Source organism: Rhipicephalus microplus, chromosome 8, assembly GCF_043290135.1.
Source record: "Rhipicephalus microplus isolate Deutch F79 chromosome 8, USDA_Rmic, whole genome shotgun sequence".
Taxonomy (NCBI): Eukaryota; Metazoa; Arthropoda; class Arachnida; order Ixodida; family Ixodidae; genus Rhipicephalus; species Rhipicephalus microplus.
In genome coordinates this window covers 71945584-72074712 of record NC_134707.1, presented here as the reverse complement: position 1 = coordinate 72074712, position 129129 = coordinate 71945584, and the positions used below count along the sequence as shown (strand labels likewise).

At 44.7% G+C, this 129129-nt stretch overlaps 1 protein-coding gene and 2 long non-coding RNA genes across 7 annotated transcripts; 2 read left to right on the top strand and 1 right to left on the bottom strand.

The window, feature by feature from the left end:
• Positions 1-7632: 7632 nt before the first annotated feature.
• LOC119165875 (uncharacterized) lies at positions 7633-104983 on the top strand. 5 transcript variants are annotated; one of them, XR_012885683.1, is made up of 13 exons: positions 7646-7755; positions 7837-7863; positions 31936-32027; positions 37487-37543; positions 38836-38856; positions 45239-45295; positions 49338-49394; positions 50932-50994; positions 95597-95708; positions 95810-95872; positions 98090-98146; positions 101031-101098; positions 104599-104983. XR_012885683.1 is itself a non-coding variant. In XM_075872108.1 (12 exons), the coding sequence occupies exons 7-12, from the start codon at positions 49383-49385 to the stop codon at positions 104610-104612; spliced, it is 318 nt and encodes a 105-aa protein (XP_075728223.1). In that variant the 5' UTR covers positions 7646-7755; positions 7837-7863; positions 31936-32027; positions 37487-37543; positions 38836-38856; positions 45239-45295; positions 49338-49382; the 3' UTR covers positions 104613-104983. The 5 variants fall into 5 exon arrangements, 3 of the variants coding, with proteins under 3 accessions (XP_075728222.1, XP_075728223.1, XP_075728221.1); XR_012885684.1 differs by lacking the exon at positions 95810-95872; XM_075872108.1 differs by lacking the exon at positions 95810-95872 and having other exon boundaries at positions 101031-101090.
• LOC142769152 (uncharacterized) lies at positions 36300-66125 on the bottom strand. The gene is made up of 3 exons (XR_012885686.1): positions 65968-66125; positions 40036-40186; positions 36300-37564 (listed from the first exon to the last, which is right to left on the bottom strand). It is a non-coding gene; the product is annotated as an uncharacterized LOC142769152 (long non-coding RNA).
• Positions 87825-90858, top strand: LOC142769153 (uncharacterized). Its single transcript, XR_012885687.1, has 2 exons — positions 87825-87929; positions 90742-90858. It is a non-coding gene; the product is annotated as an uncharacterized LOC142769153 (long non-coding RNA).
• Positions 104984-129129: the final 24146 nt, after the last annotated feature.

Sequence of the window (129129 nt, the reverse complement as noted above, 5' to 3'; positions counted from 1 at the left end):
GTTTAATCAATATTGATGGACGTTAGTCATCGGACTACGAGTGAGCGTCAACGCGGATGCATCCAAGTTAAGTGGTGCTATAGCTGTCAAACGGCAATAGAGTTTGCGCAAGCACTCTTATATCCACCTAACATTAAACTTAAACTACTGCCATTCGACATTGCTTACACCAAACATTGAACTACTTTTGAGATGACTCGTTTTGTTTTTGTGCTTTACTCATTCCTATGACGCAGGAATCAAATATGTTTTTTGTGTCCAAACTGTTTTAAATAGCAGTCAGTTTTGGAGCGACTTGGCGTTCTTCGCCTGAAACTGCCTTTGTTTCTGTAGCATTCAATATTTCACACTTGCGCGAAAACAAGGCACCATAAACGCCCAACTTCCTCTGTGAAGACATGTTTCACTCGCCAGTTATTAGCCTGTTATCCCTAGGCACACATGTCAGGCCTTTTTTTTCCCCATCTTTCTGTGCTTAATGAACACTACTAACACGATGATGGGCTAGCGGCTTGAACGCAGCTTACGTTGCCTTACCTTTTCATGTAGAAGTAAACACACCAACGAACACGGCACGCGTGAGTGCCGACGTTCGTTTTGTCGCGTCACGCCGGCGTTGCCACGCCAGTCGCGGGTCCTGCCATATACACGCAGGCGGGCGCCGCGCTACGTTGCTTTTACGCATGCACCTTTCAGCGCATCCGGCGTCCCTCTATTACGAAAAGAGGCAGAGGCAGATGCAGTGCTGTCTGGGTAACGTAGTGGGCTTGAAATGCAGCATGTCGTATTTCCCGCTGTTTAGCATTGGGGCGCGCCGACGGACGCGGATCGCGCTGGTTGTGACTGGCGTCAAACTATTGAGTTCTCTCTTTTTGCTCACGTATAGCATCGCTGTGCCCAGCGTGCGCGCGCGTAAACGTTACGTTGGAGTATATTGGGCCCTTCATGATGCACTCGCGGTCGTTTCGCTAGCTCCACATATACCAAATTTGGTGTTACAGGACGTCAATGGATGACTAGGTGCATGACTGGCGCAAACGTGAGAATCATGACGCGCGTGTCATGTAAGAACTTGACCGCATACCACGTTCATAGAGTCCCCACGGCCATTTCTCTAGGTTCACATATACTAAATTTGGCATCACGTGAGGTGAATAGATGACAAAAGTAAAAGACATACCCGAACAGGATAATCATAACGCAGAAGCCATGTACGGCATTATTTACCTCAACCTTGTAACATTGTGCTGATTTTAAATTGACATACCAACCTTTCTCATTCGTACTTTGCATATCATATAATCTCGCTGAACGTGGGATCTGCCAACTTTTCCGCGTTTATGGCGCGTTTTTGTTTTGTTCTCGAAAACAGCAACTAAGCAAATATGAAAACAAAATAAATGCTTCATTCTGGAGTTACTTGAGGCGAGTTACGAGATGAAGTCAATGTTTTATCGATTCATGCATGTATTAAAAAAACTTGGATTCATAAGGTTAAGTGATTAGCGCTTAGTGATGAAAAACGTTCATGTAGTAAGTACACACGATTAGCGCTAATATTCCAGATAAAGATTTTTTTCACCGCATGTGTTTTCAAAGTCTTGGTCCATGTTAGCTGGGACGCTATGTATATAGGCGGACTCGCATGTTAATCTTTTATTGGACAGTGGTACAAATATGTATAAGTTGCTAAATGGGAATAATTACTCTAACACCTAAGTGGTCTCAACAGGCTTGGTTCTTTCTGACTGTAGCATTTAACGAGAAGAATGTTGTGAGTTATTTTTTACTCTGTTTACACATTTGGCGCGGAGAGCAAATCGAATTCACCCGTGCATTCGTCACTGTTCGAAATCTACTTTAGCCTATATGAGTGCCTTGACAACATTGCTTCAACTAACTTGGGATGTGTCCTCGTTTACCCGTTTACTAAGTAGAGCCCGTTGGCTCAATTGCGTCAAGGGAAATAGATTTTCGTTGCACCTGTGTAGTTTTTTTTCAGGAAACCGTTTTTGGGCATGAATTTGGCTAGTGGTACTAGCCCTTACAAGACAGACATCGCTACGATACGCCAGTCCATATGCAATATTTATGTTTAACCTAGAGCACGTTCTATTTCGAAAAGGGGCGTCGATTGCTCTTCACATATGGTGTACTCATTACTGCCGCCGCAAACTCCATTTGGCTGATTTATGCCTGTCACAAATGGCCTTTGACTACTCCAGGCTTGATATCATAAAAATTAGCTGTGCCGCAAAAAGTAAGTTTCTTTGTGCATTGAACACTTTACACATTTATAAAGTAAACAACCCCCTTAAATGCTTAAGTAATATTTATTGTCAGTTTTTTTTTCAATTGATAGCACCTGAGGACAGTTGGGTACCACTATCTACATGTGTACCACTGTGTTTCACTTTCTTCTTAGAATGTATTCTGCAGAAATTCTCAAACATAGCGTGCAACGTATCCTAAAGCCGCCTGAATTGTTATTCGTATTTTTGGGAAAATTTCATTTCAGTATATATACACAGGCTGACTAGAACAGCATGTCTTACGAACGGAAGTTTTGTCTGCCTCGCCCAATAAAAAAACGCAACCGCTCAACGAACCTCTGCGCGACGACCTGCATGTAGCAATCATGCGACGGCGCAGATGAACACTCTAGCATCTAGCTACTTCTTCTGCTACTACCATCACAAATTTTCGACAGGGCTCTGCAGCCATCATTACAAGCCCACATGAAACAACTCTGACACGGCTTCAAAAACAGCTTCCTTGCCCGGGAATGCTGTACACGATCCCTTGGGCTTCGCCTCCAGTACAATTATTGAAGCAAAGTCAGTACCATTGTCGAAAGATGGACGTAATCGCTCGCCTTTGGCCATCAGTGACCTCTGCGTGGTCCTGCCAGCAATCGCTACTTGGAGCAAGCGTTTTGAAGGCGCCACTGCAATCTTCTCAGCAACCTTTGCAAGTACAGTGTATCTTCTCTGTCTAGAACTGAAGTTTTTTTTAATTTACTGGTGTTAATGAAGAACCAGCCTTCTAGCTCCTCGAGATCAATTCGTTGGTCCATCGACATGTTTTGACTGATGACGTGATGCTACCGCTAGCTGAAAGCCGACTGCATGGTTCCTCCAAGGCATAACATCAATACGATGGCAGCAAGTAGAACTCCTGGCGCGACTAGACTACAACCTTCGTCACTGCCATTCAACTGCTTCTATCCGCAAAAGACAGCCATTTAACACACACGCTATCACGTCAGAAGGCTCCCTCTTAAAACGTTCGTAAATACGTTCACAATAAGAAGAGGCTTCTCGACAAACGTAGCAATACATGCTCCCTCCAACTGCGCGCAAGTACGTAGTTGATGGGCTGGTTGACCCTAATTATGCTACCATGTTATCTGGCCATTCACCTGAAGCGTCATCCCACGTCTTCGCTCGAAAAGCAGCCGAACTTCAGCTGAACTGTCGCCGTCAGCTGAGCTTCGACACATTACCAACTGACCATTGGACGATCCCCGCCACTTGACATGAATGCTTCAAATGCGGTCGCATCAGCCGCAACGCTAAGCACTGCCGCCACCGTTACAGATCAAACTGCATTACCGAGCGACTCAATGCCAGTTTATGGTGAAGCAATAGGTGACTTGGTAGATACTCGTGCGCAAGAGATGTCGCTACACCAACGTCATGACCCCGACAGTATCCGGCCATGTACGCAACCTGTCCCCTACGAACTTGGAAGAAAGGCTATGCCAGTCGACATGCTGAACATTTCAGCCTGGACGTCAGTGGACAGTGAAGTTCTTCAATGTATTCCCGTACTTGAAAAGCTTCCTGCCGACATAAGCCTTGGAGCAGATTTCTTGGTGTCTGATTATGTAAGGCTTCCCATATACCACCACCACGTCAAGCTCCAGCCTTCACCAGCTGGGACTACTAATACAACACTGCAACCAATGACATGTGAGCAAACGCTGCAACCAACGACAAGTGAGCAGTCAACACTGCCTACCTTATCTTCTGTACTGCCTTGCAGGAACTAATTTCATTTTTTTCTCACAGGAATTATCTTTTCTGACACAAATTTGTTGCCCATAGCAAAGATAATAGCAAACATTTTTTCAAAGCAGACACTCAAGCATAAACTTGCCTGTGGATAATAAGGCTGCAAGAATGTGATTTCCAGGTGTCCCACCACGATGGGGCTGATGGTACTCTCACGGAACCCCCTTGCATACGCATGAGGCAAAATTACATTTTTTTCGCCAGATCAATGTTTTGTGAGCCCAACCGAAGGATAAATAATTGACCACTATTTTTCAGTCTATCACTGACAAGGTTAACAACAGTATTTTCGTGATGCCCAATGCTGCAATATACCAGCGTCACTGGCAAGAGGGCGGACCTGAAGAACTTTATTTGCTGGTGATTCCCAAATTACAAGCCATTCATGACTACCCAGAAGGTGGACAAACTGGCCAACGAGCTATGCCCCGGAAAATAAGCAAACGCTTTTGGTAGCGGAGCATGTGAAGTAGCTTCCTTTTCTATGTCGCCAGGTGCAAAATCTGTCAGCACCTTCAGCGACTGCCTGTGTATCAATCTGTATTACTCATACCTATTTAGATACTAAAACAAACAAGAGCAATATGCATAATTTTTGGATTCTTGTACGGCTTCTGGTGTTGGCATATCTCATGTTAGTGTCAGTGCTAATTGACTGAGTTGCAATGGTAAGTGAACGCTGGAGTCAGCAATGGCATGTGTAGAGCACAAATGAGTGAATTTAAGGCGACACTCGTTCGTGGCACGTGACATGTACAGTGACACTCTGAACATGTCGCTGGAAATTACTTCATGCATTGGCTATGTGGTTACCTGCGAACTGACTGATTCTTCAGTGTTCGAAGCTGGTAGAATTGAGCTACTTCAGTCGGCCACTTTGGGCGTCAAGGTTTATACAGCACTAGGTTATAAAGTAACTGTTAGCGCGGCAGGGAGCAAGTAACGTGGCACTACCGGTTGCTGTATGGCTAGCACGAAGCCTCGGAGTCATATGCCTGCGGCCCAGGAGGTGGTACGACGCCTTGCAGAACAGGAGGAAGCATCATTTCCGCAATGCCGTACTTCTGCTGCGAGTCAATGTCACACAGGTAGAAACAAGCCTCCATTTAGAGGAGCCAGATCGCTGGCTTTCTCGGTCAAAATCAGGAAATTTCTGGTAGTAGCAGGATGCTGGGCGCCGTGGTGGTCGTGTAAAGCTGTCGCGCTATGGCGACAGACGCGTCAGAAGTTGGGTACCTGGGTGCGGGCGTCCGGTGGCAGCTTCTAGAATATTATTTAAGAAGGTAGTCTTTCTTGGGGACCTTCGACCAAAAACTTTTGTTTTGTCTGTCTGTACAATTATCTGTTTGTCTTCTCTAACGATACCTCAAATGGCACTAAACGGCCAACCTCATCCGCAGCGCCCACCAATATTGCTCAAAGTTTAGCGTTCATAGATGTGCGATTGTCAATTAAAAAAGCAAATATTGCGCATATCTGAGGTGCCATAACAACATGTCTATGTTTAGTATGTCTGCCTTTATACTAGAAGAGGCACACACATGTAACTTTGAGGACTGCAGCGGTTAATGCGCTGCGCTGACAGTGCAACGCGATGCTCAAGAAGGTGTTTCCAACGCTTTGCTACGACGGCACGGTGGTGGCACCTGCCCGTCGCTTTGCATTCTACACCTGATCACCTCCGAGACTGGCAGGCATCTTTCTCCGCAGTCGCGCAAGCCTTCGTTTTTAAAGATAACTGCCAGATGGCAGTCGTGTCTAACGTGCCTAGATGCGCTTGTTCACCTCCGTTACACACTCAAGGCACTCTAACGCAGCACCTTCAGAATACCATTCACCGATTTTCTTGCGCAGAACATCAACTGAACGTTTTGTTTACTCTCTCCAGACGCAAAACTATCGTCATTCGACGAAATTTACAGTGTAACGTGTAGATTCGGGCCAATTTGTTGTTGGTCCAGTGTCAGCACTGTAGTGAAGAGACAGAGGAAAGAGATTGCTGCAACGACCAAAGTGCACCCGCTTCCTCGCTACTACGTCCACTTTGGTGTCGCCGCTGCGTAGGCGCGGCAGTACGAGAAAAGTGTATACTCAATCACAATTATAACGTTTCATCTTTATACCGATAGGCATTGCAGCTTTTCTCCCATCAACATCAGGCACTTTTTGGAGATTGCGAGATCTTTTTCACTCAGTGACTGCCTACCCGTCACCCAAGAAGGAGTCTTCTTCGTGGAGACCACTTGAAGTGGCCGCTTTGTGTTCTGCAGATCCATCGACTGTAAAACGATCTTATAGTTCCTGTTCATCAAAAACTAATATGACTCTCAGGGACTTATTTCTTTTTCACAATACCTGCAGAAAGATCCTGTAGGGCTCCCATGAAGCGTTTTTCTTAAAAACCGGCAGCACTTCTAGGGTGTGCGTAGCGGTATCCTACTTAGCACGCAATCGTGGCGCATATAATAAAGGACGACTTAGGTGCAGGTTTTATCCGCGTCCGACCGAGGGCGACAAGCGATGCTGGTGCTAATAGCTAAGGTAGCGGCATTGAATTACTTCAGTTTACGGCTACAACAATGAGACCCTACAATGCTGATTAAGAGCACTTCAAGGGGGAATATACAAGGTGCGTTTGTAAAGCCCCTTGAGTCTGTGGCCTTGGCACAATGCACATCGTGCTTGGCACCTGTCGCTGTGAAAAGATAGCTCTGTAGTTCAATGCCCGTTGACGAAATGTACATATGCTGATTTTGTACATTTGTAAACGTCATTTCAGTGACAGAAATGCGTCACTGAAGTCTAGAGTTACCTTGGCAGAAAACACCTTTGTGTTAAAAACAACATATTTGCATACCCGTGATCCGTAAACAGTAAATGACAGGCAAAATAACTTCTAAGAACAGATTGTGTACACATACCTCGTATTAACATAAGTTGGTTAATTCAAGGCGCTACTGTAATGCTTAAGCACTACGCAGCTGTGACAAGTAAACATTTTAGGACCATCTCTTGTCAGAAACCAGGCGTAGTTCTGGCACAATTTTGCGCTTTTGGAATTACTGAACCAAATGCCGTAATTTTGATTGCGATGGACATTAGGGCGTACTGCTTGGGCGTATTTTACAGAATAAAATGGAGGGCAGTAAAACGTCACGTAAAGAATCGTGCAGTATTGTTGCACTGCTTCATTATATGAATGCTACATTTATGGTCGTGTTCTTGTAAGGCATTAGCTTTAGGCATATGTGTTTCTCAAAGGCGTAGATAATACGTAACGTATGCAGCAATGAAATAGGAGTGAGAAGACTTGGTTAGTCAGCAGTTAACTTAAGATGATACAACATTTATCAAGAAATATGTGTCACTTTACTTATTGTGCTCAATCAAAGAATCGTAACTCTTTGGCATTGTAACAAAAAAAAGGAGGCCAAGAATACAGCGACCAAAGAGGCAGACACATGAGTGCTGCCTCACAATAGATTTTTTATTATCGCTGTGCGGAAAATTGATAGAATTTGTGAGTCAGCGCTCGTGCATGTGCCTTTTCCACCTTGTCTTGTAACTCTGCTTGTCCTTACAATACTAACGGAAATGAGCCCACGGAGCAGCATTTATTATAACTTGGCTCGTTGATTGACGCACCCGTTCCCTCGAACGTGGGCCCGCGCACAATAACGTACGTATATTACCACTCTGCCTATAGTATTATACAGTTGCCGTAAAGCTGAATAAATTGTTGCATCTGTTGAATTTACAGCACTTCTTGAGAGTGGTCTATCAAGCAGTAAGTAACAGTAGGGTTCTCTGAATTGAAGCTTTTCAAGGGAGCTACAAATGTTTTTTTAACAGCGGAACTGTTTCAAGCTGCGTTTACAGGAAGAGCTACGAACAAACATATATAACCATTGTAAACTATCACACGCTCTGTTTCAATATGTTTTCTTCGTGTTTTGTTTCGCTCACACAAACCATGCACCAATTGCTCCGGCGTAGCATGCCATGACTCTAACTGCCGAAGCAACTTATTGGTAAAAAAGAAAAAGAGAAAATATTACAAAAAAAGTTAGACTGAAGTAGATGTACTGAAGAGAACAATTTCAGTCGAAACACTTCTCCTCTCATGATACAAGGGTGCACACCCACATTCAAAAGGCACGCCCCGTAACAATGAAATATTTAGGTAATTATTTCCTTGATTGCTATGCAATTGTTGGCTGCAGGGTATCTCCAACACTTTGCATTGTAATTCGTTATATTACTCTGTTATTCACGCTAGCAAGCAGAGCGTGTCTTAAGCTGGTGTAGAGGACAGCCAAGAAGTGGGAAATGAAACTGTCGAGGAAGAAGACAGATGGGAGGGTTTAAAAGAAGGGCAGACAGTACAGCGACGCACCTGCTTTTTTGAGGCAAAAAAGGCACCTTTTGAACTGGTCACTGTTCGCTCAGTATGCCATAATGAAAATGAATTGCCAGGAAGGGAGCTCGGGCTTAGTGTTCCTCCACCTGTCTACATCACTGTGTACAGTTTAATAATAAAAACAACAACAGGTAAACGCAGGTAGCCTATCACTGCGAATAGGCGGCCCACTTTTGTTATTTGAATAATCTGTCATTTTTGTTTGCCTCATTTACCTGCAACAGTCTTTTCGTATGGCGAAAATAATACAAACATCAGCCAAGGTGAAATACACAAAAATAAACAGACGTTTTGACTTCCCTACACGGAGGCCTTGTTCCCAATTACCGCAAACGAAGTGCCCTCTTTCAATACACATGTCATCACATCTTGCAAACATCGCACATACATGGATAGTGGTGTAGTGTCCTGATATTTACGTCTAGTATATGCTCAGCAGTCTGAATGGCGGAAAATTTCATTTTGGTAGTAATGGCAATAATGCAGGTTTTTACTGCAGGCCGTGGCCATAATGCAGGCTTCATTGCAGTCAATAGCGTATCCACTGGAAGCAACTTGATGTGCGATGGCGTTAGAAGCCGCTTTCTTGTTCTTGACGTCATTGAAACGTTCATGAAAGCTTCTTTTGTAAGTACCTGTCTCACTAATATAAACATGTTCGCAGTCTTCGCAAGGAATTTTTTACACTACACCAGGAAAACTGTGTCTGTCCTACTTGCCCTCGACACTTGTGAGACTGCCTCAGAGCTTTTATGTCAGAACGCGAGCCGCTTGGACATAGTGCCCGCGCAAAACCAGAGCGAAATCTTCACTGAAGGCTGGGCCGCAAGGAACCGATGCCCGGTTTCTTCTACAAATTCTGTTATATTGAGCTGGGTGCTGCAGTTGTCGCTGCACTGCAAGCAGCCAGCCTCCGTCGAACAAGTTCCACATTGACTGTGCCTTATTGCTCAGAGCAAGTTCACCGAGCGCGCTCCACAAGCATAGACACTACAGAACGTATATGTAGAAGTGCAGCAGCTTGGGCTAGTTGGTATTACATGACGATAATGACGACATAGAGAAAAGAAGGACACAAAGGACACGACATGATCGGTTGTCTCCGCGTCATCGTTCTGTTCTCGCGCTATAACTATCGTTATTGTTAGAATGTATATGGCAGGAGGGGTGCCTAGAGTAGAGGCATAGTTTCAATAAAATTTAGTTGTTTCAACAACCATAGCAGGTATTCTGTTGCAAAACATTATCAAAATATCGGACAAAATGTTTCGCCAGGGCAGCAAATGAAGCGAGGGCATGCTTTTGCTTAGCTTCCAGGGCAAAGATTTGCGACAGTGACGGGCGCAGAAGAGCCGACTGCAGTGCCGTGCACCTGCTTGCAGCTCTAGCGACGCGGCCACCACCGCGCACCCCACGGTCACAAAAAGCAAAGCAACATTCTTTAGTAACGTGCTGCTCTCCTCTACGTTTCACCTTCGTCCCTTCAACTCTTGTCACTTCCTGTGAACTGCGTGCTTCTGCTCCATTTTCGACTATCCAGTTGTCAGAATAAAATAGACGGTGTTACTGAAAGATGTTTCCGTCTCGTACAACCTGGATCTACAAAGTGAAGACCCGTAGTCCTTCGCGGCACTGCCGTAGTATTGTAGAGTCATGCAGAGCAAGGAGGCGCTCCTTAATACGGAAGCTACTGGCACAACCAATCATGACGTCTGTGCGATCTCCCTCCGACTGCCAGCTTACTAGGACCAAAGCCCTTCGATATGGTTCATTCAAGCTGAGTCACAATGCGTGCTTTCTGGCGCGCCCAATGAACAACGCAAGTACCATATCGTTGTTTCGGTGCTGTCGCCAGGTGCTGCCGAAGAAGTATCTGACCTGCTTTCCGCTGCTCGGCTGGAGCTAACGATGGCATCACAGCTTTTCCGCATACATCAGTTGCTCTCCGCGAAGGAATTAGGCAACCACCGGCCCAGCCAGCTTCTTCCTCATAACGCCAACTCATGAGCGGCTACACCACCACTACTGACGAAAACTTCTTGTGAGAACTGTTTCTGCAGCGCCTTCCTGGCAACGTGCAAATGGTACGAGCCACTGCGTCCATGTTTGATCTCAAGGGTTTTGCCAGCCTGGCGGACAAAGTCTTGAAGGTGGCCACGCTGTCTGTATGCAAAATCAAGCCGTCATTCAACAACGTGAGTGCCGCTCCACAAACACCATCTGACTCTGCTTCTCCCATCGACGCACTTTGCGATCGCCTAAAGCAACTGATTTGCGCCGCGCCGCGTCAATAACCCACTCCACGTCACCGAAACCCCAGCCGAAGCTCCCCGCGTTAGGGACGCGCACAATGCTCTCGGTCCCCCACACCACCTGGGGTATGCTACTACCATCACCGTTTTGGGCATGATAAGCGTCACTGCCTCCAACCTTGCTTGTGACAGGGAAACAGGCAAACTGACCATTCACGGCGATGACTGGTCAAGGCCAACCCAAACGTCGCCTCTTTAACGCCATGGACCAAATCACAGGCCAGCAGTACCTGGTGGACACTGGTGCACAGGTCAGCATTATTCAGTCCCAAAAATCTGAACGAACAATACCCCCGATCTCTTACCTGCAAACTGTCAGCGGTAGCGAGATCCCCGTATACAAATCACGGTCACTCGCTCTAAATCTAGGCTTACGCCACGTGTTTCGTTGTGTTTTCCTCGTCGCTGACGTACGACTTGCCTTAATTGGTCCAACTTCTGAAACCACCATGGACTGCTGGTCGACATGAACCAGCAACGCCTGCTTGACACTAGTACGCTGCTTTCTGTTTATGGTGTTTCCCATTACTCGAACATAATCACCCTGCCTACAGCAGTAGACAATGACAGTTTCGCAAGACTTCCTCGCGAATTTCTGAACATCAGGCAACCGCCTGACTGGACAAAACCCGCACGACAAAATGCTAGCCCCCATATCATCACCACTATTCCCGACCGGTATTCCCTGCCTAACATTCAGGATTTAACATCAGCTCTACATGGCACAACAGTGTTCTCTAAAATCGACTAGGTGAAAGCCTTTCACCAAACTCCTGTTGCTGTCGCAGATGTTTCCAAAACGGCAATGATCCTCCACCCCATTTGGCCTTTTTGATTTCTTAAGAATGCCATTCGGCCTCCGCAATGCTGCACAAACGTCGCATCGGTTCATTGACATGGTCATACGCGGTCAGCAATTTGTGTTCGCTTACGTCGACGGCCTGCTGGCAGCAAGGTCATCCCACGAGGAGCACTTGCAATATCTCCGCCAACTTTTCGAGCGTCTGTCAGCCAACGAAATCGATGTGAACACTGCAAAAAGTGAGTTTAAAGTGTCATCTCTTAATTTTCTGGGTCATCGCTTGGACAGCAGTGTAATTAGCCTCCTTCCTGACAAAGTGCGAGCAATAGTAGAGTTTCCCAAGCCTACGTCAATAACCAAGCTGCGCCACTTTCTAGGGCTTGTCAGTGTTTACCACCAAGTTATTAGAAACTGTGCTACGCTGTTGGAGCCCCTCGACAATTTGCTATTTGGCAATCCTTCGGAAACTGTGCTACAATTGAACACTGATGTGGAAGAAGCTTTCAACTCCATCAAGAACGCTTTGATTGAAGCCACGCTGCGGACGCACCACAATCCCAGTTGCCCCCTGGCGCTCATGACGAATGCATTCTGTTCTGAACTTGAGGCCGTACTCAACCAAAAAGTAAGTGATCAGTGGATGCCCCTTGCCTTTTTCTCCAAGCGTATGACATCTGCCCGAAGAAACTAAAGCGTTATCAGCCGTGAGTTGCTCGTCATCTTTCTCGCCGTGCGCATTTTCAGGACCTGCTTGACGGTCGCTCTTTCAACTGAAATATACCAACTGATACTGATATGTGCCACATCATCGGTGTTGACAATGCTCCAGGTGACGCTCTCAGTAGCATGGGTGATACCACCCGCCGTCGCTCCAAAACCTCCACGTCAACATTCTTTCTATTTGAAAATCAGGATTTGGCTGCAGCGCAATAAAAAAAACTGAGCTGGAACAAATACGCGAAGCATCCACATCCCTTCCGCTCGAACCCATCACCTTGGAAGATCTGCCAATTATTTGTGACACCTTCATAGGCATACCCACACTATTTGTAACCAAACCTTTCCGTAAGAAAATCTTTGACGCCTATCACAGCCTTTCTCACTCCGGAATTCGCGCTTCCGAAAACCTACTTCTTCATGGTTTGTCTGGCCCGGCGTTAACGCCACCATCAGGAATGGGGCTCGTGAGTGTGCATCATGTCAGCGCACCAGAGTTCAACGGTACCGCGTTCATCCATCAAAGCCCTTCTTGCAACCCGATGAATGTTTCACTGTTGTGCATATTGCCGCGAGGCGTATTGCGGATAGTGTTGCGCATGTCGATACCACCGGCACGCGGCCTTATCGTGGTCCAGGATGCACCGCGACTCATCTGCGAAGATCATGGCCCGCACGTCGACCATTCGTTGATAACGAGATGGCGCCAGACGCTACGGCGACTGTATCTCGGATGGTGAACGCGCCTTGCGTTCCAGTGGGACATTTCTGTTACCCGACGGCCGTCGAACGCGCCTTGCGTTCCAGTGGGACATTTCTGTTACCCGACGGCCGTCGAACGCGCCTTGCGTTCCAGTGGCACATTTCTGTTACCCGACGGCCGCCGAGCACGCTGTTCGCCTCCCGCTAAGCCGGTGTGTCTGTTTTCTTTCAGCGGGCGCAAGTCCGCCAAATAAACGGATCTCCTTCTATTTCTACTAACCTCTCGGTCTCCTGTCTTCGGGCTGCCCTCATTCTTACGCGACATCTGGTGGAGGTGCGGGGTATGCACAAAAACGACCTTAAAACAGCCACTGCAGAGGACGAGGACGCTGAAGACACAGATACTCGAAGCAGTCGCCGCCTCCGAAACCTGCCACCTGAGCTGGGACCGCTACCGGACCCCACGCGACCACGAAAGGACGCTTCCACAGCCACCATGAGCACCCCGCAATCACCTGCCCCTGTCATGCTGTAGCAGCCGCGGGTGCCCCCAACTTTCCATGGTTATGCCGCTGAAGACCCAGAAGAATGGCTCGACCAATTCGAGCGCGTGGCTACCATAAACAGGTGGGATGAAGAAATGAAGCTGCGATACGTTTACTTTTCCGTGGACGGCCCCGCCAAAACGTGGTATGAAAACCATGAGACCACACTGACCACCTGGGAATTTCTGAAGAATGACTTGCTCAGGACCTTCACCAGCATCATGCGAAAAGAAAGGGCCCATCTGCTGCTGGAATCGAGGACCCAACAACCCAATGAGACCCTAAACATGTACGTCGAAGAAATGAAACGTCTTTTTAGGTGAGCGGACCAAGGCATGACCGAAGACAAAAAGGTCGGATACCTAATGCGAGGGGTGAAGGAGTCGCTTTTCGCCGGTCTCATAAGGAACCCTTCTAAAACAGTCGCCGAATTTACTGAAGAAGCGCACACCATAGAAAGGACCCTGGACGCCCGGACTCGGCAATACAACCGCCCGTTTCAGCTCAGCTCGCTCTACTCGGAACCGATTAAGGTGGGCTAACCGCCAACGATCTGCGGGAAGCTATTCGAGAAGTGGTTAAGGAAGAACTACGCCGATTGCGACCTCCTACCCCCCCAGCCCCCCCCAAGGAGCATCTCTCTTGGACACAGTGCGTGATGAAGTCCAGCAGGCGCTTGGCTCTTCATCAGCGACGACTCGAACAGAGGCCGAAGCAATGACTTACGCCGCTGCAGTGAACACTAGGCCACCCCGACGAAACGAACCCAGTCCTCGACGGTACGCTGCAGCCCCAAGTAGCCGTCCGCCCTTACCCGCCCACCCTACATATGAGAGACGGCCGAGCCAAAGAAAATGCGACAGCTGGAGAACTCCCGACGACCGTCCCCTATCTTTCACTGCGGTGGGGCCGGCCACATTCTTCGACACTGCCCCTACAGGCGGATGGGACTGCATGGCTTCTCATCTCAGGCACCACGGCCACGCCCTGAACAACGAACTCCGGCAATCGAAGACTACTTGCGCCATACAGAGTACTTGTCCAGCCGTTCTCCATCACCGCCATCCCCACGCTTCACGTCACCGAACCGCAGCAACAACGAATGAAGAAGGTCCCCAAGCCCCCGTATGAGAAAATAAAACCAGCAACCTTTGGAGGTGAGGATGCTTCAAGAGGAAAAGCTGAAGACCCTCCACCGACGATCATATATGACGACAGCACATCATCTACGACGACGACAACGCACAACAACCCAAGCCGCGAGACGAAGCAAAACGAAGCAACAAGACGAAGCCGTGACCCGAACCCAAAACCAACACGCAACTCCAGCCCACGTGCCACCGATTTTGAAGTATTTATTGACGGCCACCCGGTAACTGCCTTGATTGACACAGGAGCTGACTACTCGGTCATCAGCGGGCCATTGACAGCACAACTGAAGAAGGTTAAGACGGCTTGGGACGGCCCGCAGATCCGCACAGCGGGAGGCAACCTCCTCACCCCATCGGGGCGATGTACTGCAAGGGTGACATTCGATGGTCACACATACCTTGCCCCTTTATTAGTGCTCCCACAGTGCTCCCGTGACGTCATTCTCGGCATGGACTTCTTGACTCAACATCACGCGGTTATTGACCTGGCGTCCAGATCCATCAAACTTTCGTCGGATGAAGCCATAAATTCATACTCGGCACCACATAGTCGCGCAGCCCTCCGTGTGCTCGAGGATGACGTGAGCGTCCCACCCCGATCAACGACCCTAATCCCCGTAACCACTGGTACTGCCAAAAATGCTCATGGCGTCGTCGAAGGTAACATACAGCTTTTGCTTGGCCGTGATATCGCAATCGGAAGAGGCATTGCGGACTTCCGGAATGGACAGGGCCCAGTGCTGCTAACAAATTTCAGCCAAGAACACCGTCACCTGGCCAAAGGCACGACCATTGCCTTTCTCGATGAAATCGCGAAAGTCAGTGACACCCTCGCCCTCTCGAATCCAGCGACCATCACCCCACAGACCCACAACTCGAAGCTGTCATTCGACATTAACCCTTCCTTGCCTCAATGCAAGCAGCAACTGCTCCAGAACCTCCTTCGACGTTATGACGACTGTTTCGCCACTTCTTCACAGGTCCGACACACTTCTCTGGCAAAGCATAGCATCAAAACACAAGAAGGCATCCGCCCTCTCCATCAAAGCCCTTATTGTGTTTCGGGACTTGAACGTCAAGCCATCCGAGAGCAAGTTGAGGAAATGTTACACGATGATGTAATTCAGCCATCGAAAAGCCCATGGGCGGCACCAGTCGTCCTTGTCAAAAAGAAAGACGGAAGTCTTCGGTTTCGCGTCGATTACCGACGGTTAAATAGTGTAATCAAGAAGGACGTGTACCCTTTACCAAGGATCGACGATACCCTAGATCGTCTTAGTGATGCAAGGTACTTCTCGTCCATTGATCTGAAGACAGGGTATTGGCAAATTCAGGTTGATGAAAGAGACCGAGAAAAGACCGCCTTCATCACGCCGGATGGATTGTATGAGTTCAAAGTGATGCCATTTGGATTTTTTTCCGCTCCAGCAACCTTCCAGCGTCTAATGGACACAGCACTGGCAGGTCTCAAGTGGCAAATATGTCTTGTATACCTGGACGATGTGGTCGTCTTCGCCTCCAACTTTAGCGACCACCTGAAAAGGCTCCGGACGGTACTGAACGCAATTAAGTCATCAGGGCTGACACTGAAGCAAGAAAAATGCCATTTTGCCTATGAAGAACTACAGTTCCTTGGCCATGTTATAAGCAAAGATGGGGTAAGACCAGATCCCAAGAAGACAGCCGCTATCACACAGTTTCCTCAACCGCAAAATAAGAGAGCAGTGCGCCGATTCTTAGGACACAGACAGACAGACAAAGAACTTTATTCAGGTCCTGAGGAACTGCGTTATAACGGCCCCGTTTAGGGGGAATCCGTAGCAGTCGCGGGCCACTCCCACGTAGGGACCGGAAGACCGTGGCCCTCCGCCCTCTCGCAGGCCCTCTGGACAGCCCGAAGTTGAACCAGGAGGTCGCCGCTGTGAAGGGCTTCCTCCCAGTCATCTTCTTTGTTGAACTCTGCGTCACGTAACGCAGGACATTGCCAGAGCATATGAGGTAATGAGCAATACGCCTCACCGCAGTCTGAACAATGCGGCTCGATGTTGGGCGAAAAATGGCTGAACCTGCCACGCGAAGGGAAATACCCCGTTTGGAGCATCCTGTAGGCCGATGATTGCGGTCGCGTAAGTTTAGGATGAGGAAGTGGAAAAGTCCTCCGAGATAGATGATAATGAGTCATGATCTCGTGGAAAGTGAGTAGCGAGTCCCTGTATCTTCCGGCGTCCCCGCCTGCGAATCCGCCGGGACCGCCGCGGTGAGCGATACCTCGCGCACGGTCATGGGCAAACTCATTGGCGTTGGGGACATCAGGATGTACGTTGGCCCCCATGTGGGCCGGGAACCATGTTATGGTGTGAAACCCGGCAGCCCCCTCACAGCCGAGGATGGCCGCTGCCTCACGCGAGATCGAGCCCGAGGCGAAAGCCCTAGCTGCGGAACGCGAATCTGTAAAGACATTAGGACGCGATGGGTCCTTCATTGCTATGGCGATGGCGATTTGCTCAGCCACCATTGCCGAAACTTTTCTAACCGAGGCAGAGCATAGGAGTGTGCCACTATGATCGACCGAGACCACTGCGAAGCGATCCGAACGCCCGTACTGGGCTGCATCGACAAAGGTCCCGAGATGCGGTCTGTTTGCAACTGATTTTAATAAGGAACGGGCCCGAGCTATGCGGCGCCCAACATTGTATTGTGGGTGGACATTTCTTGGAAGTGAAGCTACCGAAAACGTGCCTCTGATCGAGGGTGGTAGTGTTACATTACGCTGGTTAGTCACCGTAGGACCGCAGCCTATGGATTCCAGGATGCGCCTACCAGCCCTCGAGGACGATAGTCGCACGACCTGAGCCATCTGCTGGGCCTCTATCACCTCCGAGAGGGAGTTATGCATGCCCAATTGTAGGAGATTCTCGGTGCTATTGTGGATAGGCTAGCCTAGAACTCGCTTTATGCTTTTGCGCAGTAGTGTATTAATTCTGGCCTCTTCTCTTTTGGACCAGCGCAATGCCGAAGCGACATAATTAATGTGGCTCATGAGAAATGCATGATAGAGCCGAAGGAGATTGCTCTCGCTCAGCCCACCCCTGCGGTTCGAGACCCTGAGTATGAGCCTAAGCATGTTCTCCGTCTTGGAGGTGATGCGGGCTATAGTTCGTGAGTTGCCCCCCTTGGACTCTAGCAGGAGTCCGAGGACCCTGATGGAGTCCACCCTGGGTATTCTCTGCCCATCCCGTGTGTATAAAGCTATGGGAATCTGTTCTAAAGGAGTGGGGGTTCCTCAGTCCTTGTCGGGTGGGTCTGTATAGTAGTAACTCAGACTTTGCCGATGACAGGCTCAGGCCCGAACCGACTAGAAAGTTCTCTGTGATGTCTAATGTCTCTTGGAGCGCCTGCTCTACCCCGGCGTCGGACCCTCCCATGCACCACACGGTGATATCGTCCGCGTAGAGAGCATGGTTAACCCCGCGCACCGTAGCGAGTCGCCCCGAGAGGCCCTTCATGGCAATATTGAAGAGTAGAGGAGAGATAACTGCCCCCTGTGGGGTGCCTCTCGCTCCCAAGGTAAATTCCGTGGATTGGATTTGACCGATCCTAATGGTAGCCCTGCGATCCCTGAGAAAAGACCTAACGTATGCGTGGAACCGTTGCCCTAGACCCATAACCGAAATTGCCTCAAGCACAAACTTGTGCGAGATATTATCGAAAGCTTTAGCTAGGTCTAGCGCTAGTATGCCTCTAGTATCCCTGGTGTTGTTGTCAATGATTTGTCTTTTGATAAGGAGCATCACGTCCTGTGTGGATAGTGCAGATCTGAATCCTACTATATTGTGTGGAAATAGCTCTCTGCTTTCTATGTACTCGGATACCCGATGGTGAATCGCATGTTCGGCCACCTTGCCTACGCAGGACGTGAGCGAGATGGGTCGCATGTTCTCCAAAGCCAGAGGTTTGCCTGGCTTTGGGATAAGCGCTACCGAAGCTGTCTTCCAGGATTCGGAGACGTGCCCCGTCTCCCAGATCTTGTTGACTTCCTCGGTAAGCTTCTCGATGGATTTGCCATCCAAGTTACGTAAGAGCTTATTTGAGATTCCATCCGGGCCCAGTGCAGAGCATCCGTTGAGCTCGTGGAGGACCTTACAGATTTCTGGTTCAGTGAAAGGTGCGTCCAGCTCCGCCACCATTCCACCCCTGTAATGCGGATAGTCCGCATCGCCGGAAGGGCCCAGTGGAAGATAGCTGTCCGCTAACCTCTTCAGGAGGGCCCTTTCGGAGACTCCCTTCGCTTTTTGGTTGTGAACAATCGCTGATTTCCCTTCGACTGTGACTCATCAAGTAATTGTTTGAGGAGGTTCCATTTGGCCCCCACTCTCATCTGTCCGTCAACCGAAGAACATACTTCATTCCACTGCTGTTTGGAGAGCTTAATAGAGTAGGCTTCGATCTCGCGATTGAGTTGCGCAATTTTCTTTCGAAGTCGGCGATTGAGCGTTTGCGTCCTCCACCGGGACAGGATGGAATTCTTAGCCTCTAAGAGATGCGCGAGGTGTGCATTCATCCGATCAACCTTCAGGTTCGTTTTGACAACCTTGGTCGCAGCATTAGCATCCGCCTTGAGCTTTGCAAAGAGGCTGTCTAAGCTGTCGTATTCATCCCGGTCCTCCTTTCGCAATTTACGAAAGGCATCCCAGTTCGTTACTTTAAATTCCCTGGGGGGAGCTGCATTGACTGCTAGGGTAATAGCCACTATGAAGTGGTCACTACCTAGATTCTCTTGCAAATTTTGTCACCCTGCTCCGGCGACGTTCTTGATGAACGCCAAGTCTGGAGTTTTGTCTCGAACCACCGATGTGCCAATTCTTGTCGGGTATGGCGGGTCCGTAATCAATTCAAGAGAACAGCTAGATACGGCCTTAAGGAGGTTGTTGCCTTTGGGGGACTGCCTGGCGTATCCCCAAGCGTCGTGCGGATCATTAAAGTCTTCCGCTACCACGATGGGGGCCCCCCTGGCCAGAGCCTCCGCTTTTGCCATGATCGAAGCGAACCCCTGCCGCTTGTCCGACGGCGAGCTGTACACATTCAGGAGGAATACGCTGTTCTTGAGCCAGCTGTTGGGGATTAATTCGAGGATAATGACCTCAGCCTTGCTGTTGCCAAGCTGTAGTTTGTGTTCTTGAAAGGAGCACTTTTTTGCGACCAAGGTTGCCAAACCGCGCTTCCCTTGCTCGCGCACCGAGACGACTCGATAGCCCGGGAAAGTTAGCGCATCACCGAGAGTTTCCTGTAACATAATTACGTGCGGTTTGACCGCCTGAGAAGCAATAAAGTGCAGCAGTGGTGCCCTGCGCCTTTTGAAACTGGCACAGTTCCACTGCCACACGACCAGTTCATTAGTGTTGCCCGCCATAATTACTGTTCTGAGACAGCCAATCTCCTGTCGGGTTGACTGTTACCGCGCCTGCAGGCGACTGTGCCCTGTTCGGGCCTATCGGAGGCGAGCTACCCGTAGCTAGCGCTGCCTGTGTACCTTCAAGAGACGAAACCCTTTTCAGTAGGGTAGTCATGCTAACAGCCAGTTGTTTAATCGATTGCTGCATGCTTTCGAGAGCCTTGCTGTTGGATTCTGTCTCCATAGCATCCCACTCCCCTTGGGGGGGTGAGGCCCTACGTTTTCCCGAGCGCGCCTGCACGTCCCTTGGTGGGGGAATCTGTTGTCTCTCACCCTGCGAGGAGTAATGTTTGCGGAACGACTCAAGGTCAGCCCTCAGCTGTTGAATCTCTGCCTTAAGGCAAGCATTCTCTTGGATCAACTTAGCTACCCTGGGATCTTCCCTATGCTCTGGCAATGGTACCCGCGTTACCTCTGGTGGCGGCGCCGCTGGCTTCGCCTTGGCTCGATCCGCCCAGGTAGGTACTTCCTGGATTCGTGCCCGGGAGCAAGAGCGCCCTTTGGTGCGAGCGCGGCCCCTGGAGCGGTAGCGCCCGCGGCCAGCCGGCGTGACGGAACGCCCCTGCCTGGGAGCGCTTGCCACGCTGGAATCCCTTGACCGGTCCTCTTCGACCAGCTGTTTCTGAGACTTTTTGACGCGCTTTCGGCGCCGTCGTCTTCTCCGTCGCACGACGTAAGGAACTTGAAAGCGTTCTTTGCACGCTCTGTCCGCCGTCGGATGTGGGCCTCCGCAAAGGGCACATTTCGGCGAGCACTGGTGATCGTCGGGTGGAGACACGAGCCCACAGCCCCTGCACACCCTCTTGTTGGGGTTGGGGCAAACATCGGCCCTGTGACCAAGTCCTCCACACGCGTAGTACACGTCGGTTTGGCGCTTGTAGAGCGTGCAGCGCAGCATGCTGACGCCGCATATGACATAGTTTGGTACCTTCATGCCGTCGAAAAGCACTACCACAGTGGTGGTGTTCTTGATCCTTTTGGCTTCTAGGGCCTTCGGATTTCGCTGGTTGACGATCATCGTTTGGAGCTGGGTCTCGCTGATGTCAGTGTCCACTCCTCGTATGACTCCTTTACAGGTGTTATCGGGGGCCGCGACATATGCCGCCACATGGTACATTCCTTCGCTTATCCGAATCTGTTGGATCGCGGCGTAGGCGTTTGCGTTCTTCTGCTCCGGTGTGGAGACTACGAGAATGTTCTGGGCGATGTTTGGGCAAACGATGTCCCTTTGCGTCTCTGCCGGGGAAAGCGCAGCCGCCATGGCAATAGCCTGTGCGAGCCTAATTTGGCTTACTTTTCTGACGTCAAGTCCGTCCCTCGGCCTGACGATAATTCGTATGTGGTCCCTCGGCAGCCGGGGGAGCCTCGATGCAGCTGCGAGGCGCTTCATTGCGCCTTGCGGGGCTGCCGTGCGGCGGCCTCCCTTCGAGCCCACATGTGATGCGTTGCCCGCGGAAACTGGCGTTTCTACACGAGCTTTCTTGTTCCTGCCCAGCGCTGTCGTCCAACCCGGGCGATTGGCTTCTTCGTGAGAGATTTCCTCTCCTTCCACCATCGCTACTTTGGGCATGTTGCCCCTTTTCTCCCGCCTCTTGCCGTCGATGCTAGGCTGAGCCCGGTAGGGTTAGCCGAGTCGCGGCGCGTTCCACAAGAAAAGTTTTAATAATTCAGCAAAAGGACCACTCACCGAAAAAAGTCTGGTGTCGACGTGATCCTCAGAAGAAACTGCGTCGAATGAAACGCAGTTCGAGCACAGGCACCACAAAAATCCTAACGAAAACATTAACAGAAACGGGAGCCGATCTTCTAGCGTCCGCACTGGTCGGCACCCCCGATTCTTAGGACTGTGCGCCTATTACCGACGCTTCGTCAAGAACTTCTCACACATTGCTGCCCCTTTGACGCAGCTCACCAAGTCGGACGCCCCTTTCAAATGGGAAGCTGAGCAACGTGAGGCATTCAAAGAACTTCAACAACGTTTACAGTCGCCGCCTGTGCTGGGTCACTTTGATGAAAACGCCGAAACTGAGATACATACAGACGCCAGCAGCATCGGCTTAGGTGCCGTTCTCGTTCAGAAGCACAAGGGCTGCGAGCGCGTCATCGCGTATGCAAGCCGCTCACTGTCGAAAGCGGAAGTGAACTATTCCACGTCTGAGAAGGAGTGTCTTGCGATAGTATGAGCCACCTTGAAATTCCGCCCATACTTATATAGCAGACCCTTCAAGGTCGTAACGGACCATCATGCGTTGTGCTGGTTGGCCAGTTTGAAAGACCCTTCTGGCCGCCTCGCTCGATGGAGCCTACGACTTCAGGAGTTTGACGTGAAGGTAGTCTACACATCTGCTCGTAAGCACTCCGACGCAGACTGCCTTTCAAGCGCCCCTGTCGGCGCACCACCAAGCCATGAAGACGACGATGCCTTTCTTGAGCCTATCAGCAGCAGCACCTTTGCATTACAGCAACGCTCAGACCCGATCCTATAACAGTTGATCAACTACATCGAAGGAAAGACCTCCATACCGCCTGCACTGTTCAAGCGTGGCATATCCTCCTTCTGTGTACAAAATGGGGTTGTAGTTAAAAAGAACTTCGCACCGAATAAGGCAGTTTACCTTCTTGTCGTCCCAAGCAATCTCAGAGAAGAAATTTTACAAGCGTTACATGACGAACCCACTGCAGGCCACCTCGGTTTTACACGCACACTCCACAGAATTCAAGAACGATACTACTGGCCCCGCCTCTCCTCAGATGTTGCGCGGTACGTCAAGAGTTGCCGCGAATGTCAGCGCCGGAAGAGACCTCCAACAAAACCAGCTGGATTCTTCATGCCAATTGAACCCCCGTTGAGACCATTCCAACAGATTGGTATGAACCTGCTTGGACCTTTCCCCACGTGAACATCCGGTAACAAGTGGATCATAGTGGCCACTGATTACCTTACCCGATACGCTGAAGCTAAGGCCCTCCCGAACGGCACAGCCGTAGAAGTTGCCAAATTTTTTGTCGAATCAATTCTCCTCCGTCATGGTGCACCTGAGGTACTAATAATAGATAGGGGAACAGCGTTTACGGCTGATCTTACTCAGGCAATCTTACATTACAGTCATACAGATCACCGAAGAACAACTGCGTACCATCCGCAGACAAATGGTCTCACGGAACGCTTGAACGATATGCTCGCTATGTACGTGGACACAGAACACAAGACCTGGGACTTAATTCTGCCTTACGTGGTCTTCGCCTACAACACCGCGGTGCAAGAGACCACTAAAATGACACCATTTAATCTCGTCCATGGGAGGGATGCCGTTACAACCCTGGACGCCATGCTGCCTAATGTCACCGATGAAAACAACCTAGACGTGGCCGCCTACCTTCAGCGCGCAAAAGAAGCCTGACAGCTTGCTCGTCTGCGCATAAAAGACCAACAGCGAAACGACGCAAGACGCTACAACCTGCGGAGACGGGATTTAACATACAGGCCAGGTGACAAAGTCTGGGTTTGGACGCCCGTTCGCCGCCGAGGATTAAGCGAAAAACTCATGCACCGTTATTTCGGCCCACACAAAGTCATCCGTCAAGTGGGTGAAGTGGACTATGAAGTGGTCCCTGATGAGGCTAGCTCATCCCAACGACGCCGCGCACGACAAGAAGTGGTACACGTCGCCCGTTTGAAGCGCTATTATGCGCGCTAAAGGAGGCTCCCTGTTTGCATCTCTTGTTTTGTTTATGTGTGCGTGATTCGTGCTTATTTGCCATTTACTTTCGCACAGGCTGCCATTTTGTTTTGGTTTTATTTTAAACAAAGCATCGGGTCGATGCATACGTTGAGGAGGGGAGCAATGCCGCGAGGCGTATTGCGGATAGTGTTGCGCATGCCGATACCGCCGACACGCGGCCTTATCGTGGTCCAGGATGCACCGCGACTCATCTGCGAAGATCATGGCCTGCACGTCGACCATTCGTTGATAATGAGTTGGCGCCAGACGCTACGGCGACTGTATCTCGGATGGTGAACGCGCCTTGCGTTCCAGTGGGACATTTCTGTTACCCGACGGCCGTCGAACGCGCCTTGCGTTCCAGTGGGTATTTTTCCGTTACCCGACGGCCGTCGAGCACGCTGTTCGCCTCCCGCTAAGCCGGTGTGTCTGTTTTCCTTCAGTGGGCGCAAGTCCGCCAAATAAACGGATCTCCTATTTCTACTAACCTCCCGGTCTCCTGTCTTCGCGCTGCCCTCACTCTTACGCGACCCGTTACCCCAATGTCAACGCTAACGCTACCTTGTGACCCCATGTGTAGATCGGTTCACCCAATGGCCCGAAAAGACTCATATGCCCAACATGTCTGCAGCTACTGCCGCACAGCATTTGATTCAACATGGATATCCCTGTTTGGCTGTCCGACAACAATTGTATCGAACGGGGGTCGCCAGTTAGAATCTCCTCCGTTTTCAGAGCTCCCAAAACTTTTTGGTATTTCACGCCTCCATACAGCGTCATACCATCCGCAAACAAACGTCCTAGTTGCGAAATTTCTCCGGCACCTCAAAGCAGCGCTCACAGCACACAATTTCCCCGGCAGGTGCGTTGACCACTTCCCGTTCACGCTACTCTGAATTCGATCTCCTTTCAAACGAGGAACTCTCCTGCTCCACTTCCAAACTTGTTTATGGCACCTCAATTCGCCTGCATATTTATTCGAATAAAGTGGCAGTGCCACCCAGCTAAAAGGAACAGAGTACGTTGACCAGCTGCGCAAAGTCATTCGACGAATTCGTTCGCATCCTGCAGGCAGCGAACTACGTGCAGCGTACGTCGCTCAGGACTAAAAAACAGTGACCCACGTGTTTGTGCGGTACGGCCCTGTGTGCGCCCTGCTTCAACCGCACTACCTCGGCCCCTTCCGTGTGTTAGAGCGGTGACCTGCTAACTTTGTCGTCGACATTATTAAGACATGCGATACCATCGCACTCGAGCGGCTCAAGCCAGCGTTCAGTAAAGCGCCCTATCCTAATTACCTCACCATACCTCCCTTCACTGAACAAGAAAGCCCCTTCTCGCCAGTGTTCCTCCTGTCACGCCATCTGCATCGCGTTCACTGGGATCACACTAAACTGCACTAGCTTTCTCTCTAAAGTGGGAGCAATCTGTAGCAACGTGGCCGCCACTACGCACCCCGCAGTCATAAAAACCTGCCGAGGAGCATTGCAAGCAACGCTTTGCTCTCCTCTCTGTTTCTCCTTCGTCTCTCTCACTCTTAAAACTTTCGGTACACTGCGTGCACCTGCTCTATTTTCGACTCTCTGGCTGTCAGAATAAAGTAGGCGTTGTTGCTGAAAAGACGTGTTCATCTCGTACAACCTGGTTCAACACAGTACTTCCTCTTCAATGTGAAGTAGGTGTTCTCTAAACAGAACTGCAGCAACCTTAACACACCGGGAACATCCATTGTCGTCCTCTCCGAAAATGATTGGTCTGACTTAGAGGCTGCCATACGAAAATTGTGCTCACACTTCTTTTGTTACCCCGCTGAAGACTTTTCTTGGATATGGGAAGAATGTTGCTGTGTTTTGCAGAATGCCACATTAAGAAATATTTTCAGAAATGCTAACTGCTGCCATAATTTCATTTGTTTTGCCCGAGTGAGCGTGCATACGGGAGCCTGTGAATTCGTTTCCACCATCGTCTCCCATTAAAAAATGAAGCCTACTTGGTGATTTTTAGATTCTTAGCAGCTTTATTTAGTCTTTTGCGTCAAAAAAGGCGATGGTTGAGGTAACACATAACGCTTGAACGCGCTTGGAGGTCTATCTCTGTGTCATTTCTTTTAGAAAATGTCAAAGTCTGGGCACTATCTAACGTCGGGTCTATACATAGGAGCTAATTTGCTGGACCAACAAAGTGACGAAATAAATAAGGTATTTTGTATTCCATATTTACTTATTCTCACAAACACGCATGCACACAGTATCCTGAATACGCTGAAAAATGTCGTGATTTCGACAAAACGGTGAGAAACGAAAGTGATAGCCAGATATTTGAATGTTTTACGAAGCAAGGCTATAATTTTTCTGAGCAAATAAGTTGAAATAAACTTGTGCTGGCTAAGTAACTAAGTTTTCTGCCACGCGGCCACAGTAGGCGACCACAACAAGGCTAGTGCGTAGTGACGACGTTGATATCTGAAGGGAGGCTGGCAGCCAACTCTATTTGATCCGATCTTACGTAACTCTACAAAACGCTGGTGCAAGAGAACAGTGCCGCTCCAGGTATACTTTTGGCACTGTTTTTAGGGGCAAAGTTTTTAGGCCAAGGCTCAGTCCCTCCTCTGTAGTACGAGCAGTAGTAGTAGTAGTAGTACGTAGCCACCTCTTGTTTATTAGTTGGTCAATAGATAGCGTTGTGTGTATATGTCCTTGGGAATATTATAAGTAGATAGCGTTAGTGGTTTTCACAGATCCACGGATGAATGATGGGGGGTGGGGCGAAGCGTCCGTCCATTGTCAATCAATACGTGCGTCCGCGCTTCTGTCCGTGCGCCTGTCAGTCTGTCTGTACATGCTCTCGTTCGTCCATGCGTCTGTGCGTGCGACCATCCGCTCATCTGTCCGTGCTTCTGTCCATGCTTTCGTCCGTCTGCCCTACACACCAAAAAAGAGATGAATGGACATGTGGACAGACCCTTTGCCGCACTCATCATCTTTCACTCCGTGAATATGCTGTGTTTTTTTGTGTTCACAGCCCTGACCACAAATGCTCCCGCCTTCTGTGGGGACACAAACGTCACTGATCGTTGCCCCGATAGCGTGGGAACTATGAGTGCCCCCCCCCCCCCGCGCACTCCTTGTTCGCTCACAAGATCAGCGCTCTCGCAGACGACCCCAGCCGGAAAGGTGATGTTCGCTCCTCAGTAAGAGGAGGCTCGCGCGTTCTTCCAAGTATATAGTTGTGAAAGTAGATGTGCTTTCACTTAACAACTATTTATTTAGCCGACGTTTAGACGGGAGCGACGTCTTTTTCAAGGCAAATATATATATATATATATATATATATATATATATATATATATATATATATGGAAATGACGACGGCAGAAACCAGCCGAGACTACCCGTATAATTGTTCTCGCTGTGGAACTGTTCCTACTCTTTGCAAAGTTTTTCAGTTTTATTTGTACTCTTTTCAGCATCTGTCTTCATAAAAACGTAGTTATTGTGGAGACTGTGTACTGCCACAAGTATTTTACTCAGTACAATATCAGGGCGTTGAAGATTTCAACAGAAAACAAAATCTTTTGTTTTACAAAAATCTCTTGTAACGGACACAAGAGCGGCATTTCCTCTTTTTCTCAGACCCCTCTCGCACTGGTGCGTAGGTGCTCATATAACTTACGATGTGTACAATACTGTTAGTACTGAGTTTTGACCAAAGGCACCGTGGGCACTTCTACTGCACTGGCGGTTCTTTCATCGATATGTTTGGTGGTGACTCTCAAATATTATATCTTGAAGAAGAGCTCACTCCCGCCAACTATTTGGGAGAGCGCATTGGTGTGAATGTCTACGCGAATATAACTTTCAATGAAACATATAAGGCTAAGGTTCTGGAGGCTGATGGAAAGGTATAATACCGCAATAAAGTGATAGGAAAACCCCGAAAATATCACGCACAGAAACACTGCATCAGGCAATACAACAGCGTTCGTTCCGCTTTTCTTAACCAATTAAACAGATCCTATACAAGAATTCCGCGACAATAATTACCAATAGCAAAAGGTTTACCGAATCTCAAAAAAACATCTGTTTGGACAACGTACTGCCACGCACGTTCAATATTTCAATTCCAGGGCTTACGCAACAAGTCAGAAGCACACATGATATCTCTAGTTTAGAGCAAGAACAGAACATGGTGGAGAGGGTGCCATTGAAGCGACCTAATAATATGCAGTACGGAAGCACCCACCTTTGGGTCACGAAAACAACGAATGTCGACGTCATCTTGACGAACAACATGCGCTCATTCCGTTCTTCGCTCTTCCTTAGGAAACGTCAGCACTCGCGAATTCATTCCCTTTGTCGCGATGACTTGCCTCGCAGCATCGAACAACCATGCAGATTTGCAGACGTACCTATTGCGATTACCTTGTGCACAAAGCGGATCACATATGCACGCTGCAGTTCATGAACACAGAAAAACACCGTCTTTTCGAGACGCTAACAGGCACAGCAGCACGCCACGAAACGTTCGTCAAGCTTGGCAATCCATGTCTGTCGAGAGACGAGAGTAAGCGTAGGCACGTCTTTGCAGCGAAATACACTGGTATAAACAGAGTGACGTTAAAGCCCACGGCAGAAAGAACGAACAGGCCTGAAATTATCTAGTTGACATTGGTTTGGCAACAGGATGCCATGCCATGGTTCTTGGAATAGATAAATTCTGCCGATGTCGCGATAGAGTTTACCGTAAATTAACAATCAGGTTGCTGCCTTCCGTTTCTCAACGTGCTAGTCAAACGAAATGGTAAGCGTCTGACTTTCAGCGTTTACAGAAAATATACACATATGATTCGTTCGCTGAGCTTTAATTCTGTGCACCCCTCCCGCGGCGCACGCTGTGATGTGTCAACTCTTAAGAATCGCGCTCAGCGAGTGGGCTCTAAGCAAGAAGACACACAAAGAAATGTGAAGACCATTCAACGGGAGCTGGCTGCTTGCGGATGCCCACCTTCATTTATGAACTCGGTGCAGCGACAACTGCAGTACCCAGCTCATTCTAACACGGTTTCTAGAAGAAAACGCCCATCGGTTTACGAACCAAGCTTCATTAAAACTCTCGCTGGGGTATTGCACCGGTACGACGTCCAAATGGCTCATGTTCTAGCACAAAAGCTCAGAGGTCCTCTCGAAAATGCGAAGGTTGAGGTGGACAGACACATTTTCCTGGTGTAGTGTACAAACTTCTTCGCGAAGACTGCGAAAATGTACATGTTGGTGAGGCAAGCCACTACAAAAAAAAAAAAAAAGCTCCGGAAACATTTCAATGCCGTCAAGACAGAGGAGGTGGCTTGTAATGCCCTCGCAGAGCATGTTGCGTCTACTCGACACGATATCAACTTAGATAAAAGCTGCATCATTGTCACGAAAAGAAAATTATTTCCGCGATTGCACATGGAACCTTTAGGCATGGAGACTACTGCGCATACACTTAACAGAAATACCGGAACACTGAACCCTTCCCCCATCTCCGCTCCGTTTATGCGCAATGTGTGCAACACGTGATGACAGGAGCAATAAAAGAGTACATTAGGCTTTTTCCTTCCATTATTAACAAGGCTCCCTGATGGAAGCCGCTGCAAATATTAAGTGTGAATACACTTTATAAGCGACCCCAAACCATCCACTGCCGTCGGCGGCGTCCGCAGTCTTCTCTCTATCTTTAAACGAAAGAGGACTTGGCGGGCCGCAGCGCGGCGCTCTACTGAATAAGCCACGGACGCGACGCTGAAATCGGTGTCAGTAACGCGCCTTATACCCCTCTCCCTTCGCTCGCTCTTCCACTCTCCTCGCTCGCTGCAGCTGCGCGCGCACCCCTCTCTCGCGCGCGCCTGCCTTCTCTCTCAGTCTCCCGTCGAGAGCGGGTCGTGAGGGGGAGTAAAGTTAAAATCTGTTGGCATTCGCCAGTGAGTTAACGTAAACTCCCCCGTGTGATCAAATTGCGATTCCCGGGAACCATTACACAATAAAGGCACCATAGTGTGTATAATAAATATAATAGTGCGAATGAATAAATACCCCTCATAGCTTCACCCCATGTATTCGCACTTAACCATGTTCACCCTCGGGGAAATGCTTGGGAGTTTCTTTTTAAATTTTCGTTTTACCTTGGTCGCCTTTTCTGGTATTTAGCGCTATTTTTGTCCACGACCAGACGACACATCATCGGAATCTTGACTATAACGTTTCTTTGTATTTTTTCACGCAAATTGGCCCACCACGTTAGTCTAGTGGCTAAAGTATTCAACTGCTGACCCGCAGGTTGTGTGATCGAATACCAAACGAGGCGGCACCATTTTTTATCAAGGCGAGAATGATTTAGGTCTGCGTGCTCAGATTTGGGTGCACTTTAAACAACCCAAGGTGGTCAAAGTTTACGGAGTCCTTCAGTACGGCGTCTCTCAACATGATATGGTGGTTTTTGCGAAGTTGAACTCCTCATATCAACCAATCATTCACGTAAGGTACTGCCTTGACACACCAAATCAGCGGCATTGCTTACGACTTGAAGCGCTCAGGTTGAGTAGCACCTCGATCAGGGCCACAAGTTTCGATAATAATGTCTGATATTAGCCGTGTGTATTTATTTCTAAAAAAGGCAAGCCATATTTCACTATTCATCCACTTGCTGTAGCAGTACTAAAGAGATATCTACATTAAATTGCAGACTTACCTCTTTCTTCTGCAAATTCTTTTCAAGAACAATGAGACTACAACAGATAAATTGACAGCTTAGTGACTGTTACAAATTATGAATATTTTTTCTTCTATGAAATCGTTCTTGATGTATGTGCTACGTGTATAGAATGTGTATTTTCATGTGTACTTATTTACTGATAGTGTTGCGGTGATTTTCATATATTTGTTTACCCTGGCGGTAGGCTTTTTTGTTCTGGTTTTGTTTTGTCTTCTTCTTCTACGCAATGCATATATGACTATTTATGTAATCTGTAAATAAATGAATACATAAATAAATTATCACGTGGCACTCCTTTAAATACGAAGACCTCCCGTCAATATGTTTGCACCGGTCAGTGCAATTCTGTTTAGCAATACTAGAACAGCAGTTTAAGCAAAAACGTTGTGTCAAGCGTGACGAAGTATTTTTTGCCTTGACGTACGGTTCGTGTGCCTATACGCGGCAATAGGCTTTGCACTGTAACGCTTCATAATATGTTTTTAATAACGCTATAGAAGTAAAGAGATTCATTCGTGGAAGTTCGGGTGCCACAACGTCGGTAGTTGTAGCGAAAAATTATCACACTTGCCTAACCAAAAAATTTAGGAGGTTGCAAATAGTATGATAACAATTTCTGAGTTTTGACGGGGATCGAAACTGCGTCATTTGGATGGCATGCAGTTGTTCTACCACACAGCCAACGTTCTGCTTGTGAACACATTGTGAAAATAACTTTCTCAGATTGGAAATGCGATGAAAGTAATCTTCATGCTGTACAAACGCACGCGTGCTGCATACATGCTTCACTATCAAACATAGAATATTGCAGCTTTAATGCTTGATGCAACTATTCATTACTGTCGAGCGTCAAAACATGGGACTATCATAATGAATTTATACCTAAAGCCAGTTACACCCTAAAAAAGAAACAGAAACTACTGCACCCTTAAGGCCACGTAGTCGGTGCATTGCAATTTCAGAAATATATTATACACAAAACAGTTTAAAGTACGCGCTAATAACAGATTGATGCTATGACGCTCAAATCCGAAGGCAAAGCCTAATTGTCCCCAAAGTTTTGTTTACAGAAATGCGCCTTCCCGCGTACCGCATGTTATTCAGGAATCTAAACTGAGGCTAAGTTTAGCAAGAAAACTGAAGAATACGGTCAGGAAACTTCTTATTCTTCTCTGGCGTCGTTGCGTAGATAAGTATAATTCCAAACTCACATTGAAGTCTAGTCCATCTCTCTATTTGAGCGGTATGCGAGCTCTAATGTAGGCATGTGCTGGTTGATATTCCAGAGAACGAATTATGATGAGGTCCTTCAATAAAGGTATTCTACGGTTCGTGGGAGCGCTTGTCATTCTCTTCATGTTAGAAGATACAACTGTAGGTATGTATTTTTAGTCGTTTTAATATGCAGTGTATAGCGAAACTGGGGATGTATGTATACTCGAACTAAAAAAAGAAACTGTGTAGATCGCAGCACTTCTCGGAACACCCACCACAACTCAGCTATGTACCACTCATGCACATTGAAAACAGCGGGATCCTATGTCTTGCAGTAAAAGCAATGAGTGAGACCTTGCACTTATAATTGATTTTGCTTGATTTTCTATTGCGGTACTGTTTCAGAACGACGTTGTTTGTTTGGATGCACATGTAGATGCATCTATAAACTTCTGCAATACACATCGTTTGTGAGGCAGTGGTTTTATGACATGTTCAGGCTTCTCATCGCATAGGTCCTTTGTTATGGTTCTACACGCAAGATTACAAAACTTTGGCAGCTTCGTTTTAGATAGAGACCAAAATGTTTTGAGGACCCTGTACTTATATGTGGCGCATATAAAAGAACCACAACGGGTCGAAATTTTCAGAGTCCTGCACTACGGCATCTCTCATAGCCACGTTTTGATTTTGGGACGTGAATCTCTAGCTAATAGTACTAGATTAAACAAAACTGTGTATTCCTGCAAATCACAACTCAGAAACCACAGTTGTAGTATGTATGTCTGTAACGCGTAAGTTTCAACAATTCAGCCATCCAATATTGTGGTGGGCATAAGAAGTGCGTCCTGGATGCCGAATAAGGCTGACCCTTTAGAGCATTTGTAATTCTAGTGACACTGCTTCTTCGCACTGTAAAAATTTTAACCATATTGCAACAATTCACATTAATTGAACATTAAATATACTTCGCACAGATTGAACCCGAAATTTACCTCCACGTCTGATAAAAAAAGGAATAGAAAACGTTGACAGGACACGGCAGAATTCACAAGACTTCGTCCATGCTGTCGAGTTTTTCTCTTTGTGTTAAGTCTCACCCACCGTTTTATTACAGTTTCAATGACGCGCCAACCAGCCCCACAACGCAAAACACTTCGTACGGTGCTTTATTGTTGCCTCTAAAATTATGCCATATAGACAAAGTGATTGATGATGAGTGGTAGAATATTCGGAAGTAAATCTGGAAAACCATAGATCACTGACACATTGCGCCTCCAGATATTCATGTAAAGATGTCGCAAACACGGGCTCCATAGTATATCAAATGAATGAATGAAAATGAGTGGGCAAAGTAGAGAGCTAGTTCGGTGTTACCGTAAATAACCAATGAAATTGGATAGCCACTCATGCCTATGAGGGCCCTGGTGTGTACAGTTGTACACAGTGTATATTGGTCGTAAATTATAATTTGTGTTGATTTGTGACTTTTGTTTTGCCTCTATTAAAACAACATTGTGCTACTTAATATACTTGGGCGTACCTCAGCATATCACAGATATGCTTAGTTTTGCCTCGTTAAATGACTGGACACCAACCGACGTCGTTAAACAATACGAACAGGGAGATCCGCCAGACCTACCGCCATCGAGTCTGCCCTGCTTCCTATCACACTGGAGACCACGTGAGAGTTGCGCGAGTGCAACCGAGCCATTTAGTTGGTCGTAGAGTCCTAGCGGCCGGCTACGACGTGACAACGAACAAGCCTCAACCTCAAAAAACTTTTCCCCTATAGTGAGACAAACTGAGAGACAGAAATATATCTATAAACTGAGTTGCATAAAATGAAAGTCGATGCATGTGTGTGAAACTCCAAGCAAGGCTAAAGTAACGTGTAAACAGCAAACCAAAAATCACTAAAGGAAATGAATATCTGAACAATACTGTTATTCTGAGCATGATGACAGGAAGCACTTTAGAACTTTACTAACTGAAGAAAATGCAACCAGCTCCACCTATGCGTGACCGATTGAACAGTGCAGCTCGTAGCGTTCCTTCGGTAAGGCTAACGCGTTTTTTCTTCAAGTTTTGTTTTAGCTATCTGGCATCGTTCTTCTTTTTTAAGCTTTGAATTGGTACTATATTTGTAAAATTTATAACCACAAAACCTTTTTTGCAGTAGTGGGACAGGTAGTGAGTGCGCCATTTGTAGGTATAAACTTTCGCTTCATTATACTGGAAGTGGCGTTTACTGCGACTAATTCAATATTTGTCACGTAAGGTCATTTATAATGATATTATTTTTATGACAGGCCACACAGTGTTTTGTGGCACGTTTTGCTTCGGGGCAAACTGTTACCTTCATTTGAGTGGATCAGTGGTGAGTAGTTCCCCGCAGACTATGCATAAATGACCCAGTGTTTGGGATGAACACCCTTTCATGTTGCCCTAAAGTGTTACTATGTGTCCCGAGCATGGAGGGCTGGACCAAGAAGAGCTTCGGTCTTAGGGGAGATATGAAACCACAACTTTTGTGAGAAGACATTACCGCCCAAGCACTCCATACAAACCAATACCTAGTGAAAGCTGAAGCGAGTTGCCCTGTTGTTTAGCAATGGGTTCAACCGGATGCTGTGCTGAAGCCTTTCACAATTATTGGTGACAAGTTCGTGCATCTTTAGGAGGTTAGACATAAGTATCGCTTGGTTTTACCACAGTGTCTATTTCACATGTCACTCATTCCGCTTCACGTGATCACGGTCATGGAGGAACGTAATGATCGGTTAAATGCGTATTGTAATGCGTCAATCACAGTTGGTGTTCTCGAGCCACAGGCGCTCACAGATGTGGCAGCTGAGGCCAAAGTGCGGCATGACGAGCTCCCAACGAAAGCGGGCGTTCAACCCAGAAAACGTGCTTCCGTTATGATCAGAGTAATGGTGTTATGCCCGCAACACCGCTTTTTCGGCGAGCCGTTGTTGCGTTTGACGTCGTGAGCTTAATCAGCTGCGCGGCTGGCAGAATCCACCTCCCACATGCGCCTCTATTACCGTTCAGGATTCAGTGATCCTTTGAAAGCCGCCAGATGATTGATACGTTGTTGCTGCCGCCACTCAGCTCTCGGCCTTGTCTTTGTGCCAAGACTGCAGCATTGGCCCGGCGAATGCGAGGTCCTCCACGTTTACACTGTCAGTGCTCTCCTAAAGTTCACCCTGCCACACCCATGTCTAAGGTTTCACTTGAAACTGATGTGCGCGTGCTCGGTGGCACTGCAGCGACGTGATCATCGATTTCACTCAGGGCACCTTAGAGTAGCAAAATAAAGTGGAACTCACTTAGACTCACTAAGTAAATATATTTTGCTCTTTGAACTGACTTAGACTTCGACTCGGAAAACTTTTCCAGCGCCGAACTCACTCAGACTCGCACCCACGAAAACTTTCTTCAACTGGACTAAGACATGACTCGAAAAAATATTACTCACCTGAGCACATCCGTACTCTGATTCACGGCTCTCTTAGACTCGGATGGAGCCGTGAGTTTGAGTCTCAGTGAGTCAATGTGAGTCGACTCATTCGTGAGCACGGTGACCTATGCACAGTACATCCAACGTTCTTGGGCACTACACGTGTTATTGGGTATGACGCTGAGAGCGACGTAAATGATAGTTTATCGAATGAGAACCGCTCGTGACACAGATGGTGAATGGAACACAGATGGTGAATGGATTGGTGAATGGATGCCAATATCAGGTTAATCTCCCGGCCTTGCTTCTTTTTTTTCTCTCTCTAGATGAGGAAGTGAAAATTCACTTACGCGATAGATTTTTATAAAGATACCAGCATTTAGTTTCGTCTACGTGAGCCTAAAATCATGAGCGCTGGGCACCACTAAAGTAAGAAAAAATAGATCATCAGTATAGACGCAGGATGACAGCAGTTACTGCGGCATAATCGTGTAAGTTAAGAAAACCTTCAAGATATTGACAGCTCTCGCACAGCACTCGTAAGCATTACAAGCGCAAAATATTCCGCAAAATGTAGACTTAAGCCATTAGGGCTTGCATAAATAATTTTCAGGGAGCTGGCTTCGAGTTCGGGTGGTGAATATTTCTACCTCTGTGATCGTTTTTGCTACCCATGTTGAGATTGTTACCACACCAACAATCTTTAAATAGAGCTTTAGCGAGCCACAACTTGGAGAAGACATGACCCTATCTTAAGCTGTTCTGGGCGAAGAACGCCTATCCTGTGCTTTCTTCTCGAAGCAAGACGCTCCTTAAAATATTTACATTAGGCTGAAGGTGGCCAAGGTGAAAAGTACAGAGCACTTGAAGCCACACCTTCACATAGAAGAATCTGAGGGTGTGCTTGAATAGGAGGAATAAAAAAACGAAAAGTTTATTTCCATCAAGAGATGAAAATAAATTGTCCTACAGTGCACGTTGCTGGACTCAGTGCTATGAACAGTATGTTCTTTAAATCAATCGCCACTAAGTGATGAAGCATTGACTATGCCTACTAGACGACATATATTTGGTATCTAAAAGAAATTTATTACAATGTACTAAACCGTGGCTGACAACTAAAGCAGGAATTTTGGCGAGCATTTGAAAGAAGGCTTGCTACAAAAGCACCTAAGGTGGTTATGACCATTCATTTACGAAGCACAGTGTTTTTGAACAATTGAAGAATATGTACTTATACATGTAATGAAGTTGGAAGTGTTGGTAATACATGTATGGCGTTTAATATACCCACATTCTAACGACATACGTGCTCTGTGTTACGCCTCACATGCACCCTTGGAAACATGTGCAAGAGGTTCAAGCTTGCTGTTGAACGGGTGTGCCCCACGGCAGGTGAACGTGAATTCGAGTAATTTGTTTTGTACCACTTTTGTTAACTTGTCCACAATCACTCTAGAAATATTTAAAGCGAAACTTTCTGCTATCGTCCAACATCGTTCAACAAGATCCTTCTTAGGATGAGGTCAGGGGTTGCCTCAGCGGAGTGTCCTGTCGTACCTTAAGGTTTATTGTGTTTTGTTTATGGCTCGTTTCGCCTAAGTCATGCCACAATTCTCCCATGTTATTTTGTAGGCAAATGCCCTCTGTTCATAATCACAGGGCTTTAAGTTTTTTTAAAAAAACTGCAATCGTGCATTGGTGTCTCAAAACGTTTCGTATGCCCAGACGACGCCCCGGCGCGTATAGCGGCTGCCTCACATTCAGCACAGCCAGCGTATTAAACAAATAATTTCGTCTTTGCCTGTGACCCTCTCCGCCACCCCCCCTGGAGTCATCTGTGGATATATTTATTGAAGTCCTTGCATAGTAGCATGGTTAGAATTCATGAATCAACTCTTATAGATCTTGCAGCCACAGCTGCATTACAGACGCTTTAGCAAAATTAACTTATTTTTGTAGCTACACTGTAGTAAAAAACACATTCTGCTGTACGGTTCTAATGTATTATCTCGACCTCATCTGTGTCTTTGCTGTGTAGTTTGTTAAGTGTGTACAATCCGATAAAGATCTTGCTGCACACTATTGTATCTCTGCAATATATGTTCATATGTAAAATTTGTTATGCCTACTTTTTTAAATGCAACATCCTGCAGCTATCAATCCGGTGTCTAAAGGGCCTTTTGGACAGGGACGTCGATTTTCACTGCCTGGTGTGTATTCCATTTCTTCTTCTGCAAAACAAACAAGCAAACAAATAAGGAGAGCTACAAAGACAGTGATAGAAGCGCTACTTTAGCGTGCTCAGAGTTGGTCGAAGTCAATGAATAACTAGTAGAAAGAAGATAAAAATAGATATAAAAGTGCAATTAGCTTTGCGTGACGAAGGACGAGGCGATGTCTCAGAATGTAAACCGAAATCATAAAAGCACCATGTCTTACCGCATAGGCACACATCGAAAGGCGTTAACTGTGCAGGCACGCGGGTGGCTTCGGAGATTTGTTTCGTGCGGCTATCGTGTGACAAGTCTGCGACTCTCCGTAGAAGCGATCTTTATAGGCGTAGGCGGCAATATACCACCACTACAAATAAAGCTGCTGGCGATTCTATATGGTGGCACTTGAATTAGGCTTATTGGCCCACGACCCGTTTGCACTTGAGCCTAGATGAAAAATGTTGTCAATAAGAATAAATCTTTTGTGCATAAATGAAATGGACGATTATATTATTTCTGCGGCATGCGCTTCATTTCAACGTGAACTTTGAGTAAAGGGAGAGGCAAAAAAGTTTAGTTATCATTCCTGCTACACTTAAACCCCCTACAATACAGAAATATACATTTTACCAAGAGAAAAAATCAGCAATCGCGCATTGTTGTGGAGACATACAATAAGCCGCCAATCACTTTCTAGGTGGAAATAACTACGCGCTGTACCATATTATTCCAGTATTTGCAGTAATATCAGCTTTTTTTCTTGCTCTTAGTGTTGGTCTCAAAGTATTATGAATTATAATTCACGCATATTTTCAGCTATGGCTAAATGTCAATCATTTAACCATGATAAAGATGCTGGAGAAAAGTCTCAAGAAGCATGATGACTTGGACCAGTTCATTGTAGAGCAGCAAAGTGCGACAAAACACAATCACTTGGTGGTGCTTTTTTTTCTAATGTGATGCTGCGTTCTATTTGGCACCGCACTACAACGAAACAACTGCGGTGTTGGAGAATGTTAAGGAAGGTACTTCGACTGGTTTGTGGTGAGCATAAAGAAAAATGACAAGCACAGAGATGCCAATGTGTAGAATGGGGCTTTGTTGCTTCGTATTCCTGTTTTGTTCTCGCTAGTAATTGGGTTCACCTAAACATCAGTATATTAGGTTTCCTTCGTTTGCATATCTTGTTAATTTCATGTGTTATTACTCAAAATTCTATTTTAAACCTTACGATCACGTGACTAACTGGATGAAGTGAAATATCTAATATTGAAGTTCTTGTCTCACAGGAAGGTTGCCAGGACCGAAAAGTAAGTGATCAATTCAATTTTTGAAATTACGTCTTGTCACGTGTACGCATACATGCAAACTTTGGAATACGCTATGTTTCTTTGCAAACAATATTCACTTAAGCCGCTGAATATTCTTAGGGAGCTCTATTAGGTTCACTACTTCTTAGTCTTGTTTCGCATAAAAATCCACTTTTTTCAATGTTAGGCTGTGTGAGGTCACTACAACAGGTGATTTTGTTCCAGTTATGGTGAAGCCTGTCTCATGACGTCGTAGTCAGAGGGAATGCCAATTTATTTGGAGATGAATATTTATATAGCCGAGAAGATAACCAGGCTTTTTATGAATTTTTAACATTCGGAAACAAAAACTGTATAGTGATATGGCAATCTTTTTGTGCACTAGTTTTATACTGGCAGAAACCAAACACTTTTAGTAAATATATTTTTACGTTAAACCACAGCAGCTCTTTCGATAACGTGAGTTTGAGAGGTGGCGTGAATGCTGATTTCGCCTATTTTTAAACTGCTCACCTACCTACTGAAACGATGTGCAAATACTACAAAACATTGGACGTTATTTTTAGCATTACGTCAGTTTCTTTAGTTGGCTGCATGTTCCCTTCCCGTATACTGCCAGAGTGCCACAAATAACGCCTGCAGAAAAAAACATTTGCATAATGGAAGACTGCCTTCAAACTCATGGGATAGAAAGAGGTGCAGTTTTTTTCATGAAACCTATAAATATTTAAATCATTTTGCTTTTACCCGTGTAAAGACTGGCGCACAAAAGGGACAAGACATTACTGCAAAGCCTGTCTTGCCGAATGTCTAAAGCTGCACGAATATTCCAGAGATTTTGTCGACCGTATAAAGTTTGATCTACAAACCAATTCGCATTATCTTCCAATACGACTTGATGATATATTCTTCACGACTACTGCACGAAGATTATCTGTTGTAATGAACTCACAGCAGCGTAACGCTGTAGAAAGTAGAGTGTTGCGTGAAACAAGACGGAAAGATTCCTTGTTTACAAGCTGTTGTGACTGACACAAAATATATGGCATGAAGAAAGCGTGAACGCACACATACAGGATAGTGGCTGTCACAGAGCAAAGCTACCTCACTGTCAATCACATTGTTACAAACATTTTGGTAAGGACACAAAACGTTCGAAAGTGTAAGTAGTAATTTTACCATATTACAAAGACGGGACACGCAACTCTGGGCGACTCCATGAGACAGGAGAATGTACGCACTGCTACAGGGGGCACGCATTCGTTCTCCTGCACATTCCATGCCCCTTGCACGAGATAAGTAGGGCCAACACCATTGCTTTCTGCTAGATCTAGAGGAGGAGGAGGATTGAAAGAGGAACGACAGGGAGGTTAGCCAGTTCATCTATTTATTTATTTATTTGTAAATACTGCTAATCCCAAAGGGATCATAGCAGGAGGACATATACAATAGTTAAATACAACATAACACAAATTGTGATACAATGGAAACACCAACCAATTATAAAAAAAAGTGCAACACAAGAGCGATTAGTGACACAATAATATAAAGAAAACAGGCTCGCATAAAAACCGTAGGTGATGGAAGATAAAAAAAGGAGAAAAAGAAAAAAAGAAAAAGCATTGTGAGACTATGGTGTAAGCATTTTTATACAGTGGTGCTTTTAGAGCGAGGCGACAAATGCATACTGTGGGGTTTCTGGTATTTAAAAAGAAAAAAAGGTAAGAGAGACAAAGGATGAAGAACTGTGACAGGTGTAGTTTCATACATAAAAAAAACTGTCTGTCAGGGTTCAAGGTACGCTTTCAAGTGCACTTAATAACTGTGTTAGTGATGCGCTTTCTATGATATGTAAGGGAAGGTTATTCCATTCTGTTATGGTCAATGGAAAAAATGAATTATTGTAACAGTCGGTAGGGAAGGTGTATTCAGTGAGCATCTGCGTATGGTTATGTCTGGTAGGGCGTGTTTGTAAACTTGTTATGAAGTTTGTGGCATCAATATTTACTTTGTTATGAACTATTAAGTACATAAATTTCAGTCTAGCTGTTCTGCCTCGGCGCTGCAGAGTATCTATACCAGCCATTTTCATTAACACCGTAGGTGATTCATGTGGCCCATACTTGTTAAAAATGAACCGTATTGCCTTTCTTGTACACCTTCAAGTTTAGCGATGTCTTGTTTATTGAAAAGAAACCGTACTATGTTTCCGTACTCTAGTATCGGTCGGACAAATGTATTATAAGCCAACAGTTTGGTATCTATGGGGGCTAAACGGAGGCGGCGTCTCATGAAAAAGAGTCGTTTGAGCGCGGTCGCTGTTATGTGGCTTATGTGACTACTCCATATAAGGTCCTCAGTTATTGGTCATTCCAAGTATTTATGTTCAGTAATGGCGCTTAATTGCGTGTCATTATTTTATACGGGAATAATGATTTATTCCTCTTTCTCAACATTATCAGTAGGGTTGATTTTTTTGCATTTAATGTCATTTGCCAATCGGAGCACCATTTCGTTACTGTTTGTAAAGGGCGGTCAAGGGCAACATGATCTTCATGCGTGTTGATTATATTATAGATAATGCAGTCATCTGCAAACAGTCTGATGTTGACATGTATATTAGCGGGTAGGTCGTTGATGAATATTAAAAAAAGAACCGGAGCCAAGACACAACCCTGTGGTACACCGGATATCACTTGGGCAGTATCAGACGACTTGCCATCAATTTCAACAAACTGTAAACGATCTCCTAAATAATAAGTTATCCAAATAATTATGGGGCCGTTACCTAGCGTTAACTTAAGCTTATAAATTAGTTTCTGGTGAGTCACTCCGTCGAAGGCCTTTGAAAAATCTAGTAGTATAAGGTCAATTTGTTTTCTGGAATCGATGCCCAGGGACAGGTCGTGAACAAGTTCCAAAAGTTGTGTCACCGTAGACAATCCACGGCGAAAGCTATGTTGGAAGGGCGTTAGGATAGACTCAGCGTCAAGGAACAATGTTACGTGTTTGAGAATAACGTGTTCAAGTATTTTAGATGCTGCGCACGTTATTGAGATAGGCCTGAAATTAGCTGGGTCATGCCTGTTTCCGGATTTGTGTACAGGAGTGATTCGAGCGGTCTTCCATTCTTTTGGAAGCTTACCAGTTGTTAGCGATTTGTCAAAGATTAAACATAGATACTTTGCGACCCATGCTGCGTACTTCTTCAGAAATGTGTTGGGAATATTATCAGGCCCAGAGCTTTTCTTGGCATCTAAATTAAGCAAAATATTTAGGATGCCTCACTCAGTGATTGTAATAGGTTCTATATGTCTCTTAGCACATGCCTCCATATGAGGTGTACTGTTATCATCGCGTGTGAAGACTGATTGAAAATAATTATTAAGAGCGTTCGCAGTAGCTAGGATTTCGCTGAGGGAAGCTGTTTTTTCATCGGATGACTTGGGGTTGAGGTAGTTCCAGAATTTTGTAGGTGATGTTTTTATGAAGATATTTAGTTTGTGACTAAAGAAATTTTCTCTTGCGGCCTTTGAAGTTACTTTTAGCCTAATGATGGCATCGTCAAATTTGCTTTTTGTTGACGTAGTAAACTTTTTCTTAAGTAATTTTCTTAGTCGCTTCACTTTACGTTTTGCATGAATGACGTCACGCGTGATCCATGGGTTATGTTTCTTTATCTTTTTTGCTTTTAAGGGTACGAACTTTTGAATGCAATGTGAGACAATATCTTTGAACGTATGCCATAATATTTCAATATCAGTTGAAGCCTGGCAGAAAATTTCGGTGAATGATGATAGTTCGTGTGAAAAGTGGTCGATAATGCTAGTATTGTCAGCATTGTGAAAGTCGGGAAAGGATTTAAGCACCGATTTGGAGCCTTTGTTGTTGACTGGTATACTACACATTACCATCTTGTGGTCCGATATTCCGTCTGTTATCTCTATTTTTATTTCTTCCAAGGGAAAGTGACTGCTCAAGAAAATCAGATCTAGTATGTTCCCACCAAACCCATGATTGCGAGTAGGCGTATTAACTGCTTGGTGTAAGTTGAAGTCTAACATAATATCTAAAATAACATCTGAATGGGCGAAATGGTGCGCCATTGTTAACCAGTTGATATCAGGTAGATTGAAATCCCCGAGAAGGATTAATCGGCCCTGTCGAAGGTGATTATGCGTGTATTTGTACAACAAAAGCATGATGTCAGTGTGTCAGCAGCAGGACTTCGATAAACACAACCGACAATCATTGAATAGCAGCTGAGTAAAAGCTTGCAGAATATTGCCTCTACTCCTTCAACATGAGGTAATGGCGTTAAATTTCATTTTTTGCTTATTATTAACGCAACTCCAATCCCATGTGTCTCTCTATCCTTGCGTAGAATCGCGTAATTTGGAGGAGTTACCTCCATATCTAGGGTACCAGGGGATAGCCATGATTCAGTGATACCTACGAATTCTGGTTCTAGCGAAATGAGCAGATCTTCCAGGCAGTCTTTTTTGTTTAAGATACTACGCGCATTGATGTTTAGAAACGTTACTTCTGATTAGTATTTTGGCGGCGCGGGCACAATGTCCGTGCATCGTCTTGACTGTTTTTTGGCTGATCATCGGCATTATAGCTAGATACCGCAGGAGCAATGTCATCTTTTTTGCTGTCCCAAATAAACAGCTCTCCGTATATGCGCAGTTTGTCGTAGTTCATTATGACTTTATCTCCCGGATGTTTGAATTTCTTCGCACAGCTCCATAATTTCCTACTTACATCACGAACTCGACTTGAGAAGTCTTCGCTGATGGCAAATCTAGAGCCTTTTAATTTGAAGCAGTTTTTAAGCACTCTGTTTTTGTCTCTGTGATCAAGCAGCTTGAGTATAACTGGTCTAACCTTCTTTGTAGCTGGTTTGCCTAATCTATGAATTCTTTCTATAGCGACAGGTTCTGTTTTTAGGATGTCACTTATTATTTTCCCGTTAACAATGGTATCAAGCGAACTCGGGTCTTCATTTTTTTCTTCGGGGATGCCATGTATAATGAGGTTATTTCTTCTAGACCGATTTTCTAAATCGTCTATTTTCATCTCTAGTTCAGATACGAGATTTCGTAATGATGTGATTTCCCTCATGCACAATGATATCTCATTTTCAAGAGTGGGTAGGCTTTCTAACTTTGTGTCAATGGATGCCAATGTTAGCTCTTTCATTCCTTTAACATCTTTTGCTATCTGCTGGAGCTGTTTGGAAAATTGCGTAATATTAGGTCCAGGGTTAGTCTCTACGTCACCAGCAAGAAGCAATAATTTCACAAGAAACAATCCCAAATCACAAAATATAGAACAAATCAGCCATGGGCACGGCAGCACAACTATGTAAGGGTAGCTGGTTCGGGAGCACATGCCATAATTTTTCATCACCTGCACGAGATAGATGAAAGGATTAGCGAGACACATCCCAGCCATGCTGCCGTGCCCATGAGCTGTTCGAGGGTCGTGTGGCATTCTTATAGCTTTGTGGGTCCATTGCGTCATCGTGGTGGCGCCGTTCCCTGAAGTAATCAGTGACGACAAGCGCATGTGGGGTAGCGTCCAGATCACCGGGTTGAATGGCGCCTTCACCTCATGTAAGTCGATGTCGTTGATTAGCTTGGTCGAGGCAGGATGTGTCCGAACACATGATCCATTGTGCACCGCTGACGAAGTCAACAGTGCCGCAAAAAGCTGCACGAGATAGATGAAAGGATTAGCGAGACGCATCGCAGCCATGCTGCCGTGCCCATGACAAGTGGGTACGGCACAATAAGTAGTGCTCGAGCGCTTTCGTTCGCATATGAAACACTAAACTTTGTCAGATATTTACCAGGACTATCCACGCAATAATAATTGAAATATTAGGTAACTCACTGTCATACATTTTCTATTTAGCCCCTTGAACGGCACATTTCCAATAATGTCCACAGAAAATACTCGTGCCTGCTCTCCCTTACGTGCCTCGACCTGATAGCGTTCAAGCGCTCAGATATATCATTGCAACAAAAATAATTTATTTGGACTTAATGAGTAATTAAACCTGCTCTAGCCTTGGCGAAGACAAGTCCGCGTGCCGAAACGTAGGCTTGAAAAAACCGCTGTTTATAGATTTATCGCCACAAGCTTCCATGTTCTTCTTTCTACAGCTTTTCTTGCAATTTTATTGCCACAGTTTCGAAATGCATTTTAAAAACTAAGGTATCCGATGTACAAACTGCTTTTAAGACGATGCATTGTTTTTTTAGTGCCACGTATATTGAAAACCATTCCGATTTACGTCAACATAAATGGTAGTGATGTTAACATTATGCCTGGGTTTCTTATGATAAATATCTTGTCCCTAATTCATTTCCAGGACGTCCAATATATACTGGACCTGCTCCTGAAAACCAGAGACAAGTTTCAAAGATGAGTGCGTATTTGCTTGATCCTCTCACCACTAACTCAACATAAAGCTTAATAAGCAAGCAGACTATTCTAGATTTATCAAACTGCGTCAAACGAGAAATTGCAAATGTGCTTTCAATGTTCGTATAGATTTAGCATTTTAGAAAGTCTTTCTTTTAAAGACTGCCTACCTATACGCTATTGCTAAAACTGGACTCTGATGCTTTTGTATACTTGTGATTATTAAGTGTGCCACAAGCAGCAACGCAACGCACTCAATATTTTCAAAATATTATTTCAGGTGTACTGTTAATAGAAGCAATGAGGTTGTTGGCCTTCGTGAAACTGGGCAGATTCACGACAACTTCATTTATATCATATCTTGTCACTTAACCACAAAGTAGAAAAGTGTGCTGTTCAATAAGCCTGCAATAACTGCGTATGGTTCTATATAGTGTAAATGCCAGACTGAGCATTCAGCCGATGGGCTCTCCTTAATCAATTCATTATAAGAGCGAAGTCATTGATGTTTAAAGTACACAAATTTAATTTAACTCAAAAGCTCACATTGAATGACTGCATAAAGCGTGATTTTAAATTAAGTCAACTACAATATTCTTCAGCAGCTCTACGAGATTATGCTGTGTGGCGAAACGGTTTAGAGAGAAATATTGACAATTGCCCTTTTCGAGTAGCAAAACACGTGGAAATCAATAGGAATTGATTATTTGATATGTGAAGTTTAACGTCCCAAAACCACCATATGAATATGAGAGACGCCGTAGTGGAGGGCGCCGGACATTTTGAGCAACTGGGGTTTTTTAACGTGCACCAAAATCTCAGCACACAGGCCTACAGCATTTCCGCCTCCATCCGAAACGCAGCCGCCACAGCCGGGATTTGATACCATCACCTGCGGGTCAGCAGCTGAGTACCTTAGCCACTAGACCACCACGGCGGGGCCAAAAACAATACGGATTTCTCAAAAAGAATTTCTCTTAGTCTGAAAAGTTTATCCTTCTCTCAGTATCGTACCCAGGGCCAATGCCATCATGAATTTTTTCTGCATTGCTTCTCGCTACATAAGGGTTACTGCTAACATCTTTTTGCACGCTATTATAAAAATAAAGGCTTTCAAAGACCCCGAAATTGGAACACTAAGATCTGTCTTTGATCACTCTTAACCTTAGCGAAGGTGTGTCGAGGAGTATTGGTTGGGACATGACACTTTATAAAAATGGCACCGCAAAAAATGGGACTAATAAATGTTACACGGAGCACAACCAATGGTATTGTGGGTCACCTCTACTTAGTTCTGTGTTTTGGGCTGTTTTCACGCTGTCATCGTAGTGAAAACAAAACATGTCTTCATTCTCGATTAAGCCAACAAGAAAGGGTTGTTTTCGGTTCATTTGAGTCTTTCGTAAGTGGCGAGCACATAGCGCTCTTAATGAAGGGTCATTCATAAAATTATTCACTTGTGTGTGGATGGTGCTTCTCTTGCGTTCCTCTGTTGCACTGCATCTCAAAACGCTCGAGCTTTTCTGAGACCCACCCATCTCGACACATTTTGATACTCTATCAAGAAGGCTGATACCCCAGTCGCACTTCCTTTGACTATGATGTGGAAATCACACGTTATCACAAGTTATCAGTGAGTGAAATGTCGGAGGGCCTACCATGAATAAATATTGAAAGTAACAGATGGGTTTTTATGGGCAAAGTCAGACACCTCATGCTTTTCTCACGGTAATGGAACGCCGTAAGAAGATGAACGGTGACGAAATGCAAAAAAGATATAGATGGCGCCAGATTCAACATAAAGCGAGAATTCTGGTACGAGCGTACATTGCGAACCAATTCGACCAAGGTCGCGGTTGGTAAAACACTTGGGACAGTGCCGCGAGCCCAATGAGAAGCTTGTAGATGTGGACTAGTGAGAAGTGTATCTTTACGAGACCTTTCTAAGCTGAATAGCGGTAACCAACGCCTACATACTTAAAACAAACGTTGACCTCTGCTTGAAAGTCAACCAGTGAACCTTGTTGCTCTGCGTAGCTGCGCCCATTTCAGGTGAAGTATCTAGCACTTGCTGCTACTGATTTAATCTTCTCAACTTGCAATGAAAATTTGAGACGGGCGTGAGCCAAGCAGTTGTCAAAATATTATTTCAATTTGGGCTCATACTTCCCTGGTATTTTTTAGTTCCTAGTTTCATATTCCACCACTTAAGTTGACCTGAACTGTTCTCAATTATCCAGCTCAAACAAGACATTGTGGTTACTTTTCATTGACCATTATCACCTGTAGACATAAACAAGAAAAGTGTCATAACGTATTGCAGTTTCTTCTGCTTCGTCCAAACATAACTTACTGCTAAAGAAGCTGTGTTTTGTATTTTGTGGTAACCTGTAGTCCTACGGTGCTTGACAAGAGCCTATTTCTGTTTAGACCTGTTCCCTCAAACAAAAAAGAACATGTGACGCTCGCCCGCAAGGTGTTATTTACTCATTCAAACTGCATCTTTTCGCAGTAAAAGTGGTTTTGCAATTTAATCGAAGGTTTTATTATGGCAGCGCTGTAGGCGTTGTCTTTCAATGTGGCCGATGAAACAGGTATATTTATCCGGGTCAGCGGGCTCAAGGAATATTTTTACGAGAGTTGTCATCTGTGCACTCGGCATAACACAATTCTTGGAGAAGGTGTTGTTGAAAATGAAAGGTGAAGACGGCTTCGCATCCTGCGCCAACAATCATCGTTACGAGCAGTATAGCATTAGAGTGGAAGAAAAAAGCAGGAATTCTTTCGGTCTCTGTTCTTTATATTTAGTACCAAAAGCTACGGCTACGACTGTGGATCTAAGACTGATACCAAAATGGTGACTGATCAATTAAAGAAGCAGCGTTGGTTGCCTGAAGTATTTGCGAGGCCAGGATGACGAACTATCGTAGCGATGGCACCTGTCCTGAAGGCCCCCCTCGAAGCTACAGACTGTTCACCACTCGACCATCTGTGTTTGCGTGGCGATAGTCAATTCAACGATCCCGAAATTGAGACGCTGAAGCCTTTGAGTGAGAGAACTTTCGAAGCCCTACCTTTGGATAAGATGGAATCACACTAACAATGCCGATTTTTGAACGTACTACAGATGTGCTGTGAGTGCAAAGGAGATGGACTCAATGTTTGACAAGAATATGAAGTGAATTTGAGATGTTGGGATATTTTCGGGTGTCAGTACACGTTTGAGAACACCACAATTTCCAACTTTTCAAAACCTTAGCGAGGTTTTGCGTCGTAAAACCAAAGGCGTTAATTATGTGTTATACTGTATACATAATAAATTGTTACGGTATTGGGGAACAAAAGTCAACAGAAACAATCATTCATATGTGGAATCTTATCTGAATCATAGCAAATTGGCCTACATAATTTGCTTGTAACCGTTCAAAACTCTCGAACAAACGCCTCTGAAGTGCGGTGGAGTTCACCACGAGGCAGTGAATTCATCGTGTCTCTCTCTTTTCCCTTTTCTTCTCTTGCCTCTTTCTCGTTTTTCTTGTCCACTTCCCCAATCTCCCAGTGTTGGATAGCCAACCAGATGTATTTGTGCTTAACCTTGCCGTCTTCTTCTTTTGTCTGCTTCCTTTATTTCTAAGCTCTTGAATATGAGTGCATCTTACCGCTGTTTTCAAGAGAGAAAAACTTTTGCGACAATTTTATGTGGCTGCAAAGCAACAACTTTTTTCTGATATACGAATCTTTGTTATATTGCAAATTAAAATGTGCTGCTACACTCTATAGCAGATGTTTACTATTGTAAAAAGCAAAATTACAACAACTTCGATGACTCAAAGCTCTTCTAAGGCCTCCTAGCAGACGCGTTCATGTGATTCTCTTTCCTGAGAGAGAGTAAATAGTACAGGAACTCCGGAGAGAACGCGTGACTTACTTTTGTGTTGTCTTTGTTCTCAGCTAATTCTTGTTTCATCGGTCACATTTTGTATGTGGCACTGAATGAATAACGGCAATAATTTATAGTCCTTTATGTAAAAATACTTTTTTTTCAGATGAAAAGTTTGCGATGCTAGCAAAACTTCCCAAGATGTTTCCGCATGGTGTTCCGAGTGCGTATTGTTTTGGCTTGCAAGTTCGAAAATAGTTATATATTTAAACAGAATAAATTATCTAACAAAAAGACGTCCAGAAGCTCTAGTTTGATGAAGCACAATTTATCGGGCCCTGAATAGTGTTGTTTTGTGTTACATTTTTTGGCATTTACGTTGTATTCTTCTACTGTATGCATGCGGACAGAAACAAATTCTACAGCATAACCGTGCGTGAACAAATAATAACCTTCTTTCACAATGCGTGCAACAGAAACGTGCTACCAAGTATGATAGCATACGAAGACATGTTAACTAGAATTTCTCAGCTCACTATCACGCATTGTATCAGCACAGCAGGGATTCAACTATTACATCTACTTCTTTGCTCCCCAGACATCTCGCACCGAACTCGTCGTAAACTTTGTCAGGATACAAAGACAATATTATGACGTATCTACAAGTCGCTTCGTCTGCATTGGATGTTCAGTGTGTTACTTTACGATAACGCATCAAGAGACCTTCTTTTATCTAAACGCAATTGCCAACTTGAAGCGGCCCTATATTTGTGAATTCGGTGTCGCTAATTTCGAATGACAAATCCGAGGCATCGGCATCCATTTGAGGTGGAAAGCCCAGCTGCATGACGGCGATAAGAGAAAGCCCGCATGGCGGTTTTAAAGAGCTGGGGTATAGGCGGTGAGGTCCTCTTCAAGCAAAGAGAACATCATTCGGGGAATCAGCAATAAATATATACAAATGTGGAATCGTGGTGTTTTCGTTGTGCATCACGTATCGAAGTTGTAATTCAAAAGAATTGGTTATAAATAGAACATAAAATGAAAAAAAGCAGGAGATCTCGCGTGCCGTTGGAATCAGCGTTATCCGGAGACTGTGGAGGGAATGTAGCCAAGTGAAATTATAGCCTGCACATAATCAGGAATCTAGTATAACCATTCTGCTTAGATATAGTCATTAAATGTGTGAAACATATTTTTTGTCAATTGTTTTCTAACTCAGGCGCATTTTATTCTAACAACCTTAATTTTGCGTCGTTTTTACTTCACCGTGAGTCGAGGCAGCGCGTGATACCTGCAGGCACGAATTCTTCATACAAAATTGACTGAAGCGGCTAGTCACAAGCTTAAGGCACCTCACTATAATAACAATCCCTGTATTAGGAAAGTTTCTAGACGGGTTCTTGCTGCCACGTCGATATTTCTTTGAGTGTACAGTGTAAGAAATAGAAGGTGTTATATCAGGAAACAAATTGGCAACACCGAAAACAAGAGCCGAAAAAAAGCGACCCGCCAGCACAAGCACTGACTATGAGTGTCTGACCCTGATTTTGGTGCAGTGAATATATTTTACAACGCCATACAAACTCGCTCAAGCAACCGTGCTCCTATGGTAGTACATATTTCAGGCTCATTTTTGATCGGAACGGTTGGTGTTTTCGTAGCCTATTGTCTTTAGCATATTTACCTTGAGCATTTCATAGAGAAGTAAAATGAAGAAAACCCAGTTCATCTTTTTTTTCTAAACTTCAATCTTACAGACGGACCGATCCGACTCCCACAAAGAATGCAAGCAATGTTTTCCAAGAAACCTTCACGTGGGTGTACGTATCTTACTCTCATACAGATATTGAGATGGACTAGCTTCTTCCAGCCTGTTTACTTTGCTTGAAAGATGAAACTCAAAAACTAGAATGCAGGTAACTTCTTCTAAGACATAGATAATTGCCTGAAAATTCCCAAGCTCTCTTACGCTTCTAGTGAGAATATTTACCTGCATGTGGCGTTTGTCTCTTCTACGAATTTCCGATTTATGTATCGAGAAATAATAAGGCAGATCTCATGCTTACCAGACGTGCCAAAATGATCGACGCACAGTGAAAGTGTTTATATCGGCTCACACTATTTTACCTAGAGCATCTGATTTCGTCAGGGAACACTACAGTTATAGGCAATCCCTAAAGGCGATAATATTCCCTGAAGGCCGACCACCCTTCGTAAACGCACAAACAGAATATATATATATATATATATATATATATATATATATATATATATATATATATATATATATATATATATATATATATATATATATATATATATATATATATATATATATATACATATATATATCAAAATAATTAACACAAAATAATGAACCGAAAATTATCGGGCAAGTTATCACACTTGATTGTAAAATAAACATGAAGAAAGAAAAATAGATAAAAATATAACTTGCCGATGGGCAGGAACCAAACCTGCGATGTTCGAATAACGCATACTGGGCGCCTTTAGGTACTATACGATGGATTCTTCGTCAGCTGCCAGCTCGTAATATGTTCGCGTGCTACGTAGTGCCAAACAGGCTCATATAGAGTGTACCACACTCGCCGCCATGGCTACTGGTGGTGCTCACTGACACTGCTACGTTTAATTCTCATATATACCCAATAAAGTGGCTTGGGTGATAGCCGCCATGGTATCTCAGTTGGTAGAGCATTGAACGCCCTATTCGGAAGTCGCAGGTTTGGATCTCGCCCACGGCAGGTTATCTTTGTTTCCACTTTTCTTTCTTCATGTTTACGCTACAATTAGTCCTAATACATTCCCCTATAATTCTTTGGCATTATAGTTGATTAGTTATCCGATCTATATATATATATATATATATATATATATATATATATATATATATATATATATGCAACAAGAAAAGAAAAAGAAAAAGGTAGATAGATGTGCGAGTAGCCAAGTGGCCTTAGAGGCGTTGCTTCGCATGGCGAGCCACACCTATCGGTTTCAAAATTGTCATCAACACTTTAGAGTTGACAGCGTTCTCGTGCTGTGCAAAAAAGAAGTGAAAGTGTTTATAATGTGCCATTTGGTGTTTTCCTAAATACTTGGTTGCTCACGTCATTTCGATTACGTGATCAAGCGCAATTTTTTCGGAAACAAGCCTGCTCTCTAGCTTAGTCTGTGTATGTTCCTCTTGGCAACTTTTAAGCCACCGGGGTAATTTTTAGTACCGAGAATACCTTCTCAGGTGTTGAGTTCTTGAAGATTTTGACCTATTTTCACATGGACAACTGTATTTTCATTTTTTTGCAGATTTTGACGACTTTTAATCTTTTGTAAGAGGAACAATGAGCTGAAACTTCGCATTGCCGCGGAGTAGATGGCGAATTATTGCCTGGTCGTCATGTTGTCAGCATCGGCACCGTAATCTCTGAGTTAATCACAGATTTGGCTGTAGTCAAGAGATTAGCGTACATGTCTTTATTTTTTATTTAGGTATAATAAACTTACATCTCACTTTTTAAGATTTTTAATATTGGTGTTTCAGCTTGTTTCTTAAAATAGATTTCATAATCCTTCCGTGATGATAGCATTCCACATTATTCCGATCATGTTTGGAACTTCATACGGAGACTAGAAACCTAAACTTTAGGCTGTGTGTCTCTAATAACAAACAAGCCACTACATCAATGGTTTGTCATATTCCAACAAACTGTACAATTTAAAGTAGCGAGATGGTCAATTTAGGAAAAGACAGTGATATCTGGTCTTATACAAATCGACAGGCATAAAAAAAAGCCATATAAGAAGTCATCAACAAATATTGAAAGCACGTAGTCATCCGTATGTTGAACGTACTCTTTCGGCAAGATAAGAGCCGCTGCAATGAAAGTGACTTTCCAAAAACCTGAAAACTCATCCAGTTCGCCTTTCTAATGAAGCCATATATACCGATCTTCAGTGAAGTTATCTGTCCTGTATTCCATATTCCGTACGCCAGGAAATATTTTAAATACCTGGTTGATGAGGGAACACTACCGCCATTACCTAAAATAATTGCCACATGGACAGCATTGTTACTTCCGTGAGATTTTCTCCACAAAAGAGAATATCCTTCTACATTGTAGTGAACTCAGCTAGCCATTCCATCCAGCGCTGTACCTTTTAGGCAACAGTACTTCAACAACAGGAGTTATGCAACCCTTCTTACTACAGAAGAAGATTTAGGCTGTGGTGACAAGATAAAAGGCAACATCTCGATTTCCTGAGAAGCTGTACAAATACGGTGTGCTGTGCCATTCTTCTGAGAAAAGCGGTGTGCTGGTTCAACTATTGCCGGCTCCGGCGCGCTTCTTTTTGCACTTCTGGAGGCGGCGCTGTGCGAGGGGGTTAGTAGGTAAAGAAATGGGTCCCTTGAATTTTCAAAAAAAAAAAGGCTGCTTTCCAGAACAAGTGATGAAATGAGCATGACGGAAGTAATGTGATTTCAGAAAGAACTGAGGAATGGAAGCTAAGTTTTTTCACCTGATCTCGCGAAAGTGAAAAATGCTGGTGTATGGGATTACGACTATTTTCAAGAAAAAAGCAGTTTTCATTCAGTATTTCATGGCAGAAGTGACAGCCGGAAGCCGCAAGAGTATAGTTTTAGAAAGGGTATATAAAAGCTGTTGGCTAATGCCTGATAAGATACCGCGCGTGCGAGGGCTTGCAACCACGCTCCTATTGCCTCATATCCCAGTTGCGGCTTGAACCACGCTCTCTCTTCGTGTACCTGCGTCCAGTGAAAGACCGACAAGGCGCGTTCTTCCTTCTTCAAGATCACTGGAATCCAGGACTCACACGTGAAGTGACGTTATCGCGTGAATCCTCTGTGTGACGGAGATAGGCAGTTTCTTTCATCTATGTTTCAGCCGTGTTCCTCACTAGCACTCGGGAGCTATTACTAGTGAATACAAGAGACAATGCGTGCACAAAAGTTACTGATTTGAATTTTATACGCGACGTGACATAGATGATGAAAATCTCTACTGAGTGTCTATATATTTGCTAAAACAATAACATTACAAACGAATCCCGGAAGTGAACTGGTATACATTTTAAAGAGCTGCACCATCTTGGCTGTACAGAGTTCATTGGTTGGAAGAATTAAATATTTCAGCGTCGCTTCTAATGATTTTTCAGTCATTTTTTCCACAATTATCAGTCGGTTTAGGTAGTACCTATGGACGTGTTCCTGAAACACTGACGGGTGAAATCTTTATGTTAGAATGCTGTCATGCAGCAATATTCCTCTTGCAAAACACCATCTGGGTGGGAGGCGAAAAGTTCTGAAAGCTGGTGGGGTTTGTGTCGCGTCAACAAGTGAAGATTCACGCGATGTGCCTCGCAGTGCATATAAACAACGATGGGACAAGCCCGAGCTTCAGGACTAGTTAAGTTCGTTGACGTGGAGCGTGAGAGGCCCAAGTATATCTAGAATGCTTTAACTTGAATGCTTTCATGTGTGTCCGCAGAGCTTGGTCTCACGTTGGAAAGCACCAGCACGCTGTATCGTGAATATCCTATAAAAAAGCGTTCTATAACTCAAGAAGTCACCTTATGATTTCTGAGATAGCGAAGAAGTTGCCAGTTTCATCAAGTGGCCTCAAACGCGTGACCCTACATCACATTTATATAGCGTACGGGGATCCACTGCTATTGTACGCTTAAGGATTCACCACGTTTTATATCACCGCTGCGGCCTTTGTCATTGTACAAATGATTATCGCTCGACGGTTCCAGGTATATCGCAAGACCACTTCAACTGCCGCCGACCTTGTTGCTTTCCGGGATGCAATAGGATTCACTTTGGGAAAGTATCCTTGCACATGAACAGTATTTTGCAATGAAGAATTTGCTTTGCAAATTATTAACCAGTAACTGCGTCCTGAAACAAGGTTATCTTCCAGAAATATCCTGCATATGGCACAATAACGTGAAATAAAGATGTGCGTGCTGTAGCTAAATGAGGCTCAACTAGTGGCGCTGAATCGTGCATTTTGTTTTCACGGCCATACATGAAACCAGTGCTTCGATGCGTAATGCGCAACTACACGCTTGACACTGGAGTAAACTGGAGTGACGACGCCGGCGATTACATTAGTCAGACATGGTAAAGAGGTTCCGCGTGTCTCATAAAGCAAAATTACACATCGCAAATCTGATTTGGCGCATTCGTGTAAGTGTAGCCTTCACAAATTGTTATTCCCATACAATCGGCTGTACTGACATCGGTCCTCTTTGTTAACCCTGGCAAGTACCAGAAACTCGAGATCACATATTTTGTACATCGTCAGCAAATACACGTGAATGACAGAAATATACATCTTTGATTGAACGCTACGGAATCAGCCACTAAATGTTGATATTGTGTTGGATCATTGGAATGACGACAATTGTGCAACACTGGCCACAAGATTGCTTATAGCTTTTCAAATAGGCACTGGACTGCAGGCACGTTCCTTGAAATGCTTCAACCTTACGGGACAGTACAGACTCACCTCTTCACCTTCCCATAGTCTTGCGTTACACTTTCTCTTCCCCGTTCATTTTCCCCATCGTAGAGTAGCAGGCTAAAGTATACTAACGCCGATGCCGACCCCTTTACTTTCCTGTGAATAAACCTCTGTCTCTCTCTTTTACTACAGTTATTACTGGCAATATCTCAACGAAACCCATTTATTCATAAATCTCGTGTAAAATGTGCGCGGTAAACTGTGAGTATATTGGGATTTAGAGCATGTCAGCAACACTGCTCTTCTTTTTTTGGGCTGTCGAAAGCTCCATCTCCTGCTTTCAAGGACACCAACTGATCAGCACTCCTAGTGGCCACAGCTGGATACTTTCATGTCTTAAATGAGACGTGCAATTTTTTTGGACGAATAATAATTGTATAGAAGGGAATTCCAAAGCTTCCTAATCAGACATGCTCTGGGAGCTGTACTGCAAATAACAAATGGAACATCGTTAATGTCAGAGATTCTGATTTTGTTTGCACGATGGGTAAAATTTACACAAAAGGAATTTGAAAAAGCTACCAAAAAACACCTTCTTTTTCGAAAAAAAAAGGCCATCCAAGGCAAATAGACGTAAACCTGCAAATTTCTCAAATATTTAGCTAGTATGAAGACTAAGGTTGGATTTGAGTCCGTAATCAGGTTTCTGCATGACAAAAATTCCTTCTAAAATGCAGCGTGCTGTTTCTACAATCTCTAACTCACGCCAAACGATTTATATCAGGCTAAACTGATGGACACCGCAATCAGTCGGCCATTTGGGCACACTGTATCTTGCAATATAAATCAAGAAATTCAGCGCTAACGAGCAGCAAGCAACATACACAGAACCTAAATATCCCAAGCAATGCCCGCATGATAGACTGCAGCTGCCAAGTTTTCGCCCAGGTGGACTAAGTAGTCTAGGTAAGACGGTTCTCCCAATTTGAGATGCCCTAATCTTGTGTAAACTGCCACTACCAGATAAATATGTATTCCCCCACTCTCTATCCGCCCCATGCTGAAACAAACGCAGTTTTAAGGACCATTACAATACATTATAGTCAGTGTTAGGCGTGCTATATGAAGCACATTTGCCAGACTTTTACAGCGGAGCATTACAGGTGCCTTAACCAGTGAAGAGGGTGCGACGGAGCTCTTTGCGTCACCTCGTCATAGGTGGTGCCGATTGCCAGAGATACCAGAAAATAAAACCCTCGCTGAACACTATGAAATGCTGAAGTGCCAGTGCCCTTTATGACATGTTTTCAAAGAATGTTTCCTGGGTGCTTCTGTGATCACCCGTGACCTCCCTACCCACCACTGAAAAAGAAAAAGAATTGTGCCCTGGCAAGCCTGGTTTTGTTGCTCTTAAACGCTAAGCCCTGTGTTCTGCCGCTACCATCACATCTCGTAAGCTGCACTGCCGGGTGCCCATTAGATACGGAGCATCTCTTTGACTCACGTGTGCAACACCGTACGTACGAGCGCCCATACAAACGCGCCGCAACGCACTTCCCTCGCCACAGTTGCTTGACCAGTGCCAAGCAGGTCGCACCGCAGCGCCGCTTTAACGTCACTCTTAACCCGCGCGCTTTCTTCCCAGGTGAATGCTGAATAACTCTCTTTCTCACCCGCAGAACGCTCGCCGCAGCGTCCGCAGCTGCCGGCTCCTCTGCTCGCTTGCAACACACTTCTCTCTCACTTCACCTTCTGCACCACTCGCAACGCTCATAAAAACGTCAAGTGAAAACATTTTTTTGGCTCATATATTTGATGTCAAAGTTTTATAAAATGGAACCCGCCTCCTGTGTCTTTGCGTTTTAAAGAAATGGTTACAGGAGTTTTAGTTCAAATTGTTCGTCCAGCACCGATGCCGACGCCCGTTTGAACCCGACCAACGCCGTGCGCACCACTGCTGCTTCGCAACCCATCAGGGTTTTCTTCGGGGAGATGGTCCACAATTTTTTTATACCGAGAGAGTTGTTCTTCCTTCTGTCGGCTTGAAAAAGCGCCTAGTTCTCTCACAGAGTGGTGGAAGAAGCGACCTTAATAATTCAGTTCATCACTTCTAGAGGGTGAAGTAATACTGCCACTTTAATTCCTAGAATGTGCATGTGAAGAAACGCACCTACTGAAGCCTTGTCGGGTGGTATTTGAAAAGAAGTTGAAAAACATGCATTCTGTGCCCCCTATTTGGCTTTCCATTCTCAGTAAAATTATCTTGATGGTGTCCAAGGGACTATAGATCGCACAACGATATTGAATGGATAAATAGACATAGCAGGTTTACATTATACGGGTTCTTTTGTTCAGTGCAGTTCACGTTGCAATTGTCAGGTTAGAAGATTTTAATATATTATCGATATAAAATATAGTGGTTTGAATTTTATGCACTGCTTTGTCCTAGTGCATCACGCTAAGAAATTTTAAGTTTACTAGCCACACTAAACAACTAGAGACAATACAAAAATTTTATCTAAAAGAGTGGTGGTCCCTAAATTCCTAATAGGCATACCTTAGGCAATATTTTTGTAAGAGTTCACGGCGAGATCAACTTTTAGACCAAAATGAAAATTGAAAATTTTCGGTCAGACTGAATTAAGCATCGCTGTAAGAATCAAGAATCGCAAAACGTATTTGGGTACCTCACAAGAATGGAGGTCAGTAATCCTCGCCCTGTCGTAGTCACAGCTTTATCAATTTATTTACAAAATAGTGGAAGAGAGTTTTCGTATAGGATTTATTCAAGTTACTGAACGAGACGACAAAAATATGGCAAATGTCAGTTAGAATTGTGAAAGAGACTTTTTATTTAGAATTTTGTCAAGCTACTGAACAAGAAGACAGATATACCAAATGTCTGTCTGAGTTTATGGTGGTGGTTACTTTCACGTAATCGCCGAGTCGGGAGACTGTAATAAGCAGACTATATACACGTGTTTAATTAAAATAGCGATCGCAGCGGCGACCAGTAAAGCTAAGAGCGTGACCAGAAAGAGATGTTTCTTCGCAGCTTCTGGTGCGCGCGCGCATACTTCGAGAGACTCGAATTATACATGTAGCATTATTCACGCCACCACTACCACCGTCTCGGTGCATCTACATCTCAACATCACGGGCTGCATGCGTAATATATGCACGGTATCGCTGACGATGAAGCAACAGAAGTGATCTCAACAGTTGTATAATAAACACACGAACAACCTAATTTTAAACTATGTATCGGAACAGAAGTTCGTCTGACATCTCAACATGATGGGTCGGAGACAATTGCAGGACCCAAAAAACCCGAATGAGAAGTGCAAGACGCGGGATCTTTGATTGTACACACGCCGTTGGTTTTCTTGAAAGGCCTGAAGGCGAGTGCGGGCTGTTTCACGCGTATGGGCAGTGTTGGTGCTAGCGTCAACAACATGTTCGCTGGTCGGTATTGCGGAAAACTATATATTAGTGTCCATGGCAACGTTGATTGGTACCAAACAACAGAAAAATGGAAAGTGACTGCTAGTGTCAGGGCATAGAAAATTGTACGCAGATGTGATGTACGACTTGGCATCCCAGGCAGAGTGGCAGGAGGAAACATACTTCGAAAGCACTTCTGTTAGTGTTCGATTCAAACGCTCTGTGAGGCCTTCTGTCTCTTTATGAGACAACATGACAAGCTGGCGCATTGTTTCACATGACTGCAATGTAACGGCTATTAGCTTCAAGACAAACGTGTGACCATGGTCCTTAAGCAGCGAGCGAGGAGCTCTTTATCGCGAAATGACATCGTGCCGGACGGAACAAGCCAGCGAAATTTGTTAAACAGCTTGTTAGCAGATCTTGTGCAACGATGTAGCGCGTGGCGTATTCAGTAGCCACAGCTATCCACTGTTGCCAGATGTCGAAGGCGACAGAGGAAATGGACCAAGTAGATCTAAGCCAAAACTAAATAATATTGAAGACAGCTGCGGAAAGCGCTGATCACGAATTGTGGCACTGATGCATCTTCCACGCCTCATTGTATCTTCTCTCAGAGCAAGGAGGCTGTGGCCAGAAGCGTTGGTGTATCTAGTTGTGAGTGCACCATACCCCAAACAGACTGGCCTCTAGAAGTTATTTATTACGTCAAGAACAGCCTAGAGGAGGTGCTGCGGAATGACAAGCAGCAGGGCTCGTTGGGCTGGATGAAACTTGTCGTGCTAGAGTGCACCATCTTGAAGGTAGAACGAGCGATGGCATTAGTCGGTAAACGATTCTTTTAGGCGCTCCATGATATTACAGAAGGAGACATCCCTGCATTGTTTGTCATCCACGGTTCTCAGCCGTGAAACCTAGAATACGCAACTGTTCATGTCACTGTCAGCGATCGTGTCCGGTTCATTGACCGGTAGCGATACGGCAGTCTGCGTTCTACTGGAAGCATCCCGACTTGTACGTAAATTTGGTTACGATAGCCAAAAAAGCGCTTGTTATCTCAATATTACGTAGAAATGCACGCCTTTTAAATATGGCAGGCACTTCAAGACTGACCAGAGAAGATCAATGCGTTTATTGATTGATATGTGATTGGGGTTAACGCCACAAAACCACCATATGATTAGGACAGACGCCGTATTAGAGAGCTTCAGAAATTTCGACCACCTGGGAATATTTAATGTGTTCCCAAATCGAAACGCATGGGCCTTAAACACTTTCGGCTCCATGTAAAATGCAGCTGCCGCAGACGGCATTCGACAACGCGATCTGCGGGTCGGCAGCCGCGTACCTTAGCCACTATACCACTGCAGCGGGACGAGAGCATTGCATTCATGCTCTGCAATGCAGTAGTTGTGCTTGGCAGGTGTAAGAAGGCGAGCAGCATGGGCAATAACGTGGTCGTGTCCCTGCTGGCCTTTGGCGAGGACTTTCGCGCTCCCGTGACCACGAGCACCTTTTCCGGTTTCTGCCGGAGTGGTTCGGTAAAAATTAGCCAATATAAGTGGCAATGTCAACAGTGTGACTAGACAATTAAACGTGTCAGTTTTACCGTAACCTCCTTAAAAAGCCCGTCTGACACCTGAAGGCAAGGGAGTGGTCGAGCAACTGTTGAGAAACCTTTCACGAACTTCGAGAAATTGTAACAGGGTTCAACAAAAATCAGGGTGTCTTTGACTGTGGTGTAAAAAATCTTTAAACTGCATAAACTTCCTGTGTATTTGACAGCACACTTAAAGCTTGAACGAAGTCGCCCTAAACTCCAGAATACTTTTTGACAGCAACCTAAATGGAAATTGAACGAGTTTTACCGGGAGGCCACTTCGCAGAAATCGCCGAAAATCGCTGACCGCATCGAGAACACTGAAGGCGATTCTATAATGTAGGTTAATGTACGAGGACATCGTCGAGGTCACAAAGTCATGATGTTCAATTGAATCCTTCCAGCATAAAATCGATCATACGTTAGAACGTGGCTAGGTCAATGCATTGAGCGAACTGCATATCCTTGAATTGATAGAAGCCAGAGTAAATGCAAACGCAGTCTTTTCTCGATGTTTCGTATCCATAGCGATGTAAACGCAGCGTAGTTCTATTGAAAGAAAGTATCGTCTATCGTGTAAGCAATCAAAGTCATCGTCAATAAAGGGCATAGGGTAGTGCCCCTTTTGCGTATTTTCATTCATATGGCGGTCGATTGATTGATATGTGAAATTTAACGTCTCAAAACTACCATATGATTATGAGAGATGCTGTAGTGGAGGGCTCCGGAAATTTCAACCACGTGGGGTTCTTTAACGTGCACCCAAATCAGATCACATGGGCCTAAACATCCCCGCCTCCATCGGAAATGCAGCCGCTGCAGCTGAAAGTTGAACTCGAGACCTGCGGGTCAGCAGCCGACTACCTTAGCAACTAGACCACCGCCGCGGGGCAATTCATATATAGCGGTAATAAATACAGTAGCACCACATGTATTTCTTTTCAACAAGTTTATTGGGTAACGCTTGTTCAATGATTACACGCACTGTCGCTTGACCTGGGGGGTCCAGTACACGATGAAGCAGCAACTCCACCAGATATCGCGGGGTTATAACGTGTATGAAGGAAGCTGTGACGAAAGGACTCACAAGTCATGGTTCATTGGTAATGCGTAAGCATAAAGGACATGAAATGGCAATCCGGAACTGAAACTCAAGAGCGGAGGGTAGGTGGCGCGGGGTGCGAGTGAAGAAGTAAGAACTAGCTTCAACGCAATGCACCAAACAAAAAAAAAAAGGTCGCGACGTCAAGACGACGAAGCTACGAGGGCATCTGGTGCACGATTTCAGACGACGAGCGTCAGCCAGGGTTCCTGAGGCGAGCGTGCGACCAGGTCGAGTCTGTCCAAGGTCAAGCCCCAGTGGCCTGCTTCGAGTTGCAAGGACCTGCCTTATGGCGTGGCTCCTGCCTGTGTGCAGCAGCCGGAAGCAAGTTCGTGGAAGAGGCTTGTCTGGTGCTGCCTTCGTGGACCGTTGCTTGATCATGGTCCTCGTGAGTCGCTGCCCGCCGTGCAGAGTTGGCCGCCGAGTGTTCGACAACGATGCTGCACACGGTAACACATTCATGTGTGGCGACCATGCACCTACCGTGCCACCTCTGCCCTGCCAGACGACGGACACGCCAACGCGGGAAGACAGTGCTCCGAACTATGAGATGGTGTTTTTTTTTTTCATTTCCACTTACCAGTTCGGAATTCTACTCGCGCGCCAGGGTCATGCAATAACGAAGCCGAACTTTAAACAGTTTAGAAGTGCCTGCTGCGCATGCTTACCATTGCCCTGTACATATAGCTTGTCTGTTTATTGCTTTTCTATCTCCTCTTCATTAGTGTGCTACGCAAAGTTTTTCTTTTCTTCTCTAACTCTAAAGTGGTCCTACAAATCTTTTCTCATCCGGCAGCAGCAACCGACGTGACGAACGTCCATAATCATCACATATTTATGGCGTCTGCGAGACAGGACTAAGCTCTTTCATTACAAGAGCCTCACGCTGTTTGTGTGTGTCGGACGAGAATAACGAGAAGAGAAAGCTAGTTGAGCTAGGGAAGGAAATGGGGCTGAGTGTCGAGGCGTTATTGGCATGGGTGAGCCCGGAGTAAAAAGAAATGAAGGTGCAGAGAGCAATAGATTGAGAGGAAGCCCAACTAGCAGCGCAGGAAGAACATGAGCGTGAGTTAGCTCCTATGGAAGCTGAGAAGCTACTCCTTGAGGGGTGATGTAGTGTCGCAGAGGCGTGGCTCCTGCCTAAATGCCGCGGCCGGAAGCGGGTTCGTGGATGAGGCCTGCCTAGTGCAGCCTTCGTGGACCGTTGGCTGATCATGGTGCTCAGGAGTCACGGCCCGCCGTACGGAGTTCACCGCCGAGTGTTCTACAACAGTGCTGCACAGGTTAACACATTCCTGTGTGAAGACCATGCCTTACGGAGCGATCGTGCGCCCACCGTGCCACTTCTGCCCTTCTTCAAGGTGACTGACACGTCACAACAGAAGGACAGTGCTCTGATCCCCAAAAGAGGCTGTATTTTTTCTTATTTCCGCTGCCCAGCCCAGAACTTTACGCGCACGACAGGGTAATACAGTGACGAAGCCGAACTACGGACAGTTTAGAAGTGCCTTCTTCGCATGCTTACCAGTGACCTCTACATATAGTTTGTTCACCGTTCGCTTTCGCATTTTCTCTACACTAGTGTGCTTCCTGAAGTTTTGTTTTTCCTTTTCTTCAACTCTAAAGCGGTCCTACGAATTCTTTCTCGTCCGGCAGCAGAAAATCATGGGAAAACGTTCATAATCATCACAGAAGCATACTGTAATTACAAGATGAAACTGCTTATTCGGCGAAACCTGTGACCCGTAAACTGAAGATGAGACACCAGCGATCCCCACTGACACTGATGCGGTGAAGAGAACGTCAGCCGCCGATCAACTGACAAGCGGTGAAGTGCGTCGAAATTTAATAATTTGACCTAGAATATTCTAACTTTATCGTTAGGAGTGACATAGGCTCCAGAATAATCTGTAATGTTTACGAAGTGGGCGCTTATAAAAAAACGATCAATTGCAGTTCCTGAGTATTCCTGACAGTGAAATAGGGCGATAACAAAACTTGAGGAGGGTGTGTGGCATTATCATCTGCGAAAATGGAGGAGAAAATTACAAGCATTTGTGTCGTGCTTTCAAGAGATATGTTGCCTAATGGCCCATTGCCGACGTCGTTGAGGTCACGGTCGCAAAACAAATAGCAGCTTAGAGTGACCGATTGCTTCGGTTTGAGGTGTATGGTGGTCAGGGTGTAATACCATGTCGAGGCAGGTTGTATACGATGGGTAACAAGAAAAATCTGAGTGCACATATGCCGCAAAAGTCACGTGAAAGATTATGGTTAGGTGAAAGAATATTTTTCACCCACAATCATTGGCGCCTTAACCGAGGCCAGGATTTTTGTCGTGCAAGAATACGCTTTGCTTTGACAGAATATCAGACTGACAAATCGAGCTGCAGTGCTTTTTTTTTCGCATGAGCCACAGCGCAGCAAGATGGCATTTGTGAACCATATCCTGAAGCAATAGTTAATTTGGTGTTGATGTTTTAGGAACGTACAAAAGGCTGTCTTTTACTACCGCACTTTTCAACACTATTAAAAGAATGTTGACTGCAATAAGGAAAGATATTGTTCAAAATGCTAATGAGATTTTCGTTAGATGAGAGTCTAGACTGCGAAGTGTCATCAAGTGTCGCCCCTTGTTAATGAATGTCTCGAGAAATGCAGAAAGTGCCCTCAAAGCGGTAAGGAGTGCAAAGCAGGCAACCACAAGAATAGCAATTTCTGGTTTCTATCGTTATGACGCATGCATATCATTTTAGATTATTACAATGTCACCGATGCACATACTTGTACCATACATATTGCTACTTGAAAATACATATTTAGAATGACACATTAGATTGCGAATCACCTCCATAAAAGTGCATTTAAAAAGCAAATACTTCTTATGAAATATTTGTGATACTAGTTTCTAGCGCCTACGTGGTGAAAATTTTAGATTACTGCAAGTATAATTATTACTCTTCTCTATTGAACGTATATCAAAAAAAGTCGAAGGAAGCAATGCGGCGTTCTACTTCGCATTCAAAACACAAAGTTTTTGTTAGATTAATAAAACATCTAGCACACAGCAACCTATATAAAAAACATCTACATCAAACATCAAAGGTATCTTCATCAGTTCTGGTTTATTATCCAAACTACAGGCAATGCTATTCACCTTAATAAAACTTCAAGTAATCTTGAGAATCTGCATCAAACGTAAAATGCAAAAGCATAATCGCGCCACAAGCATGCCGCTTTCTCGGCTGCTAGCCTGACTTTGGTTCTGGGCATGCATGTCTCAACCTAGCACGAGTGGTTGCGTGCCTTATTCTGGTTGTTTCAAACAATCGCTGAATATACAGTCAAAATACAAGGGTTAGGTGCCTATTACGCCATATTTGTTCATTTTGCGAATGAACAAATGATTGGTACCGTAACGCAATATGTGAAAATAAGTGCTCCTTGATAAAGACCCGCTCGTTGCGTATTTCACGTTTTGGAACATAGCGTGAGTATATGCTATGGCGAAGCAATATTAAGTTCCTTAAGATTACTCCTTCAATACACACAATTATTACTATCTTTTTATCCATTTTGTTTCGAGCAGAAGCGTGGCTCTGTCGTAAAACACCTGCTCGGCACGCAGAAACCAGGGTTAAACTCTTGCTGAAATCTGAATATTAATAGTATGACTTTAATTTCACTCTATCTTGAATGTTATAGGTCACGAGTTTGATGCTTTTTTTGCTGACAGCCAAGGATGCTGATACCGATGTCGCAGTTAGTGCAAAGTGAGCTTTTAACGCTATCGCGTTTAAAAAACGTGATTACTTTTTTTCACAATAAAAACATACTTTGAACACAATACATTTGCAATTACCAAGCTGCTACAACGAACATAAGTTTAAAAAACCCGATGAAAATACTTCTAAAAGTTTTCACGCTCACAACAGTTTCCTAACCGAAAACCCGTGGGTTCAACGCCAGTACCGGTGGGTACATTTTAACGCAAGCAAAGCACTCGAGGTTTTTCTATAGCCTTACGGAAGTACGTATACAAGAGTGCCACGTAGTAGAATAATGAAAATTCTTGCACTAAGGCCGTACTTCTACTGTGGTTTTAGAGCGCAAAGCGTGCGACAATATTTTTTGTCACCTGGATCAGTCATGTCCGTAATTAGCTTCAGGAAAACTTGATGATGCTTAGCCGCGACAGCTGCCATTTCCTGGCCAAAATTCTGCACGTGGACATGGCACCATAGCACTTCAGACACTAAGCGTAACGAGATTAGTTTTTCAATTGGCCTCTGGCACTATTTTCGGAAGATAAAATCCTGTACTTCAGAGTCGGCACTGTTCAGAACCTCCAAATGGAGTTCATCAGGCTTTCCATGACGTCATCACTCATGTATCATGCTCGTTGATGCGTTGACGTCATGCTGATTTTGAAGCTGTCTCTCAATCTGTTTTACCCTTGGCTTTTTATTTCAACACTTCCATATTTCAATTGGCCTGCGCCGTCTTACTTCTCCTATAATTTAGCCCCGCCGCGGTGGTCTAGTGGCTAAGGTACTCGGCTGCTGACCCGCAGGTCGCGGGTTCGATTCCCGGCTGCGGCGGCTGCATTTCCGATGGAGGCGGAAATGGTGTAGGCCCGTGTACTCAGATTTGGGTGCACGTTAAAGAACCCCAGGTGGTCAAAATTTCCGGAGTCCTCCACTACGGCGTCTCTCATAATCAAATGGTGGTTTTGGGACGTTAAACCCCACAAATCAATCTCATATAATTTATTTCATTTCGTACATTTGCTTTTCTGCTTTTTACTACCTTTCTTTCTTTTTATATTCCACTTTTTCAAAGGCATAGACGGGCACCATGCAGCACTAGGTGGTAGTTGTGAGCTTTTGTGAACAATACTTCCCAGTGTCGTTTTGTGCTAGTAAGTCCAAACTAAAATTGCACAACAACAACAACAACAATAATAATAATAATAATAATATAATAATAATAATAATAATAATAATAATAATAATAATAATAATAATAATAATAATAATAATAATAATAATAATAATAATAATAATAATAATAATAATAATAATAATAATAATAATAATAATATTATTATTATTATTAATAATAATAATAATAATATTGTTATATTATTATTATTATAATTATTATTAATATTATTATTAATAAATATGATGATAATAGGACTACTTGTTTTTGTAACAACGTTAACTTCGCCTTGGGCACCGTTGAAGGTAACTACGTTTTTTCTGAAAGCCTCCTAACCTTGTAATTTACTTCGAGCCGATGAGGCTTTCGAAAACGTAAACAGATTCACACGTTGTGCCATGCTTTACTATTTTGTCATTTTGTTTTACCTTGAACTCCATCCACACTTTCAGTATTATAACTCCTACTTCCACACTCTCTTGTCCAGTTTGGTTATTGTCTCATTACAAAGTATTAGGGCGACCTTGAGCAAACGCACCGATGGACTAAGAACCACTGAGATATTGTCCGAACATTCCGACGTGATTACGCGCACAACTTGAACATTACAAATTGTTCTGGAATATATGTGACTGCTAGTGATAGTGCCGAAACATTTGACAGCACATGTATAAATGCCGAGGCACACCACCGCTTGTCAGTTTATTGAGGGCTGACGCTCTCTTCACAGCTATCAGTGCAAGTGTGCTACTGTGATCTGACTCATCGGTTACTTACCACAAGTTTAGCCAAATACACAATTTGATGTGAAAATCAAAGCTGCTTCTTTGGTTGACGTCATGGCCACGTGGCGTCTGGTGGAGGTGTTTTTTTCGAGTACCGGACACCACCGTCAAGCCATGAACCCAGCCCACATCACAGAGAAGACACCGACGCCAGCCAGGATCAGCGAGCTAGCCGCAAGCAACAAGGTTGTATACCAGAGTACGAGCTCCTACCTGACAATACTCGGAAGACAAAGACATTACGTCAATCACGGCGACAATGTCAGTGCCTGTGCCACCTGCACTGTTCCTGCTCTAGCAGCGCAAAGAGCCGCAAACTTTACGCGGTTCAGCAATCAAAAACCCGGAATATGACTTCGAAGGTTCCACTTAGTCGCTCTTTTCAACGACAGAACCAACGGTGAGAAGCTGCGGCACGTTCATTTCACCGTGCAAGACTCCCGTCCGACATAGTTTGAGAACCGTGAGTCGATGATTCAAACGCCCGCATTGAACGTGTCACTACAATACAGGAGACAGGCGTGCAGCTTCCCAAAGAAAATACTGCAATCTACACCGATGAGATAGCCCTATTGTTTCAGCACACCGACCACAGCATCACGGAAGAAAACACAATGAGCTTCCTTAAGTCAAGCAAAAACTCTTCGCCGGATTGATCAGGAACGCGTCAAAGACGGCCGAGGAATTCCCTTCAAAAGCTTCCGCTAATTAAATGCTCCAGTTGCAGACACGGCCAAACAACAGCAGCTTCCCCGTGCAAGCTACGCCGTTGGTCAAGCGCTAGGACCTACCCACATGCGTCAGACAATCTGAGCTATGATAGTGCAAGACGAGCTGCAAAAATCGCTACATGCAGCGCAGCCTCAAGCGTACTGCATCCCGTACGTCATACGACAGGAGGTCCTACAATTGCTGCGAGTTCCTCAGCTTCCAGAGCCGGAGATGCAAGTCATGAACTAGGCTGCTACAACCCGCCGTTATGACCCTCCTCCCCGCCAACGCTAAGGCGCCGTATGGCCGCCGTTTCGCCCCTAGGCAGGACCGCCGCCCCATTCTTCGTCAAACTTAACGCCAGCTAAGCAGCGATATACGCAATGGAAGACTCCTAATTGGCGTGCACCCTACCACCGCCAACTCGGATACCGCTGTAGGGAAGTTGGCCACACCTACCGCCATATCCAATACCGGCAAACGGGGCTACTTCATTTTGACATCAAAGCGCCGTGCCCAAAGAAGGATAAATGACCTCAAGAAATCACCGACTATGCCCCGCTGCGGTAGTCTAGTGGCTAAGACACTCGGCTGCTGACTCGCAGGTCGCGGGAACAAAAATTGCGGCGGCGGCTTCATTTCCGATGGAGGCGGAAATGTTGTAGGCCCGTGTGCTCAGATTTAGGTGCACGTTAAAGAACCCTAGGTGGTCGAAATTTCCGGAGCCCTCCACTACGACGTCTCTCATAATCTTATGGTGGTTTTGGGATGTTAAACCCCACATATCAAATCGGCGACTACCTCGCAGGAACTTAGCGGAGAAACCGATACCTCACCGTTCATCGCTGTCAAGCCGCTACATGTCACTGCAGCGCAGCCACTACGCCGGCCCTATTCAGAGACTTTCCCCGAGCGCATATTCGAAAAACTAAGGGCAGCAACCGATGGAGGTGCGGTTGCTGTTCGACGAACTACTGAAGGTTGTTTTGCTGCCGCCGACGACGACGCTGTATCAAATTGAAAGCACCTGCCGCAAGACCAAAGGAACCTTAACTTCCAAACTTCTCAGCGCGAAAAACTCACTACACAACGTGGAAGCAGTGAAATCAACTGACGTTGCCATGATCCGACGCCCCAACCGCGAGGACAAACCAGCGACCTCGACATATTCGATAGAACCACGTCCCAGCTCTCGTTGATACTGGCACCAATCATTCCGTCAATGGTGAGCCCTTCGCCGTCATGCTGAATAAAGCAGAAAACACTCGAAATGGACCCAAAAGCTGGGCTGCTCGAAGCCTCCTGATAACACCAGTAGGACTTCGCACATCCCGAGTCACAATCAACAACCGGACTTATCCTGCTAATATTTTTTTCCTACAACAGTGCTCCAAGGACGTGATACTTCAGATGAACTGCCTAAATCTGCATGGTGCCGTCACCGATGTGAGCTCTGTATCAACTACACTAACCCCAGAAATGCCACTGCCACCCCACATGACGCTAGAGAACCACGCATGGAACGCAATAGAACAACAGGGCACTGTGTCACCTTTATCCGACGTATACTCATTTCGGTCGGTACCAAAAAAGCCAAAACCTTAAAGGCGTCATCGAGAGCCATGAACACCTACTAACATAATGAGCACCTACTAACATAATAACATGAACACCTACTAAACCATAATATTTGCATAAGAAGAGGCATAATAGAGCTGCGTGATGGCTTTTGACGAAAGGAAGCAGCCGCCATGCCCATGGCGCAGCTCACCTGTCAACATCTTCTGTATTATTTATTTATTTATTTAAAAATACTGCCAATCCCTTGTCGGGATTTTCGCAGAAAGGATATCGGGAAAACACACAATAAAAGCACACAATAAAAACATCCGTAAGTTATACATAGTTTAGGATACGCGTTACATTGATGCTACCAGTTCTCACACTTTCTAACAATCAAATTCAAACAAATTCTAACCAAATTCTAACAACAAAGTTCTAACAGTAATTGTACTATATCCAAATGATTACAGTGTGAAAGAGTCAAAATAACACAGTCTAAAACAATGGATTTTGCAAAGATGACCACAATAGCGCAATATTAGGGTTCCAAACGCAAATGTTCTTCAACAAGACGTGAAAAAATATTTAAAGAATTGCTGCTAGTAATCATAGCTGCTAAGCTGTTCCATTCCCTTATTGATGCTGGGAAGAATGAGTGTTTGAAACATTTCGTACGGAATGCGTATTCTTGTAGCATTTCGGGGTGCTTCTTACGGGTGGGTCGTGATTGTTGAAGTGTAATGTACCTGGAGGCATCGATGTTGGTTTGCTTATGGCGTAGCTGGTACATGAATCGTAGGCGTGCTAGTCTTGCTCGTTTTTGCAGCGTTAGCATGCCCGCTTCTTAGAGCATTTCAGTTGGTGAGTCTGTTTGCCTAAACTTGTTAAAAATAAATCGAACAGCTTTTCTTTGCACGCCTTCTAGCTTCGCAATATGTTTTTTTGTGTACGGGAACCAAACAATGTTCGCATAATCAAGAACAGATCTCACGTACGTGTTGTAGGCTAACAGTTGAATTTCAGAAGGTGCTAGTCGAAGGCATCGTCTCAGAAAAAAAAGTCGTTTCAGTGCGGTAGCTGTAACGTTAGAAACGTGGGCATCCCATCTCAGATCGCTAGTAAAGGTGAGGCCAAGGTACTTATGATGACTTGTTCTAGGAAGTGGGATACTATTGGTGGTATATGAGAACTCTGACCATTCCCTTTTTCTTGTTACTGTCATTATAGCTGATTTTTTAACATTAAGTATCATTTGCCAATCTGAACACCAGTTTGATACTATTTCGAGGGCTTTGTTTAAGGCAAGATGATCTTCTGCAGAGTTTATTTCATGATAAATTATACAATCATCCGCGAAATGTCTGACGTGGACGGGAATTTGACAGGGTAGGTCATTGATAAAAATTAGGAATAGGGTCGGAGCAAGAACACAACCCTGGGGAACACCGGATTTGACGGGAACTGTTGTGGATACTTGTCCATTGAAATCAACAAGTTGTGTGCGACCGGTAAGGTAGTTTTTTATCCATTTCGTAACGGAGCCATTGCCTAAGGTACATTCTAGTTTTTGTACCAGTTTTTTATGCGAAACCTTATCAAAGGCTTTTGCAAAGTCTAATATGATAAGGTCGACGTGTTTTTGGTTGTCCACACTTAAGGATAAATCATGGGTTAGTTCTGTTAGTTGCGTGACTGTAGAAAGCCCCCTACGGAAACCGTGTTGAGAAGGCGACAGGATGCGTTCGTTTTCAAGATATATATTGATATGTTTTAAGATAATATGTTCAAGAAGTTTGCTGCAAGTGCAAGTAAGAGATATAGGCCTGAAGTTATTTACGTCATCTTTTGGGCCTGATTTGTGTATCGGTTTAACTTTCGCTTTTTTTCAATCATCCGGTATGGTGCATGTTGCTAGGGATTTATCAAATATGATGCACAGATATTTTGCCATCCACTCCGCATATCGGTTGAGAAACAAATTTGGAATGTTATCTGGTCCTGAGGCTTTTTTTGTGTCAAGTTGGAGGAGCAGATGAAAGATACCTTGTTCGGTTATCACGGGCAGTTCCAATGGTTCTTTGTTCAAAATGTCGATTGGTGGTTGATTGCCGTCATCGGCCGTGAAAACTGATTGGAAGTGCTCATTGAGCGAAGAAGGGGTAATAAGGCCATCTTGAGGATGACTAGCATTTTCGCTAGACTTTGAATTTTTAAGAAAGCCCCAAAATTTTTGCGGCGACTTTTTGATGAAACTAGGAAGGGTGTTAGTGAAATAGTTCTTTTTTGCGGTTCTTATTTTTAATTTCATGTCGGTGATGGCAGTTGTGAGAGCAGTCTTAGATTTGCTTTTACTTAGTTTTAGGGATTTCCTGAGTTCTTTAACTTTGCGTTTCGCGTGAATGATATCACGATTAATCCAGGGATTATATTTCTTTGATCTTTTTGTTTTATTTGGTACATATAATTTCATACAGTGCGTTATGGTATGTTTAAATTTTAACCACAATTCATCGACACTTATGGATGCGCGTTTCGAATCTTCTTCAAACGGTGTTAATTCCATTGATAGATGATCAATTATGCTGGTGTCATCTGCATTCTGAGAATCTGGAACGTTTTTTTGCGAGTGGCAGTGGATTTTTTGGCACAAATTGATGCGCTGCACACGATTAGCTTGTGGTCCGATATCCCATCGAGAATTTCTACGCTGTGTTTGTCACTTGGAAAATGGTCGCTTAAGAATGCCAGGTCAAGTATATTGGAGCTCTCCGCCTGCACCCGTGTTGGCTCCATTATTATCTGATTGAGGTTAAAAGATAGCATTGCATCAAAAAGGGTTTCTGAGTTTAAGCACTCATGCTGCATGGTCCGCCAGTTTATGTCGGGCAGATTAAAGTCCCCTAAAAGAATTAGTCTCTTGCCTTTCACATTGCGCTGCATGTATGCGTGCAGTGATTGCATAGCGATATGGTCTGACCCTGGACTGCGATAAACACAACCAACTACATTTGAAAATGAGCCGCACAATAAATTGCAGAACACCGCTTCAGCACCCTCAACAACAGGCATCTGTGTGAATCGAATACGTTTGTTAATAAGAATGGCAACTCCACCACCGCGTGTTGCTCGGTCCTTTCTCACAATGCAGTAGTTTGGAGGTGCTATTTCGGCGTCTCCAATCTCGTTTGAAAGCCACGTTTCCGTCACCGCCAAGAAGTCAGGGTCGACAGTAAGAAGTACTGATTCTAGCGAGTCGAGTTTGTTCAGTATGCTGCGTGCATTCACATTAACAAAAACTATTTTGGACGTGGTTGATGGCGGCGAGTGCGCATGGGTGGTGTTCCTTCTTGGTTTTTTTGGGTTTTTTGATTGGAGGGAGCATTGCGTTCTGTTTTGATCTCAACCTTATCGCCCGCGGTATCATCCCAGCGGTAAAGTACTCGATTGATACAAATCTTGTCGTATACCAACCATACTTTGTCACCAGATTCTTTGTATTCCGAACAGTTATTTAATTCCCCGATCATGATAACGTCGTCCCTCGTCTTCTACTTATTTGTAACATCCTCCGTACCCCCACAGTGGCGCCTGACGACAAAGGAGACTGGACGCTCACATGAGTTTCGAGTACAAATTGTTCTTCAGTATTAGTGAGAGTTCCAAGTCATTACTAGTAGTGTCATGCGGGTCTTCTCCTGCACGTGATCTTCCAGTGGTGTTTTCAGCGCTTGTGCCACGTTCGTGCTATTGAGTGCGTTGACATCGATGCACTTCTGTTGTCACTGAGCAGGTTTACTTGGTATCTAAATTCCCAACGAATGCTGCTACGTGAAGATTGTAGGTGGCCTTTCTTAAGGAACCTCTTCCGTGGCCTTCTCTTCTTGGCTGAATTTTTCTGGTGAGCACCTGCCTTCTTCCTCTGCCTTGGCTTGCGTTGCATCATTCGCTGCTGTGATTTGGCCTTGGCTTTGGGCATCGGCAGTGATGCAGCCCGCACGATCCACTTTCTTTTCTTTCGTGGTGTTGGCAGTTTTGTCGAAGAGCTACACTCATGAGCTTTACAGGCAGTAGGCTTCTGTTTTCTCACGGCCTTTCCATGTCGTCTTTTAGTTTCTCCCGCTTGTTGATGTGGCTGTGATTTGATTCGTCCGGTAACATGTAAGCACTGCATAGAGGACTGCGTCACAGTGAACATTGCGAACCTCAGTGAGTACTTATTTTCAGTATCTTTTGCAATGTCTTCTGAATGTCCAAGGGCATCATGCCATTCAATCGTAGAGGTCTCTTCGTCCACAAACACCCGAGCAGCCGCTCTGATGTTAAGTTGATGGGCTTTGAACGTTGACGAGGGCTCTAAAGGCATCGAATAGGTCTCTAGAAGTTCAGATTGCTCTTCATTGGTGGTCCTCAGTGTTGTATTCTCTGTAGTGAAAATTTTGGTTTCTCTTCTTACAACATATTGTTCTATCTGTCGTGGGGTTGAGCCATTAACCTTCTGTGTGGCAATATCGCAATCGATGAAGCATTGGCTAGATGGTTGCATCATAGGCGAAAAGAGCCCTTCCGCTTGCTACTTTGTTCTAATCCTCAGCTTTATCTTCTGCAAGTGAGCCTGCCGAGGATTCAGCGCATCTTCAATCTTATATTTAGCTTTGACTTTTGCCAGAATAATTTTACGCACAGAAACATCGGCTTCCTTCATTTCGGCTTCTAAGTGGGCGATATCCACCATGTCTTCTATCTGTTTATGAATTCCTTTGAGAAGCTCAAACTGGTCACTCAGAACGTGGTGAATATTCCGCAACTCACTTATTTGTGGGCGTTCTAGATGCAAGACACTTTCGATGCTGACAATGGAATCCGCGACGGTCGTTCGTACTTTACTACGTATGTCGATCTGGGCCTTCATACTCTGTCCAAGTGTCGAAACATGTAGAAAAGCACTGGCTGGCCACGCACCGAGGCCAAGTATGCATTACCGTCCTACCCATCACAAAGCATCGCATGATGAAGCTCCGGGCATCGTCAACATGCCACGCTGCACGGTCTGGGTCACGGGCAGGGTCAGGCCTCGCACATAATCTTCAACCAACGGTGGCTTCGAAAAGGTCCTGGAGGATGCCACTGCGGTACAAATTCATGAAGGACGCTTCGTCTCACCTGCGAAGGTCCTTCCTCCTGGGAATCCCGGCACCAAATGTTGAGAAAAGAAGCTAGCCGCCGTGCCCATGGCGAAGCTCACCCGTCGACATATTTTTTATTCCGAACAGTGATCTAATTCCCCAATCATGATAACGTTGCTCCTCGTCTTCTATACGAGTCGTAACAGCCTCCGCGCACCCACAGTGGCGCCTGACGACTAAGAAAACTGAACGCTCACAAGTGTTTCAAGCACAAAATGTTCTTCAGCATTAGTAAGAGTTCCATGTCCGTCCTAGTAGTGTCATCTGGGTCTTCTCTTGCACTTGATATTCCAGCGGTGTTTTCGGCGCTTGTGCCACGTTTGTGCTTAACTTCTTCTTTCTTCGGTTCTTCTGCCCGTTGTCGTGTGGCCACAATAATATGCAACATACTCCCAATGGGCCAAGACGATCACTAGGCAGTGTATTCGCGCTGGCTTGCCTTCAGAAAGCATAAATTTTAAACGGGTCGTTTTATGGTGTGTGCTGATGCTTGTCGAAGGGTGCAGATGCTTAAGATGCCATCTCTTTCCGGGTGAACTGACAGAACCTCTCCCAGCTTCCATAGTAGGGAATGTGTGCCTTCATCGTGCACAACCACCTCCTCGTCACCTTCGCAAATTCGAGGTAGTTTACGATAAGGCGCGTTGTGCGCGAATCAAAGTAGAAGAAGGTAGGACTGCTTCTATCGGCTTCATAGCTCCGCTGTAAGACGCTCACGATAGCGCGCGCGACATAGCCGGTGGTTTCTCGTTGATATGCCGTGAGTATTGCTGTCTTCTTGCGGAAGGCACATGAGCCGTCTCCTAATCAAGAAGTCTTACGATCTCTTACACCGTGTCACGAGTGCGTTTCTTCCTCCGAGCGCCCGCAGACAAGCCGACAGTGACGAGTGTTACGAAGACGGTGGCTACATCACCGAACGCGGACGCTGGTGATCCCAGCACCACAGCTCAAAGCAAGGTCAGTGGCCCTTCTCGAGTAGCCATTGCGATTCCCAGTCAAGGAACGATGCCGTGTCATCGCACGGTGGTTCTGCCGAAACTACAGATCCCCACGTTTGCCGGTGCACTTCGCGATTGGAAGTGCTTCTGGAACAATTTCAGTGCCACGATTCACCTGAATGAAGACCTTTTACAGATCGAGAAGTTCGAGTACCTTCAGTCGCAATTGAGTGGTAGCAAAAAGAGCTATCGAGAGGATCCAACTAACCAAGGACAATTACAACATCGCAATCAAGATCTTGACGGAGTGATTTGGTCGAAGCGGTTTGCTTGTTAACGAGCACGTTGACCACCTGCTCGCTTTAGCGCCGGTCAAGTCGTCGGCAGACGTGAGGAAGCTTCGCCTGCTCTATGACAAGGTCAACTTCCGCGTCTCCACGTTGACCGATTTGGGCGCCCAAACCTGACCAGTACAACGTGGTTGTCAACCACGTCCTGATGAAGTGTCTGCCGGTTGATCTCGTGATTCTCTACCGCCAAAAGGTGCAGGAAGCACCACAGGAAACGTCCGGCATCACAACACCTGAAAAGAGAGCTTGCCAGGCTGCCGAATTTTCGACTTTCTGCGCTTTCAGATTGAGGTTAGAGAGGAAAGCAGGCCAGAACATACGGCGTCTCGTTCCTCGCGGTCGCGGCCTGAAGAGGTTGAACCTCCGTCAGCACTGATGGAACAATTGCGTACGGCGTTCCAATTCTGCCGTATTCGTTACAGCTACGGAAGAGGTGTGCCTTTTATGCAGCAGTTGTCAGCACACCTTCGTGGACTGCGACGTTCAGCTCTCGGCTGAGGAAAAATGGGCTCGGTTGCGCAAGCGTTGCGGCTTGCAAAACCACATGGTGCGTTTTTGCCGACGTGCACGCAGCATCACCTGTAGTAAGTGCAACCGACGATACCTTACTATCCTCTGTGAACTGTTCACACAGGCGGCCCCAACCCGTACAAACTAGATGACAGGAAGCCAGGACGACCCGCGCATCACCGAGCGAGGCACTAACATGACTTCAGTAACATCAGCCCCAGGTGTATTTTGCGGAATCAACGCCGTTCTTCTTCAAACAGGACCTGTCTGGATCGAGCGTGGTTCCCGAATGTGTCGCGTGCGCATTCTTGTTGACAGCTGCAGTCTGCGCACATTCATCTGAGCAGATGATTCAAAGGTCCTCAGATGCTTACTCATCGGAACCGAAGAACTTTCCTTGGTTACGTTCGGCCATTTGAAGCCCGGTGAAGTAACACGCAGTCGACGGGTAGCCCAGTCGACGGGGCGCAGTCGACGGACATAGCAATAACCGTGGAGGCCTTGGAGGTACCCCAAGTTTATGCAGGTACAAGCCCGCCGCTCAGTAGTGACAAGAACTATGATGCTGCAGACAACTTTCAGCCAAACACCTGGCACTCACAGGAAGTAAGCGTCTTAGTTGGTTCCGTTGTGTACTGGAAGGTCACGACTTGAAGGAATAATCATTTAACCAGCAACCTGACGGCCGTGGAAACCAAGTATGGCTGGACTGTTCAGGGTACCATAGAACGCGAGAGAAGTACAGCATCCACAAGCGCTCTATTTCTACACTGTAGCACGAAGTTTGATCTTTCTGCGATGTGGCGTCTGGACGTCATGGGGATCAAGACGCCTGCTGAGGAAAAGAGCAAGAATCCATCGACACTTGAGGCATTCGATGAGAGAATTAACCAGGTGCTACTGATGTTAGAGGATCCAGGAATACCTGCCGACAGCAACAATCGATTATCGATGGAGCACCGGCTGCAAGTACAGTTAAATAGGTTCAAACTGCAGCTTGAATTCCTGAAGGAGTATGAGAGGGCCATCAAGGCGTACTTTAACGAGAAGCATGGAGAGCGAGTCGAATAAGAGACACTACCAAGAAAATATGTGTATTGTAAGCTTAATCATGCTGTCATACAAAGAGAGGTGGTTACAACAAAACTTTGGGTGGTGTTTGACGCTTCCTCGCACGCGCCTGGCCATCCCTGCCTGAATGAGGTCTTGTTCACAGGTACGAGGCTGGGAGTAGACTTTCTGCAACTGCTGCTCACCTTTCGATGTCACCCGGTGTTCCTCATCTCGCATATCAAAAAAGCATTCTTGCAGATGCCTATTCACCCGGAAAACCGCGACATGCTGCGATTCCCCTGGATTTATCAGTTGCCCACGGACAATGATTCATATCCATCTGTGGTGACGTGGATAATGACGCGGGTCCCGTTCAGAGCCTCGTTGAGCCCATTTTTGCTCGCAGCAACCATTTTACATCACCTAGCACTTTGTCGAGAACGATATCCAGAGGGTGTAGCGTTACTGGAGAAGACCTTTTACGTCGATGACCTTATCGGGGGACTTCCAAGTGTGGGTAAAGCTGCCATGGTGCACAATGAAGCGCGCAAGCTTTTCTCGGAATCAAGCATGAAATTGAGCAAGTGGGCTTCCAAGGCACATACCTTGCAGAAAATGTTTCATAGAGACAAGATTGCTTTTGAAGACGAAGCCAGAGGGAGCACCATAATAAAGGTCCCGGGTTCATTTCCGGGTTTCAGCACCAAATGCTGAGGAAAGGAACTAGACGCCGTGCCAATGGCAAAGCCCACCTGTCGACATCTGCTTTATTCCGAACAGTGATCTGATGATGATAAAGATGATGATCACGTCGCTCCTCGTCTTCTACACAATTTGTAACAATGGCAAAACAAATGTAGTGCTGACAAACTTTGGCCACAAAAACAAGCACTTCAACGTTGGAACGATGGTCGCCTACATCGACGACTTGACAGATGCCAGCAGTGCTCGTGTTCTCTTCGATACTGCCTAAGCTAACTTGACGAATGAAGGTCCTTAACCAGAGTCTGACGTCAACCCGAGCCTTTCGAACTACGAGCAAGACCAGTTCGAATCACTGCTTCTGCAATTCAAGCAGTGGTTCTCGTCACCATTAAGAATTCGACAAACCTCAGGTTCGAGACATCACATCATAACAGAAAAAAGTGCTCGACTAGTTTGACGGCGCCCGTACTGAATTTGTACTCATCAACCTGGTTCTGTGAAGAAAAGATTCGACGAAATGCTACGCAACATCATTCAGCCGTCCAAGGGCTCACTTCAAGGTCCCTTCAGATCACACCGCACGGCGGAACCTATGGTTCAAGAATTCAGCAATACCGTTTTAAAGTACAAGTCCGCAAAAAACACTTTGAGGCTGACGGCGTATCTCGCGCCTCTGTCGCCCCGCCGCGGTGGTCTTGAGGCTAAAGTACTCGGCTACTGACCCGCAGGTCGCACGATAAAATTCCGGCTGCGGCGACTGCATTTCCATAGGAGGCGGAAATGTTTAGGGCCCGTGTGCTCAGATTTGGGTGCACGTTAAAGAACCCCAGATGGTCTAAATTTCCGGAGCGCTCCACTGCGGCGTCTCTTATCATCATATTGTGGTTTTGGGACGTAGAACCTCACAAATAAATCAATCGATCGCGCCTCCATCCATCAACCATCGCAGGACGACCAAGACGATGAATGTTCCTTGGTGCTCCAGCAACTATCAGTGTCTATGGCTTCTGCGAGTGACAGCGACCCGACCTGAACTGTGGGGCCAAGTGAAATACTTCGAGGGCCATACCACCAATGACCTAAAAGTATCCAGACAGGGACTGGCGTCGTTTTTTTTAAAGACGATAATCTTTTTTGGGGACCATTGACGCAAGAATTTTAGTCTGTCTGTCTGTCTGCACTAACAATTGTCTGTTTGTCCACTTTTAACAGCATCGGGTACTTGAAACGGCCGACCCCGTCCACAGCGCCCACCAAAGTTGCCCAAGGTTCAGCGTTCATACTTGTGCAATTGTCAAATAAAAGCAATTATTACGCATGTTTGGTACACCACAACAACACGTATATAATCTGCATGTGCGTCTTTTACTATAAAAGGCCTACATAATTACTTTCAAGGACCTTAGCGGTTATCACGATGCATTGACCATGCAACGCTTGCACGAAAAGATGAGTGTTTACAACGCTTTGCTAACAACAAATTGTGGTGGCACCTACCCGTGTTTCGCGTTCTACACCTTATCGCCTCTTAAACGGTCACGCACACCCGTCTCAGAGCCACGCGCTCCATTTTCCAAGAAAACTTCCAGCTGGCGCTCATGTCTCATGGGTGACCTGGCTTGATGCGCTGGTTCGCCTCCGCTGTACGCTCGATGTACTCTAATGCAGCACCTCCAGAATACCGTTCACTAATTTCCTTCCGCAGGTTCCCGCCACTGACAGAAGTACAGCCTTTACAACAGAACTAACTCACGCGATCCTGCGGTACAGCCAGGCAAGTCCACGCTGGACCACCACCTACCATCCACAGGCCAATGGCCTCACTGAGCCTCCCAATAAAACCATCGCCGATATTGTTATAATATGAGTCAACGTCCAACACAAGACGTGGGATGCAATTCTTTCATACGTGGTCTTCCCGCACAACATGGCCGTGCAATTTGGTATTTTTCATCATCAGCCTCGTATAGCGGGATGGCTTTAGGCTCTCCTATAGTAGTGCACCTTTATTACTCTAAATCGTTACCCACTTTTTCTAAACAGACAGAAATGACGTAAATGTCGTCGTAAAACTTGTTGTACAGAAGGAGCCCGGCCTCAATTCTCGATGCCATGTTAAGCAACGTCAGCGATGAAGGAAGCATCGATGTGGCTGTCTACCTCCAGCACGCCAAATGAGCTAGACAACTTGGCCACAACTCTCCGGCATTTTTGTGTTGTGGGAATAGTTTTGAGTAACTGTTTCGCCGATTTCCCGCGAAATATCTACAGACCTTCAAGACAACGCTGTGCCTGTTCAAGCAATGCTTTTTTATTGTTTATCGAATCTCTCGCATAAGCAGCAAGAAAGAGAAGAGGCAGCATTCAAGGAGAAAACTTCAGTGCAATATAAATACCAAACATAAAGAATATAGAAGAAGCCCTGGCACTTACAAATTGAAAATTCAGTTCTCAGTAAGCGCCATTAATTGTCTCTTTTTTTTGTGATTAGTCTTGATTTGCGCACACGATATCTCCCTAAATGTGATATACTAACTGGGCGCAACCAAAAATTTATTGAAACAGGTAACATACCTTGTTTAGCACTGGCCTATTAACTTGAAAATGTCAGCATGGGTGGACTTAGACAACCGAGCGTGTACATGTATTCTATTCAGATGTTTAAGAGGCGTTGACAGTGGAGAAATAATGACTATGTCTGACGTGGATGTCACATTATTAGTGCTACATGGATGTTGACATTTTGTGGGATGATGCGCGTGTGTGACTGAAGAAAAGGACGAAGAGTGATTTCCACTCGGTATCTGGTCACAATGCTGCTAGTTTGAAATATACTTAATCCACAGTCTTGTCGATACGGCGTCTTTTTTTCCGTAACATATTTGGTGGAGGTGGAAAATTCCCCGTCCTCAACACGAAGCTTCGCAGTGGCCGCACCATCCAACCTCCGGCCATGGCTTTCAATGATAACAATCCGACAACGTCAACAGCTAGAGCACCGGCTACAACGTAGCTTACGATGTTCCACCCTTGCGTTCCGAGTACGTTCTCCACCCAGCCTGGCCTTGACGTCGACTACTGGCTCCACAAGTACCTGCGTGTAAGCTTGACTCACCGATGGGACCCTACCATGATGCTCACCAACGTAATCTTTTACTTGGATGGCACCCCGCGTGTATGGTTCGACGCTCATGAGGCTGAGCTCACCAGCTGGGACATCTTCAAGGAACGACAAAGCGAAATCTTTGGGAAACCATCCGGTCAACAAATGGCCGCGCGACAAAAACTCCTCACCCGTTTCAGTCATCAACCGAGTCGTATGTCTCGTACATACAGGACGTTCCCGCGTTATGCCGCAAAGCGGACGAGCAAATAAATGACCGAGAGCGACAAGGTGGGCCAAATACTCAAGTGCATCGTGGACGACGCTTTTAACTTGCTCGTGTGCAACAACGACACGACCGTCGATCTTATAATTAAGAAATGCCACCACTTCAAAATGGCCAAAAACAGCGGAGTTCTGCCTCTGTTTTTGCGGTTCTCAAACGTAGCTGTCACGTCAACCTGCACTATTCTCGGTGCCACACCACCCTTGCACAATAATGTTACACACATCATTCAGCGCGAGCTTGAGGCGGCCCGTCAGACGCCGTTTCATCCACTTCCACTCGACTAGGGCACCGTGCAAACACCTCCGGTGGTCTCAGTTATGCAGGCAGTCATGCGGCAAGAAATCACTAACCTTGGTTTGTCTGTCGCCTGCTCCGCCTCCCGACCGGACCACAGATCGATGCCTATGAATGCACTACGCCATGACTCATAGTTTCTGTCCATATCCCTCAATACGACGGAATGGAAAACAGCAGAAGACTAGTTGATTTGCTTCCGCTGTCACCGAGTGGACCATGTCTCCCGCTACTGCCGCAGCACTTGCACTCCCCTCCCCAAGTTGGAGCCAATTTTCTTCTTCTACTCGCCCATACGCCTACCTCCATCGCTATTCGCCCAGTCGTGGGTATTCTGCTTCCGACGCACCTAACAACCACTCTACCGCTCGTTGCCCGTCACCGCAACGCCGTCACCACTCCATCGCTCCAACCCCCCCGTATCCATCGCCGATTAGGGATCTTCCCGGACGGAAAACTAGATTATGCAACTCGTGGAGGTAATGCTGCAGCAAGTGAGACTGACCCAAATCCTCCGTTGACGCTCCCTACTAAAAAGAACCTGCTTGAAGTGCATGTGGATGGTCTTTCTTTGACAGCTTAAGTTGACATTGGAGGAAAGGTGTCATGAGTGCTCGTCTCTGTCACCGCCTCAAAAAAGTACTCATGCCTGCCACAACACAAGCCGTCCGTGTTGCCGATTGTGGAATTGTGGCTGTCATTGGAATGTCCACCGCTCGTATTAGCCTTGCCGGCCGCAATGTTTCTGTTTTATTTACAGTGCCTAACAATTGCCCTCATGGCCTCATTTTCGGGATGGACTTCTTATTGATGGATTCTGCCCTGATCGACTGTTCTGCTGGCACTCTTTGTTTAAAATTTCCTTTTCTTCCAGATTCACGCCCGAGCTCCCGGAAAGCCTTTGTACCTCAGACGTTAGTCGGATACAGCCAAAAGCCTTCAAATTCATTGAATTGACAAGAAGTTCCACCATTATTGACGATGATTATGTAGTGCCGCCTATTTCTGATGTTCTCCTGGTGCGCGTCATCACTGCGCCACACACCGTTGTAACCATGGCCTCTAACCGAACATGTCTTCCCATTATCAATTTCGGCTTTACGCAACAAGTACTACCACATGGAATTTCTGTCGCCACGCTTCAACACATAATAGACGCCCACGTCACCAATTTTGCGGCAGACGCATGCGCCGATTTTCCATGTCACCCATGTGGCAGGATGCCACAACCCTCGATGAAGCCTTGCACTCCATGATTGACCTGAAACTAAAACCTGAGCAATCCGACACCCTATTCCGCCTTCTGGCTTCCTACTGCGACATATTTGGCATGGACAGAAATCCACTCGGTCAGACATTCCTGATGAAGCACCGCAATAATATTGGTGATTATCCTCTTATTCACTGCCGACCACACTGGGTGTCTGCCACAGAGCATAAGGTAATTTGAGGAAGAATTCAGCAAGATGCTAGCCAAAAGAGTTATTGAACCCTCGTCAAGTCTTTGAGCATCTCCTGTTGTGCTTGTTAAAAAGAAAGATATCACGTGGTGCTTTTGCGTTAATTACCGCCATCTTAATCAGATCACGGAATAGAACGTTTATCTTTTGCCCTGAATTGTTGACGCCCTCGACTGTCTTCATGGCGCGCGATAATTTTTCTTAATTGATATACGCTCTGGCTATTGGCAGATTGCGGTGAACGAGAAAGACCAAGAAAAGACTGCGTATGTAACTCCCGGTGGCCTATACTAATTCAAGATGATGCCGCTTGGGCTATGCAACGGCTCAACCACGTTTGAGCGTATGATGGACTCGCTATTACAAGGGCTCAAGTGGTCAACATGCCTGTGCTACCTGGACGATGTCCAAGTATATTCGCGTACGTTTGAAATGCACCTTCAGCGTTTGTCAGCGGTTCTCAACATCTTCTGCTCTGCTGGGCTTCAACTAAACTTGTCGAATTGTCACTTCGGCCACGAGCAGATTACGGTGCTCGGCGACCTTTTCGACGCATCCGGTGTGTGGCCGAACCCAGGGAAAATTCGTGCCGTCACGAGCTTTCCTGTATCCGAGTCTGTCAAGGACGTCTAGAGCTTTGTGGGACTTTGTTTCTATTTTAGAAGGTTTGTGAAAGATTTTGCAGCAATCGCTCGACCACTTACCAACCTTCTGAAGAAAGACGTGACTTTTACGGGAGGTTCCGCTTAAGCTGCCACTTTTTCTCACCTCATCAACCTCCTCACGAATCCACATATATTGGCCCACTTTGACCCATGCGCTCCGACAGAACTCCGAACCGATGTGAGTGTTCACGGGAATAGAGCAGTCCTAGCCCAAAGCCAGTGGGGACAAGACCGAGTTATCGCCTACGCTAGCCGCCTTTTCACAGCTGCCGAGCGCAACTATTCAATAACAGAGCGTGAATGTCTTGCTCTTGTTTGGGCAGTCACGAAGTTCTACCTATAGTTATATGGCACAAATTTCTCTGTGATATCAGACCACCATGTGATATGTCAGCTTTCGTCACTGAAGGATCCTACAGGTCGCCTTGGGCGCTGGGCTCTGCAACTGCAAGAATATACCTATAGAGTTACATACAAGTCGGGACGCCTACTTCAGGACGCAGACTGCCTCTTCCGCTACCCCGTTAATGAATTGAGCACCATCCCTGACACAGACACCGATGCTTGCGTCTTTTCCGTTTCGCAGCTGACCCGCATAGATGACGAGAAACGCCGTGATGCGTCCTTGGTTGCTATAATCGAACACCCCATATCACCATTTTCCGACTGGTCTCATCGCTGATTCGTCCTCCACAATGGTGTCCCATACCACAAGAACTTCTACCCAGATGGACCAGCCCAGTTGCTCCTCATTCCAAAACACCTCCGCTCGGCAGTTTTACACAAACTCCATGACCTTCCAACTGCTGTTCACCTTGGTGTGTCACACACGACCGGATTCACCGTCGCTTCCGTTTGCCAGGGCTTTCACACTCAGTCAGAAGATACGTTGCGGCTTGAGGTAAATGCCAGCGCTGCAACACATCATCGACAATTCCCACCGGACAACTTTAACCACTTGATTTTTCGTCAGAACGTTACTTCAGCGTTGGCTTAGACCTCCTGGGCCCTTTTCTCTTGTATTCTTCTCGCAAAAATTGGATAGTTGTGGCTACAGACTATACCAGGAGCTACGCCATCACAAGAGCACTTCTAACAAGCTGCGCCACAGATGTCGCCGAGTTCCTCCTACACGACGCAATCTTACAACATGGAGCTCCATGCCAGCTGCTTACAGACCGTGGCCGCACCTTTTCATCAAAGGTGATAGCCGATATCCTTCAGCCATGTGAATCGAAGCACAAGCTCACTACGTCGTACCAACAGCAGACAAATAGACTCACGGAGCGTTTGAATCGAACACTTATAGACCCGCTTGCGAAGTATGTTTCTTCCAATCACTCTAACTGGGACCTTGCCATGCCACACGTGACATTTGCATACAATTCTTCTCGCCAAGACACTGCCGCTTACTATCCATTCGTTCTGCTTTTCGGCCAAAAACCTACATTACCCCTAGATATAGTCATTCCATCTACCATGACACCAACCAGCAAATATGCCCTTGACGCCCTTGCTCGGGCTGCCCACGAACGCGAAATCACCCGCACTCGCTTTCTGGCTTCTCAAGAGAACCAGCAGCGTTTGTACGATCAACAGCACTGCGACGCGCACTTTATACCCGGTTCATCGGTTCTGCTGTGGTCCTCGACCCGTCAAGTCGGCTTGTCGGAAAAACTTCTTTCCCGCTACACAGGTCCATATCGAGTTGTTGTTCGTGAGGTTACTCCTTCCACATACGAAATCACCCCTGCTGCCTTCTCGCTTCCAACTGCCCCACAGACCACCGATATTGTACACGTGGCACGCTTGAAGCATTACCACCCTCCCGATGACGTTGACATCTAGATGAACCGAGACGGCACTTCTTCCGCCGGGGATTATGCTACATGCATGTTGACATTTTGTGGGACAATGCGCGTGTGTGCCTGACGAAAGGATGAAAAGTGGTTTCCGCTCGGTGTCTGGTCAACCGGTCACGCCGCTGCTGCTCGTTTGAAATAAATTTGAGGTACAGGCTCCTCGGTACGATGCCTCTTCTCTTCCGTAACAATACAACGTGAAAAATCCGACGGTGAATAGGCTGATGAGTAGAAAATAAAAGGAAAGTAGAATGCCTGCTCATAACGGCCACGTTGTAACCACGTGGCACCAGTTTTTAAATGCAGCGATGCTCAAAGAATCACTGAATATTTGGCTAAAAAGAGAAGCACATGTCATAATTTAACTCTATTTCTATAACAAATATTCAACCAAACTGATTCGTATGTGAAAATTTATTGCACTAACTCAGAATAATAAGAACTATGCGTTCATCTGTGTCTTCAGTGTCGATAATTGCGTTCCTATCCTATCATTTTGTTACATATCCTGGTAATGGAACACAGGTCTCGCAATCGAGTTTAGTAATGGACAGAACGTTTACGGCCATAATAATCATATAATCATAATTTTTAATCAATATGGTCTTCTAACATGTACCTACATATTGTGCCACAGAATTTGTCGATGTACCCAATTCTAGTTTAGCAGCCTTTAGTTTGTGATGGTTGTTGTAGTCTAGCCTCTTTAATCGTGTAATACTGAAAGCTGCTCTGCCTTTAGTACTAGCATTATAAAAAGTGATAAGAAGATTATTTTCGGCAGTGTGGTACATATAAAGCACTAATGCCAAGAACATATGGCTGAAAAACTTGAATGACACGTCTTGTTGGCCTCTATAGAGCAACGCTATAGAAACTCTAATGGTTAAAGGCAGAATTCGGATGATTTGATAAAGTTTAGTAATTTTGGGTATTTATTTAATAACGCTGGTTCACATGCTTAGTGTGCGTTGAACACGAACGCACATTGAACGTTCAATGACAGCTAAGAATAGTTTGATGCGTGATAGCCTCGCTTCCTGGCTTATTTCTGTTAGGTGATTCATTTTCAAATGGTGCTTATGCAAGTAATGTATGGCTAAGCCCCTGAAATGCTTATGTGTTTGTGTTTTTGAGAAATCGAAATCACGTCGAAATGTCATGCGAGTTGGCATTGGTTTAAATAAATATTCCTGCTGTGCTGTATTTGGGAGCATGGAATATAAAAGAAAAAAATGTTATAAAGTACATTGAATATTTTTTGAGTTTTTTTATTGTAAAGCATGCTGTGGAAATATCATCTTGCGCCCACGAAGCCTGCACAAAAGTACAAAGCACCAACACTACAACATTTGAGGAATAAGGAAATGACAATTGAGCTTGATAATTTGTTTACACGCCAGATAATTTCCGCTCGAATGTGATTTTATATGACGTATACGATGCAGCTTGTTCAATGCGCCATTGGTAGCAAGTCTAACAATTAATTTGTCAATTTGCAATTTTGTGATTGCCATCATAACCTATCTTTCACTTCTGCTGTCACATGATTTCATTCCCATTGTTTGATAGTTCATGCCACTCTGCTCACAGCATAAGCGCGTTCTCTTGAAAGTGGATACTTAAGTGCTTTTGCCGACCTGTGAGCCATTGCATCAATTTTGCCTGCTTTGAAGCTGAAAGTGAGTGTAACTAAAGTGATTCTCATAAGAAAATATTGATATTTCTAGTTTAGTTCTTTTTTCGTGCGTAATCTGGCCTAGGCGATTATATGAAGAGACGATTGGCCTTCGCTGTGGAATGGCGTGACCATTCTGTTTGCTTTTTCTTGCTGGAGTTTATTTCTCACAATATGATCGCACCTTGATGCCTGCCAGTTTCTCTGTTTCGTCCACATTTCAATATGTAGCGTAAATATATGCATCTTCTTTTCATTGAGGGGGGATGAACAGCAAGAGGGAAGGCAGGGAGGTTAACCAGGCACATGCAAGGTTTGCTACCCTACGCTGGGGGAACGGGAAGGGGGCATAAAGATGACAGAGAGAGGAAAGAGAAGAGAAAGAGAGAGAAAAAGAAAAACAGGATTATCAGTCAATCGCCTGGCGCGTATGCAGCGGCGGCACTACACAAAAGTTAAAGGTGGTCACGTAGGCCTGTAGTCCTCAGAAAGCACAAGAAAGTTTTGATTAAATTCATTGACTAAACAATTCATCCTAACATATACATTGAGATTCGCATAGATTTTTATACAACTGGAGCATTGAGATAAACTGTAGTCCCGCCAAACTATGTTGCAATATGTAATGAGCAGAGAGTGGTGGTTTCGGCGTTCCTTAACCGCTGCATCTTAACAAGCGTAGACAGCTTTCCCAAAAAGAAAACGCAGTTGCCAGCTCTAGCTATCACACAGTGCTGAAAACTTGGTTTCAGCTCTTGGCATTGCTCTTCAATATACTAGTTAAAGTTCTTGAAGTGGTAATAATACTGCCATTATTGTTTTAGTAATCATGATGACGAAAATGCAGGGTGCGAAGTGCGACTACATTAGGTCACATTAATCTCGGGGACGTAGCACGTTTTAGTGTATGATGTCGTCAGTAGAGCCCTACCACAGATAATCAAATTATGAAGTCTGAGTATTGTTTAATGCCGATTTATTTACATATCTGTGTTACGCCATTGGATTCAATTACTGTGTTTAGGAGTTACCCAATTTAGTGTATCAACGACAGTGTTGCCTGGGTAAGAGGCTCTATTTACACTCTTTGCTTTTGGATTACACATGCATGAGATACTTTATGGGGTTTCAGAAGCTCAACATGACCAACAAAATAATTCAGCAAACATCAAGGTGAAACCTTTTTGACAACGTTAACACAACCACCAACCTTTTCTGAAGAGGCAATTTGTCCAATTTACCCGCCAGCTCTCTTTATAATGTTATACATTAAAACCACTCGTGTCACAGATAATGCGGAGTTGGCATTGGAGACGGTACGAAATCCCTATTTATGCAAATAATCAAATCAGTGCCCAAAATTCAATCAAATCCGGGCATTCTGCTTTGTAGTCAAGAGCGCAACCACACGACCAAGTAATTTCTGCAAAATGTTTCAGAAAATGCCTCAAAAAACACTGTTATCAACCCAGGACAGAAATTAAGACTTGTAACATCACGTGAGAGAAGTGCAAGATGTAACAAGAGCTTACAATATCTGAAGTTCGTAAGCATTGGTGGCTCAAACCTTCTGTGATATTATAACTATATGAACAACAAATTATAACAAGCCACAGGTCCTTATCAGCAATCGAACTGCTTTATGTGTACACGTGCTGCTTACAGACGCGTCAAAAGTTTAATTGGTCCGCATGAACTAGCAGTCAAACCCCAGACCTCTAGGTTTGCCGCGATAGAAGCTGCTGTAACCGATGCACTTTCGGCGCACATACGAGAACATAAATAAACGCAGATCAAATCAAACGTTGCACCACGACACACTCCCCAGTGGGCTGTCGAACGCATTTCACTCATTCACGGTCTCATTGATTAGCTATGCCTATCGCTTACTTGCCCCGTTGTGATGGTCTAGTGGTTTATGTACTTGGCTGCTGACTCACAGGTAGCGGGATCGAATCCCTGCTGCGGCGGCTGCAATTTCAATCAAGGCCAAAATGCTAAAGGCCCGTGTGCTCACACTTGGGGGCACTTGAAGAAGCCCAGGTGGTCACGATTTCCGGAGCCCTTCACTTTGGCGACTCTCATAGTCATATGTGGGTTTTGGGACGTTAAGCCCTCTATATAATTCAGTCATCTATCACGTGTTTGAGCTGCGTAGAGTTTTATATTATGGTATGCAATGCTTGCGGGCGTGGCAGGCATCTCCTAACGGGACCCCGCAAGGAGTTAGCGTTGACACATGCACAGTGGGGCAAAATGGAAACGCGAAAATTTGCGCAGGTTATTTTACATCTCTTTAGTAATGGCCGCGAGGGCCTTCACTAAAGAGGCCAGCGCTGTGATCGTTTCGACGTCACGCACAGGATGCGTAGTTGTGGAATACGGCAGCTTTGCTTTCGGGACACGGCTTGCCCATGGCTGCACCGGTTTTTAGTCGTAATTTCACGATGCAAATTATATACGAAAGTGCCACCGGGGGCACCGATTTGTAGTTCGCTTGCCCGTATTATTAGACCTTACCGCTTCTTTAAGCACTGAGCTTCATAACAAAAGGAAGCACGCACGGTGTCCCCAGTAAAACTGCAGGAAATGCAGTGTCCTAGCAGACAAGGTCAACGCGGCATTCCATGAGTGAGGTCATCACGTAGGTGGTGCCACGGTATGTCCTCGAGGCCAATACGCTTGATCAAATACGTAGGTTATCTCTTTACGAAGAGCGCAAACCTAGCCGTTTTTTCCCCTCAAATGGCGACGCTTACTCTGGGTACGTATTCACTGCTGGTGACTTTATGCTTGCCTATGATAACATTTTGCAGCTTTCACCATATGTTGTGTTCCGACGTATGACCAATACTTGAACTGCTGAAAACTACATTCATGATCATCAACGCAAGTAGTCCAGAGGAAAATTCACAAGCAAGCGTCAACATTGGTACATCCTCGTCAATATTCGTGAATACTTTCATGTATCGATTCTCATTTATCATCTACTTCATTGTCAACACGTTTTACTGTCATACTACACTGATTTCTCCTAACGGTATTATGAACAGCCTTTTTTACAGTGAAAGCTGATATGACATGAGAACACGTGTCACATTCCACGCCGCAGTTGGCCACCGCCGCCGCTGGCAACCGCTATCGCATAAATTGCATAAAAAATAGCAAACAAAACAGCAAGGACACAGTAAATAATAACAAGAATTTTTAAGGGTTTCCGGCGTGCCAGCCGAGTATTCTACCGCCGAGCAACACCGGTGCTTTTATCTCAGTCGCAATATAGCGTTAGGCAGGCTTGATTCGCGTTAGTTTGAGTAATAAATCGCTTTACAACATCAAAGGAACAACCAGGCGTCACGTAATGCGAGATGCCTTCGAGTGGATTGTGCAATGCTCAAACTCATTACAAAAGCTTTTTCGTCAACACTTATTAACTGTGGCGCATACCCATCACTTATTACTTATGGCGCATAATTTTTCTTGTCGTGAGCCACAGCATAAAAAAATTGAACGAAATTTCTGGAAAGTGTGCGGCAGATACCACGCTTCTCCGAAGAATCACGAAGGAAAGCATAGCGAATGATGGTCTACAACACAAACATTATGCATTTTTATAGGGTAGTACGTACCCAGCGAGTATGCTTGTTGCAGTTACCCATAGAGTGCTTAAAAATACACTAAAAGGCCACTTTTTTACACTTCTCTGTGACTGTGTTACGCGTTCCACACAGACATGGCGGTTTTTAGTTTTAGTCATTTAGTTTCATTTTTTAGTTTCCGTAAGCCACGGTGATATGTACAGAGGAACAGAAACTTAATATTGAATCGAAGTGATGTGTGGGCTAGTTTTACTTTCCGTCACCAACAGCAAATAATAATTCCGTCACCAACAGTGAATAATATTAATAATAATAATTAGCGGTGAGCGATGCCTTCACCGCTAATATATAGATCGAAAGCGTTACGCCATATTAGGTAGTGCTATGAGGGTAAATATATGGCGTTCACCAGGTATGAGTAGCCACCTTCAATATGACTCGTGAGGAGCCACGCTCTACTCTAGTACGGACAAGATATTTTCTTTGTAAAACTCGAATCTTCCCTTCTTCTCCGCAGACTATTGCGTTCTCTACTGTGGAAACGTTTCAAAGGATTCGTCTATCACAGCTCCGATTCGGGACGAAATTGCCGAGTTTTTGTGTTCTTGTACCGTCTTAGTTAACGGTCAAACATGGGACGATATTGCTGATAATGTGGGTCTTTAATGTTGCACGTGGTAGTAACGCGGCAAAGCACTGAACATCTGTAAGAGCCCAACGGCAAAGGAAGAAATGGACCAGCTACATTTTAGTGATGCGACGAAATGAAAAGGTGGAGAGGGTGACCGTCACCTCATCTTTGCCCTCGCTTACCTCCGCCCACCATTTATCCTCCTTACCACGCATGGCTTCTCTTTCCTGCTTCAGCATGATTCTTTAACATACACGAATTCGCTATACTTTACCTGATTCCCTACTTCTTTCTCTTCTGCTCAACCTTCACAGCACTACCAACATTCACTTACATTTTCTGGTTCCTTCCTTTGCACGTTAGAACAATTTCACGCCGTCTTTTAAAGTATGTTCAAAAAGACAAGTCAGAATAGTGTAACTGGGTTTTATTGTGTGGATTTCAGTAGTGAATGACTAATGGTCTCTGTAGTCTACTAGGTTTCACGTTAAAATACGATCACATTTAGTCTTATGCACAACACTTACTCTGGCGAAATCGCCAGGTGTCTGATGGAACCCCAAAATTCAGCATCGGCCTCAATGAGGGCGATGCACGAAACATTCACTTGACGCCACGTAGTTATGCTATGTTGACGTTACAGTCATAATTGCAGTCAGAATAGCGAATGTTTTTGAAGCCATTGTTACGTCTCCCAGGCTTCCCCATTACGCCATCACGACGTCATACAGCCGTGATGTAAAATTGCGCCATCGTCCTATGACATCACCACATGGTCAAAGGTGTGGAGAACACAGAGGCAGTACATTACGAGAAGAGATACAGAAAGCTTGAAATGCCTGCTGGAGGCTCTGAACGATCCACATCACGTGCACACAGATTTCAGTGAGTTGCAGGACAAGATCGGTACATCGACTGAACAAAAGGCAGCTTTCGCATTCGAGTTGTGCTTCAATAACGCATAATTCACTCTACCCATCTTTCGTATACGTTTTTTTGCAATTTTTCCCCTATTTAAACAAAAACATGTTCACTGCAAGGGCTCTGTGAGACAGAAGCACGATATCATTATGCAGCAATCGCAATGGACGATTTCAGTAAATTTGAGCACCTGCATTTCCTTATTGCATTTGTAAAATAATGTAGAAGAGCATCAAGCGTTTCAGCTTTCTTTAAATGTGACAGGGGCACAAGATACATACGGCTTTCGTGTCTGCCCTCGAATTGCGTCAACACTATTGTTTTTTGGCAACTTTAATTTATAAAAAATATTATTCCGCAAAAAACAGTATGTGTTGAAGTCAGTAAATAAAGTTTGCATCGCTTGTCTAACCACAAATTGCAACAACAAATCAGAACGAGGTAATAATTTGCTAGCCTAAAATGAAAAGCCTATCTGGCACCTATATGGCACAGCTATACGAAACATCATATGGCACAGCGACACATATTGTGGTGAAAGAGTAAATGTATCAGGAAGGGCTGAATAGTAATATTTGTTATAAAACAAGCACAGGCAGGTGATTTTTCAATGTGAGCCCAAAAATGGAAACAGAAGGCCGCCTTTTCTGACTGATATGTCAGCAATGTGGCTGTAGTTAGAATGTAGTGGCAAGGGTTATGCTCAATGAATTTTAAGGCACTTGTTAATTTCGCTTGCTTGGCTCATATAAAGAGGCAGCACATTCATGCATTTGTGAAAGTAGTGTACTATTGCATTACTTTAACAGAAGAAGGAACGATGAAAACGTCAAAAGGTAGTGCATGCAGTTAGTGGTGCTGGTTATGTGCTCTGAGTGCATTGTCGAATTTGCAATACATGAGACAAGAAAAGCGAGGTATCTGTGTAAAGTGGCAGATTTTAACGGAACACCGTTTAAAAAATAAGAGGAAGGTAGAGTGTTAGGTTTTTAAGTAAAACAAGTCATTGAACACTTTTTACACTATTTTACATCGGTCATTCAGTGAATTTGTTACATGTTACAGATAGATCTGAACGAAGAGCTTAAGTGTCACTGTCTTTGTTAACTTTGCAAAAATCAAGCAGTCACCCACCAAAAAAAGTGTGAGGAAAAAACACAAAAAGGGTTCATAAAATAAATGACATGCAACAGAGATCCGAAAACAGAGACCCATGACACTCCAGAATGTACGCCATTGAAGGATGAATAGTGGCCACTAGCAATTACAAATTCTAAGCGGCAGAAAATGAACCACCTATGACAACAGAAAAGATTAGGTTTCAGGCTATAATGATCACTAACCTGGTGTGTGGTGTCCTGATAGGGCCGCGCACTATTGTAGTGTGTTTTGACGGCGACTCATTACACTCTGTGTCGTGTGTTGTGGTATGGTAACCGACTGAATAAACTGTCCACGAAACAGATGTAATGCGTTCTGTTAGGAACACACAATCTGTTATGTATGCTTCGAAAGAAGTAGCAGTGTATAACAAATCTTCTCAAATTTTTTAGAAAGTGCAAGAACGTGCAATGAACTCATGATCAAGAATACGATGCAGTTTAAATAATTAACAGAAGCTGAGTTTCACATATGTATACAAAAGCCATGAGCAATCATTTCAAAATAATAATTTGTGATAATATTCATATCTGCTCAAATAGGTTACTGCATATACTTGTTAGTGAAGTGCGTTTGTAATCAAGAGGTGAACTTTTATGGTCAAACGTATGAAGGTAAGCCATCTTTTCAATTTCTCAGGCAGTTGGAAGGCTATATGCTTCAAGATATTGCAAGATATGTGCTTCAAGATATATGCTTCAAGATCTGGAAAGTGCTCAGCTGGTGTAGGAAAAAAAATCAACTTCATTATTCAATGGGGAAGCATGTACATTGTTAGATGTTCGATCATCCTAATGGTCCTCATGCGCAACATAAGTATTTGTCGCAGTGTTTATGAGGTGACTTTTGCGCCATCAGTAGTGTTCACAGAGAGTTCCGCAATTACCCTCAAGACTAAGAGAGGTACAGCTCACACTGTCACGCTTATATGAAAATAAATAGAAAAAAAATTTTACACAGTCTTGACCGCTGTTACCACTCAGTTCCAGAGCATTTCACACATTATTCAAAGAGCGTGTTGTTCGTTGCTACAAGTGGCAAGCTTTCTTTTTCCACTATTTTTTCATATAAATCAATACTAAGGTATGACTAAAAGGTAAGTATACCCTTTATACAGTCTTTGCTTTCAATGACTGTTAGTTTAGTAGGACATTTTTAAACGTGGAAATTACTCTCAGCTTTAAATGCATGATGGTGGAAAAAGAAGTCTCACAATCACGAAAATAGGTCTTGCTGCTTTACTTATTTACTGCTTGCAACGGTCACCCTACGATTAGACGTACCAAGAAGCTCAGCCTAGCACCTGTCTTGATTTGATAGCAGCTCGTGAATTTAATCAAATACTGCCTTGTTTTTCAGGAAAGAAAGAACATGAAGTTCTTTAGCCAAGTGATTCTCTTGTTGCTGGGCTTATTATTCTTCATCTTGACGTTGGAACCTACCCCTGTACAGGCGATATATTACCACCCAAGTACGTAACTTCTACTTTTCAAATCAAATATATACATCCTAGAACTAAGCGGGAATGTTCTGCAGAACGTACTCAGTAAAGTGAAATTCATACTATTTCAGATCTCAACAGATAACCTCAGGTCAAAGCTATGATGCAGATGCACTATTCAAAAATTGGCATGCGTACGTTTTTTCATGTTTATATCCACCCTAGAATCTTGAAGTCCACATTAGCGCTGATTTCTTCACGGATCACAAAGTGTAATCACGTGGTCATATCAGTCATGCATTTTTTCGTGTTTTTATGCATCTACCGACGGGAATATTGAAACGATGAATAGCCCATACGCTGGTGCTAATCTTTTGTCGAACAATAGCTTGCATTACGATAGCTGATAGGCTTTTCCGAGCGTAAAGGGGTGCAGAGAACGCGGTTTAGAAAAACTCTCTGAGAATTCATTCCACATTAGTAGCAAATCAATTATGTGGTAGCGTTAGCACTCTGAAAATATAGTGACAAGTTCAAAAACTTGACCGCATCCCAGTAAACAACATTTATGAGAGAGATCAAAGAACATGCAATCAAGAGAAACCCCTTATTTATCCACCAAGTGTTTTCATTTTAGTATGAATGCTAACTTCATGTGCCTGAGAAAAAAGTATTAGCTTCTCATCATTAAATAAAACGAACTTTAAGATTGGACAGCAAAATCAACTCCGCATGCTTTGCTACACAGCAGTGCACAACGGGGACAAGTAACCCCCTGTATGACATTTGAATCCCAAACATCTTATGCGCTTTATGAGTTGGAGCTTACAATAATGCATGAAGGCGTACTGAAGCCCTCTTCAGATTCTTTACTCAATAGCACGTAGTAGTCAAACAGTCCATGTCTTGGAACTTTCCGCAAAAGTGGCATTCTCCATGAGTGGAATTTTACGACGAACCCGCATCATAGAAATAAAGACGAAAAATCTAACTTAGATCACATTTTTCATAGCTAATGATTTCTCAGACGCTATGAACAAAGTGGCCGGAGGATGTGCTATTCACCGCAGTGGAGTAGTCTGAAACATACCAGTCATTCCCTTCTACCGGGAAACAGCCATCTTTCAAAAGTGGTTATGTATTTTTTGACAGTATTAAAACAAATTTCCCAGATAACGCTTATTTGATACGATACTGAGTATTATGGCAAGACGCTTCCCGTATTTTCTGACCATGGCACTGTAAAATTTGCATGCATCTGTGAATCACGATACGATTGCAAATTGATTATTATGCGTTGATAAAGTGTAAAAAGTGTAACTTGACTTTACACGCACGTTTGTAAAACATATCGTTAAAAATATAAATTCATACTATAACCTTTGTGCTGCAACAAAATTTACCATTGTTCTTCGTGCAGTCACGTAAGATGTTACGGAGCCGGAAGACACTTTTGTTCTTCTGGCTAGATGGCATCTTTCGCTTCTTCCATCCCGGAAGCTTTAACAACCTTTGTCCGCTAATGTGGATCAGTCACTGGGGAACTCAGCTGCTGTCCGGAAGGTTTTATTTTGATTGATATGTGGGTTTTAACGTCCCAAAACCACCATTTGATTATGACAGACGCCATAGTGGAGGGCTCCGGAAGTTCTAACCACGTGGGGTTCTTTAATGTGCACCCAAATCTGAGCACACGCGCCAACAGCATTTCTGCCTCCACCGGAATTGCAGCCGCCGCTGCCGAGATTCGTTCTCGTGACCTGCGGGTCAGCAGCCAGTGCCTTAGCCACTAGACCACCGCGCGGGGCTGGCCGGATAGTCGACAGTTCGATTGCAGACCGTGTACCATGTGACGCCTGTTCACGCTGAATGACACCAGATTTCCGGAGCTCTTCACAACGATGTTTCTCATAAACATATTGTTGTTTTAAAACTGAAAACCGCGCCTGTTATTATTATAATATTATTATTGTTGTCATTGCTGTCGTTATATACAAACTTACGTAGTATTGCACTGATTACAAGATTCGCCCGCTTTCGAGCAAATGATGATCTCATTAGATAAAATTTACGCTCGGCTTTAACGTCCCAAACCAAATGTAGATAATCAAAAAACGCAGTGGTAGGGGGCCAATAAAATTAGACCGCCTGTTTTTTTTTTCAGCGTGCACACAAATCTAAGTAAATTGTCGTCAAGTGGTCTCGCCTCCATCAATCGGTCTTGGTTCAGCTTCGCCTTCACGACCACGAATCTGACGCGCGACTTTCGGGTCAGCCGCCGAGCTCCAATAACCACTAAACTACTGCGGCGGCCCTATGTGAAGTGCTGGCTGATCTCACTTTTTGTGATCACTTGTTTCACAGTACTCTTGGACAAATATTCAAATAAGATGTCCTATGTTTATTTTCAGTGCGACAATCTTCTAGAGGCTCTCCCCGATTTCCATGGAAAGAACCAAAAGGAAATAGTACGTATTTGTCTAGAAATAAAACGTGCATTATGCGTGAAGAGTTGCCATAAGAAAACTTCATGTATAATCGGCGCAATTTGTTCGTAGGAGCGAGATATTGCGAATTTTCTGTAAAGCGTGGTGCGTGTTTAAGCCTGCTAGGGCTACCTTAATAACGAGATGGCGTTTAAGCTCGTTTCGCAGAAAATCGGTTGTCGGTGATGGCATCATCAGTTGTGAGTAATAAATATTTGTTGTCGGTCAGAGCAAATTAGAGATACATGAAAATAATGAATTATAATAACTCTTACGTTTGGGTGAGAGTCCAGCATGGGCCGTCTGTGGGGCATTAGGGTATTCTACCACATGACTGCGCAAATGTTTGAAGTAGTTCTCTAAGACACACGCTTAAAAAAATTCATGCAAAGGGAGTGCTTTGCAGCAGGCATTTATATTGCGGGGCACAACTTTGTGCCTAATATGGCGTCTCACCAGAATTCAAAACATATGAACTGTAAAACAAGCGGAAGGTCTAAATCTGTCCTTCCAATAAAAACTTTGCAGCTATGCATGTGCGTATGGCGCCTTACGAATATGTAGTGGGCTCTTCATTCATTTCTAAATGAAAAAATGGTGTAGCTTATTCTTCACTATTTTACTTGTACGGAGCATGTGAGAATAGACATTAATGGCTTGGTTAGTACCATTTCCTTTTGACATGTTACAGCAAAGCTCGCACGTGGTGCGATGAACCAATCGAAGTCTACACTTGAATGCGATGTTCATGCATCCTCCAATTTATTTCTGCTGTATCGTATGAAGAAAAATTTGTGCTTGCCAAGAAATATACCTAGTAACGTTGAAACAATGAAAGTGTTAACCTTTGACATCACTGCAAGTAAACATACAACGCGCAGGCTATAAAATGTCTTCTGTTATTTGATGCAGCGCTAACACTAAATAACCAAATACAGTGCTGTACACTTAACTACCTCCAAAAAAGCTGCGTGTGCACAACCTAATGATGGCACTTCGACCCACCAAGAACCAAAAATAACCTCTGCGATTTGATGCGAAGGCGACTGTATTGCAGGCCACATTGCGCTGATATCCATTGCGCTGATGCAGCAGTATATGCATTACCACCATCTATATCCGAAGAGCATGGTAGGAGTTCGTCTCTCTCTTCCCCCTAAATGTCAACATTCAATGACCGCAAGAGACCTTTCACACTGTTTTCCCACTAATAATATAGTCATTTTGCTAATGACTTGACCAACGCTTTTATTACACAAAATACCGAGCGATCAACGTGCCACTCTAACCCCTTCCCCTAAACACACACACTCGATGTGGGTGCCTGCATATATCCGTACATATTATCTTCTTCTGGGGATTCGAAATGGAGAGAGAGAGAAAAGTTTATTGTGGGAGAAAAGTGGAGATGTCGTCATGAATCTACTGTCAGGCCTGCTTACTCAGCGTTAGGAAAGGAGAGGTGGTGAAAAATGAAAGAAGAAAGAAGGTGTTTTTCATAAAGACGAGTAAGGTTGCGATGAATCAGAGGCTTGGACGTGTAAAATCAACTTATATTCTCTTATTGAGCTCTGCCTTGCGAAATTACGATGATCTAAACATTACTTCCCCAAAAGAGAGGACCAGCCCAGAGGTCAGTTACGCTGCTTAGAAGAGGTCAGCGTACGCTAAAGCTACGACAGGCCTAGAGTCACAAACCATAGTCGAGTCGTAAAAAGGCAGCGTCAATATTTAACAATGTACCTCACGGATGGTTTCAATCTCTGCCGCAATCAATTTTGTTTGCTCGCAAAGAGAGGAGCATTTGCTGGTTTTCAAACATGATACGTGGAATGTCGCCGTTGAAGCATTAGATAACACAGACCCGCAAAGAAGCGTGCGGACGAGGCGCAGTCTCTCGCAAGAACTTGTTGATTACTTTTAGATTAACATGCCCATGACAAGGGGGTAGTCCTAACAGAACCTTTTTCGAAATTCCTTGTATCGTACACATTATTGAGAGTGTGGTCATGGAATTTATTTGCATAAGATATCGCTGACAGCCACACAAGATATTTTCACGTGTCTCCAGGCTGCCACAGGCCTCCCTTATGGCACTGTCTACACGGCCAACAATGCGCAGATAATGAAAAGGAAACTGCACACCTGTACGCGACTGGTTCACTTAGCTTGTATTGCACCTTATCAGAGTTGGTGGTAGTCAAGCATGCACATGTGGGTCGAGTTCGTTAGGACAGCGCCGACGGTGAATCGGTAAAGATCAATACGTTGCAGCAGATTTTCGGAGGAGTGCATACTCGACAGTGTCAATATCTGGCCATGAAAATGGCATGAGCACTAATGTACCTTTATCGAATTGCTCGTTACCATGAAGGCCTCAGTGCCCCAAAATCTGCTGATATCTGATACAATGGCCAGTTTCCGGGGCTACATTGTATATTCGACTAAACCTTGGCTGGATGAAAACAATTCTATTGTCCGACTACTTCTTGAACATAAAAATACTATGCTCCACGTATGAACGCCGAATTTTAGACCTGAAGTGCTGAAAAATAGTCAAGTTGCAAGAAGGTGGCGTCGATAATTAACAAATTAGCTAGTGGATTTCTATCAATGTTTTTTGCTCGGCCACAGAGAAATGTTTTCTGGTCTTTAAGCTTGATATGTGAAGTGCCGCTCTTGATGCATTGGGGAACACAGACCCGTGAAGTAACGTGCAGATGTGACCTAATTTGTACATATATACAAATATTTCTGTGTATTTTATGTAGTAAGACCATTAGAATTCCTGCTGTCGGTTTCGGACCATTTTGCAGCATGTTAACTTCATATTTGAAGGTAACGATATTCATCATTTGCTTTTCAGTTCATATACCATTCGGTACAAGGAAACCAAAGACACCACGTCCTGGATCTAACGGGGCCGGTACGTAGGTCGGTCACTTTTAAATGCGAAGCATTTCTTAGCGAACATCGGTGAGATTGAGCATATCTATCTATCTATCTATCTATCTATCTATCTATCTATCTATCTATCTATCTATCTATCTATCTATCTATCTATCTATCTATCTATCTATCTATCTATCTATCTATCTATCTATCTATCTATCTATCTATCTATCTATCTATCTATCTATCTATCTATCTATCTATCTATCTATCTATCTAGCCGACAACGACTTTTAGCTCTCCTGGGCGTTTCGATAATGGTATCGATACCAAACTTGGTATGGCATGGCAGTACTGTATGAAAAACATATTCGTCTAGTTATAACAAGAAAATCATGACATGCAAGTCATGAATGTCATGATTTACATTAGATGGTCCTGCAGCTCTTGCGGTGGTTTCGTTCACATGGCATGTTGCAAAACTCGTGTGGTATGACATGATTGCATGGCAAACACAAGCGACAAAACCTAACAAGGAAATCATGACACGCGTGTCAGGTAACAGCATGATTACATGCCATGCTCATGATGCAATCGCGACCGATTCACTAGCGTCACATATACCAAGTTCGGTATTACGCTACGTGAATGGATGACGAAGCTATGATGCAGGGGCCAACACGAGAAACATGAGATGCGTGTCATGTAACAACATGACTACATGCTGCGCTCATGATGCGCTCGCGGCCGTTTTGCTAGCTTCAAATGTACCAAACTCGGTATTACGCGACGCGAACGGACCACATAGGTTAATGACACATTCAAAACTATAACCATGACATGCGTGTCATGTAACAACATGACTACATGCCGCACTCATGATGCGCTCGCGGCCGTTGCGCTAGCTTCACATATGCCACAATTGGTATTACGTGACGCCAAGGGATGACGAAGGTATGTGACTAGTGCAAACATAATAATCATGAGATACGCGTAAGCTATGATGTTAGTGCAAACATAATAAACATGAGATGCGTGTCATGTTACAACATGACTATATGCTACGCTCATGATGCGCTCGCGGCTGTTTTGCTAGCTTCACATGTACCAAACTTGGTATTACGCGATACGCGATGCAAACGGACCGCATAGGTAAATGACACATCTAAACATGACAATCGTGACATGCGTGTCTTGTAACAACATGAATACATACCATGGTCATAATTCGCTTGCTGCCGATGCGTTAGGTTCATATATGCCAAATTTGGTATGATGTGACGCTAAGATGACGAAGGTATGTGACGAGTGCAAACATAATAATCATCAGACTCGTGTCGTGTGAGAACATGACTACATGCCTCAATCCAGGTGCCAATAGATTTTGGCATGACGCGGTGCGCATGTTCACCAGCGTTCATTTCATCATGTCACGCCAGCGTTTCCACGCCAGGCGCCGGTCCTGCCATATACTCAAAGTCGCGCTGCGCTGCGTTGCTTTGATGCATGCGCGTTTCAGCGCATCCGGCGTGCCTCCGTCCTGAAAAGAGCGAGACACAGCGTAGTCTGGGTAACGCATCGACATAAAGTAATGCTACTATAAGGCATCGGTGCGAAATGCAGCACGTTGCATTTCGCGCTGGTTGCCGTCGGGCCGCGCCGACGGACGCTGCTCGCGGCTGGCGTCAGACTGTGCTCGCGTTTCGTCACGTAGCGCCGCTGTGCCCAGCGTGGGCGCGCGTCAACGCTACATAGCAGTATATTGGGCCCTTCACGATGCGCTCGCGGCCATTTTGCAAGCTCCACATATACCGAGTTTGGTCTTACGTGACAACAATGAATGACGAAATATATGACTGGGGCCAAGATCATCCTGACACACGTGTTACGTAAGAACATAAAAACATAGCACGCTCATAGCGTTCTAGTGGTCGTTTCGCTAGCTCCACATATGCTAAATTTGGTATCACATGACGTCAATAGATTGCGAAGGTAAACGGCACATCCAAACATAATATTCGTAACAAAGAAGCTATTTATGGCATCATTTACCTCCACCTCGTAACATTGAGCTGATTTTAAAGTGACATGTCACCATTTCTCATTCCTGCTTCGCACATCATAAATTCGCACTGTTCATGGGTTCTGCCAAATTTTTTACCATTACACCACAATATGAATAGAAACAATGCTGTTTTTATTAAAAGTATTTCACTGTAAGAAAGTTTGTTCTTGCGGCAATACAGCTAGTTGATTGCCAAATCAGATTGTCCATTGGAGTCACCGTAATCCTTAAAGAACATTCTCTATGAATTTGCAACAATTACGTTAGTGAAAATAATACGGAAAAAATAGCAAACTGTACTGTTACCGAAGTCTATGCACATACAAGAAATGACAAGGTCTCCTTTGTATTTCGTCACAGGCGATCTATCTACTGGCCCTTCTCCCTATCTTAAAAGGCTACTGCACATGGCTTGATTTAGATCTGTATTCGTGATACGAGAAATATAAAGCTTTCTGCACTCAATGTAATACTGAATGCCCTTTGTTATCGGCCTACACTGTTATCGGTCATCACGGAACGTCGATTCATGTGAAGTTATAGCACCTCACGTAGGAGGCGTACCGTGGGTCATCATGTGGTGCTTTCTGCAAGTATCAGGTTAAAATCTGTGCTACTGCACACATAATGTATCTACGGAGTATTTTTGCGCTGGATGCGAGCCACTTAGGCATCGCCTTACATTATTCAGATTTGTCTGCGCCAAGAGAAAACAGTGCAGTTATTAGTAATAAAATCATTAGTAATCTAAGTGTACCAATTCAGGTGTTGTTCAAATGCTCTTGTCCTCAATCATCTGAGCAATCAAGTCAAGTTACTTTCACTGAAGAGCACTCCAGTGAAAGGAGAGCACTCCAGTGAGCAATAAAGTACACATGTGAGACCAAGGAGCTGTTTGAGATTTGGAAGTTGCCGAGATTAAAAATATCTCGCAAGAAAACATGCTCTTCATCAATATCAATTTACGTTGGCTGTTGAGCCACGAGGGGAATGCAACTATGTTCGACAGCTGCTGTTCTGTATATTCTTGTCTTCTGCATGTACAATGAACTTGTGTCTCTGGTGTCTGCCTTTCATGTCAATGTTGCTCATTTGTGGCCTGACGGCAAAAAATAGATAAGAATTTGCGTCTTACTTTTGCTACACATGGCAATGTACTTTGCCAATAATTGCACATTAAAGAATTTCCTCTCAATGACTGATATCAAGAATAATTGTCGATATAAAATTTTATATGTTTCATCCCATTGAAGATGTCGCGTCAGGCGTGAAAGATGAAATAATAAATAGTTTCTATCAACAAACTTAGTGCTTTAGGATTTTCGCTTGATCTTAGATAGAGCTAAAATAAAACAATTTATTGCGACGAGCTGAAGAAGTCAAAATATCCAACTTTGGCTTGAATACGGTATTGTGAATATATTTGTGGCAATGTTTACTGCATTTCGAGCTCTCTTGCTTTTTGTTTCTTTTTCAGGCCAACGAGTGTAGTGCTGATCACAGAACCACCGCGGCCATTCAAATAACTGAGAGCAATCGGAAATCATCAGAGCGTTACAATCATTTGGTGCAACTACATGGATTATTATCATCAACGATTCCTTGTCTGAACACATCACTGTGTTGGAAGCAATAGCGAAAACACCTGCAAAAAATCGAGCATATGACTTCACCTTACAGGCCACGAAAATATCTCCACTATTGAGCTTCCTAATTCCTAAATGCTCGGAAGTGCTTCAAAGCTACCAATTTGCTTGTGAGTGTACAGCAGTTGACAACCTTGTCTCAGCATGCTCTGAAAACTGGCCATGCGTTCTTCGCTACGCATTCTGGTAAAAAATAAAACCAATTTTTTGCAAGGACTGCTGGCCTTGGTTATCTTCTCGCATTCACGCGACTTTCTCAGCAACCGCGTTCAAACGCTTTGGTACCTTCATTTGCCGACTGCTATGGAATACAGGGCGGCGCAACTTGACGCAGTGCAATTGACAAAGAAGATATCTGAGGAGTAGCTGACGCCACGCATTGGCACCAACCTCTCCTTACATACATTTAATAAAAAAAATATCTGATCTCACCGTTATATCATTTTAAAAGGAAACACTCGGCAGCTTTCACATACCTCGAGAATCCACGTTGTGTGAAGCATGCGTAGGAAAGGGGACCGTGTGCCCGTGTTGTTATTTTTATTGAATGACATGTCATAAACTGAATTAAAATATATATGTAAATATTGCTCGTGCAGATATATGTTGAAGAGTTGCAAATGTGGGTATAACCCTTTTTTCACACTCACGCAACGATGTCAACAAGATCGTGAGTATTAGCGAAACCAGAAGTGATAAGGTGACACGAAGATGCTGGTGCTCGCGAAGATGGTAGCTCTGGACACTGCTACGTAAATAAACTTCATCGCATAACACCTAACTAAATTGACGTTAACACGACATAACGGCTGTATTGTGTGAGTGCTTATGTAATAATTATAAATTACAATAGCCAGCACTGCAACCCCAATGACGTTTTATGGATATAATGGTCTATTTGAAAAAAAGTTCCGAAACCTGGCGTTACTTTATGGTAGAATGCTCGATTGTCAAGTAGAATGCTTGGTTTTGATTACTACTGAAACCCTGACATCTAATTCTTGCGTTCAGAGGTAAACGCTGCTGATGTCAGGTTTTTCATAACGCTGATTTGTTAAATGTGCCAGTGTGTGTTTACTAATTCTTGGGTAGACACGAAGTCTCAGTTCCCTGTGGCACATACCCGCATTTCAGAGGCACATACTCGCCCAAGGGTATGTGGCACTACCTGGCATGAAATATTTAACGACGTAGGCGACGGGATTCTGACATTTATCAGGTCTCGACCAGCGCGTCATTATCGTGAAACTACCCTACCCTCCCATACTGATTTTGTTTAACATCAAGGTAAAGATATAATTGCGAGAGCTCCCACACCTGACGTAGTTGTTTAGATAGATAGATAGTTAAAACTGATTGCGTTATGCAAAATATGCTTCACATTTACAATACTATACCAGTTGTGGAACTTTAGGTTGTCACGTTTCTGCCGAAAATTTTATATGCTGACTGACTGAGACGGGTGGTTGAAGTAAAAAAAATATACACGCCGCATCTGCATGTTTCACTTCAAATGTCGCCGAAAGACACATTTGAAGTGAATGGAGAGAGAGTAAAAAAACGTTTATTTGATGTACTGCGGGTGAAAATTAGTGCATTGTATTCTGAAAGCGCTGCGTTAAAAAGTCTCCATCCGTGCAGCACAGGCTAACGAGCGCATCGAAGCACGTTAGACACGAGTGCAATCTGGCAGTTCACAAGTATCACCTGAAACTTGAGCAATACTGGTGGAGGCTGCTGATGTGGTTGGCCATTTGTGGTGTCTTGTTGCCGTGTTGGGTATCGCTACGGAAGACAGCCCAGCCCAGCCCAGCCCAGCCCAGCCCAGCCCAACCCCGCCTAGCCCAGCCCAGCCCAGCCAAGCCCAGCCCAGCCAAGCCCAGCCCAACCCGGCAAATTTTTGCTTCGAAGTACCCAACGAGATTTAGTAGTTGGACCATCCAAAATTAGTAGTTGGACCGTCCATTGTCGTGGCAAATTTCTGTAGCACTTGTTCTTGTGTTGTAAGGGTGCGAGCCAATTGCCGACATTCTTCCGCATACCGCGCGGCTTCGGAAACTGGTGTGCCTTTGGATGAGTCGGGTTGGTATGGGAGAATGGTGTCGGTTGGAGATGATGGTTCTCGACCATAAAGTAAAAAGAAGGGAGAAAAGCTTGTCGTTGCTTGAGGTGCCGTGTTGTAAGCGTACGTTACGTAGGAAAGGACAGGATCCCAGTTGGTGTGGTCAGAGGCGACATACATAGAAGACATGTTGCCAAGAGTATGGTTGAAACGCTCTGTCAAGCCATTTGTTTGTGGGCGATATGTGGTAGTACAGCTGTGAATCACATGGCATTCTGCAAGAAGTTCTTGAATAACATCCGCGAGAAAGACGCGGCCTCGGTCACTCAAAGGTTCACGTGGAGCGCCGTGACGCAGAACAAAACGTTGTAGCAGGTTAGACGACACGTCACGTGCAGACGCGGCTGGTAGAGCGGCCGTTTCTGCATATCTCGTGAGTTGGTCGATCGCTACAATAATCCAGCGATTTTCAGCTGATGTATATGGTAGAGGACCATAAAGGTCTATTACAACCCGGTCGAATGGTCGCACTGGGCACGGTAACGGCGATCCTAGGACGGCTAGGATCGTGCTTGCGGCGTTGGCACTCTGTGCAAGATTGAATATACTTTTGAGAGAACGTGTACATGCCGCGCCAATAAAACTGAAAACGTAGCCTGGCGTATGTTTTAAACAAACCGGCGTGCGCACACTGCGGATCGGCATGGAAAGCAGCACATATGCTGGCACGGAGATGCCTGGGTATGACGAGTAGCCATTTGTGACCATCAAGGTGGTAGTTGAGGTGATAAAGTATTTCATCACGGATGGCGAAGTGAGAGGCTTGTCGGTTTAGTGCTCGAGATGGTGGGTGGGCGAGTGTTTCAGATAGGTAATCCATCAGAGACGCAATCCAAGAATCTTTTCGCTGTTCCGCAGCCATGTTGATGGGTCCTGATAGTGGAAGGAAGTTGTCTTGGATGAAGACACTCGCAATATCAGTAAAAACAGGCGAACGCGAAAGAGTGCCAGCATCGGCGTGCTTCTGGCCTGAGCGATAAATGACACGGATGTCGTCCTCTTGGAGCCGTAAAGCCTATCGTGCCAAGCGTCCTGAGGGATCTTTGAGGGAGGATAACCAGCAGAGCGCGTGGTGGTCGGTAACAACATCGAAAGGGTGGCCTTACAGATAAGGCCTAAATTTTGTAATGGCCCAGATAATGGCTAGGCATTCTTTATCAGTTACCGAATAATTTGCTTCTGTTGTTGTAAGAGTGTGGCTCGCGTACGCAACAACATATTCTTGGTAACCAGGCTTTCGTTGGGAGAGTACAGCGCCAAGACCGACACCACTAGTATCTGTGTGGATTTCTGTGGGAGTGCTTGAATCGAAATGACGCAGTATGGGTGGTGTTGTAAGCAGTTCACGGAGCTTCGCAAAGGCATTGTCGCAGGCTGGAGACCACGCAGATAGATTGCGGTCTCCCTGAAGTAGGTCTGTCAGAGGCGCCATGATTGCAGCAAAATCCCGGACGGAGCGGCGGAAGTATGAGCAAATCCCAATGAAACTACGCAGCTGCTTGAGAGACGCGGGCCTCGGACACTCGTGAACAGCACGTAGCTTAACGGGGTCAGGAAGAACGCCATCATTCGACACGACGTGTCCGAGAATGGTCAGCTTGTGCGCTCCAAATTGACACTTTTTCAAGTTGAGTTGGAAGCCTGCTTCAGAGAGGCAGCGTAGAACCTGTTCCAAACGACGAAGGTGCGGGGGAAAATCGGGTTAATATACCACTACATCGTCTAAGTAGCGCAAACACGTGTTCCATTTGAGGCCTCGTAGAATAGTGTCCATTATGCGCTCAAATGTTGCCGACGCATTGCATAGGCTGAATGGCATCGCGTTAAATTCGTATAAGCCGTCTGGTGTAAAAAACAGTTTTTGGCCTATCATTCATATTCATGGGCACTTGCCAGTACCCAGAGCGTAAATCAAGGGAGGAAAAGAACTCTGCGCCTTGTAAAGAGTCGAGGGCATCATCGATTCGAGGCAAAGGATAAACCTCCTTTTGTGTTATTTTGACTAGGCGATGATAATCTACCCAAAAGCGTATCTTGCCATCCTTCTTTTTAACTAAAACAACCGGCGACGCCCAAGGACTGTTTGATAGTTGAACGACGTCTCGCTTTAGCAGGTCACCTACATCGATGACACGGCGTTCAGTCGGCGAAACATGGTATGGTCGCTGCCGTAGTGGTGGGTGATTACCTGTGTCGATCTGGTGGCATACGGTAGATGTTCGACCTAAAGCAGCGCTGTGACTGTCAAAAGATGGCCGAAACTTGTCAAGGAGGCTCAAAAGCTCACACCTCTGTTGTGGGTTTAGGCCTTCGTCGATGACACGGTTAAAAATGTCGGTAGTGGAAGGGTCATTCACGGAAGTACAGGAGAAAGCGCTGACTTCCGATGATTCATCAGGAACGTCAAGTGTAGCGATGGTTTCGAATGATTCTATCGAACCGATACATTCGCCTCAAAGCAGCGTAACCGTGAATGGGAACGGAATCTCAACAGGCACGTTGGTCGCACCACCTTGAAGAGTAAGGAGAGCGGTTGGGAGCGGTGATAAGTGGTGATGAACGAAAGCAGCGGAAGGCGTGAAGAATGCGGTAGCGTCGACGATGGCGGAACACGACACAGGTGCGAAGACAGTAGCGCGTGGAGGGATCTGGGTGTCGTCACTAATGACCAACTTCGCGTAGGAAGGGCGATCGTGCACTGGTAGCGCATCACCAAGGGGACAAAAGGTGACTTCGGCACGGGCGCAATCAATGACGGCTTGGTAATGGGAGAGAAAATTCCAACCTAAAATGATGTCATGAGAACAGTGTGGGAGTACTACGAACTGCACTGTGTAGGGCACCCCTTGAATTACAAGTCTGGCAGTACACGCGACCACAGGCTGCACAGGCTGTGCAGTGGCAGTATGAAGACATGAACCCAAGTAAGGCGTTGTCAATTTTCGAATTGAGCGGCAAAATTTTTCGGCGATGACAGAAATTGTGGCACCAGTCACAATAAGGGCAAGTACGTGTACACCTTCAAGAACGGCATTAAATACATTCGGCGGCGAACGAAGAGGGCTTGTGCTTTGCTACAAGGACGCAGTTCTTGCCTCGGGAACTGCGTCATTTAGTTTTCCGCGTCGATTGTAGGGGGGCGTCGGCGCATCGCGGAGGGCGAGCATCGACGTGAAGAAGGAGATCGGCGATCAAGAGCTGGTCGGTGGCTTAGTCGAGGAGCGTACAATTCGGGGTCTGGAGTGTATTTAGTTTACGTGTAACCCTTCTCATATGGACGTGGGTTTTCACGTCAGTGGAGTGGGCGGTGGCGGCACAGACGTGCGACGTGCCCAGGTAGACCACACGAAAAGCAGATCGGTCGGTTGTCGGCAGTGCGCCATGAATTAGGGACTCGGCAAACTGGAGGTCGTGGCGGCTGGGCGGCATAAACAGGGGCAGGCAGTGGAGGCGCCACTTGGATTGTCTGTGGACGTGGTCGTGCTGCTGGTTCGACGTACGTCAATGATGCATTGACTGGTGGCACCAGCTGCAGAGGAAGGACCTCAGACACTTGATCTCGTATAATAGTCCGTAGAGTAGGGCTAAGTGGCGCACTGCGCTCCGGTAGACCAGAGATGAACGAGAGTTGGCGCGCAACCTCTTCGCGCACAAAATCTTTGATCTGCGAGAGGAGGACGGGGTCTTGTGAGGGAGTTACGTCAGACATCGATTCCTGATGTGGGACAGCACGGCGGGTGACGAGACGTTGCCGGCGGAGCTCATCATAGCTTTGGCAGAGTTCGGTAACTTGGGCGACAGAAGCAGGGCTTTTTGAAATGAGCATCTGGAAGGCGTCCTCGTCAATACCCTTGAAAATATGCTTGATCCAGTCCACCTCTGTCATGTTCACATCGACGCGTTTGCACAAGTTAATGACGTCTACTATATAACTTGTAATGTTCTCACCAGACAGTTGGGATTTCGACTGAAGGTGCTGCTCCGCACGAAGTTTGTGGACAGAAAGACGACCGAAGACTTCGCTGAACTTTGCCTTGAATGCTGTCCAGGTGGGAACGTCGGTCTTATGGTTCCGAAGCCATAAGAGGGCAATGCCACTGAGGTAAATGCCGACAGTGGCCAGCCTCGTGGCTTCGTCCCATTTGTTCAAGACACTCACGAGTTTGTAAGTAGGCAGCCAGTCGTCGACGTCGTGATCGTCAGTGCCGCTGAATATTGGAGGATCCCGCTGACGGACCGCGCCGGAGCACACGATGGCCTGGGAAGCCATAGGCGGAGGGCTTGTGGCAGATGCAGTGGTCATGACAGCAGGTAGAGTCCGGCTTCACAACTCCAAGATTGCAAGGAGACCCCGCAAACTCCACCAATTATAATAAAGAACTGAGACAGTCAAAACTGTTATTCGAGACCAGGTAGGAGCGTAGGCCTAGCTAGTGAAATCAGCGACTGTCCGGGCCGAGCGCCTCGTGCTTAGCACTGACATTGTGTTTGCCGAGATTTGCATGACCCACTACATTCATCATTATAATTCCTACACAAAAAAATCCGGGTGTAAGATTAACAGTCGATAATATCAGGCCAATCTCTCTAACATCTAACATAGTCAAACTAGTAGAGAGGGTCCTACATAGCCGAGTAAGTTTTTGGATTGCAGACAATTTAGTAATAAAACCGAACCAAATCGGCTGTCGTAGTGATTTTTCTATTTGGTGTGCACATGCTGATTTAGAGAGCCAAATACAGCTCGCTCGAAAAAGAAGGCAACACGCTGCTTTAGTAACGCTTGACATAGCGAAGTCGTGTGACAGTGTGGAACACTTCATTTTCTTCAATACGCTAAAGAGATTGAATTTGTCAGAATAATTTATTGAGCAGGGGGCAGAATTTTTAAAATCAAGAGAATTCTTTTGCGTCAAGGATGGATGTTTCTCATCTAGATTTAAACAAACGCGCGGAGTTTCCCAATGAGCAGTCTTATCTCCAGAGTTATCTAATGCTTTAATGAGCACAATTCCAACAGATCAAGAAGTTACTGGCTACATTTATGCTGATGACATTGCATTGTTTGCTGCTGACTGTGATATTTACTCACTACAACTTAAATTGCAAAGATATATAAACATGTTAGAAATTTGGTTGCAGTCAATTTCATTATTGGTAAATGTCAACGAAAGTGCGCTCTTGATGTTTCCACTTGCGGACCTAATTTCAATTTCAATTCTATATAAACTGAAACACATCCAGCAAGTAGACTCTATAAAATATTTGGGAATCATTCATAATGACAAACTTAACTGGAGTGCACAATTAGAGTATATAACTACCAAGGCACAGCGCGCTTCAGGCTTACTACGCAAGCTATGTAACCGGAGAAATGGGTAATGAAGGCACACCTTGATAATGGTATACAAAATGTACATGCGCCCCATCATGGAATTCGGATGCATGCTATTATCGGGTAGCCCTCCTTATAAAACAAAAGCTTTAGTTGTCTTGGAGCGAGAAGCACTGCGATTGTGTCTGGGACTCCCTAGGTGTGTGGCTATCAACGTATTGTACCAGGAAGCGCGCCTGCCTCCACCACTTTCTCGATTTCGCATTTTGACCACATAAGCATTTTTAAAATTTTATACCTTACCGGCAAGAATGTCTCAATGTGCTTTTATCGCAAACCCAGACGCCTTCTTTCTCGCTCATTAGCCACGGTTTCCCACACCTCAGATAATGTTTGTACAAACGAATCTACAAAGAACAAATGTGAACATTTATTATGTAGTTGAGTCTAATCACTCGAATTGTCATGTTATAATTGAGTACGATGATATATTCCCCCAAAACGCCAATATGCACTCTCTTAAATTTCTATATAACACATTATTAGATTACTTGGGGCACGCATAAACTAAAAATATAATAGCCACAGATTCTTCAGTAAATAATCAAAAGTCAGGTGTAGGCATTGCCTCTAATTCGCTTGACTGGTCCTTTTCAGTGAGACTGCCTGATTTTATAGCAGTTTTTGAAGCGGAGCTCGTGGCGATTATTTTAGCTCTTAGAAATTTTCCATCAAATCAAAACAACGCTGTCAAAATGACGTATTTTCTTTCAGTTTGTGCAGCTCAGGCAGCATAAGAGAACTCTTCAATTCCAAGGACATTAACAACATTAGTACCCCCGCAGTTGAGACTCCTGAGGTTACTATGGGTTCCGGAACACTGTGGATTGGGATTAAATTAATTGGTCGATTCCTTAGCACGAGCCGGACTTGATGGCCAAGTTTTATCCGTACTGTCAGATGTTGAATATATTACAGCAATAAGATATCGAAAACCAGCAATCTCCTCTGATACGATAGAAAAAGTAACTACACGGAAAATATAACCACCTTAAATATCCATGGTCCATGGCGACCCCACTGGAGCCAGTCCAGGAAGCTCGAAGTTTTAATTACTAAATTTTGATGTCGTGCCCCCCCCCCCCCTAAACCTGTATCTACACACAGCTGGTAAGACAATATCACCCCTCTGCGCGTTCAGCGGAGAAATGGAGTCACTAGAACATTATTTTTTGTATTGTCACCGTTACGCTATACTTTGAAAAAGGTTACTAGTTATTCCATTTCTGAAAATAGTCATTAGATTGATGGTGGAAACTCCACTAAACTTTGGTGTCTCAGTTTTGGGACATTGCCACAGGGATGCTTTCAATGCAGTTTGTGATTATAACCGGGCATCCAAACGTATACCTTTGTGATCTTCAATCAAATAGTTATTATTTATTACTCCCCCCCCAAAAAAAATATTTTAAATGTCAAAGTGAAGTAAACTCAGCTGAGTGGTAGTAACAACACCTGAAATCTCAAAATTTCTCAACTTGACTATTATATTTTTTTTTCGTTTGCTCTCTTTTTTTGTGGTTTTCCTTACATTAGTCATAATATAATACATGTTCATTACACATAGCTAATATAATGACAGAAAAACTGCACTACGCTTTCTTGGCCAATCCTCCTGAGTGGGTATGAGCCATCATTCTAAGGAAACAAACAAACAAACAAGCTTACTGTGTGGTCTACCGGTCACGCCGCTGCTGCTGCTTTGAAATATATTTCATCCACAGCCTCGTCGATACGGCGTCTCTTTTCTTTCGTAACATAATTCGTGGAGATGGAACGTTCCGGGCCTCGCCATGAAGCTTCACAGTGGCTGCACCCTCCAGCCTCCAGTCATGGCTTCCAATAATAAGAACCCGTCACCACCTTCAGCTGGAGCGCCAGCTACCACGTACCTTGCGATGTCCCACCCTCGTGATCCCGGTACAATCTCCACCCAGCCTGGCCTTGACGACGACTGCTGGCTTCGCATTTACGAGCGCGTCAGCCTGTCTCAACGATGGGACCCTATCATGATGCTCGCCAACGTAATCTCTTACTTCCATAGCACCCCACGTGTATGGTTCGACGCTCATGAGGCCGCGCTCACCAGCTGGAACATCTTCAAGGAATTAAGGAATGACGCCGCTTCGAAATGGCCAAAAACTGCCGTGTTCGGCCTCAATTTTGAGGCCTCAACTGCCGTGTTCGGCCTCAACACGGCTGTCACGTGTACCTGTACCGATCTCAGCGCCACACCACCCTTGCACCAGAATGTTACAAGCATTGTTCTGTTACACGCATCGTTGCGCGAACGGACAACACAGGTAAATGACAAATACAAGCATGATAATGACGACATGCGTGTCATTTAGCAACATGACTTCATACCACACTCATGATGCGCTCGCGGCCGTTTTGTTAGCTTCACACAAGCCAAATTCGGTATTACGTGACGTCAATAGATATCGCATGTGATGGGTGCAAACATGATAATCATGAGTTGTGTGTCGTGTGAGAACATGACTACATACCACAGTCAAGGCGTCAATACATTTCGACATCACGTGGTGCGTGTGCTCGCCAGCGTTTATTTCGACGCGTCACGCCGGCTTATCGACACCAGGCGCCGGTGCTCCCACATACTTGAAGGCGCGTGGCGTGCTGCGTTGCTTTGACGCATGCGCGTTTCAGTGCATCCGGCGTACATCCGTGGCGAAAAGAGGCAGGCGCAGTGTTGTCTGGAAACGCATCGGTGCGAAACGCAGCATGTCGCATTTCGCACCAGTTGTCGTCGGGCCACGCCGAAGGACGCTGGTCACGCCGGTCACACCTGGTGTCAGATTATAGAGTGCCCGCCTTTCGCTAACGTAGTGTCGCTGCGCCCAGCGTGCGCACGGGTCAACGCTACATTTGAGTATATTGAGTTCTTCATGATGCGCTAGCGGCCGTTTCGCTAGCTGCACATATACAAAATTTGGTGTTAAGGGACGTCAATGAATGACGAAAGTATACCGCTGCCAACATAATTGTCCTGACACGCGTGTCATGTAAGAACATGGCAACATACCACGCTCATAGCGTGCTCGCGGTCGTTTCACTAGCTCCACGTATACTAAATTTGGCATCACGTGACGTGAATAGATGAAGAGAAACGACACATCTACACATTATAATCATGACACGGAAGTCATGTACGGCATCATTTACCTCTACCTCTTAATGTTGTGCTGATTTAAAATGACATATCAAGATTTCTCATTTATTCTTCGCATATCCTCGGTTCCCAATGTACGTGGGATCTGCCAATTTTTTGATGGATGCGAAGTGGTAGTGGCCAGTGTGCTTTGCGATGTCAGTGCATGCAGAGAGCACCAGATTGTCCCAATTTCTGTAGCTCTCATTTCCGGCGTCTATCATGATCTCATTGTTTTTTGACGTGAAACCACAGAAGTTGCGGGTTAATGTCAATTGTAATTAGGCGTCATCTGCTGAATCTGATTTCGGTAACAGTATCCAGGGCTATCATCCTCGCGAGCACTTGCACTTTATATCAGCTTAGCCCTTCTGCTGATGATAATGATCATGTTGCTGTTGGAATTGTTACCCAGCTGTAAACAACTGGTTATGTAAATTAAAGCGGCTGTTTGTGTATGTCTGTTCGTGTGGTTGCACATATATTTTGCGCTCCTTCATTGTGTTCCAGTGAGTAAAAAACTACAACCCTGCCACTGTGCAACCGCATGCTTCACATAACTGATTGAGATGTACGTGGGTTCCGTCAAATATTTTTTCACCAATTTTTTCTGTGTTTTCAAAGCAAGTGTAGACATTTATTATGTGTAGGATTGAATTTAGTTGTGAGTAAGAGCCTATATTCATTGAATTTCACCCATTCACTCTCATATGCCCTTTTCATTATCATAAAAGATTCTGCTGTCTATTAACGAAGATAATGTTAGTGAAACCAGTTAAAAAATAAATGCAGGAGAGAGTACGACTTCGAAACACATTTGCCTTATAGTGAGCGATGGTTAGTTAGCGGGCTTGCAAGTGCGCGAAAGTAGATTAGTTCTAGCTTGGTTGTGATTCATAACCCAATTGTTGCATTGGCGATTCCTAGAAATAAGGTGGTAATAAATGTCAAGACTATCAGTAGCTCGTCTGTTTTCATAGTAGACAGTGAAAGAATCACCCTTCAGATTGCCGCTGAAAAGTCCTTAGAGTTACGACTCTCATTTTAAATTAATCATAGGCGTTGGTAGACAATGATTCATCACGCCGAATTACTAAGTAAAACTAAATGTTATCAGGAGCACGAAATACCTGGAGACATGACTGAAATATCTACCAAGACAATGCTCGAATGGAAATTGAAAGGAAATATATAATTGTGAAAGAGGTGACATTATTGCACCATCAGTTTCTAAAGTGCAAGTGAAAACCTGTAGAGGAATTGCAGAAAACCGCAGACTCCTCCTGGTTAACTTTCTTATTGATCCTTCATAAATTTATACAGGATTTGAAACTTGGTGTCTATAGAACTAAAACCGCCATAATAAGTATAATATTTGGGTCCTGTTCGGTAATACACGTGGTTAATAATGGCCATCTTATATGCAGTGTTTTTAATTTTGCGCTTGAAAAGGTGTAACAGGATTTTATGATGTCCACATTGGGAACTTGGAAAGAAAGACAATGCAATAAAGTTGTATACAGATTCCTGCTGGTATCGTGTTGTAGTTGTTCACGGCCTAGAAATCTCAGCGAAATTGACGAATATTTCTATATTAAAAAGAAATGGGAGAAATAATCAAGTGTATCTGCAACTGTAGAAAGACTAATGTCTACAATAACAGGCACTATTATAGTTCGTTCTATTAAAGACGCTTTTTTATTTTCTTAAACTGTGTAATTGATATCACTGTATGAAGAATAAAAAAAAACCTTAAAGTTACATGACGTGTATTCCACTAAGGCATAAATTGGGTATGCGTGGTCAACAAATATTAAATTTATAAATTTAAAATACAGCAAGCGAACGAGAAAATTTAATAATTGCAACGAATTCACATATAAAAGTGTTATATCTCTATGTTCAGTGCAGTACAGACATCTAAATCATTACTCAGGTGATCCATTTTGACTGCCAAATGAGAATCAGAGGCCCAAACAGGATGTGCTTATCTTTTTTATAAGTATTTGTTATATACATATTAGACGCGTTTATTACATTAATTGTACTTTAACTAGCACGACAATATTTCAGCCAGTCTGCAACATTCAAAAATATTTTGTGTCTTATACCTGGAAGTTTTCAATAACGAACATTTTTTCCCACTTGCTCCTTCAATAAAAGAATGGCTTTCTCCAACTGTGGTGAGATGTTATGTCCTGAATAAATGAAGATTTTCGTGAGAACAATGTAAAAGTGAAGAATAAAGTTGCAAAGAAAAGTGACATCGAACACATCGGGTGTTGTTTATTAGCTTCGGTATACTCATGTGTTTTTTTTTTTCGAAAACAGTACGCAGTTGGTCAAGATAAAGCTGCGTCTCTTTTGAAACAGCAAAGTCATCTATATGGAGCACTAGTCTTCTGGAAATAAGCTGCAATGCAATCTTAGGCATATATATTTGCACAAAAGACATCAACATAGTGCATAGCAGAGGAAAAAGTAATCTTGCTTCACGCTGTCGCAACGCAAACAGCCAACTCCATTCTACGGAAATAATAAAAGAGGATATAGACACGTTATGATACAAATGTTGATGTGTTTGTTGACACATTGTGATTTGAAGTTACGCGTGCTAGATGATACTCATGCCAATCGCGTGGTTTGCGGCGCACGCGCCTGTGGGGCTTGAAGGACTTGATGAAGGCTGGATTGTGTCGTCCGTGAGCATTTATTTAACCTGATTAAAACTAGCTTGTTTTTTCAAGATTACCAATAGCTTCTCTTTCTCTTGGTGACACTCGGTAAGCATGCTGGTATATTGGCCTCACTAACTCGTCGATAATGATTCAATGTTTGACGATAGGAGTGCGTCGAACTTTAGACGACAACGAGAAACATTCGGTGAATTCCTTCACAAGGCCCTCTATTTGCTCTATTCGACTTGGTAGTAGCTCTGAGTGGACTTCAATGGCTGCAAGGACAAATTATGGCTGCAATTTATACTCATTGACTTCGGAAATGCGCAGCTCCGTAACCCGGACAAAATTATTCACACTGGCAATAATGGTTCCATTCGCAACGTGCTACATCTCGTTTCCAAAGTTTGTAAGCAAAACGTTTGTGCATCCTTCACGTGACCTAACAAGACCTCGTGCCATGAGATTCCTTTTTGGAGTAATAAGGCAGTGTTATTGTCAGCAAATCTTTTGAAATCACTGAATGCTTTGTCGCTTACTGCGATAGATATGCTCAGTCTTGGCGGCACCATGACGTCATCACCTGTAATTCAAAGGTCATATACGCTTTCTTCAGTTTCAAAGGTAGCAATGGCGTGCCTAGTAGATATTGAGAGAAATATTCTCGCAAGTTGACTACAGCACTGTTAGCTTGTGAGAAATTCATGCCGATAATCACGTCTCTTGAGCATTTCAGTAGCACAATAAAAGTGGCGACATACGTAAAACGTGCGCTCGTGGTCAGTTCGATTAGTCACTCTAGGTTGAAATTGGTATTGCGCATTTCGACTATATCGAGCAAACAGAAAGCAGGTCGTAACATGAAAATTATGATATGAATCACAGGTACACTGTCAATTTTTATGAAAGAAACACGGGAGCATGTGCCCTGCGAGCTCTGGCGGCTGCTGAAAACGCGTTCAAATATACCGGCTGTGGCGGCTGCATTTCCGATGGAGGCGGAAATGTTGTAGGCCCGTGTACTCAGATTTGGGTGCACGTTAAAGAACCCCAGGTGGTCAAAATTTCCGGAGCCCTCCACTACGGCGTCTCTCATAATCATATGGTGGTTTTGGGACGTTAAACCCCACAAATCAATCAATCAAAACGCGTTCAAATGAAAGCTGGAGCAACCACAGCCTCTTTTCGCGTCATCGCTCGGCGAGCAAAGCAAGACTGATGGTTTTGCTAGCCGCGAGATTACGTGAAATGAGGAGGCACCACCAGCAGCGCACGCACTAGCAGAAGCGCCAGAGCACGCAGCCCACATGCTCCCGTGTTTTCTTTCATAATAATTGACACTCTACGACGTAATTTACAAGCTGCACTCATGCTTCGCTCACGGAAGGTTCACTAACTCGATAAACATCGCAGGTGATATTGCATGACGTTACCATATGAAACATAAACTACAGATTCTAACGTGCTAATACTGGCACACATGTCACGTGCAGCATCACTCGCATTTATGCAGCTCTTTCACATTCCATAGATTCAAACAATGTGTGGGATATGCTGAGTTTTCGAGTGTTAGGTTGTTGCTTATGCTGACTTATAGACAGTTAATAAACGCACCACGACTGTTTTCTATTATGGACGTCTATATCTGCGGTACCAATTATGATAGCAAAATATGATACGCCTTCATAGTCACCGAGTTGCTGAGAACTTTCAGCTCACTCTTGACCTGAAGAAAGCGCTTGAGTATATTTTTTGTGAACTCATGCTACGAAGCCCAAATATCAACGGCCGTGGCCAAAACAAATACTACTGAATAGAGGTTTCCTGAACGTGAGCTTGAGTAAACTTGTGAATATTTAATTTGACTTTCTTTTATGCTATATTTGGCTGCACATCTTATACGCGCATCTTCGACGCATTAATATTATAATCGCCTAGATATGCACCTCTATATGTTGCTTCATGTTTCACTTGTGCTGCTTCGTAACTGAATAATTTGCTCAGAGTTAGTCCTGTACCCACGTCACATCACTGTGTTTTGCCCATTGTCTGCACCTTGTGTTTCAAGAAAAATGTGTAAGGGCTCGCTCATGAAGAGAAAGGCGACATATGATGTCGTATGAGTTACCTGAGAATGACCAAACACTCCACGCTAAGCTCGTATTCCACCACCATGTCATTTCTGTGTGCTCCTGTGGCAAAACACCATGGTAGCAGTGTCGGCTCATTCAGAGAGCGTGTTTCTTTGGAGCGTAGGTGAGGTCTCCCGGAGACCGCGTCCCCTTCTATTGGCAAAGCTGGTTTCACGAGCTAGCTTAAGGTGCCACCAAATTGATGTCTTCAGAGATAGAACCAAAAATTGCTACATGTGGGCTGTCATTAGAATAAACGTTTTGGTGGGTGGCCTTCTCTAGCTCAAGACTGCAGCGCTACTCACTTTAGAGTCTTGGAGACGACAAACTGACTTGTTTACACGCTGGCAACAGTGCTACCCGAAGTTCAAGCAGTCTTCGTGTATTCACGCTTCCATCTCTACCTAAATTACTACCTTCTCTCAACAAAATTTTTCAGAAAATTATTCTCTCTCGCCACATTGCTTGATTCAAGTACTTCACTTATTTAAAAAATTGTGACCTCAGTTTTGGTAAAAAATGGCAAGTTGTTTTATATGCTCTAGTTTTTCAGCAATATAATAGAACAGTAGACGTAAATTTGTATATGTACCTAGCTCGTGAAATATAGCACACTGTGCCGTCTCAGTTTTATTTCTGCACGTGTCCTTTAATAGAAAAAGCTCTCATAGCTGTAAGTAGAACAAATATTCTCAATTGATGCATCATCACTTGCAGAAATTCGATCATCGGCGTCCAGTGTAAGCAGCGTCAACAGGATTGGTGCAAAATATCAGTGACTGATGACATCACTAGAAAATGTCCTCATGGCATCAGAAGTTGCAAAGTTTTTGACGTCAGATGGACGTCTGTATATAGTCAAGTGACGTAATGCGAAAGTAGACGTCATCACATCGCATTTTCTTTGTCAAGACTCGGGTGATAAAGGAGGTGGTGAATAACCAGTTAAGGTGCACACATTTCGCAGTACCTCAGGATGCTCTAATTATTAATGCAGCAAGTCAGCCACGTTATCTGCAAAACTACCTAAAACGGGTGAAGGAATGTTGAATAGGCGGAATTTGAAGAAAAATACGATGGATTTCAGCTTCCACACATCTTAGCGAATCCGGGTTGGGCCCTGCAAGTTTTTAACTCCCATGGAAAAGAGTTGGACAGGTAAGTAACAACCAGCTGAGTGTTCGTAAATTGAACGCAGACATGAACAATTCATTCGTCCTAGGTAGCAGTAATACATGAAACTGAAACATGTCGAGGTCTGTTGGGCGCTCGTTCATCTTGCCCAGGCTTTCGCAGAGGTTTGCTTAACTGTCCTGAACTAAAGGCCCTCCGCATTATTTTTAAGTTTGAATACTAAATGCTTTGATCATTTTAACTGAAGTAGGTGATGGTTTGTGGTGCATTAATATAACAGAGGTTGTCGAATGCCTCTTGGTATTTGGCTGTTTGACGCATAAGGCACCCTTGATAAGGACGCTTCCAAGTTTCAGCTTAGTGGCTCATCTCTACCCCGAGGACGTATGCCCATTACAATGACTTAACCCATGCGGCAGCTCAGGTTCTCAACATATACTTGAACACGATGCATGATAAAGGTTACGCGAAGACACGATGAAGAAGTACAAAAAATGCCTATATTTTATAACAGTGCTCTGAAACATTGTGGAACCCGAAGTGAAACGTTCGCTAGTCCCGCCTGCCTTCTAAATCTGTCCTTGACTTCTAGAACTGCGAGTGAGGAATGTGGTGCGACAAACTACGTGAGTCAGAGAACTAGTTCTAATATGCAATGTTATGAGCACGGCTTCCACTATGGCAACCACCTTACGGTGTGTTGAAACGTTGACCATAATAAAGGTCTACCATTGAAAATGCGTCAAACAAGACAGTTCTTCTAATAACTTAATGAAGGCACTAATTGATGGCAGCGCATCACTCCACTGGTTACAGACCGCGAAACAATTCTGCGGAGCAAAATCACTCAGGAGAAACTCTAACAGGCACCAGTCTCAGTCGCCTAGCCTTCTTCATTTTATTTTTTGGAAGTAACGCCTTAGTTTACACACCTACATATTGCAAAAACAGCGGAATGACAGTACGTTTATTGGCACTGGTACACGCTGGAGACACTGGTACACGCTTGTAATCCTTCCAAAGACCGAGTTATCACTCGGGCTGCCCACGCACGCGAAATCGCCCGCACTCGCTTTCTGGCCTCTCAAGAGAACCAGCGGCGTTTGTACAATCAGCTGAACAGTGACGTGCACTTCTTACCCAGTTCATTGGTGCTGCTGTGGTCGCCAACCGGTCAAGACGGCTTGTCGGAAAATTCTCTTTTTTGCTAAACAGGTCCATATCAAGTCCTTCGTGAGGTTACTCCTGTGACATACGAAATCGCCCTGCTGCCTCATCGTCTTCAACTGCCCCACAGACCACCGATATTGTACATGTGGCACGCTTGAAGCCTTATCACTTTACCGCTGACGTTGACAGCTAGATGCGCTGAGATGGCTCTTTTGCCACCGGGAATCATGCTACATACATGTTGATATTTTTGGGACGATGCGTGTGTGTGCCTGATGAAGAGGATGAATAGTGGTCTCCACTCGGTGTCTGGTCCACCGGTCACGCCGCTGCAGCTGGTTCGAAATATATTTGATCCACAGCCTCGTTGATACAGCGTCTCTTTTCTTCCGTAACAATGTATTGACAAAATCGCCCACCGGAAGGACAAAATTGCTCAATAGAAAACGCATGCAGGCATCTAAAAATGTGTTTGTCTGTTCATTTATGATCCAGATAAAGTATGACTTTTTTTCACAAGTGCCCAGCTTTCGTGCAATACATTTTGAGGGGTGCTCCTTAGAATGTCTTTAGAAGAATTGTCCTTGGAATGCCCGCTGAATGGTGGCACTTGTAAGAATAAATACTCGATGAATATATTGGGATGGCTGTACTTGGAGTGTTCACAAGATAGAAGGACGGATTGATGGACGGGAAGACAGAGGGACAACCACACGAACAGACACACGGATGGACGGACAGACAGTTGAACAAACAGACAGACGGAAGAACGGACGTGCAGACGGGCGCACGGATGGACGAACTGACCGTCACATGAATAGGTGGACACAGGGTCGGATGCGTGGATGGACGCATGGACGGACGGAAGCATGGACGGACTGACGATCACTTCACCCCACTAAACATAATTCACTCTTTAGATACGCTGTGATTTTTCTATACTGCCTAGGAGACTTTTTTCCCCTAGTGTTAGTTTTTCATGGCAGGGATTTCTTCTTGTACTGCAACAACTTTTGCTGTCTATCTCTAAATCAATCAATCTATTCATGTACCTATCTATCTATCCGTTCATCACCTGTAACACATACCCACATAACAATAACACATACTCGCGGGTAGATATGTGCCACTAGTATGTGGCTACGTGCCACAGGTGATTTACAATCCATATCTACCCAGGAATGGTGATAACACTATTCCGTATGTTAGTGCGTGGGTGTTAAAAATTGATGGTGAAGAAAAAATGTCATGGTGCCAGGAGGAATCGCAGACCAGCATACTGCGTGACAACTAAATATTCTCTCCCAAAGCCATCCAAGATTTCACAACCGGTTTTAAAATAGATCGTAGTGTTCATGACGCGTGAATTTGGCATGCACGGAGGGCTGCTCAGTTTTATAAGCATCAAATATGTACTCCTACGATACAATAGTCACTTCGTGTTAAGATCAACTGTCGTTAAGCACAATGCACTGACGGTCACTGACAGTTTTTATCAACCAAAGAACGGCGTGAACAGACATTGACCATTTTAATTCGAGACCATTAGGAAAACTCACAGGCTCTCTACAAATGGAATGACGAGGAGTGGGCGAAGCAATAGGTCGTAAGGTCTATAACATCTACGTTGATGTCGCGGACTAGTATGAAGAAAGAACAGATGAACGTACGAGCTCACCGACAGACGGAGGGGTGGACATATGCATGGACGGAGAGAGGGCAGATGTGCGGCGTTTGAGAGATGGATGGACGGATGGACAGACAGATGACGTGGTTGATCGTGTATTGTGTCGCCGTGTATTCGATTACCTATGCGTTGGTATTTTACACTTATGTTTTCAATTTTTGTTGCGCAGATGCTAATTTCGTCTTAGGATTTGTCGGGAGTGATGAACACCCACTGGGTAAGCCCTAGGAACCTTCACCGTGCAAGCTGGCATCGTGAGCGCTGGGCAAACTGACGCATAGAATAAATATTATGGTCTCAGATTAAATAAAATTGTTGCACTCTGCGTGGCCATCAATATTTTACCACACAGCCACACCAGGTCTCACGACCTGCTTTAGAAGTACGCCGTAAGTTTTGTGAAATGTCAAGAATTGTTGCGTTGCTGGCTAATAAATTTCATAACAGTGCACACGTACTCTTCTTATACAGCTGACGGGTTGGCCTAATGACAATTTTAGGGAAGCGTCATTCGCTAAAGCCCATTTATCTAGCAATGTCCTGGGCATCATTCCTTGGTAGTACATGCGCTAGATATCAACTTACCACTTGATGTGTCTGACAACCTTATTGCTGTTGGCATCATAACGAAACAATAAACATGGCCCAATCTTAACATATGTCTATGAGTAGATCATTCGGATATATATTTAGCGTCATTTCGTAACGTTTCGATAAATAAAAAAAACATTACATCAGAGTCAGGGTCGCTCCACAAGCTTCACGTAACGCCGAGTCCCAAGGTACGTGGAAACGTCTGAATTTCTTCACTCAACATCTTCAAAACTGATGCAACAACTGGCCCCACAGTCAACGCTTCTCATAATTTTCATTTTTTTAGAATTCTGTTAGGTTTCGAGTTATTTTATAGCAATCAGGTTGATCAAATGTTTGTGCGATACACTACTGGCTAAATAAAAAAACATTTACTTATAGGAGTGCTGCGTTCACAGCAGATGATTTAGTAGCTCTTCTATGGTAATGAAATTTTTTTGATGAAAAATTAGGGTGAGAGAGCAAATTATGCCTCCGTGCAAGAGGTATTCCTCTCTCAAGAAATACGTGATGGTATTTTATAGACGAGATTTATGACGCGAATAATGAGTTTTATCAGGAGGCTAACTAGAACGGCTCTAAAGAAAAAGATGGGCAGGTCAGTACTGATGCATGATACCGAACAGCATGAATGTCAGAGGGAGTCCCTTGTGGCGAATCTTGCTTTAAAACAACGCACGTTTTTTTAAAACTGTGTAACGTTAGGAAAGCTCCACATTCTTATTACAGCATTAGGCGAAGGCCTTCCTGGTTCGTACCATATTCTAAAGCTAACTGTGGCTTAAAAGCCTTGAAAACTGTAATTTCCACATCTTTTAACATTGATGAAAATAAAAACATAGCAATATTTGATATACATATAAAACAACTTGAGATGTTTCTCAGTCAAAACGGCAACGTGTGGTTAATTTCTTCTAATTGCTTCGGCAAATACACTTCTAAAACAAAACACACTATATTAGCACAGATGTGAGCAATCTTGTTAATATACGTTGTTATTTCTTATGTGTATTTTGTTTCTTTACAAATAAAATACGTGACATTTTACTTAGCAGAGTTTTCAATTGTATACCACTTCAGAACTTGTGTTTTCGTATACCTAATATTGCACAGAGTTTTTTTTATAACTTTGAGTGTTTTCAGCCGCTTAGCAAGATGTGTATTGTTTTATCAATGAATTGCAACTAATTTATTTTTTTAATTGGTTGCTTTTTGTGTATGCCTTGCTCACTTTTATGTAAACTTGAAACTCTCATGTATTGTGCTGTTTTTTATTATTTTATGATTTCCTGAAGTGTTCAATTCCAGGTCCAATTATTTTCGTATCTATGCTCTGCCGTTTCTGCGATGCCACGTACAAAGCAGTCGTAGCCTCGTCAAGCTGTTGACATAGCAGATTTTTGCTTCTCTCCCTGCGTTTTATATCAGCAATGCTGTATATAAAAAATTTCAGTAAACTGAAACTGAAACTCTTACTACTAGATAGCAGGCCTTTAGCGGCTAACCAGAGACATGTCTATCAGAGGAATGGCACAGCTAAAAAACTGACCACCTGTCAAGCAAAGACAGCACAAGAAGCAAGAATAGTCTCCATTCGCTTTGACTGGTGCTCTTGCTTGTGCCATATATTCACGCTACAAATGTAATTGTGCTAAGAGACTCTTTACTACAACTGAAAGGGCTTATCGCGACAAGACGACAATGGTGTGTGAGGGAATGAAGCAAAGATCTAGAGTGACGGGGATCGCTTGGCGAGCAGCAGAGAAAACGCATTGAGTGGTGGAGCAGCGAGCCACTTCCCCACTTCTCGATCCGGTGCTGCTGGTCCAGGGCCCATCCCGGCTCCTACGATTCCCAGAGAATACTAGGCTTGGCATCACCACACCTGTCTCCGGCTGCGGTTGCCAAGTGACATTCCTAGCGAGCGGCTAGTGTGGACCCGGTGCTGGCCCGTTGCTGTCCGAGGTGCCATTCTGGGCTGCTACCATTCAAGCCACCCTTTGTGGCACTGTTCCTGTTGACGTCCCCGGTGCGTTACCAGGGGCCGACACTGCTGCACTGGGTTTCTCCCTGGCATGTATCAGCTGAGCCGGGCCATGCACTCGTCCTGACCCAGAGGAGGCAACTCATCCCCCTCCCCCAGGCATCGTCCCGAGTCCACGCGACCCTCTTCCGGCCCGCTGAGACCACTACCACATGGCGTGCATCGCGACTTGGTTCCGTGCACCATTGCAATGAGCATTTGTTCGGTGTACGCCTGACGAGGTCTCGGAGCTTCGCTCTTCGACAACTCCACGACTCAAGCACCCGGAATAACTGCAAGATGTGAGTGTCCAACAAGTTGATGTTAGTAACTTGTATGTGCATATATATACATGTCGTGTAGTATACTCCGGTGTCTGTGCCAACATGTATATAAAGTGGTGTCTTTTCGTTTATGGGTGTTTCCTGTGCCCGACTGACTAACCTGCGCCCACATTTGCCCACAGTAATTTAGAGGGTGTTCAAAATATTCATTTGACTTTGCTTGAAATTCAGCTTCTCGAGTTGCATCAAAACCACGTTTGTAGATTAGTTGTGTATGCATAGAAAAGAAATGAGATGATAACTACTGTTGCGTGTCACTAAGACTAACTGAGGTTATTTACTGAACAGTTAGGTGACTGCTGGATGTTGGTATGCTTACAGTGAAGAGGTAGAACCATGCAGTCACGTTTTTACGCAGTTCCACCAGGAAGATTCCTTCTAGCATGTCTGTGCTTCAAATTTTTTCAATAGAAAGTGCACTTATTTTGCATTTTTTGGCACACAGGACTGTGACCAGTGGCGCAATGCTCTTCTCCTATCTGCTGTGGTGGTTGCTTGCCGCGCTTAATTTGATAAACCATCTAAGGCATATGAAATGTTTAGAGGGGTTACCGTATTACTACCGACTGGAAACAGCCAGCATTAGGTGTTCTTCCTTTGGGGAGGGACACTGCGCCAGCCTTCCCCGCATTACAAGTGTGATCAAAAAAGTTGCAATGAAACTTGAGTAGTAAGAGCTATTTTTGCGTATCTCCTACAGCTGAATAGCCAGAACACTATCAAGCTAAAATTTGAGCTCGCGGTATCACTTTATTTAACAAATATTCGCTTAATCAGGTGCACCATAATCATTGTTTACTGATAAACTAGCATGTAGAGTTTATTAACAGCATTCCAGTGCTGTATCCTCTTATCTTTTTTTGATGAAGTAACTCATTAGCTTATTGAGTTGTGGAGGCTCAGTCACACGATAACTGTTTTCACTGTATTGATATTAAGCCACTTATTTAGCAATACCACATAAAGCACGCTATGCGAGCCTTCGTCAGTTTTCTGAGACGTATCACTAGCTTGATTGCATCAGAACAGAGGGAAATGCATTTTGTTTCGTCAGGATGTAAGAGGAAGTTAAGATCTTTTGTTCGTCGTCAATTACGGTAAAGCCAGCTAGCGTTTTTACACTCGTTTGAGTGCCTATTCATAGAATTATATAGGCTGATGCCTGACGTTAGGCATATCAACTGCTTCTGCCTACAAAAAAAAAAGCTGGTGCTCAATCTCTTTCATATTTGTGACTCATGCGTACCATTTGGGTAATTTACAGTGTCACAGACGCTAATACTTTAACACACGTTTCACAATATGAAAATTTATATTTAGTATGAGGTATTACATTAACTGCACAGTAATACTGGCCTTGGGAAATACGGAGCACATTCCATAAAATATTTTTGCCATACGTGCGTTACACATGTGCGGAATATTCGCAAAAATGCTATCATAGTTATTATACAACCATATCAGTATCATAAAGAATCCATGGGAAACGTCACTGCTCTCTACAGCGCAAAAATTAAACCACGCAGTTAAGTTGCTATCGTGCTAGTATTAGCAACTTAACCGGAAATGGATTCTGCACAAAAGATTACGTTTGTAATAATCTTTTTTTTCAAATTAGACCTTTTCGTGTCTTTTCAGACTACGCAGTACAGTAGAATTTTAAAAAGCGAATAATATATTATGGTGCTGGGAGAACAGACAACGCGGCTTTACACGCTATTCTGTTGCGAATACTGTTCGAGTACCGTCATTTCAACGCAAACTAAAACATGTGCAATAGAGCAATGAAAGCGGTGCACAAAGCACCTCATTTTATTTGACACACACCTACGTGCAACTCGCTAACAATTTTTACATAACATGAAACCTTCGTTGTGACTTATCACTACCGTATACTTTCTGAGCTCTACT

Bases quoted from the DNA above. Each gene is read 5' to 3' on its own strand.
- LOC119165875 (XM_075872107.1), top strand. From the start codon at position 31,946: ATGATGAGGTCCTTCAATAAAGGTATTCTACGGTTCGTGGGAGCGCTT. The intron at 45,296-49,337 runs GTGCGTATTTGC...CTTTTTTTTCAG, and splicing joins GAGACAAGTTTCAAAGATGA to ATGAAAAGTTTGCGATGCTA. The intron at 49,395-50,931 runs GTGCGTATTGTT...TCAATCTTACAG, and splicing joins GTTTCCGCATGGTGTTCCGA to ACGGACCGATCCGACTCCCA.